The sequence below is a fragment of the Urtica dioica genome, chromosome 3, assembly GCF_054948205.1.
Source record: "Urtica dioica subsp. dioica isolate 48M chromosome 3, U.dioica_male_clone48M_v1_H2, whole genome shotgun sequence".
NCBI classification, from domain to species: domain Eukaryota; kingdom Viridiplantae; phylum Streptophyta; class Magnoliopsida; order Rosales; family Urticaceae; genus Urtica; species Urtica dioica.
The window spans coordinates 32,636,941-32,781,119 of record NC_142758.1 but is presented as its reverse complement, the minus strand read 5'-3'; the positions used below and the strand labels follow the sequence as shown (position 1 = coordinate 32,781,119).

Genomic DNA, 144,179 nt, shown 5'->3' with positions numbered 1-144,179 from the left:
GCGACCACGGCCTCGGCGTCGGGCGCCACCCTCGGTGCCTGCGTGCGTGGTCGGTGTCGCCGAGTCATCGTATCTGAAAAAGACGAAGAAGTGACAGGTTAGAGTGCAATACAATGGAATATACACTAACTAGAAGCTTGTGTGCGGTTGGTACCCCCCACGTCAGGGGGAGGAGCAGACGAGCCCCCCGCCTCTGATTCGGGGTCCTCCGTAGCCTCCGCGGCGAGACCCGAGCTCGGAAGGGCGTCGTCTCCAGGCGGGAACCACCCGGTCCTTGCCATTAGGTCTGGGGACTCGAAGTGTGGTCCTTGTCGCCTCGATTCCGGGAGCGCCCTGATCACCGCGTGAAGCTCAGAACTTTCGATATCGCCCATAGGTGGAAAATCAGCCGCAAGACCAAAGAAGAGAGGCGCGACCCCGAAGGCCGATTCGGACACCCATATCCAAGGGTATCGGTGCTTCGAACTAACGTTGCTGACGATGACGAAGCGCTTGCGATGTAGCGCTTGGTAGAAGCCCGGCTTCCCCGGCACCCCTCGTATCGTCATGAGGTCCTGGATGTCGTCGGCAGTGACAGCCCTCTTCTTCGCCCGGTGAAGCATCATGTGGCACGCTGCGACCACCCGGTAGAAGGCCGGAGACATCTGTAAGGCGTGCACCCCCAGTCGAGCTAGCAGCTCCTGGATAACCGGCTGGAAAGGCAACCTTAGCCCGCCGCGGAGGCTCGCCTCGTGGACCGCGGCGTACCCCCTTCGAGGGCGGGACGGTAGATCGTCGGGCAACGGTCGGAGGATTGACACAGAGTCCGGGATGCTGTAGCGCTTCCTGAGGCTCTTGAAGCTGACGATGGAGATCGGGCTCGGGACATCGACGCCCGAACAGTCAAAGTTACCCCGCACGGCTGACTCCCCTACCGGGAAGGACGAGGTCCGTGTTTCCTCCTGCGCGGTAGAGGAAAGTCCCCTCGCCGCGGGTGCTGCACGGCGGCTCGACGAGTCGCCGGAGTGCCCGGAGTCCGGGGCGGTGCCCGGACGCTCGACCGGCTGCCGGCCGGCCGGGTCACTGTCATCGGGCCGGCTCGTCCTGTGGCCGGCGACGCCCTCGCCTGCGTGTGCGTCAAGCCCGAGGACCCAGCCCGCCTCCTGGCTGGGTGACTCCTCCACGCGCGGTCCCGGCGACGTCCGGCCTTCGGCGCACGCGCCAGGCCCGTCGGCCCGGCCCAGCTCCCGGCCGGTCAAGTCTCCGGCGTTGGTGGCTTGCCCGGGCGTCCCGGCGTTCAGCCCAGGCGCGTCCTGCCCACCGGCCCGGCCCGGCTCGCGGGTTGCTGGGCCCTCCTCGCGCGCCTGACGCCCAGCGGCCCTGTCCGGCGTTCGGCCGGTTGGGCCCTCCTCGCACATGTCGGCCCGGCCCGACTCCCGGCCGGCTACAGTCTCATCCCCTAGGCCCGGCCCATTGGGTCCTAGGGTTTGCAGGGCCACCAGGGTGGCCGCCTCCCCCTCTCCAGCATTGGACGGCCGGCGCTCATCCTGTCCGGCACCGGCGGCCCCTCCTGCAGCGTCGGCCGCCGCCGGCGGCGCCCCCCCGACGTAGACGCGCTCCGGCCCGGCTGGGGCCGGTCCGCCTGGGCTCCCACGGCCGCCGGCCACCTGCAACGCAGCCCCACCCGAGGGGGTGGGGTCCTCCCTGATGCCAACGCCGCCCCGGGCGGCGCTCCTCTGCGCCAGCGCCTCCTCGCCGGCGTCGGCCTCGCCAGACGCGTCGCCCGCGTCCCCCATGGCCGGCTTGGTTCCCCCGGGGCGAGGGACGTCTCCCCCAGGTCTGGGTTCGCCCCAGACGGCGCCGACTCGGTCGGGCCCGGCCTCCTCCACCCCGGCGTCGGCCTCCTCGGCCTGGTCGGCGTGCTCCCCGGTCGGGATCGTCGCGCGCGAGTCCTCTGGCGCGATCCCCGGACTGGGTCCAGCGCAGACGGCGCCGACCCAGCCAGGCGCGACTCCCCCGGCGTTGGCGGCGGCCTGCGCAGCGCCGCCGGCCTCCTGGGTGGCCGCCCCCGCGCGCGCGGCCTCCATGGCGCGTCCCTCGGCCAAGACGGCCTCGTGCTGGTCGGCCCGGCCGTCCCCGGCGGCTGGTGCCATCGGGCCGGCGTTCTCCTGCCGGCGCTGGCCGTCTCCGGCACTCGCGCCCTCACCCTCGTCGGCCAGCCACGCTTCAACCAGCGAAAAATCCTCTCCGGTCATCTCAATAGCGTTGAACGAACGCGATGAGTGTCGAGTATTGGGTGGTGTTGATGGTGGCGAAAATTGAGCCCAAAAAGCATCCAAATCCACGTGGTTTTCCTCAAACAAATCATGTAAGCCATCGTCAACGGTCCCACATCCCGAGTCAATGGGGTCCATGGCGCGAATAACGAAACGAGCACGATCGACAAAAAATATAAAAATAAAAACAACGTGAAAGGACGTCGGAGCATACCTCTTGACAGCGGGCTTCTCCGATGGGCCAACGTCGGACTCTGAGTTTACCACACGATTTACAATCGGTGATAAACTCGGGGGGCTAATGTTACCGGTCCGTCTCGGTCCGGTAGATCGACGACGGCCACGCTGGCGGCCGTCCTAAGCCCGGCGCTCGTCCGGGGCCGGCACTCGCCGTGGCCGGCGCTCCATGGCCGGCCCTCCTCGGCCGGTGTTCCAAGGCCGGCCCTCCTCGGCCGGCGCTCCAAGGCCGGCCCTCCTCGGCCGGCGCTCCAAGGCCGGCCCTCCTCGGCCGGCGCTCCAAGGCCGGCCCTCCTCGGCCGGCGCTCCAAGGCCGGCCCTCCTCGGCCGGCGCTCCAGGACCGGCCCTCCTCGGCCGGTGCTCCAAGGCCGGCCCTCCTCGGCCGGCGCTCCAGGACCGGCCTCCTCGGCCGGCGCTCCAGGACCGGCCCCCTCGGCCGGCGCTCCAAGGCCGGCCCTCCTCGGCCGGCGCTCCAAGGCCGGCCCTCCTCGGCCGGCGCTCCAAGGCCGGCCCTCCTCGGCCGGCGCTCCAAGGCCGGCCCTCCTCGACCGGCGCTCCAAGGCCGGCCCTCCTCGGCCGGCGCTCCAAGGCCGGCCCTCCTCGGCCGGCGCTCCAAGGCCGGCGCTCCTCGGCCGGCGCCCCAAGGCCGTCCTTCCAAGACCGGCCCTCGGCCAAGGGGTTCCTCAAACACCTCTTGGCCGCCTATAAATAAGAGGGTCTCTCCCTCGACCCAGGTAATCCGAAATTTGAGTACTGAAACGCTGCCGAACTCACAACTCGCTCGTTTCTCTCAACTCTCGACCCCTAAACACTAAACCTCTATCAACCACCTCAATCCTACTAATGTTGAGCGTCGGAGAGGTAAACAGAGGCAACCCCTCTGTTTCCCCTTTGTAGTTCACACCTCTTCGCTTGTGTTTCAGGTGCTTGGACGAGATAGACATTACAGACAGCTAAGGGACGACTTGAGATATCAAGTCCGACACGCTCGAGCCGGAGTGAGACCACTTGGTCCGGCCTTGGGTCTAACCATTTCCGGTTCCTAAATCGTTGTCCGAAAAACTGCGACAACACAAATCTACATTTGTCTCTTCATATGTTGTTAGGTTTGTTTATGGACTAAAGACTAAGGTTTTATCATAAAGCTTCAGACAAGGAAGAATGAATGAGCGTTTCAACTTTCATTAATAAATAAGCAGTTACAAGCAGGAGTCTTCGTGAGACTATATTACATCAAATGTATAGAAATAGACACTACTACTCTTCTTGTGGGCACCATTGACAACACCTAGCCTCTCTCCGGCCGCTACCTCTCCGACCATTCCACTATGACCAACACCGTCACCTTAGTCCTGTCGTAGCCCTGCAGCCCCGCACCCTTGTCGATGAAGGTTAGTGATTATTTGTGGTGATTAAATTACTTTTGCGGTTATTTATATAATTAAGTTAATTTAGTTGTTAGTTTAGTAATTATTAATCTACGTTTAGTTATTAGGTAATATATTAGGTTTAGTAATATGTTAGTTTTTTATAATATGAAATTAATATTAATATGTTCATTAAATTTGATTAATAAATTAGTTAAATAGTTAGATCAATATTCATATGTTAGTCTGTGAAATAAATTTGTTAAATAGTTAGTGGTTATGTAGTTAATTTTGTTAATGTTAGTTTAATTTTGCGTGTTTTGTTGAATATGTTAAATAATGTGTTGTTACGCTATTTGTTGGCTTTATTTTTTAGTATAAGTTGTAAGGAAAGATGTCGGTCTTCATGCTCCAGCTTCTGGTAAGACATCCTTCCTCCTGTGCGTAGACTGTAATTCTGGCAACTTTCCAGTTTTGCCAGATTGCCTTGCTGGTGACTTTATTGTGTAATATTCTTGTGATTATGGGTAAGGAAACACTATACACACTTCCAGAAATGTACGACTGCTATAAAAGCCCCACGCTACCCCCTTAGTAGCCTTGCCGCTTTTATCAAAATACTTTGGACTCCTAGACGTGCAAGACTGGCGGACTGGGAGACTTTGTGTATTGATAAGAGCGGTGTTGTTCATCAAATACTGTTTGAGAAGATTGAGTGTTTGAGTGGTTTGGGTTATGTGTTTACGTGATTGAAGACTAACGTGTGATTGAAGACTGAAGACGTCCGAGCATAGGCGTTTGCTCGAAGAGTGGAATTGAGGAGATCTATTCAGGGGGAGTCCCTGGTCTAGGTATTCACTTGTGGTAATAGTTTCTAGGGCTTTGATTTTGCGTTGTAATCATATAAGACGTTGCTTGTACTATTGACTACTATATATTGAAATCATTTCCACTGGCAGAGTGCCCCCAGACGTAGGTGTTGTTGCACCGAACTGGGTAACCATATTGTGCGTCTTTTATTGTTTGCACTGCTTTGTTGTTTATCCATTATCTGTGTTCAAGCAAGTTGTCGAACACATTGTCAATACATTGTGTACTACATCTTGTCTATGTGACTAATCAAAATTTCAATTGGTATCAGAGCAGACACCTAGATCTTTGGGTGGTTTCCTGGGTATTTTATTATGATTACCAGATATGGATAGTTCTAGAGAAGGAGGGTCGGTCAATCGTCCTCCAGTCCTTGATGGAACCAACTATGGTTACTAGAAAGCCCGTATGAGCACCTTTATGAAATCCCTCGACAGCAGAACTTGGAAGGCTGTGATCCATGGTTGGGAAGCTCCAATTTCTGTTGATGAAAAAGGGGCTGTGACTGGTCCCAAACCCGAGAAGGACTAGAGCGCTACTAAAGATGAGGCGGCTCTGGGTTACTCTCGTGCACTCAATGCTATATTTAACTTGGTTGATAAAAATGTTTTTAGGTTTATAAACACATGCACGAGTGCCAAAGAAGCTTGGGAAATTCTTGCTATCGCCTATGAGGGAACCACTAAAGTTCATGAGCAGAACTTCAGTATCTCACTACAAACTTTGAACCACTCACTATGCTTGAAGATGAATCTGTTACCAATTTCAATGTGCGTATTCAAGATCTTGCCAACGAATCCTACTCTCTCGGCAAACCTATGACCGATGAAGATCTGGTCAGGAAAATCCTGAGAACTTTAAGCCCAAGATTCAAAATGAGCATCACAGCAATAGAAGAAGTCCATGACCTTAGAACGCTAAAGTTTGATGAACTTATGGGATCCCTCATGACCTTCGTGTTGTCAATGGTGCCCACAAGAAGAGTTGTAGTCTTTATTTTGTACATTTGATGTAATAAAGTCTCATGAAGACTCTTGCTTGTAATTCCTTATTCATTAATAAAAAGTTGAAACATTCATTCATTCCTCCTTGTCTGTTTGAAGATTTATGATAAAACATTAGTCTTTAGTCTATAAACAAACTAAACAACTTACGAAGAGACATATGTGGATTTACATGAACAAACTCTTCGTAGTTTTCTTAAAACGATATATTCGCAATCTAAGGGTCAAAGGACTATTGACCTCAGTACGATTGTTAGGAGAATCTATGATGTCTTGTTATGGGACATTGAGAGTTGGAGACTCTATAGTTCTTCTAGGTATCTTCTGAAGGTACTGAATTGACCAGTGCACTTCTAGAGACAAAATAAGAACAAACCATTTAACCTCTTATGTCTCGAAGTCACTACGTATGAATTGCATCATGCTTACCCTAATCTTGAAATGAGACATGCCATTTCACAACTTACGTATTCTCATTTGAGAAATTCAGAGTTCAGACTCACTATGTGATTCCGAACAGGGCCTATTGGTGAAGTACTAAGTTGTGAGAATGTCATGAGTAACTTTGTGAAGTTCTCATAGATATGGAATTCATGTACAAGATTGCTGAAATGCAGTGTATATCACCTCATGCTTTGTTCCTTGGAATGTGAATAAATGAACTGGCCAGTGTCCAAATTGAGTCCTGACTCTTTTGGATGAAACAATATGACTTGTTAGCTCCTCGTCAATACATTGTTTCTGACTTATTCACAAGCGACAAAGGAGTTGAGGAAATAACAGCTAGAAGGGTAAAATGGTAATATTGTAAATCCCGACTAGCTGATGATATTCATGAAGGGTAAACATAGATAATTTTCAGTGGATCCGCTCATCATAATTTTGTTGAATTCTTGAGTAGAAAATAAATTCATTTGAACCGAGAGATTTTCAATGTCAACTCTTTAGTGGAGTCAGTTGGCATTAAGCTAAACTTTGAAAAGGTTTGTGAACTTTTGAGTCCAAGTGTTTAGCTCAAGCTTTGTTCATTTGGATCCATGAGGTCACTGTCACAAATCATATTGAGTAGGAATAGTTAAACTAGAAGCTAAGTCAAAACAAGAACGAAAATTGTCGAAAGGGTAATTTTGTCTTTTTGGACATGGCATGAAATGAATGTCAATAAATTTTTTGACAATGTCATATGATGACATATTATATCACTCGGCCATAACATGTTTATTGGGCCTTGTGAATTAATTTCATCTCATAGAATTTTATTTGAAAATTCTTAATGGGTTTTTCTTATGTTGTCATGAATAAGTGAAGAAAATCTAGAAATGCCTTCTAGAAGGCCTTCTTGGCCGCCCAACCCAAAGGAGAAATAGGGAGATTTTTTTATGCATAAATGTATCAAGATACTTGCCAAAAGAAAAAGAGGAAACAAATTTCCTCTATGAGGAAACAAGTATTTCGGCCAAGACAAGTCAAAGGGGAAGCAAGAATAAAAGAGGAAACAAATCCAAGGTGTCATGAAGGCACATGGTGGCCGTGTGACTTGGATAGAAATGGGAAATAAAGGGTTGCTCATGATAGCTTGGAAAATAAGAGGAAACTACTTCTTTCCAAGGCCAACCCTTCTCCTATAAATAGGACTCTCATTCCCCTCATTTTATTCATTCCACATAAGTTAGAGATTGAGAGCTTCTGTCTCTAGACCTTGTGGTGCCGATCCTCTCTCTCTCTCTCACTCTCTAGTTATTTTTTGGTTTTTGTTTTGGCACCTAGGTCCACATTTGACCTAGTGTTTTAGCTCTTTAACTTTGAGACTTGTTCTCGAGTCGTCGTGATTGAAAGTGCCCACACACTTATTCCTTTCTTTCTCGAGTGATTCTTGTGATAGAAACTTTCGTGGTTGCTCGAGTTCCCGAGGAAAGAAGAGAGACATGCTGTGAGGGGAGACGAACGTTTTCAACCTTCCGAAGGCTCGTCAACGTTCAAGCTTCTAAAAGGTTAGTAATCTTTTATGCTCATAATAGTTTTTATTTACATGTGTTTGCTCTTTGTCTAGGTTAGTAAAAACGTTTTACTTGAAAAAGAAAATTATTAAAATTCCGCCGCTTACCGAAGCGTTAAACTTTTTCTTAAACCATAGATCGATTCCAACAAATGGTATCAAAGCTATGGTAAAAGATATGCATGTACATGTATTTAAAATTATGAGCTTGAAAATCGTTTTCGTAAGTTTTCTAATTTTGTGACAAGTTAGAATTGTTTTCTTAGATTTTTTTTAATTTATTGCTCTTGCCTTTAAATTAAAAATCATGTTGTTTTTCTATGAGTTTGGGATGTTATTAAAACACATTAGAATCAATTCTAAAAGTTTTTAATTTTTTATATTGAAAAACGTGTTTTAAAAGTTTGAGAAAATTTCGAGTGAATTTTGTGACTAGTTATATTGTCTTGCTAGTTTCTTTTATTTACTTGAATCGTTTTATGCTTGTTGTTATTTTTTTAAATCATGTTATTACCTTGTTAATAAAACACAAATAAAAGCTTTAACAACTTCCTAAAACGTTCCGTTACACTCGATTCTTTTTCGCACCTAAAAAGACCAAACTTTAATTATTTCTTTTTCTTCGAGCTGGAGTAAAACCCGCAGTAAACGTGGCATAACCCTCTTTCGAATGCCATCAGTTTTGGCTCAAAAAGACATCGGAGCCGCCAGTTATGGCGATATTACTCCGAGGTGCGCGGCTGTTCCGAAAGTCCAGTTTTATTAGAAATCCGGATTTTCAGCCCCACTACCTTGAGTTATAGAACTCTAATAAGAAAATTTTCTTGAGAAAAAATGTTTTTCATAAGATTATAAACATGATGTGTAAGATTAAAATGTTTTGATTTTTGAAAGTTTAATTGAAATTGAATTTTTACAAAACTAGTTTGAATTTTGAAAAACCGTTTTCATTTTCAAACTTGAAAATATTTTGTCATCCAAAATCAAATAAGTTTTCAAAATGTTTTCAAAACTATATCTATATCACATATGTTCAAAATCTATATGCTCTTGAAAATTTGAGTGGGAGGTCTCCTCGTAGACGAGCCGAAAAATATAAGGATGTGTAATCTCAAACTTTCAAGTGTTCGAGTGAGTTGAAGTTCACACTTCCCTCATGCACTTTCCCGAATAGAAAATAGGAAAAGATCCGAGTATGTACCCTGTGCCTTTATGCACTAACACTGCTCTGAACATGAAAATCTAGGATTCTTTTCTAGTTGTCCGCTCTATTGCTCTATAACTAGGAAAACCGTTTCCGAACTTATAAGAGTCGATGTACCAACTCCAAAAACTAAGTGGGAGGGTTATACATGTTGTTTGTAACTCACGATCCCCAACACTAATGAAAAGTGCAATTGTCGCCAGACTAAGAGTCACCCTCGTGGCCCTCTCTTAAATGAGAGTACTCAAGGCCGCTTTGCACTGATCATTGCTCAATGAGCTAAGTCCAAGAGTAAGACAATGAGACAAGACCTCCCCTCGGCGGATTATTTTTCAAAGTCAATCTTTTAGACTAAGTGGTTGGTTACATACTTAGACTCAATCCCTAGTAATCCTCCCTCGAGGCCTTGCGAAAGGATGTGAGTCATCAAACCAATTTACAAGGTGGCTGGTCAAAATTGGTGTATTGACATCTTGGATAAGCATTAATGATGTGTCATTTACTTATAAATTGAGATTTTTTGTGGCCTTCCGTCGAAGGAGTAAATTATCGTTTGGTTTATAACACCTTTGGATTTTATCAAATGTTTAAAAACTTAAATCCTAAACCAAAAGACTAAATCATAAACTTGTTTCAACTTAAATAAGCAACATGTCTCTCAACACTCTCTCGATCATCCTTTCCTCGAACAAACTCAAAACCTAGAACTACGTAGATTGGAAAACATAACCTCGACATAATACTTACTGTTAACAAGCACAAATGGGTACTCACCACCCCGTGTCCTCATCTGACGAATGATGATTCGACTCAAGAGGACAAAGACGCCTTAGCGGCCTAGCTTCGATCCGATGAGATTGCGAAATGCTATATCTTAGCATCAATGAACAATGTGTTGCAACAACAACATCGTGACATCGAGACTGCCGCCGACGTGCTCAACAATCTCCATGAGATGTTTGGAGGGCAAAGGCGTCAAGCAAGGCAACAAGCAGTCCGACAGTTTATGAACTGTCATATGAAGGCTAGGACTCCTGTTGGAGACATTATGATACTGATCATTAGTTTTCTGAATAAAATGGAAATCCTAGGATCTGAGATTGATGGGAAGAATGTCATAGATATGATCTTAGAAACTCTCCCCGCATCTCTTGATACCTCGAAGATGAACTACTCCATAAACAAGCTAGAGTACACTGTTACCAAGCTCATGAAGGAATTTCACACTGCTGTAGGTCTCACTAAGAGAAAGAGGAATCAAGGAGAGGCACATGCTACTGAGCAAAAAGCCTCCGCCTTTGGAACTGAGAGGAGACCTCACAAGGCCGATAAAAAGAACTGTCCTGCCTATCTCAAAGAAAAGGAACATAGTATTGTACTAATTACCGAAGCATGCTTAGTAGCTGCTAATGTATCATCGTGGATTATTGACTCCACTGCTACTTTTTTTGCTGTTCCTTGAATGGTTTCAAGAAAACCAATATCTTAGAGGAAGGCGACTTCTGTTTCAAATGGGGTGATGGGAGCCTGGTGTCTGCAAAGGCTGTGAGATCCGTGACGCTGTCTTTTGAAGACTGCACTTTAAACTTGAATAATGTTTATTTTGTTCCTACCTTTGGGAAGAACTTAATATCCGTTGCTCATCTTCTTGAGCAAGATTATTGTTCAAAGTTCATTAAGAATGGAATTCATATTTCGTTTCCTGATAATTCTTTTGTCACTGATGCATGTATGAAGAATGCTCTTTTTTACATTTATCCCACTCAACCTTCCCTTTTAGACACCGAAATAGATAATGATCTAATTAGGGAGCCAAAGAGGATCAAACTTTTTGAATCCTCCTATCTAACAAAACCAACATACCTATGGCACTTAAGACTTAGTCATATTAGTCTAGATAGGATTAAGAGACTTGTGAGGGACGGTCCACTCCAAGCCTCTGCAATAGGTTCACTACCTACTTGTGAATCCTGCATAGAAGGAAAAATGACTAAGCGACCTTTCTCTGATAAAGGTCGAAGAGCCACTGAGTTGCTGGAACTAGTACATTCTGATGCATGTGGTCCACTCAACCAACAGGCACGTGGAGGATACGAATACTTCGTTACCTTCATCGATGATTACTCGCGATATGGTTTTGTCTATTTGCTCAAACACAAATCCGAGACCTTTAATGTATTTAAGGTCTTTAGGGCTTTAGTGGAAAAGCAAACTGGCAAACAGATAAAAACCCTTCGATCTGATCGAGATGGTGAGTATATGTCTGGAGAGTTCGATGAATTTCTTAAAGAAGAAGGTATCGCTTCTCAGCTTACCGCACCTGGCACACCTCAACAAAACAGAGTGTCAGAGAGAAAGAACCGAACTCTTATGGAGATGGTTAGATCAATGATGAGTTACTCATCACTCCCTCTTTCCTTTTGGGGATATGCCCTCGAAACAGCCGCTTACATTCTGAACCAAGTTCCGCCTAAAACGGTTCCTGGTACTCCTTATGAAAGATGGACTGGCCGTAATATAAATCTAGGCCACATCCGAATTTGGGGTTGCCCTGCACATGTGCTAAGGCAAAAGACTAGCAAGTTGGCTAGTAGGTCAGAATTGTGCCTGTTTGTGGGATATTCAAAGGAAACCAAAGGTTTCATTTTCTATAGTCTCGAGCACGATAAGACTTTCGTTAGCACGAATGCTCGTTTCCTCGAGGTGGACTTTATGAAGGATGCGAAACCTAGAAGCAAAATTGTGCTTGAAGAAAAGTTGGGTGAGGAAGCTTCTACTCATCTATAAGAACTGTTCTTACCCCAACTGAAACACAACCCAACTCTTCAGAATCTCGTCAAGTAGTACTTCGACGTAGTGGGAGGGCTACTCAATAGCCTGACAGGTACATGTCCTATGGAGACTCTCTTGTAGCCGTCTCTGACATGGATGATCCTGTTTCCTATAGCCAAGCGATGGCTTGTTCTGAATCAAACCTTTGGCTTGACGCCATGAAAGTTGAAATGCACTCGATGTATATCAACAAAGTCTGGAAACTTGTAGACCTTCCTGAAGGGATTAAACCCGTAGGGTGTAAGTGGATATACAAGAAGAAAATGGGTCCAGATGGGAACGTCGAGACGTTCAAAGCACGACTTGTGATGAAGGGTTATACCCAACAAGAAGGGATTGACTATGAAGAAACCTTATCGCCTGTCACGATGCTTAAATCCATCCGCATACTCCTATCCATAGTTGCAGCTCTTGACTATGAGATCTGGCAAATGGATGTCAAGACAGCCTTCCTGAATGGCAATCTTGACGAGCACATTTACATGGCTCAACCAGACGGTTTCGTGGAAAAAGGTCAAGAGACCAAGGTTTGTAAGTTATGTTGTCGCACGAAAATGAACAACTATTGAAAACCTCGGGCGGTTCGATCCAAGGCCGGACCAAGTGATCGTACCCGGGCCAAGAGTGTGAACTCGATAGTCTCGAGCTAGGGTTTTCTCCGATCAACCCGCCTCTCGGGAGAGGTAGGGGGTGAGGAGGAGGAGTGACCGTGCCTTGGTTGTCGGCTGCCTACGTACCCGTGCGTGGGATCAGGTCAGAACGTAGTTCAAGCGTGAAAGACGCAGTATGAGGCGCGGAGCCTTGGTGGAGAAGCATGCTTGACGAAGGAGACGGGGCGCGAGGAGTCCTCGGCAGCGTCTCAGAACCTCAGAGATCGCGTACGCGTCTAGCGTGTTAGACGCGCGAGGGGAACTCTAGTCGAGAACCCTAGGGGCGTGCTTGAGCACCGGAGAACGTTCGGTCAGAGGGAGCGACGTCCGGGAAGTCCCCGTGAGTGCTTCGGAACCTCTGAGAACGGGGGAGAGAGAAGAGAGACTGCTTCAGGCCAAATATGGCATCCAGAGAAGCAGAGAAGAGTAAGAAATCGAGCGTGTCGATAGGAGATGAAGAGAATTTATTCGATTACTTTCCCCTCAATGGGAGGGGGTTTATAAGGTCCCTTTTTCGTCCATGTGGGACTAGGAACGCGCGTGACATCAAGTGGAGGCGCACGGCGCGCGCGGTGCACAACGCGCGGCGCGCGGCGCAGGGGGCGCGGTGCAGGATGCGCGGCGCATGGAGCGCGTGGCGCGGGCGCGTCCTGGCGCGGCGCGCTGCCTGCTGCACGGCTGGCCGGTGCAGCGTGCCGTGCGCGCGGTGAACGGCTCGTCTTGCCGGGCTCTTGCGGGCCTTTAGAGTTCTTCGAATACCATTCTTCCCACGTGAAATATGAAGGTTTCCACTTGACAAGAGTGACTCGACTCGAGGAGCAAGGCTCAACTCGACGAGAGTGACTAGTGGCTTGACTCGAGGAGCGACTCGAGAACGACTCGAGGAACAACTCAAGGCTCGACTCGAGGAGCGACTCGGGGCTCGACTCGAGGGGCATGAGGATTTCGCACGAGCACTTGTCAGTCGACTCATGAGAGAAGGCTTGCCGCTCTTCAGGACCTCCGGCCTGACCATCGGCCCTTTGAACGGCATGTCTTCTTGGCGTCTCGGGTATTCCGAAAACGACCGACAACATTAGCCCCCCAAGTTCATTGCTCGGGAGGCCCCGGGCGGTGAACTTTTAGTTGTTTCCGTCGGGTGTTTGAGGAAAATATTTCCCATGTCTTGTGACCCCGAGGAAAAATCTTTTCCTCTTCTTTTTCTTCTCTCTTTTTTTTTTAGGGGGGCGCGCGGTGCGCGCCCTGGACGGCGCGCCCCGTGCGCGGGGCTGGTTCGCCTTGCGCGGGAGAACTCCGACTTTTTGGAGTTTTTTCTCCGATTTTTCTTCTTGTGGGAGTAGGATTTTGACTCCTACCCCCCTAGAAGTCTATAAATAGGCCTCCCCCCTTCTCTTTATTCCTCACTTTATTTTTTTTCTCTCTTTTCTACGCTTGTTTTCTCTTTTACGCTTGCATTATGGGTGTCCCTCCCCTTTTCTCAGCTGAGAGTCCCGAGATTGATTTCTCTCTCTTGTTTCAGGGTTTTGAACACGCAGAGGATGATCTCTTCGCGGGATTAAGGGAAGTTCCTCTGCACGTGGAAGAAAATCCAAGCGGAGTAGAGCAGTGGCTGGGGGAAGGCGAGCTGGGTGCGACCGTGCCCGCTGCTCAGCCTCACGAAGAGTGCGCGCCAACTGGGCGCGATAGAGGTGGGGAGTTTGATCATCCCGCGTCTGGGGAACCTGCCCCTCGCCTCGTGATCAACTTAGTCGGCGAGGGGGTTCGTGACAAAGCCCGCCTCGACGTGCCGCAGTCCGACTTAGACTCTCAAGGCGTGCCGGGAGATGTTACGGACGCGGATGCGGTGACTCTGCTAGAGTCGGTTCTCGACGAGATAGACTGCGTGGACGACTTTGGTCCCGAATCTGAAGATCCCGGAGGTGAGTCAGAGACATGTCCGGGGGCCGAAGGCCTCGCATCGGAGCGTCCCGAGGTACCGTCGGCAGCTGCCGCGGTCGTGTCGGAGGGCAGGGGCCCTTCCGTGGAGCCAGGGGGTTCTCAGCCCGAGACCCCTGACACAGAGGCGTTAGTATCGGCGAGGTCGCTTGCTAGGACGGAGTGGTATCCCGAGGAGGGCTTGGCTGCTCCCGAGGACTTTGACTGTTCGAGGGTCGATGCTTCGAGCTCGCTCACCTACCGGACATTCGTCGGTCTCCGGGAGGCATTCGCCATTCCGTCGTCTGTGGCGCTTCTCCGTCCCTTACAGGGCGACCGTCATTTCCGGCCTCGTCGTGGATTTGCCGCAGTTTCAGTTGCAAGTCTCAACTGCGGGTTGCGGCTGCCGTTTCAACCCATCGTTCAGCAGTTTCTCGCCCGTCTGGGGGTGCACGCGTGTCAGATGAGTCCGGCGTTCTACCGCATCGTGGCGATGTGCCACATGGAGTGGCATTGCCAGACTGAGCGGGTAATGACCGTGAGTGATTTTCGTAATCTCATCGCGGTCTTCCCTGCGCCCGGGCAACCCAATTTCTTCGTGGCCCGCGATCGTCGGAATACTAAGCTGATTATCGATTCCGAGAAGTATAATCGACGGCCATGGGTGTGGGTCTCGGCAGAGGCCTTTGGCGATGCGCCGCTCCGGTTCGGCCCCTTGGCCGAGTTTTCTGCTAGCGGGGGCCGATGACCTCGACTTTGTGAAGGAGATCCGGGGAATGTCGAAGGCTCGGAAAGCCGTCGAACGATTTCGTTCCCCTGAGCTGATGGCTTCCACCGGGTGGTTCCCGCCATTTCCACCTAGCCAGCGGACCGAGAGTGCCCCCAGTGCCGCATCATCTCTCTCGAGTGGCGATCTTCAAGGTATGTCGATGTTTCACACTTCTTGCTCTTGTTTTTAGCTTAGGTTTTTGACTTTTGTTGCTTTTGCAGTCTCTTCGGCTAGGGCGAGGGCTCGAGCGCGCCTAGCGAAGGCTTCTCGGGACCCAAAGTCGTTGGCGGCGGTCCGTTGTCGGATTGCTGCGCGGAACGGTCGGGAGAAACCCGATACCGATCATCGGTCGGGGAGCGGTCCTCGCGCTTCTTTGAAGCGACCCTCCTCCTCGGCTTTCCCAGACACGTCTTCGGACTCCAAGCGCGTAAACTCGATGGTCGACGTGGAGTCTGTGGAGGTTAGGGGGGAATGTTCCCTGGGCCTAGCTCAATCTTCGATGAAGATGTGGAAGAGCGTCGTGGCCAGCGCAACGTGGAGTTCTTTCGTCACGGCGTTTCCGATGCACAGAGAGTAAGTTTCCCTTGCCTCGTTTGTGATGAACCTATCTTTCGCTAAACTATCTTTTTGCCTTCTCAGGTGCTTGCTCGAGCGACCCGGGGCGAGAAGATCCTTCACGACCTTATCAGGCAGATGAGCCGTGCCCAGGAAGAGCTTGCTCAAGCGAAGTCTCAGCTGGCCCACGCCGAGCGAGGTTCTCACTCAAAGGCGGAGTTTGCGAGTCTCCGCGAGCAGCTTCAGGAGGCTCGCGTGGAATTGGGAGTTACCCGCGGCAAGTGCGACCGTGCTCAGGCGGTGGTGGCGAAGATGGCTGAGGAGTTAACGACGGAACGTCAAGCCCTCGAAGTGGCGACTCGATCGACGGAGGTCTTCTGGAGCGAAGCGCGGGACCTTCGACGTCAGTTGGAATCGCGCACAGATCAAGTTGGCATTCTTCAAGGCCAGCTTACATTGAGCGAGGCTGCCCGTGTTCGTGCGGAGCGTAAGCGCGACTCCATGGCGGAGGAGGTGGCTCGGGTCACCGAGGAGAAAGCCGCGGTGGAACAACTTGCGTCCGATCTTCAAGACGACTTTGATGTCGGAGTCGAGGAGGCAAGACATGCGGCGGCGGTGGAGTGTCGGGACGCCACAGCTACCGAGAATGTTTCTCGGGGGGTCACCTTCCACTTCTTCGACTCGCTGTTCCCATCACTCGACGGGGCCGATCCTGTAGGCGACGATCCCGCCGAGTGACCTTTTCCTTTCTTTATTTTTCTCGCGCAAGTGTTTAGCGCATGCTTTTTAGGTTTTTCCATTCAGCGCACCTATTTTAGCGCTTGCTTACTAGGATTTTTCCCTTTAGCGCACTTGTCTTAGCGCATGCTTTCTAGGATTCGAGGCAGTTGCCCCTTTCTTTTATGAGAAGTTATTTATTTATTCTTATGAATGTTTTCGCACATTCATCTTTCATGGCATGCTTAGATGGTCAATTTGTTTGTGTCAATGGTTTTGCCCATCCTTTTACCTCAGCAGGGTACCTTTTCAAACACGCCTGTCACTTGGATGGTTTGCGTTCTTAAGTATTTTCAACTGCGAGTCAGCCATGCTACGTAGGCGCCTTACGTGCACCGGATTGTGCCAAGTGGACGTCTCAGGCCGCGCCGGGTAGGCGTTTTAAGCGTGCCATGTAGGTGTCTTGGGTTGCGCCATGTAGGCGTCTTAGGTTGCACCATGTAGGCGTCTTAGGTGCGCCATGTAGGCGTCTTAGGTTGCGCCATGTAGGCGTCTTACGGGTTGCGCCTTTATGCGTCTTACGTGCGCCATGTAGGCGTCTTAGGTTGCGCCATGTAGGCGTCTTACGGGTTGCGCCTTTACGCGTCTTACGTGCGCCATGTAGGCGTCTTAGGTTGCGCCATGTAGGCGTCTTACGGGTTGCGCCTTTACGCGTCTTACGTGCGCCATGTAGGCGTCTTAAGTGCGCCATGTAGGCGTCTTAGGTTGCGCCATGTAGGCGTCTTACGGGTTGCGCCTTTACGCGTCTTACGTGCGCCATGTAGGCGTCTTAAGTGCGCCATGTAGGCGTCTTAGGTTACGCCATGTAGGCGTCTTACGGGTTGCGCCTTTACGCGTCTTACGTGCGCCATGTAGGCGTCTTAAGTGCGCCATGTAGGCGTCTTAGGTTGCGCCATGTAGGCGTCTTACGGGTTGCGCCTTTACGCCTCTTACGTGCGCCATGTAGGCGTCTTAAGTGCGCCATGTAGGCGTCTTAGGTTGCGCCATGTAGGCGTCTTACGGGTTGCGCCTTTACGCGTCATACGTGCGCCATGTAGGAGTCTTAAGTGCGCCATGTAGGCGTCTTAGGTTGCGCCATGTAGGCGTCTTACGGGTTCCGCCTTTACGCGTCTTACGTGTGCCATGTAGGCGTCTTAAGTGCGCCATGTAGGCGTCTTAGGTTGCGCCATGTAGGCATCTTACGGGTTGCGCCTTTACGCGTCTTACGTGCGCCATGTAGGCGTCTTAAGTGCGCCATGTAGGCGTTTTAGGTTGTGCCATGTAGGCGTCTTACGGGTTGCGCCATGTAGGCGTCTTAAGTGCGCCATGTAGGCGTCTTAGGTTGCGCCATGTAGGCGTCTTATAGGTTGCGCCTTTACGCGTCTTACGTGCGCCATGTAGGCGTCTTAGGTGCCCCATGTAGGCGTCTTAAGTGCGCCATGTAGGTGTCTTAGGTTGCGCCATTTAGGCGTCTTAGGTTGCGCCATTTAGGCGTCTTAGGTTGCGCCATTTAGGCGTCTTAAGTGCGCCATGTAGGCGTCTTAAGATTTTTTGGTGGAGCGTGTTCTTTTGAGAGTTTCCTTACCATAGCTAGCCCCCCCAAGTTTTTGGGTTATAAGTTAATTGTTGATAACCAGAAAACTTGCATAAAACGGAATTTGAAACGGAAAACTCGAGTTTTATTACTTTTGCGAAAAACTTGCGAGAAAATTAAAATCCTAAAACATTGGCTCGTAGGCCTTATTGAAAATGGGAAATAAAAGCGATAAAAATGCGGGGGACGCTAGCTACTGGTAGTATTGCCTCAAGTGCTCCGCGTTCCACGGGTGGCGAATCGGAGTTCCGTCCGTGTGCTCGATGTAGTATGTCCCGTCGTGAATGACTTTGCGGACTCTGTAAGGGCCTTCCCAGTTCGGGCCTAGGACGCCGGCGCCTTGGACTTGTGTGTTCTGGAACACTCGTCTGAGGACGAGGCTTCCGACGGCAAAGGTTCCCTTTTGATCTTGGAGTTGTAGTATCTTTCGACCTTGCGCTTCTGCGCGGCGAGGCGTCTGAATGCTTTCGCTCTCTTTTCATCGATCAGGTCCAACTCAAGGCGCATGGCCTCGTCGTTGTCTGCTTCGTCGAATGTATCGATTCGGAACGTGGGTATCTCGGTTTCAATTGGAACCACGGCCTCGACCCCATATGCAAGGGAGAATGGCGTCTCGCCGGTGGCGTTTCGCGCGGTTGTCCTATACGCCCATAGGACGAATGGCAATTCCTCGGCCCAGGCGCCTTTCTTGTCTTCGAGTTTCTTTTTCAGGTTGCTTTTGATAGTCTTGTTGACTGCCTCGACTTGGCCATTGGCCTGAGGATGACGCGGCGAGGAGAAGGTCTTGCTGATCTTCAATTGATCGCAGATATCTCTTACTCGCACGTTGTCAAATTGTGCTCCGTTGTCGGTCACAATCGAGGCGGGGATACCGTGCCTGCATATGATGCTTTTCCTATTGAAGTTTGTCGTGTTTGCTTCAGTTATTCTGGCAAGCGGCTCGGCCTCTACCCACTTACTGAAGTAGTCGATGGCGATAATGGCGTACTCGTATTGCCTTGGCGCTCTAGGGAGCTTACCAATGATGTCCACGCCCCACTTAGCAAAGGGACGTGGGACAACGATGCTGCTTAATGGGGTCGGGGGCTGTCGCGGAATTTCCGCGAAGCGTTGGCATTTATCGCAACGCCTTGCCCATTCGTAAGCATCTCGCTTCATGGTAGGCCAGAAATAGCCTTGCTTAAGCGCTTTGAGCGCAAGGGAAGTTCCAGCGGCGTGGTTCCCGCAGATGCCCTCATGAATTTCGCGGAGGACCTTGGTCGACTCAACGCTATCGAGGCACCGGAGCAGCGGCGTCGAGTAACCGCGCTTATAGAGTATGCCCTCACGGAGCGTGTATTTGGATGCTAAGGCCCTCAGTTTATCGGCTTCCTTGCGGTCTTCGGGGAGTTCCCCTCTTCGCAAAAACTCGACAATTGAGTCCATCCAAGCGAGCTGAGATGCCACCTCTATGGTCCCGACTTTGTCTCGGGAGACGGATGGCCGTGGGAGAAATTCAATGGGTACGGTCCCCAATCCGTCTTCGTCGATGCCAGATCCGAGGCGAGCAAGGGCGTCAGCCTCCGAATTTTGTTCTCTTGGGATTTGGTGAATCTCGAACCAAGAGAAGGCATCGAGTTTGGAGTTTGTCTTAGCCAGGTACGCGACCATGTTAGGTTCCTTGGCGGTGTAATCTCCTTTAACCTGGTTTACGATCAACTGCGAGTCGCAGTGTATTCGCAGGTTATGGGAGCCGAGTTTCTGTGCCAGCTATATCCCTACAATGAGCGCTTCGTATTCAGCTTCATTGTTGGAGGCTTGGAAGCCGTAGTGAAGGGCGTATCGCAGCTTTTCCCCGTCGAGGTTAATCAAAATTATTCCGGTGCCAGCCCCCCGAGCATTAGATGCCCTATCTACGTATAGCTCCCAGATGGGGAGTATAAGAGAATTCTGCCACGAAGTCGGCTAAGGCCTGCCCCTTTATAGCCGTTCTTGGGTGGAACTCAATCCCGTACTCGCTCAATTCTTGGGACCAGATCGCCATGCGAGTCGATGTTCCCTTTTGAAGAGCTTTACCGATCGGATGCTCAGTTCGCACTGCGACTGGGTGAGCTTGGAAGTACGGCCGCAGCTTCTTAGCTGCCGTTACGAGAGCCAGAGAAAGTTTCTCTATCTCGGTGTAGCGCGTTTCCGCGTCGAGTAAGGCTTTGCTCACGTAGTAGATCGGCCATTGGACCTTGTTTTCTTCGCGGACAAGGACAACACTTACAGCTCTTTCATAGACGGCGAGATACACGTATAGCGTCTCGCCCCCTCTCGGTTTAGAGAGGAATGGTGGGGACCCAAAGTAAGCCTTCATTTCTTGAAAGGCACTTTCGCATTCGTCCGTCCACTCAAAGCCGTCCGTCTTCTTCAAAGCTTTGAAGAACGGTTGACACTTGTCGGTGGCTTTAGACACGAAGCGTGTCAGAGCGGCAATCCGACCGGTCAGGCTTTGTACCTCTTTGACTCATCTTGGCGACTTCATTTCAAGGAGTGCCTTGATTTTTTCCGGGTTCGCCTCTATGCCTCGTCGGCTGACGATGTAACCGAGGAACTTCCCGGATTCAACCCCGAATACGCATTTGTTGGGGTTGAGCTTCATTTTATATCGGCGGAGGATTGTGAACATCTCCCTTAGGTCGCATACGTGATTGGTTGCCAGTAGGCTTTTAACGAGCATGTCGTCCACGTATACTTCCATTGTCTTGCCGATTTGATCGGCGAAGATCCGATTTACTAAGCGTTGGTACGTTGCTCCCGCGTTCTTAAGGCCGAAAGGCATGACCTTGTAACAGTAGAGACCTCGATCGGTGACAAAGGTCGTCTTAATTTGATCGGGTTCGTGCATTCGAATTTGGTTGTACCCTGAATAGGCGTCCATGAAGCTTAGAAGTTCATGGCCGGCCGTGGCGTCCACCAGTTGTTCGATGCGCGGGAGTGGAAAGCAGTCCTTAGGGCAGGCTTTGTTAAGATCTTTGTAGTCTATACAAATTCGCCACTTCCCGTTGGGCTTTTTTACCATTACCACGTTGGCGACCCACTTGGGGTACTTAGCCTCTCGAATGAAGTTTGCGGTGAGGAGTTTCTCGACCTCTTCATTTATGGCCAGGTATCGTTCTGGGTTGAACGTTCGTCTAGCCTGCACTTTTTCGGCGACCTTTGGGTCGTCGTTCAATCGGTGCACTATTACCTCGGGATCGATTCCGGGCATATCCGCATGAGTCCATGCAAAAACATCCTTGAACTCCCTAAGGAAGGCAGTAAGCTGAGTTTTGATGGCGAGTGGAAGTCGGGTGCCGACTTTTACAACCTGATCAGGCTTAGATTCGTCCAGGACGATTGGCACAAGATCATCGGAGGTTTCCACCTTGAGTCTTTCGATTTCATCCCGGGGGTCAAGTTCTCCGAACTTCCTTGCATCCCTTGGGTTGCATGGGAAATCGTCTTCCAGTTGGAAGATTGTGTTGACCGCTTTTCCCGCGGATTTGCCATCAACTCCTTGTACGTAGCATATTCTGGCTTGGGATTTGTCTCCAGCCATAATTCCAATTCCCACTTCGGTGGGGAATTTCACCAGTAGGTGGTACGTGGAAGTGATTGCCCTTAGCCGGTTCAACGTGGGTCGCCCGATGATTAAGTTATAAGGCGACTCCTGATCGACCACTAGGAATGGGACCATGTGAACGGCCTCGATTCCTCCAGGGGTCCCAAAGGTGACCGGCAGGTCGATAATGCCCTCGGTCATAACCTTTTCCCCAGTGAACCCAAACAATGGCGTTTGGGTCGGAGTCAGGAGCAGCCCCCCGAGCTTCATGCGCTCTAGGGTGGACTTGAAAATTATGTCGGCAGCGCTGCCGTTATCGATGAGAACCCTTTTCACCAAGTTATTGGCCACTTGGGCCTTGAGCACGATCGCGTCATTGTGCGGATGCACAACTCGCTTGGCCTCTTCATTGGTGAAGTACATCGTCTCGTGGGGCACGGACGGAGGTTCTTCATATGTGAAGTTGACGTGCATAGCAGCGTCTTCCTGAGACACGGCCCTAAGGAATTTCTTCCGTTGTCGGGCTGAATCTCCATCTTGTGGACCTCCCAGTATGGTGGTTACCACGTGGAGTTGTGGGTTGGCGTTGGCAGTAGCCGTGGTTCGGTCGGCAGAAGCGGCTGTTCCTCCTCCCTGACCAGACTGTTGTCTGTTCGTAGTGGGGCCCGCAGCGCTAATCATGCGTAACACAAACTCTTTCAGCTCACCCCGTTGGATCAAAGCCTCGATTTGCCTTTTAAGGTTGTAGCATTCAGAGGTCAAATGACCGTATTCCCGATGGAACTCACAATACCTGGATCGATCGCGAGTTGCGGGATCCTTCTTCATTGGAGCCGGGGGCGTGAACTTGTCACGTGCCAGAGCCAAGATCCTTTCCGGTGCTGTGTTCAACGGCGTGAATGACGAGTACCCTTTGAAGTTTTCCGCAAGTCGCGGTTTCTGAGGTACAGGGGGTCGGTCGCTAGAAACCTGGTTCCCCTTGTTTCGCCTTTTACGAGGTTCGTTCTGCTCGCGGCTAGGTTCTTCTCGACGGCGAGAGCTTTGATTAGTGCTCTTGCGGCCATCGAGGTAATCTTCGACTCCCATGAAGGTCTTAGCTCGAGTCATTAACTCGGCCATGGTAGAAGGGACACGGCCTACGACAGACTTGAGGAAGTCACTTGTGCGCAAGCCTTCTATGATAGCGGCAATTGCGTCACCGTCGTCAAAGCGGTCGACCTTGTTTGACTCTTCAGTGAATCGGGCGAGGTATCGTCTAAGAGACTCGCCACTCTCTTGCCTGATTGACCACAGGTACATCTTGGTCTTCTTTTGGACCATAGACGTAGCGAACCGTGCTAGGAACATGTCCTTCAGGTCTTTGAACGAGTGGATGCTTCCTGGCTTTAAGTTCTTGAACCACTCAAAGCCGGGTCCGGCGAGGGTCAAACTAAAAGCTTGGCACATGGCGCCAGGAGAAACACCCTGCATCGTCATCCAGGTTTCATAGTGCTGGATGTGGTAAGCAGGATCTGCTTTCCCATCATAGGGAGCGAGGTTCGGGAGCTTGAAATTCCTCGTACAAACCTCAGCCAGTATCTGAGTAGTGAAAGGCGATGAATTCTCCTCAACGACCCCATAGGCACTTCCACCTATTCCGTATTCTCGGAGATCTCGTACCTCATTTCGAAGGTTGTGGATCATAGTGACCACATCGAGACCGGTTGTTGGAGTAACCCCTTGATCGGGAGGAGTCACCTGCTGTCTCTCGTTAGACCCCTGTCCTGCGCGGCGGTTCCCGTTAGTTGGGGCCGCCAGCGGGATATTGGGTCTAGAGCTTAGTCGCTCTCTCAGATCATTGCCACGCCAATTGCGTTGAGCAGTGAGGCGGTCCCTAAGGTCAGGGCTGGTCGTACGGAGGCGCATGCTTTGTTTGTGACGGTGCGCTCTCCGCGCGCCCTGACTTTCCGCAACATTCTCCCTCGGACCTAGTCGGTCGAGAGCTGAACGTCGGGAATTCCCCTCTTGAGAAGTTGCCGGCGCATCGCCTGTTCGGGGTAAGGGATTCGACGGACCGGCTTTAAACACGGCGGGGAGTCCCCCGTCCTTCGTGAGAGAAGTCTCGATATCCTCCGACTCACCAGTATCCTCGTAATCAGGGTCGCGGTCGCGGCTTTCCTCGTTGAGGTTCTCAGGATCCCCGTTGGGGATTATCTTGTCACGCATAGGTTGCTTTGCAGCTAGTCGGCTGTGGTGCCTTGCGTTCCTCGCCTTCAGTCGGCGGATACTCTCCTCTAACTCCATGATGCGGTCGTCCCTGCTATCAGGAGATGGAGATGGTGAGCGGGTCGAGCTCTCTTCGTGGAGCGACTCTTCGTCACCATGCGCTCGGGAGCGCAAGAAGTATTTCTTGGTCCCAATGACGTTTTCGGGGTTGTTCACGCCCTCAGAACGTACGGGTGGTTGGCTACTCATCGTTTCTCAAGTTCGAGAAGGTTGAGTTCGCAGAAGAAAAGAAGAAGATGAACAGAAGGGATTTCGGGCTAAATAGGTCGGGAAGTCCCCTCCTTCTAGCGCCAAAATGTTGTCGCAGGAAAATGAACAACTATTGAAAACCTCGGACGGTTCGATCCAAGGCCGGACCAAGTGATCGCACCCGGGCCAAGAGTGTCAACGTGATAGTCTCGAGCTAGGGTTTTCTCCGATCAACCCGCCTCTCGGGAGAGGTAGGGGGTGAGGAGGAGGAGTGACCGTGCCTTGGTTGTCGGCTGCCTACGTACCCGTGCGTGGGATCAGGTCAGAACGTAGTTCAAGCGTGAAAGACGCAGTATGAGGCGCGGAGCCTTGGTGGAGAAGCGTGCTCGATGAAGGAGACGGGGCGCGAGGAGTCCTCGGCAGCGTCTCAGAACCTCGGAGATCGCGTACGCGTCTAGCGTGTTAGACGCGCGAGGGGAACTCTAGTCGAGAACCCTAGGGGCGTGCTTGAGCACCGGAGAATGTTCGGTCAGAGGGAGCGACGTCCGGGAAGTCCCCGTGAGTGCTTCGGAACCTCTGAGAACGGGGGAGAGAGAAGAGAGACTGCTTCAGGCCAAATATGGCATCCAGAGAAGCAGAGAAGAGTAAGAAATCGAGCGTGTCGATAGGAGATGAAGAGAATTTATTCGATTGCTTTCCCCTCAATGGGAGGGGGTTTATATAGGTGTTTGGGAGCCTTAGAAGGTCCCTTTTTCGTCCATGTGGGACTAGGAACGCGCGTGCCATCAAGTGGAGGCGCACGGCGCACGCGGCGCACAACGCGCGGCGTGCGGCGCAGGGGGCGCGGCGCGCAGGTCACCGGGCGCGGCGCAGGACGCGCGGCGCAGGATGCGCGGCGCATGGAGCGCGCGGCGCGGGCGCGTCCTGGCGCGGCGCACTGCCTGCTGCACGGCTGGCCGGTGCAGCGTGCCGTGCGCGCGGTGAACGGCTCGTCTTGCCGGGCTCTTGCGGGCCTTTAGGGGTCTTCGAATACCATTCTTCCCACGTGAAATATGAAGGTTTCCACTTGACGAGAGCGACTCGACTCGAGGAGCAAGGCTCAACTCGACGAGAGTGACTAGTGGCTTGACTCGAGGAGCGACTCGAGAACGACTCGAGGCTCGACTCGAGGAACAACTCAAGGCTCGACTCGAGGAGCGACTCGGGGCTCGACTCGAGGGGAATGAGGATTTCGCACGAGCACTTGTCAGTCGACTCATGAGAGAAGGCTTGCCGCTCTTCAGGACCTCCGGCCTGACCATCGGCCCTTTGAACGGCGTGTCTTCTTGGCGTCTCGGGTTTTCCGAAAACGTACGACAACAAGTTACTGAAGTCGATTTATGGACTAAAGCAAGCATCTAGGTCATGGAATATTAGATTCGATGAAACTGTGAAAAGCTTCGGCTTTGAACAGTCAATAGATGAGCCTTGTGTTTACAAGTTAATACACGAAGGTAAAGTTGTGTTTCTGGTATTATATGTCGATGATATATTACTCATAGGTAACGATGTGGGTAAATTATCCGAGGTTAAGGCCTGGTTAGCAAAGCAATTTGATATGAAGGATCTGGGACAAGCCGCGTACATTCTGGGGATCCAAATCTTTCGAGATCGGAAAAACCGGACCGTGTCGCTCTCTCAAGCATCTTATATTGATAAGGTGATGGATCGCTTCTCGATGCAAGATTCCAAGAAGGGCCAAACACCCTTTAGGCATGGAGTCTCACTCTCTAAGGACCAGTCTCCCAAGACTGCACAAGAGATTGAAGATATGAGGAAAATTCCTTACGCCTCTGCCGTAGGAAGCCTCATGTATGCTATGCTTTGCACTAGACCTTATATATGTTTCGCCGTTGGCGTAGTCAACCGTTTCCAATCCAACCCTGGACCCGAGCACTGGATTGTTGTTAAGCATGTTCTTAAGTATCTTCGAAGAACTAGGAACTTGATGCTTACATACTCAGGTACTGACCTGACTATGACGGGATATACCGACTCTGATTTTCAAGCGGATAAGGATTCCAGGAAATCCACTTCGGGATCTGTGTTCATCCTTAATGGTGGAGCTGTTGTGTGGAGGAGTATTAAGCAATCTTGCATTGCTGACTCCACAATGGAAGCATAATATGTGGCTGCTTGTGAAGCATCCAAAGAGGCTGTATGGCTTAGAAAATTCCTTAAGTATTTGGAAGTAGTTCCAAACGTCGACGAGCCCATGACCCTTTATTGTGATAATAGTGGGGTTGTCGCTAACTCAAAGGAACCTCGAAGCCATAAGCGCTCTAAACATATTGAGAGGAAATACCATTTGATTCGAGAGATCGTGCATCGCGGAGACGTGGAAGTGAAGAAGATCTCAACGGTGGACAACCTAACAGATCCATTCACAAAGGCCCTAGCGAACAAGGTCTTTGACCAACATCGAGAGGGATTAGGCATGAAGGACTACACACATCTTCTTTGAGTCAAGTGGGAGTTTGTTGTCAATGGTGCCCACAAGAAGAGTTGTAGTCTTTATTTTGTACATTTGATGTAATAAAGTCTCATGAAGACTCCTGCTTGTAATTGCTTATTCATTAATAAAAAGTTGAAACGTTCATTCATTCCTCCTTGTCTGTTTGAAGCTTTATGATAAAACATTCGTCTTTAGTCCATAAACAAACTAAAAAACTTACGAAGAGATAAATGTGGATTTGCATGAACAAACTCTTCGTAGTTTGCTTAAAACGATATATTCGCAATCTAAGGGTCAAAGGACTATTGTCCTCAGTACGATTGTTAGGAGAATATTTGATGTCTGGTTATGGGGCATTGAGAGTTGGAGACTCTATAGTTCTTCTAGGGATCTTCTGAAGGTACTGAATTGACCAGTGCACTTCTAGAGACAAAATAAGAACATGACCTATTGGTGACGTACTAAGTTGTGAGAATGTCATGAGTAACTTTGTGAAGTTCTCATAGGTATGGAATTCATGTACAAGATTGTTGAAATGCAATGTATATCACCTCATCCTTTGTTCCTTGGAATGTGAATAAATGAACTGGCAAGTGTCCAAATTGATTCCTGACTCTTTTGGATGAAACAATGTGACTTGTTAGCTCCTCGTCAATACATTGTTTCTTACTTATTCACAAGCGACAAAGGAGTTGAGGAAATAACAGCTAGAAGGGTAAAATGGTAATATTATAAATCCCGACTAGCTGATGATATTCATGAAGGGTAAACATAGATAATATTCAGTGGATCCGCTCATCATAAATTGGTTGAATTCTTGAGTGGAAAATAAATTCATTTGAACCGAGAGATTTTCAATGTCAACTCTTTAGTGGAGTCAGTTGGCATTAAGCTAAACTTGGAAAAGGTTAGTGAACTTTTGAGTCCAAGTGTTTAGCTCAAGCTTTGTTCATTTGGATCCATGAGGTCACTGTCACAAATCATATCGAGTAGGAATAGTTAAACTAGAAGCTAAGTCAAAACAAGAACGAAAATTGTCGAAAGGGTAATTTTGTCTTTTTGGACATGGCATGAAATGAATGTCAATAAATTTTTTGACAATGTCATATGATGACATATTATATCACTCGGCCATAACATATTTATTGGACATTGTGAATTAATTTCATTTCATAGATTTTTATTTGAAAATTCTTAATGGGCTTTTCTTATGTTGTCATGAACAAATGAAGAAAATCTAGAAATGCCTTCTAGAAGGCCTTCTTTGCCGCCCAACCCAAAGGAGAAATAGGGAGATTTTTTTGTGCATAAATGTATCAAGATACTTGCCAAAAGAAAAAGAGGAAACAAATTTCCTCTATGAGGAAACAAGTATTTCGGCCAAGACAAGTCAAAGGGGAAGCAAGAATAAAAGAGGAAACAAATCCAATGTGTCATGAAGGCACATGTTGGCCGTGTGACTTGGATAGAAATGGGAAATAAAGGGTTGCTCATGATAGCTTGGAAAATAAGAGGAAACTACTTCTTTCCAAGGCCAACCCTTCTCCTATAAATAGGACTCTCATTCCCCTGATTTTATTCATTCCACATAAGTTAGAGATTGAGAGCTTCTCTCTCTCTCTCTCTCTCTCTCTCTCTCTCTCTCTCTCTCTCTAGTTATTTTTTTGGTTTTTGTTTTGGCACCTAGGTCCACATTTGACCTAGTGTTTTAGCTCTTCGACTTTGAGACTTGTTCTCGAGTCGTCGTGTTTAAAAGTGCCCACACACTAATTCCTTTCTTTCTCGAGTGATTCTTGTGATAGAAACTTTCGTGGTTGCTCGAGTTCCCGAGGAAAGAAGAGAGACGTGCTGTGAGGGGAGACGAACATTTTCAACCTTCCGAAGGCTCATCAACATTCAAGCTTCTAAAAGGTTAGTAATCTTTTATGCTCATAATAGTTTTTATTTACATGTGCTTGCTCTTTGTCTAGGTTAGTAAAAACGTTTTACTTGAAAAAGAAAATTTTTAAAATTCCGCCGCTTACCGAAGCGTTAAACTTTTTCTTAAACCCTAGATCGATTCCAACACTTCGAGCTATCTCTTTCCAAGATGGAGAAGAAACACAAAGGAATGGCTCTCAACAACTTTATTCATGATCAAAAGGAGAATGTATACTCTGATTATGATAACAAAATTGATGATACTATTATTATGCTGGCCAAAAAAACTATAGCAGGGTGATGAAGAGATTCAACCAGATGACTGGGAACAATGTCTCGCAAGAGGTTAAAGACAACTTTCAGTCCAGAAGAATGGAAACCCACACAGAAACGGCAGAAGTGGTGAACGCTCTGGAAAAGGCAAAGGTAATCAGTGCCATGAGTGGGAAGGCTTTGGGAAATTTTAGAAGGAGTGTCCCAACTTCCTGAAGAAGCAGAAAAAGGGATACAACGCCACTCTATCTGATGAGGAAGAAGAAGACATTGAATCTAATCAGATAAGCAATTTTGTTGCCTTCACAGCTTTTATTCCCATTCATAACCTTGAATCTATTGATGAATTTGCTGAATCCTCAAAGAGATTTGTTACTGATGATGAACTATCTGATGATGTTGTGAATGATGCTTATAATGTTTTACATACTAAATGGGTTGAAGAGTCTCAAGTTCTTGACAAACAGAGTGCACTCATTCTCTCTCTTAGTGAAGACAAGACAAGACTCTTAGAAACCATTGTTGATCTAAAGCGCGAAGTCAGCCGCATAAATGGGGAACTTAACCAGATGACTAAATATGTCAGGATGTTGAACTCCAGCACTGACAGCCTGCATAAAATTCTCACCGTTGGGAAACCTGTGAAGAACATGAAAGGGCTTGGTTATACTCACGGTGCTTCCACATATCTAACTATTTTCTTCCCCTAAAAGTCTGCTTACAAGATGTCACGCAACATGTCTCAGACATCTGGCATAACAATTTCTAGAATCAGCATCGGCAGCATCCTCACAAACCAGCCAGGTCTCTTGTCAACAGACCTCATTGGATTTTCCATCATTATGGACGAAGGGGTCACATTCAACCTTTTTGCTATCGCCTTTATGGGAGGAACCTTCATCAACACAATCTTCCTACAGGTAGCCTCAACCAGGTCAACAACCCCTTCGTTGCTTGGAATGGAGAGTGAAAAATGCATCCTTTGGCGCCAACATTGCTTACACCTCTCTGAGTGCCTCCACGGGCAGTGATTGGTATTTTGACATCGGTTGCTCTCGTCACATGACTGGTGTTCAGGACTTTTTTTCCAACATAAAACCTTACTCCGATTGCCATGTCACCTTTGGTGATGGGGTAAAGGCCAAGATCATCGGTAAAGGTCAGCTCAACTATCCTGACTTGTCTTGTTTAAGAGAGGCTTTACTAGTTGAAGGTCTCACCGCTAAACTTATTAGTATCAGTCAACTCTGTGACTTAAACTTATGTGTTAGTTTTACTCGTGATAAGTATGTGGTGATAAATGAGAAATATGATGAGCTTATGAAAGGAACTAGGTCTCAGGACAATTGCTACATGTGGTCTCCAGTCAAGCCAGCCATTGGCCGGGCGGGACCTGGGCCGGCCAATGGCCGGGCGGGACCTAGGCTGGCTAATCATCGGCCAGGAGAAGGCTGGGCGAGCCTTGGCCGGCCGGGAGTCGTCGTGACGGTCTTTGACCGGCCGAGAGTCGGCCGGACGGGCTTTGGTCGGCCGGGAGATGACCGAACGGGACTTGGCCGGCCAGGAGGTGTTGTGACGGTCCTTGGCCGCTCGGGAGTCAGCCGGACGGGCCTTGGCCGGCCATTGGCCGGGCGGGACTTGAGCCGGCCAAAGGTCGAGCGAGACTTGAGCCGGCCGTTGGCCGGACGAAACTTGGGTCGGCCGTTGGCCGGACGAGACTTGGGACGGCCGTTGGCCGGCCGCGACTTGGGCCGGCCGTTGGCCAGGTGGGACTTGGGCCGGCCAATGGCGGAGCGGGACCTGGGCTGGCCAATGGTCGGTTGGGAGAAGGCCGGACGGGCCTTGGTCGGCCGGGAGGCGTCGTGTCGGTCCTTGACCGGCCGGGAGTCGGTCAGATGGGCCTTGGCCGACCGGGTGTCGATCGGACAAGACTTGGCCGGCCCGGAGGTGCTGTGACAGTCCTTGGCCGGCCGGGAGGTGGCGTGATGGTTTGACCGTGGTTCTTCGAACTGTGATGTGTATTGACTTCTTTGCCCATGTCGGTCATCGACGGGTCGACAACATTAGCCCCCCGAGTTTCGAGTGTCGGTCGAGTGGAAACTCAATAGTTGCACCGACGTGTGAACTTGGGACGAACACTCTCGAGTTTGTGAGTGCGCTGTAAAGAGGCTATGGTTGTCGTTCATGTAATCGATTCGCACGTCTTGTCGATGCGCGTCTTATTTTCTCGATTTACCAATGAGGGCGTAATCAATTTGCACGTCTTGTTAATGCGTGTCTTATTTTCTCGATTTACCAATGAAGGCGTAATCGATTTTCACGTCTTGTTAATGCGTGTCTTATCTTCTCGATTCGACAATGAAGACGTAATCGATTTGCACGTCTTGTTAATGTGTGTCTTATTTTCTCGATTTACCAATGAAGACGTAATCGATTTGCACATCTTGTTAATGCGTGTCTTATTTTCTCAATTTACCAATGAATGCGTAATCGATTTGCACGTCTTCCGTTTCCCGTGGAGGCCGGCAGACCCAATTACTCCCCCTACGGACGCAGGCCTAGAACCCGGCGTCATCATTGGCGTCTTGGCTTATGACTCGCTGCATCGGGCGGCGAGCGCGACAAGACCACCTTATGAGCGTGGCACCCTTGGGTGCGCATGTCGTGTGACAGGCGGGGTTAGGTGTAGACTTGATCCCCCGGCGAGTGTGGCACCTTAGTGCGCTGGTCGCGTTTTCAGGTTGAGTCTCTTTGGTCGAGTCTTATGCCCTTGTGAGCGTGGCGCCACGGCGCGCGTGTCACGTTTGGGGACTCAATTGGCCCATTCTTCCTCTCACGAGAGCGTCGTGGAGCAAATTTTGGTGCGCCGTAGGGGTGACTTAAGCACGTCGTTAGGGACGGTTTTTCTGTTGCTTGTAGGAGAGCATGTAGATTTTTCATCGAGACTTGTGACTCTATCGTTGATTTGTGACTGAAGAAGTCACGCATGTTTGACACGAGGACTTGTAAGTTGACTCGTGGGCTTGTGACTCAACTCGAGGAGTAAACTCAACTCAGGGAGCCACGCGTATTCAACACGAGGACTTGTGGGTCAACTCGTGAGTTTGGTACTCGACTCGAGGAATAAACTCAATTCGAGAAGTCATGCATATTTGACACGTGGACTTGTAGGTCGACTCGTGAGTTTGGGACTCGACTCGAGGAGTAAACTCAACTCGAGTAGTCATGCATATTCGACACGTGTACTCATAGGTCGACTCGTGGACTTGAGACTTTTCTTGACGAGTAAACTCAGCTCGAGGAGTTACGCGAAAAGTCAATGCGAGGACTTGTCAGTTGACTAGCAAATTGAGACTCGATTTGATGAGTGAACTCAACTCGAAGAGTTATGCGTAGAGTCGACACGAGAACTTGTCAGCCAATTCGTGGACTCGTGACTCAACTCGAGGAGTGAACTCAACTTGAGGAGTTACGTGTAGAGTCGACACGAGGACTTGTTAGCCAATTCGTGGACTCGGGACTCGACTCGAGGAGTGAACTCAACTCAAGGAGTTACACGTAAAGTCGATGCGAGGACTTGTCAGTTGACTCCCGAATCGAGACTCGAATCGAGGAGTGAACTCAACTCAAGGAGTTATGCGTAGAGTCGACACGAAGACTTGTCAGCTAATTCTTGGACTTGGGATTCGACTCGAGGACTGAACTCAACTCGAGGAGTTATGTATAGAGTTGACACAAGGACTTGTCACTCAATTCGTGGACTCGGGACTCGACTCGAGGAACGAACTCTGTTGGAATTGATCTAGGGTTTAAGAAAAAGTTTAACGCTTCGTTAAGCGGCGGAATTTTAAAAATTTTCTTTTACAAGTAAAACCAGTTTTACTAACCTAGACAAAGAGCAAGTACATGTAATTAATAACTATTATGAGTATAGAAGTTTACTAACCTTTCTTGAAGCTTGAACTTTGAGAAGCTTTTGGAAAGTTGCAACGCTCGTCTACCCTCACAGCACGTCTCTCTTTCTTTCCTCGGCACCTCGAGCAACCACGAAAGTTTCTATCACTAAATCACTCGAAATAAAGGAATTAGTGAGTGGGCACTTTTAAACACCACGACTTAAGAACGAGTCTTGAAGTCGCAAAGGTAAACACTAGGTCAAATGAGGACCTAGGTGCCAAAACAAAAATCGAAAATAAACTAGAGAGAGAGAGAGAGGAGTTCGGCCAAAGTTCTAGAGAGAGAGTCTCTCAAATCTCTTAAACTTGGATGAATGAAATGTGTGGAATGAGGCTCCTATTTATAGGAGAGGTCTCACCTTCTATAAGGTAGTTTCCTCTTCTATAGAATATCACATATTCATGAGCTAATTTCCCTATTTCCTTTATTGAGTCACACGGCCAACATAGGCTTCAATAAGCCTTGGATTTGTTTCCTATTTTGTTCCATGCCTTGCCTTTGACTCTCTCTTGGCCGATTACCCTAAAGCATCCTCATGCAAATTTGTTTCCTCTTTTTCTTTTGGCAAGTATCTTGATACATTTATGCACAAAATATTCTCTCTATCTCTTGGGTAGTAGGCGCCCAACATGTCCTCTAGAAGGAGCTTCTAGAAGTTTCTTTATTTGTTCATGAGAACATGAAAAAGGCCCATTAAGAATTTTCAATAAATTCTTATGAAATGAAATTAATCCACAAGGCCCAATAAGACTAGTATTGGCCGAGTGATGCATGTCATCAAATGACCTTGTCAAAAAATTTATTGACATTCATTTCATCATATGTCTCAAAAGACAAAAGTACCCTTTTGACAATTTTCGTTCTTGTTTTGACTTAGCTTCCAGTTTAACTATTCCTACTCGATGTGATTCGTGACAGTGACCTCATGGACCCAAATGAACAAAGCTTGAGCTAAACACTTGGACTCAAAAGTTCACAAACCTTTTCCAAGTTTAGCTTAATGCCAACTGACTCCACTAAAGAGTTGACACTGAAAATCTCTCGGTTCAAATGAATTTATTTTCTACTCAAGAATTCAACCTAATTATGATGAGCGGATCCACTGAATATTATCTATGTTTACCCTTCATGAATGTCATCAGCTAGTCGGGATCTACTAAATTACCATTTTACCCTTCTAGCTGTTATTTCCTCAACTCCTTTGTCGCTTGTGAATAAGTTAGAAACAATGTATTGACGAGGAGCTAACAAGTCACATTGTTTCATCCAAAAGAGTCAGGACTCAATTTGGACACTGGCCAGTTCATTTATTCACACTCCAAGGAACAAAGCATGAAGTGACATACATTGCAATTTAGCAATCTTGTACATGAATTCCATATCTATGAGAACTTCACAAAGTTACTCATGACATTCTCACAACTTAGTACTTCACCAATAGGCCTTGTTCGGAATCACATAGTGAGTCCGAACTCTGACTTTCTCAAATGAGAATACTAAGGTGTGAAACGACATGTCTCATTTCAGGATTAAGGTAAGCACGATGCAATTCATACGTAGTGACTTCGAGACATAAGAGGTTAAATGGTTTGTTCTTATCTTGTCTCTAGAAGTGCACTGGTCAATTCAGTACATTCGGAAGATACCTAGAAGAACTATAGAGTCTCCAACTCTCAATGCCCCATAACCAGACATCATAGATTCTCCTAACAATCATACTGAGGTCAATAGTCCTTTGACCCTTAGATTGCGAATATATCGTTTTAAGCAAACTATGAAGAGTTTGTTCATGCAAATCTACATTTGTCTCTTCGTAAGTTGTTTAGTTTGTTTATGGACTAAAGACTAAGGTTTTATCATAAAGCTTCAAACAAGGAAGATTGAATGAACGTTTCAACTTTTTATTAATGAATAAGCAATTACAAGCAAGAGTCTTCATGAGACTTTATTACATCAAATGTAGAATATAAAGATTACAACTCTTCTTGTGGGCACCATTGACAACAAACTCAACTCGAGGAGTTACGCGTAAAGTCGATGCGATGACTTGTCAGTCGACTCGCGAATCGAGACTCGACTCGAGGAGTGAACTCAACTTGAGGAGTTATGCGTAGAGTTGACACAAGGACTAGTTAGTCGACTCGTGGACTCGGAACTGGAATCGAGGAGTGAACTCAACTTGAGGAGTTACGTGTGGAGTCAACATGAGGACTTTTCAGCCAATTCTTGAACTCGGGACTCGACTCTTAGGAGTGAACACAACTCGAGGAGTTACGTGTAGAGTCGACACGAGGACTTGTCAGCCAATTCGTGGACTCTGGACTTGACTCGAGGAGTGAACTCAACTCGAGGAGTTACCTGTAGAGTTGACATGAGGACTTGTCAGCCAATTCTTGGACTCGGGTCTTGACTCAAGGAGTGAACTCAAATCGAAGAGTTACGTGTAGAGTCGACACGAGGACTTGTCAGCCAATTCGTGGACTCGAGACTTGACTCGAGGAGTCAACTCAACTTGAAGAGTTACGTGTAGAGTCGACACGAGGACTTGTCAGCCAATTCGTGGACTCGGGACTCGACCCGAGGAGTGAACTCAACTCGAGAAGTTACGTGTAGAGTCGAAATGAGGACTAGTTAGTCGACTCGTGGACTCGGGACTTGACTCAGGAGTGAACTCTACTCGAGGAGTTATGCGTAGAGTCGACACGAGGACTAGTTAGTTTACTCGTGGACTCGGGACTTGACTCGAGGAGTGAACTTAACTCGAGGAGTTATGTATGGAGTCGACACGAGGACTTGTCATCCAATTCGTGGACTCGGGACTCGACTCGAGGAGTTACGTGTAGAGTCGACAAGAGGACATGTCATCCAATTCGTGGACTCGGGACTCGACTCGAGGAGTGAACTCAACTCGAGGAGTTACGTGTAGAGTCGACATGAGGACTTGCTAGCAAATTCGTGGGCTCATGACTTGACTCAAGGAGTGAACTCAACTCGAGGAGTTATGCGTAGAGTCGACACGAGGACTGGTCAGCCAACTCGTGTATGGAGATTGTTTCTCTTCGGGACCTCCAACCTAACCATCGGCCCCTTGAGACTTCGTTATAATTTTTTTTTTTGAGGTTTTCATTGAGTATTGTTCCCCATTAGCCCCCCAAGTTTCTTGTGTTTGCGAGACGAAGACCAGGAAACTTTCGTGTATGAGATATACAATGTACGTCACAATGGGTAGAACAACATTTTACTATAATGAGAAGGTTGTTACAGCTTGCCTTGGCACTTGGCCTTTTTAGGAAAAGGAAAATAACATGTTTGAAATAAAACGATCACAGAGTCGTGTAAGTTTAGGCATGAATTTAATGGCAAAAGTTGTGTCGGGCGTGGCCGCAAATGGTGGGAGCTTGTTCTTTAGTCGATGAACCGCGTTCACCATCTCATTGTTCTCATGCTCGAAGTTTCTGAGTCGTTGCCTGTCGTGGGGGTTGATGTAGCGGTGATGACGTTTTCTTCCCTTAGACGACTCAGGCGCTCAGCCGGGGTTGTCACCTTGCTAGCGCAAGCGATGAACTCTTTGAGATTCCCGCCTCGAATCAGGGAATCAATTTGCTTCCTAAGCTGTTAGCATTTGGTCGTCACGTGTCTGTGGTCTTGGTGATATTCACATTGTTTGCTCATGTCCCGCGTTGCGGGGTTCCTCTTCATTGGGGGTGGAGATCCAATCTTCTCTTTGTGTAAGCTCGGGATCCGATCGGGTGTCGTGTTGAGAGGGACGAAGGATTGCTTCGGGGTCGCATAAGGTTGGTCATTAGGGACCTGACCATTTCTCCGCCTTTTCCTTCGTGACATGGGGCCGACGGCCAGGGCCACGGGTGTGGCAATGCGCTTCTTGTTGGATGCTCGATTAACAACGTTGGGTGGTTGGTGTCCCAAGATGACTTCTGTTGCAATCTCGCGTTGGGTGTTGATTTTTTCTCTCAAGTCACTCCCATGAGATTCCCTTAGGGAATTGAGGCAGTCTCTCAAGTCTCTGTTGGCCGTTCCTATCACCTTGGCAAGGGTATGTCATTCGAGCGACGTCCTCGACGGACGCCGCGACAATCGATGTCATCTTCTCTCCAGGGTTTTGGACGCAGATGGTGAGCTTGGAGCGCCCCTTTCGGGACCTTGAGATTAAGCGTCCTTGAGTATTACTCGATCTTTGATGCCTTGACGTGGTCACCCGAGGGTGTCCCCTCGAGGGCGCATGTGTCTGCTCACTCGACGATTGACGTCTTGATGCGGTTTCCTGAGGGTGTCCCCTTTAAGGCGTGCGTGCGCGTTCACTTTCATGAATAGCGTGGTCGAGGTTGGTCTCGTTGGTTTTTGATTTCGCCACATAGTTGGGGTCTTTCTCATCGTGGTTGACATCGTCCTCGATGCCGTAGCCGATGAGGTCGGCAATGAGTATTCCATTCACCCCTGGCCGCTCGAGGAGTTCAGAGAGTCTCCGGGTCGTGTCTTCACGGAGAGCGTCATTGGCGTAACCGGCCGGTTCCGGGACGGCTGGTTCGAGGGGCAGGCTCTCTTTGTCACGAGGCCCTTGATCCCCAATCTGGCGTGCCAAGCTTCCCAAGGCGTATCTCGAGCTAGTCGCTCGGTCGGCCGCAGAGGTGACGGGCAATTGACACATCTATCGAGAGTTTTTCCGTCGAAGGTAGAAGAAGAGTAGTAGAGGGAATGTGTCGCCAAGGTCAGGAGATCCCCTCCTTCTAGCGCCAAAATATTGACGCTCGTTTTCGGACAACTATTTAGAAGCCTTAAACGGTTCGACCCAAGGCCGGACCGAGTAGACGCGTTTGGGCCTGAGCGTGTCGAATTCGATATCTCGAGTCTTCCCTTAGCTGTCAATGGTCCTTGAGTTCGCTGGCACACCTAAAAAAGATAAGAGAAACGTGAACTAAGAAGGGGAAACAGAGGGGGGTGACTCTGTTTACCTCTCCGACGCTCAACATTAGTGGGATTGAGGTGGAGTATAGAGGTTTTAGAGGGTGAGAGGCCAAACATGAGTGAAACGAGTGATCCGGAGGTTCGACAGCGTTTCAGGACTCAAAAATGGAATACCTTTGGGAGTTATAGGAGACCAAGGGGTGTTTGGGGACCCCCTTGGCCGAGTGAAAGTGGGCCGGCCATTAGCCAGGCGGGACTTCGGCCGGCCAACGGCCGGGAGAGACTGGGCCGGCCATTAGCCGGGCGGGACTTTAGCCGGCCAATGGCCGGGAGAAACTGGGCCGGCCATTTGCCGGGCGGGACTTGAGCCTGCCAATAGCCGGGCGAGACTTGAGCCAGCCATTGGCCGGCGGGACTTGGGCCAGCCAATGGTTGGACAAGACTTGGGCCGGCCGTTGGCCGGGCGAGGTTTGGGCCAGCCGTTGGCTGGGAGCGACTTGGGCCAGCCCTTGGCCGAGCGGGACTTGGGCCGGCCATTGGCCGAGCGGGACTTGGGCTGGCCAATGGTCGGCCGGGAGAAGGTCGGACGAGCCTTGGCCGGCCGGGAGGCGTAGTGACGGTCCTTGACTGGCCGAGAGTCGGCGGGACGGGCCTTGGCCGGCCGGGAGTCGGCCGGACAGGCCTTGGCCGGGCGGGAGCTCTTGTGACGGTCCTTGGCCGGCCGGGAGTCGACCGGACGGCCCTTGGCCGGCATTGGCCGGGCGGGACTTGAGCCAGCCAATGGCCGGGAAAAACTGGGCCGGCCATTGGCCGGGCGGGACTTGAGCCGACCAATGGCCAGGCGACACTTGAGCTGGCCATTGGCCGGCCAGGACTTGGGCCGGCCAATGGTCGGGCGAGGCTAGAGCCTGTCGTTGGTCAAGCGAGACTTGGGCCGGCCGTTGGCCGAGCGAGACTTGAGCCGGCCATTGGCCGGGCGGGACTTGGGCCGGCCAATGGCCAGGCGAGACCTAAGCCGGCCAATGGTCGGCCGGGAGAAGGCCGTCGGGCCTTGGCTGGCCGGGAGGCATCGTGACGGTCCTTGATCGGCCGGGAGTCGACCAGACGGGCCTTGGCCGGCTGGGAGTCGACCAGACGGGCCTTGGTCGACCGGGAGGTGTTGTGACGGTCCTTGGCCGGCCGAGCGTCGGCCGGGAGTTGGCATGACGATTTGACTGTGGTTCTTCGAACCACGACGTGTATTGACTTCTTTGCCCCTGTCAGTCATCGACGGGCCGACATTATAGTCCTTGAAGGAGGTGTTTCATATCTGATCGTGTGGAGGCTTGTACATTCAAGACGAAGACGGATTGTGAAAGGTTTCGGTTCGTGAGCCAAAAACCTGTAAGTTTTCTTAAACTCGTCTTTTATCTGATATGGTTTCTTGATGAAGTTTCTTATGATTAATTAATTTAATAATCTAGATCTTGTTTAATAACCATGTTAATAATTAGCTCTTGTTAGCGTAATTACTTTTTTCCGCATTTTAATTAGTTATTTAAGGTGCATTAATCACCAACAACAGGTATCACCTTTTTCTTAGGCGGTGGATTCGAAGTACCGACTTCAATCTCTACGGAGAGTCCCCCGTCTTTAGTGAGAGAAGTCTCGATATTTGCCGAAATTTCCAAACCTTCGTATTTAGGATCACAGTCATGTCCTTCATCTACGAGGTTTTCAGGTTCCCCTTAAGGAACGTCTTGCATAGGACGCTTATTCACCAGTTGGCGATGGTACCTTGCATTGGTCACCCTTAGTTGGCGAATCTTCTCCTCCATCTCAAGGATGCGGTTATCTCGGCTATCCTGAGGTGGAGATGGTGAGGGAGTGGGACTCTCGCCGTGGAGAGATTCCTCATCACCATGCACTCGCGAGCGCAAGAAGTATTTCTTCACTCCAGTTGCATTCTCGGGGTTATTCACGCCCTCCGAACGAACAGGTTGTTGGTTGCTCATATTTTTCTCAAATCGAGAAAAAGGAGACTATGATGTAGAAGGGATTTCGGGCTGTATAAGTCGAGAAGGCCCATTCTTCTAGCGCCAAAATGTTATCGCACGAAAATGAACTATTTAAAACTACGGGCGGTTCGATCCAAGGTCGAACCAAGTGATCGCGCTCGAGCCAAAGTGTGAACTCGAAGACCGAGTTGCACCTTCCAAACCCGGAGGTGTATTTTGGAAGGTGTGACCGTGCCAAGTGTTGGCTGCCTACATACCCATGGTCCGGGATCAGGTCAGAACGTAGTTCAATGTGAAGGTTATAGCTATCTTGAACTCGGAGGTTGAGAATTTAAGATTTGAGAGAAGGACCTCGCTCATGGCTTATGTTGAAGGCTTTAGAGGGTACCCTTGACTCGTGGCTTAGTATTCTAACTCGAGGGTCAAGAAGAGAGAGAGCAGCTTGTGCTTTGTGAATACTCGGATCTCAGAGTCACTCGCTCTCGTAGTAAGGGGGTTCTCGGCTTCTGAGATGAGCTTGGAGAAGAGGAGAAAATTTTTAGAGAATGTTGTGTCTAGCAAGAGTTGTGTTTTCAAGTGTGGAGGGGGGGGGGGGTATTTATAGTTGTAAAGGAGGCCATGGGCCGGCCTTCATGGAAGCCCACGGAAGGGCAAGGCGCGGGGCACGCGGGCAAGAGGCCCGGCAGGGGCGCGGGCCGCGCGCGGGCTGGAGGCCCGGCAGGCGCTGGACCGCGCGCGGGCTGGAGGCCCAGCAAGCACTGGGCGCGCACGGGCAGGAGGCCCGGCAAGGGCGGGCCGCACGCGCAGGTTGGATGCCCGGCAGGCACTAGGCGCGCGCAGGCTGGAGGCCCGGCAGGTGCTGGGCGCGCGTGGGCAGGAGGCCCAGCATGGGCGCGGGCTGCGCGCGGGCTGGAGGCCCGACCGGCGCTGGGCATGCTCAGGCAGGAGGCCCGGCAGGGGCGCGGGCCGCGCGCGGGCTGGAGGCCCGACCGGCGCTGGGCGCGCGCAGGCAGGAGGCCCGGCAGGGGGCAGGCCGCGCGCGGGCTGGAGGCTCGGCAGGGGCACGGGCCGGAGGCCCGGCAGGTGGTCCGGCCGGTGAAGTTCACCTGGGAGGTCAATGTTTTTCAATTTTCTAGTTTCCGAGAACGACCTAACACCACTCTCTTGAGTACTTGTACTGCATCGGATCAGTGAAATCGTCGGAGGATGTATCTTTCCGGTGACGGTTTTGAGATGGCATTGTTGTGAGTTACTTTCGTGTCTCTTCGTTATTGTCTTAGTCAGGCGGGAGTAACTTCTCCAATACATCATCGCGCCGTGAACGGCTACTCTTCGGAGAAGAAGATGGCGGCTTCGAAGAAGATGACAGCTAGGAAGGAGGAGCGGAAGGAGTAGGAGAAGGAGAAAAAGGAGGAGGATGAGGAGTACTACGCGATCGACGTCGATGTACGCCAACTTGTGTAGTTGGTCACTTCCTTGAAGATGTAGTTGACCCTCTCATACTTGACAAGCTGTAAGTTGTGGACACCAAATGTTTTATTAAGAAACTAATTATTTATAAAAACTAATGATTAATAAATTAATTTTATAGTAAAAGTATCTATACCTGGTCTTGCCTCATTCTCTTTAATCTACGATCGTTCATACACAAGTCTTGCAAGATGATCGCCTGAGATTTTCTCAACTCATTCCACATATCCTCTGTAAAAACAAATGGAGCGGGATGAGCGAGAGGTTCAGGACGAGCGGGTGATTCAGGACGACCACGTTCGGGCTAAATGAAATAAATTTTAAAGAAATAAACGAATAATTGATTAATAAATAAACTAATAAAATTGATCAATAAATATACCTGGCGAACTCACGGATTATCTGAAATATGTTCTTCGTTGGTGTCTTCAACACTCCATACGTTGTCATGTTCGTCCTCTCTGGCATGTCGGAATACGCTCGCTTCTTTCGCGGAAGCTACTAGTTCAATCTCCAATAGTACGTGGCTCTACCACGTCATCGCCCTTGACCTCTTTCGAATAGAGATATTGACTAAGTTGCAACTCCAGCAACTTGTAAAACTCCATCTCTGCGGGTCGTACTCTCATCATCTGAAGAACGCCTAACTATAACACCACAAACTTTATAAATATTTCAATGTTTCAACGTTACTGATAATAATGAATTTAAGTTAAAAGTATATACTATTTTTTTAAATCTTCGTATTTGCTCGTGATGATTCACTCGTATGTCTATGAATGCATCCTTGGTATTCGATGACCGGCATTCTTATTGAAATGTAATCATATCTCTGGGATAGCTTCATATGCCCAATATTGAACGACATGCAAATTTTCCGTCAATGCATAGGTGGCCTCTTTTTGCACAATATTCTCCTTCCCCAACTTATTTTAGAAGTTGTCATAGTAGTGTGACAAATTGACCGAGAGCGACGCAAAAATCTCGGCCCAAGTGATATTTCCCGAAGGCAGACTGAAGGTCTTCAACCATATGTAGGTATTTATCTTCGATGCTTTTGTTATTTTCTAGTCCAAGTAGATATCCCATAACGAAGACACAAAGACCAAGCTTGAAAGCATTGTTCGGATCTTGGTAACTGTTGAACGCCGTTATAAAGACACTGAACTTCACATTTGACACGCCGTTCAAGTGCTCTTTGATCAACCTATCGTTGTTGCGCTCGTTCTGTTCATCCGTATATGAACCACTTTCCATGTTCAAGCCGCTTAGCAAAACATACTCGAACCGTCTAAATTACACGCGTTCATTTCTCAGTCCGAAGTATATATCTCCCCATATCGTTGGCTCAACCTTACGCAAAAGAAGAGCATGTAGGAGTACCGGAGAAATGTTGAGCGTGATTCCCATAAAAATTGCTCGAACGGAGTCTCTAAGAGCCGATCGTTTAGATCAAGATCCTTAAATTTATCTTTCACATTCTTTATGAAATTCGTCCCACCATATGTGATTCATCATGAGAAGCTCATGTCGAAGAGCAACATCAATTTGTCCTAAAAAAAACATTTTTTTTAGCAAAAACATCGTAAAGCATCGGAATCCATCAAAAATACATCGGAGACCATCGGAAACTATTTGAAACCCTGATAAATATAATTTTCAGCTGAACCTATCCGATCCCATCAAAGTCCATCTTCAAAATCCTATGAATTTCATCTGAACCTTTCGAAAATCATCGAAACTTTCTATGAATTTCATTGGATCCTAACGTATTTCATCTAAATTTGCCCCAAATTTTAAACCCTAACTTCCTAAAATCGACCCAAATCTCAAAAAAATCATCAAATAATCACGTTTAATTAAACTTATCACTATTTAAACTATCCTACAACAATCCAATCATGAAAATAAGCTTGAAATCTTATATTTTTTAGGCATTTTGAACTCTGGGAGCTTAAAACCCGAGTTTCTAGATTGAAGAACCTTGAAACGAAGGAATAGTTTCGGCCCTCGTCAAAACTACTCGGAATCGGTCGGAACTCGTTGGATTTGGTCGGAGCTCGTTGGATTTGGTCGGAGCTCGTCGGATTCGGTCGGATTCGATCAGAGATGATGTGAGAGGCTAAGAAAGATGAAGAGATAAGAGAGTGAGAAGGAAAGAGATGGAAATGAGGTTTATTTTGAATTGAGGGCAATTTTTTCGAAATTGGGTCAAAAGTCTAATTTTAGATTTTTTTTTTTTCAACTAGGAAGTCTAATCTTGATATTTCTACAATTTTGGTGTCTACAAAATGAAATTTCTTAAAAAAAAATGGTATGGGTGTAATACAAATAAAGAAAGAGGTCCGAATTGCAAGGGCTTCCCCGCGTAAATTGGTCACAATCAGTCCTTTTTTTGCCTTTGCGGGGGACTCTCTCTTTCTCTCTAAGGCTCTCTCTTTCCCATCTCGCCGGAACTTTCATCACCGTCGCTATCGCCAGATTTCCGACCTCGCAGTTTCCCTGCCGCTCCAATCCAGCTGGCGTAATCTTCCTCCGTGAATACCGATCTGGTATTCCCTTTCTTTGTATCCAAAAGAGCTACTCTATTGTTCATAGTTTCTGTTAAAGTGACGATACATCTGTTGAGTTGTGAATGCAGGTTAGATTGAGAGTTCAACTGGGTTCTGAATTTGAAAGTTTAAATCTTTAGACAACATAACTGTAAGATGGGATACATTGGAGCACATGGTGTGGCTACATTGCACCGATACAAATACAGCGGTGTCGATCACTCTTATGTCGCCAAATACGTCTTGCAACCATTTTGGAGTCGCTTTGTCAAAATCTTTCCCCTTTGGATGCCGTACGTTCTTTTCTTTTTTTCTACTTATTCATCTTCAAAATCTGGTGCCCTTCCACTTATCCGATTCTTTTGAGTTCTAATTTTGTAGCGAAGATTTTTTCTTTAAGTTTAGATGTCAATATATCATATAGCATTTCAAGGCACGGATCGTGTAGGCTAGTTGTTATCGAGTTTAGATGTATTCATTACAGTTATATTGTGTTTGTAGTTCACCTCACAGTATGATCGTCTGTATTCCTTTAATTCAGTCTAGGTTGCCTGTACATAGGCTGGTCATTTTATGAGTATCATAATGGTATAAAGGTGTTACACATAATGAAATAAATATAAATATGAATTTACTTTGTTGTGTATAGGGTAGCCTAAATCTTTGTTCTCTTTTAACATGTAGTTTACGTAGTAAATTAAGAATTGAAAATTATGTATCCGATTGTCACTTGTGTGATTACATTTCATGAGTTGCTGACTATTTTTTATTTTTTATTTTGGTCGGAAACTGTCCTTTGGATTCTGGGTTCATCTTCAGTCCGAACATGGTAGGATATCAAATCTTCCCTCTTTGAAAATCCTTGAGCCTCTTTATTGCAATTTTTTTTTTTAATAATCTTTTATCATAGAAATTGTGCTCCCCTGCTTTCTGAAGGATTGTGTGTTATTTTTGACAGATAACACTTATGGGTTTCATGTTCTTACTTACTTCTGCACTGCTTGGCGTTGTAAGTTTCTCTTTCACCTGATCATGCTTTAGATTCTTCTTGCAAACTTTCTCAGTGGCAACATTGATAAGTTATCTCACTGCTATAAGCCTTGAGTCGTTAATTAGATGTTTTGAACTGTTTATTTCCGTAGGACTAGGATAACTTGCAAAGCTTATTACTTTGTTTTGTTTGATAGATTTAAGTTTTGTGTCCCAATCATTTGAGAAACAATTGTAGTCATATATTCATGGCACAGTAAATCAAGTTTCGTGACAATTTGAGCATGGTAAAAAAAGTCAATGCGGCCACTCTCATGAGTTTTTTTGACTTATTAGGCTTTATGATATCCAGATTTATTCACCTCAGCTGGATACGCCTCCACCAAGATGGGTTCACTTTGCTCATGGCTTACTACTTTTCTTATATCAGGTTCGATGGAATTTATTTAAGCAGTATAGTCTCTCACATTTTGTCAGAGTTATATCTATATATTGTATATCTACCTCCTTCCACCCACAATCTCTTCTTCTTTCTCTTCAATTCTTGTACACAATTGCACTTGCTAGACATTTGATGCTGTTGATGGAAAACAAGCAAGGCGTACGAATTCTTCGAGTCCATTGGGAGAACTTTTTGACCATGGTAATTTTATGTTACCTACTTTATTTTACTCAGTCACAAGCCTTTTGAAATGTTCGAATCCTTAAGTCATTTTGTGATTATTCTTTTCCCGTATCAGGATGTGATGCACTTGCTTGTGCGGTACGTTTTATTCTGATTTTACTCGCATTGCATTGCTCTGGAAAGTTAATGCCTCTGTTCTGGGATTATATCACTTATATATAACGTTATGCAGTTAGAGTCGATTGCTTTTGGTAGCACTGCCATGTGTGGAAGAGACACTTTTTGGTTCTGGGTGATTTCAGCTGTTCCATTCTACTGTGCAACATGGGAACAGTAAGTTGTATGATTCAGCTCGGACACTGTAGCTCCTTTCAAATGTAGTAAACGAATCCTTATTATCAAATTTTTTTTTTCTTTCAGTTTCTTTACCAATACCCTTATTCTTCCGGCTGTTAATGGACCCACGGAGGGTCTCATGTTGATCTACTTATGCCACTTCTTCACAGCCGCTGTGGGTATGTTTCAACTCGCAATAAGCATGCTAGTGCAAAATAAACACCTCTTTTAAATTTGTTTGCGTTTGGGATTTCCTTTTTATTGATACATTTTCTACCATGTCGATGGTAAAAATATTTTTCTTTCTCAGGTGCTGAGTGGTGGGCTCAACAGTTGGGAACGTCTATGCCATTCCTAAGCTGGATCCCATTTTTTGGTGGTAAGGCTCCCGAAAAATCACTGTAAACAAACAAACAATAAAACAATACTTTGTGGGTCTTACAAGTTTGTTCATATATATCTTTTTCTGAATTTATTGATATGATTATTAGAAGTTTATTATGCTTTTCATGTGTGTCTCACATTTTTATTTTTCTCTCCACTGCAGAACTCCAGACACATAAAGTTGTGTTGTATTTAATGGTAGCCTTCGCTGTTATACCGACTGTCACGTTCAAGTATGGATTTCTTGTATACTTCACTTGCTCGTAATTAAATTAATCCTTATTTATAGCTTGTACAAAGTTCTGTAATCCAATAGAGTTGAGTCACGATCGCAATTAACAGTTTTCATCCTATAATACAGTGTCCAGAACGTTTACAAGGTCGTTCAAGCAAGAAAAGGAAATATGTTATCTGCACTAGCAATGGTATATTTTTATAGGCTTGGTCTCAGCTGTAATACTATAAATAGCCTTACTCTCTATGCTTAATCGAGTATAATTTTTTTCTTGCAGCTTTATCCTTTTGCCGTGCTTTTGGGCGGAGTCCTCGCTTGGTATAATCTCAAACTCACAATTTTGGTGACATATTGTAATTTTATTTTTATGCATGTAATATATGATGATTTGTTTCAACCATATATGCGCGTAGGGACTATTTATCCCCGTTGGATCTCATAGCAACCTATCCGCATTTGATTGTAATGGGAACAGGACTTGCTTTTGGATACCTGGTGGTAAGATATATTTATCCGATTTGGTTTCTCTAATCTCACAGATTTTTTCTCTCTGATCAACTTCCCATCGAGACCACTTGAGCTTCAGTATCAATAACAATGCTATTAACTTGACAAGTCTTTATGAGTTTGCGAAACTTTTCTAAATCCTCTCATAAGGCGAATTTTTTTTTTTTTTTTTTTTTTTGCAGGGGCGAATGATTTTGGCTCATCTCTGTGATGAACCAAAGGGTTTGAAAACCGGAATGTGCATGGTATGTATCATTATCAATATAGACGAATTTTGAAGTTATTTAGTTACTTCAAGATGTTACATTACATATCTGTTTCACTCGAATTCCTTAGTAAATAATTGATTTTTCGTTTTCTTACTGCAATGACTATTCTTTGCAGTCCCTTCTGGTCCTCCCATTTGCCATTGCAAATGCACTCAGTGCAAGATTGTTAGATGGGTACGTTGCTTTTTTTTTATTATTATTATCATTTTAGTGCTAAAACTGTATTTATCAATTGACTTATGACGATCAAAATACTAGCGCGCTTGATATATTTATCTATTTTAATTTTCTCTGCAGAGTTCCTATTGTTGACGAACGCTTGTTAGTTGTTAGTTATTGCCTAATCGCAGGTCTGTTCAGTTATATGCATTTTTTGATGATGCACCTTTTATTTCCTTCTAGAATGCATTATGATGATTTCTTTTCTTTTTTTTCTTTTTTTTCTTTTTTTTTTATTATGTTCAGCTGTTATATATTTGTGGTTTGCAAGATGTGTGATTTGCGAAATCACAACAGCCCTCGGAATTTGCTGCTTCAGGTCAGAATAAGTCTTTATTTAATGTGATTTTTCATTTCATCAGCTATATATTATGCATTTTTTTTTATGAAACAGGATAACTAGAAAAGAAGCTTGAAATCTGGATATTTCAAAGTGGTATGTATATCCAATCATGAATTGTTTTTATAATTTTTGTATCTACTCTATGGGATTTTTCATTTATCTTTATATGTTTCTGTTGCAGTTCCGGATCAGGAATGGTGTGAGAGCTTAGCTGCTTAATTATTTTGTATCAACATCGATGAGAGTTGCTACTGAATTCTTTGCTTGATTTGCAACAATTATAATCACACCCTCTTTATGTAATAGATTATTTATTTGGCTTCATAATAATAGACTACCGTCATGTTTAGACTTTCCAATTATGAGATTTGCAAGTATTTAGCTCAAATAGTCTACCTCCTATAAAATTATAGCCATACTATTTGTTTATTTTGGAAAATAGCCCAAACCTAAAACTAACATTACAACATTCCTGTTATACCCTTCTATAAAAATATCCTAACTCATCAGAACCCATTTAAAAAATTAGAAACGCCCAACCCCCAAACTCTAGTTTGCTATCGCACCACCAACATTGACGCCACGATCCGAACCTCGGAGCTCGCTAATATCTCCCTGATAGTGCCGAGCTCTCCGTGGTCGTTCCAATTCCCGAGCTGCGCTGTCACCCACGAAGACTCCCCGCGGCGCCGCCTCGCCACCACGTGCTCGAAAGCCCCGTCCAGCGTGCGCCAGAATCCGCATCATCGCTCTCGTCCGCCACCGCCGCCTCCTCGAATGAAACCCTCTCGTCCCGGAACGCGCTCAGTCGGAACTTGCTCAGAATCTTCGTGTCCAACGCCCAGCTCCTCGCATCTCCTCCGTCGTCACTGTCGCCGAAGGCAAAGTAGAAGAGCGTGGTGAGGACGTTTAGGTGCTTGGCCATCCTTCCAAGGTAAGCCAAAGCTTCCCTATCGTCGGCGCCGCCGAAGAAGAGCGCTGCGACGCGGAACTGCGACGAGAGGAGCCCCTTCCGGCGGCGATCTCCGTGACTCGGTGGAGGAGGAGGAAGAGCCTCCGCCGAGGCTTCCGATGCCGATGGTGCCACGTAGGACGAGGATGGCGACGAAGCCGCAGAGGACGGTGATCTTGATGTTGTTGAAGGCCTTTTTGATCTGACGGCCAGGGACGTGCGGGGATTTGGTTGGATTCGATCTCAGAAATATATAGATTTCAGAGTTTTTTTTCACGAAATAATTAGTAAATCGGATTTACTGTTATATTTACCATACAAACGAATGATTTACTCAATGGTTAATATGATTTACTGTCGGATTTATTGTCCTCGATTGTTCACGGAAATAATTAGTAAATCGTATTTATTGTTAGATTAACTAGTTTTCATCTCAGATATTTTTCTTGCTAGGTTAACTAGAAAATGTTATGGTTAATCTATAAATGTACATAATAAGATTTACTGTTGTTCTTATTACGGTTAATAAGATTTACTGTTGTTCTTGTTACAGTAAATAAGATTTACTATTGTTCTTGTTACGGTAAATAAGATTTGTTGTTGTTCTTGTTACGGTAAATAAGATTTATTGTTTTCTTGTTATGGTAAATAAGATTTACTATTATTCTTGTTACGGTAAACAAAATTTACTGTTATTCTTGTTACGACAAATAAGATTTACTGTAGTTTTTGTTATTGTTAATTAGATTTTCCTAATTTTTTTGTTATGGATGATATTATTTACTATGATAGTTAATAATATTAACTTAATGGTATTATTGGAATGTTATCATGATAAATTGGTTACTTTTCGTTAATAGTTGGCCTATAATTTTAAAGTAGGAGTGTTGTTTTAGCTAGTTGTTTAGTCGGCCTTCAATTATTAGAACCTATAGTCTAATAATTTTTTTCTGTAAAGTTTGTGATTTGGAATTAATGCCAGTGTTTTCCTTCCTTTAGCCTTTTACTTGGGAGGCCTAATTTTTTTTTTTTTTTTTTTTATTTTGGGTATATTTTTGCTAAAATATTTGATTATTTTCTATTTAACTTTGAGGTTAATCCTGTTAACTTGATACAACTCCACCCATCATAAGTGAATAGATAATATGATAATTACTATTTTATATTCATGAATTATTTATTATAATTATAGCACACACTAATTGACAGAGAAAGATAAATAAAAACTTACACTGATATCAACCCTCAGCCAACTTCATTTGATTCCTATCAAAAAACACATCACTAAAATATTTGCTTCAGGCTTTAAAACTTTGATTTTTTAGGCTTCAAGAAAATATTTATTTTAAAGTCTAATTATTTTAAAAAGATGGTGGTTCAATCGAAAATATTAATTTTAAAGCCTAAATATTTGCTTCAGGCTTTATAAAAGATGGTGGCTCGAACGAATACAAAATTTTAAAGCCTAATTACTAAAAGGGGAATAAGTACAAATAAAAACAGTTTTAAGGTGCTAATATTTCCAAAAAAAAAAAGGTAAACAATTACTTTATATATATATATATATATATATATATGTGTGTGTGTGTGTGTGAGAAATTGTATACAGTAAATCAATTTAAAAGAAAATAATATTTTTGCAGTAAAAATTTTAAACAAATAAAAAACGGTTATTAAAAAGATGGTGGTTCGATCGAGGAAGGCTCAGGTTGCCACAGTGGGGATCGGAGGGGCACCGGGCCGTTATCCTCCCACTGCCGAAAGCGGGAAGTTATCACTGCTCTGTGAAACCAGCCTCACGCTTTGCCCTCCGCTCTAAGAGTCACCACTTCCGTTATCCTCACAAATCTGTGCCTTCGCACAAATCACCACTTCCGGCTTGGAACGGGCGGCCCAATATACTATTTCAATTAGATTATAAAGTATTAAGATTCGCATGCACTTTAGCGATGTGGGATTCGGGGGACCAAATTAAAGACTAAGCTCTGAAACATTCTTTGGATTTTTTTTTTTTTTTTTTTTTTTTAAGTCAGCTTTGCTGCAGTGGAGATTGAACCACGACCTCCACACAGAAAGTAGTGTGGAATTACCACTAGACTATCTTAGGTACCACCATTCTTTGGATCTTTATTATTAAGGATCTTCAAGTCTCTTTAACTCACAAAACAAATAGAAAACGAAAACGTTCATTAATCTGTGCTGTGAAACGAGTTTATGAGATTTCAGTGAATAGAAACCATCTCTTTCTTCTTCTTCACGTCTCCTGTTGTCTTTGAAGTTTCGTAATAAATAAATAAATAAACAAAAAAAAACATCAAACCCACTTTCTTGTTGTGACGGGTGTATATACTTCCACAAGGAACACAGGCAAGATGTATATTTTTTTTATTATATATATATAAACATTTTATTAATTTCCTTGAAAAACAGTTATACAAAGACTACCCAAATTAGTTTCAGTATATATCAGACAACAAAATTAGAGAGGAGAAAGATAGCAGTGGCGATTCTCTTCTCGTTTGCCTTTGCAAGAAAGAAGACTCTTCGAGGGACATCAATGTATTTCTCAATCGCCCCAAAAGAATATCGGTCAAGCTTGTTTTCGAATAGATGCTTGAATTCCTATAAAGCTTTTTCCAACCACTTTGGCATTCTGAGCGAAGCCCTCATGCCGAGCCTAGACAGAAATATGGCGTACAATATGTGCATCAAGAACATGAACGATCCGCTATTTAGGAGAACCTGTTGAGCAAAGTCCGAATTAAAAATAAATAAATGCATAAATAAACCGTAAAAGAAAAAAAGAATGAATACCAGAATTGTGAAGAGGGTGTAAATCGCGTTCATCGAGGGGACCGCATAAATCCCCGATGCTGTGAACAAGAAGGTAAGAGAAGCATGTATGTTTATGGTGATCTGCGAGCGAAAGCCATTAATGTATGAGCTCAATAAATTGAAGAATAATTTTAAGGGAAAAAAAAAACACAGAAGTTTGAATAGACAATTACCAAACCGAAAATGTTCTCTCTTATCAAGAACGAGGATACTAAGACATATCCAACGGCACCCAAAGCCCGGACCTGTATATATACACATATTCACATATTAGTTATGCCCGTTGAACAAAAAAAAAATCATATCAAATTTTGGTGGATCGGGATAAAGAAAACACTACAATTGTGCACAAGAAAATCGATAGTTTCCAATCAGCTCCTGACCTGAGAAAACAATAAATAAGTAAATAATATGTTGCCACGTGAGTTTTTTGGTTATCCAAACTCGGACATAAATTTTATTAACAAAGTGAAGGTGATGATTAAAAATCGAAACGGCGGTAAAAATTAGAATTATGTGGTTTTTTTTACATTAGCCTTGAAAAAACAATCATAAGTTCAGCTACACATACCTCCATAGTGCACCCATTGCAAATCCAGCTAAACCATGCCTAAGCTACACGTTGAGAGTTGAGACACCATTGAAGCAAAACGTTCCATGAGAGAGAGAGAGAGAGAGAGAGAGAGAGAGAGAGAGAGAGAGAGAGAGAGAGAGAGACTTACTAGATAGGTCAACGCTTTGACCGGACCGGACAAGACGAGTAACAGCATTGTTGTTGCAACCTGAAAAGACGAAATACTTTTGTCGCGAAAATAAATAATTAAAAAAAATGAATAAATAAATATATGTACCCAAATGATATGAAACCCTTGTGAATTACAAACCATTGTTTTTCTTCCAGCAGGGATGCCCCATCTCATCGAGGAGATCACGATCGGCAGCGAGAAAAAGCACCCGAAATAATTCTGCATATAACCAAACTTAAATTACATTTGTACGATTAGCATACTAATAGAAAAAAAAATTGATACCTTGATTAGAGATAAGAAAATTCAAGTAGGAACATACTGGTTGAAAATAGATAGATAAAAAAAAAATATCAAAGCTTATATAAATATAGAAAAACAGCTCATTTCCCTTATTCAACGGCCCAAAATTTGCAATATACAGATGATCATTAATTCTCCGAGTCTTGAGTTATGGATACTGTAGGTTCTTGGCTTTCTCAAGTTGATTTTTTTTTTTAGAATTCCACTTGATGAACAGTTCAAATTTCCCAAATATAACTTTTAAAAAAACTATATAATGTGATCACAGCTGTCACTTCTATTTTTCTATCAACTAAAACAAAAGCCAAAGTTATGGTAAACAAATCCATTTATCCCTAAAACTATGATGGAGTTGTATTTGTCACAAGTACTCACAAAACTTATCAACTTAAGCCAAACTTCCAAAAAAATAAAAAAAAATTACAAACCTCAATGGCAAGAGAATTGCTTAAGAAATAGACCAAACCGGTGAGAGAAGCGAACATGGAACACTCGACCAGAGCCAATGTGTTGCGATACACCTCTCCTTTCTCCGACAAATCCACGTCTCCCTCATCGCGTTCTTCAACGAACCCCAACGATTTCACAGAGCACGGAGTCACGAGCCGACCGAGCCGGTTAGCTCCGGTCCGGCGCCAAGTCGGAGGCAGAGGCAGAGATAGAGACGAGGGGCTCGGAAATGAGCGTTGAGGGGTAGTTTGGGGAAACAGAAAGTGCCGTACACACTCCCTGTGGGTTTTGTTCGGAAGAATCATCGAGTACAATTACGTGAACCTCTTTCCTTCCAACCACACACATTCGAAGAGAGTTCGACCGGGATAGATTTTGAGATTGGGCTTTTACGAGTTATGTCATTATGGGCCTAAGCTAATATTGGGCTTTTACGAGATGCAATCATGGACCTCATGTGAGTTACGTCTTGAAGATAGCATTTCATTGATAACTCAATTCTCATTTCTACATTACTAAAAGAGAGTTTTTTATCTCTCACGGAAATACTGTAGTTAGAACAGTATTTGTGCCTCCAATAGCATTTGTTCTTTTGGTCAATCGTCCAATACAATTTCTTCTCCTGGTCCCAGATTCATTTCAAAACTATTTTCCTGTATAGAACCATCTCCATATAATATAATAAAACAAACAGACCTATACGACATGCAAAACAAATTCAATAAATATATATATATATATATATATATATATATATATATATATATGTCTATCCTGTTTAGATATCTCAAACTAAAAAAGTTGTTTTTAATTGTTTTTTTCATACTATACATATTTGTGTGGTACAGACTTCAATATTCATCTTTTTATTTTTCTAAAAATTTTTCTCATTTTAGAAACAACTAAGCTATGTAATATCTTTTTAGTGTCTATCTCAATGACTATGTCTATCTTCTACTACATATATATTTTTATATAGTAACTTCTTATTCTAACCTACATAAAAATCAAGCGGCATATTTTGTGGAGAATGATAACTCAAGCTAAAAAAGCTTTTTCAATTGATTTTGTCATATAGATATTTGTGTGGTACAGACTTCAATGATTCAATATTTATCTTTTTATTTTTCTAAAATATTTTCTCATTTTATAAACAATTGTGTGTAATATCTTCTTGGTGTCTATCTCAATGACTATGTCTATCTTCTACGACATAGATATTTATTGATACGAATCACGCCAACAATGTGACGGTGACCCGGAACAAATGTTGGTGCCTTCGCAAACCAGGATCTCAAGTTCGATGACTCCGCGACCCAACGCCTAGAGAGACGTGAACCTTGGAATAATGAGGACGTCACAAACGAATGTGTAAGTTCGCTTGATAAGTCGGGGATGAACGCCACAAGCAATACCTTGATAAGTTCAGAAGTTTCTTCAAGAAACAAAGAGAATTCTCTCACTTTTTCATCAAAAACATAGTTTGCATTTCTCATTCATGAAACCTCCTTAAATAAGGAAAATACAAAGCAAATTCGGAGCTCCTTGTTGCCCTAGCTTAAATGGGCCTAGAAGACATTATTTAGGCCTAATAACATTAAAATCAAAAGGCTAACTTAATATCTAACACATATGGGCTTCATTTAACATAAATAAAGCTCAAAAACACTTTAAAAAGACTCCAACTTAACCCATTCTTTTTTGCTACGAAAATAACAAATAAATAACTCAAACAATAATAACTAAAAACAGTCTTATTCAATAACAGCTTGAATGGTGTGAATAAGCTCTCCTTTATTTCCTTGGGTGTGCTTGCTCTCCACTTCTTGCATCAAAAGGACTCAAGTCATATACATTGAACGTTGCGCTCACATTGTACTCACCGGGTAGATCTAGTCTGTAAGCATTGTCATTGATCCAATCAAGCACTTGGAATGGTCCATCTCCTCGTGGGAGCAGTTTAGAACGTCGTTGGGCTGGAAATCGCTCTTTCCGCATGTGCAACCAAACCCAATCTCCAGGTTCAAAAATCAATTTACGGCGTCCCTTGTTGGCTTGCTTCATGTATTGTTCTGTTCGCCGCTCAATGTTTTGTCGAGCTCGTTCATGAAGTTGCTTCACGAATTCTGCTTTCTTTTCGCCATCTAAATTCAATGTTTCAGAACTAGGTAAAGGTGATAAATCCAAAGAAGTTAAAGGATTAAAACCATAGACAAGTTCAAAAGGTGAAAACTTAGTCGCTGAATGAAATGAACGATTGTATGCAAACTCAACATGTGGTATGCACTCTTCCCAAGACTTAATGTGTTTCCTAATCACATCCCTCAATAAGGTTGATAAAGTTCGATTGACTACCTCAGTTTGGCCATCGGTTTGGGGGTGACAGGTTGTAGAAAACAACAGTTTGGTTCCTAACTTTCCCCACAAGGTCTTCCAAAAGTAACTCAAGAACTTTGCATCCCTATCAGAAACTATTGTCCTAGGCATCCCATGTAGACGTACAATTTCTCGAAAGAACAACTCAGCAACATTAGAGGCATCGTCAGTTTTGTGACAAGGAATAAAATGAGCCATCTTAGAGAACCGATCTACAACGACAAAAATGGAGTCCTTCCCTCTCTTGCTCCTAGGTAATCCTAACACAAAATCCATTGAAATGTCTATCCATGGAGAACTAGGAATGGGTAAGGGTGTATAAAGACCGTTTGGTTGTACTCTAGATTTGGCTTGCCTACAAGTAATGCACCGACCAACTATCCTTTCGACGTCTCTTTTCATGTGGAGCCAGAAGAAATGTTCATGCAAGATTCCTAAAGTCTTAGCTACCCCAAAATGCCCCATCAGCCCTCCACCATGGGATTCCCTAGTTAGTAGATCTCGCAATGAACAATTGGGAACACACAACCTATTTTCCTTGAAAAGATATTCATCATGCCTAAAGAACTTCCCAATTCCATATTTTTCACACAACCGATAATGTTCACCAAAATCAAGATCATCATTATAAAGCTGTTTGATATGTTCAAAACCAAACAGTTTAGCGTCAAGGGTTGAGATCATAACATACCTCCGAGAAAGGGCATCAGCAACCACATTCTCCTTACCTTTTTTGTACCGAATGACATATGGAAACGGTTCTAAGAATTCAGACCAGTGAGCGTGTCGTTTGTTCAGTTTGTGTTGGCTTTTGAAATGCTTGAAGGATTCATGATCAGTGTGAATCACAAACTCTTTTGGCATCAAGTAGTGTTGCCGCGTCTCAAGTGCTCGAATTAGCGCGTATAACTCCTTGTCATATGTCGGGTAGTTGAGTGTCGCGCCATTTAATTTATCACTAAAATACGCAACCGGACGTCGCTCCTGTATGAGTACGGCTCCAATCCCTACACCTGAAGCATCACATTCAATTTCAAATGCCTTCTCAAAGTCAGGTAAAGTATGCAAAGGAGCATTTGTTAGTTTATCCTTTACACTCTTGAACACATCTTCTTGTGCTTTTCCCCATTTAAATGGCACGTTCTTCTTCATGGTTTTAGTGAGAGGTGCTGCTATAGTGCTAAAGTCCTTCACAAATCTCCTATAAAAGCTAGCAAGTCCATGAAAACTCCGAACGTGGCCAACACTTGTTGGAGTCGGCCACTCTTGTATCGCGCGAATCTTCTGATCATCAACCTGTATACCCTGCGCACTTACAATAAAACCAAGGAAAACAAGCTTGTCCGTACAAAAGGTGCACTTTCCAAGGTTAGCATACAACTTTTCTTGCCTAAGTACCTCCAAAACAGATCGCAGATGAGATATATGGTCATGTAACGATTTACTATAAATGAGAATATCATCAAAGTAGACAACCACAAATTTTCCAATGAAAGACCGCAACACATGATTCATCAAACGCATGAACGTACTTGGGGTATTTGATAACCCAAAAGGCATAACCATCCACTCGTATAATCCAAGTTTTATTTTAAAAGCTGTTTTCCATTCATCTCCCTCTTTCATTCTTATCTGATGATACCCACTTTTAAGATCAATTTTAGAAAACACACATGAACCGTGCAACTCATCAAGCATATCATCTAAACGAGGAATTGAGTATCGATACTTTACCGTGATATTGTTGATGGAACGACAATCGACACACATTCTCCAACTTCCGTCCTTCTTTGGAACCAATAAAACAGGAACAGCACACGGGCTCATGCTTTCCCTCACGTACCCTTTTTTCAACAAGTCCTCCACTTGGCGTTGTAGCTCTTTGGTCTCATCTGGGTTACTACGGTACGCTGGACGATTTGGAAGGGAGGCTCCTGGAATAAAATCAATCTGATGCTCAATTCTCCGAATAGGAGGCAAACCCCTCGAGAGCTCTTCGGGAAGTACATCAGCAAAGTCCTGCAAAAGAGAAACAACCGGACTGGGTAAAACCAAATCTGGTTTATTAGTGTGTAAAACCTCACTTTTGTGCACGACCATGATAAGGGGCTGTTTTGTGGTGATCGCTCACTTAATGTCACTCTTGGTTGCGAAAAGGTTTTGTTTTGGGGAGGCTGTACACTCTTGTTTTCTCTCTATTTTTCTCTCAACGGTCATGGGTTTCCTTTCTTGTTTTCTCTCCTCTAGTTCTTTTGCACTCGATTTTCGTAACCTGACTTGGTCTTCATAGACCTCCTTTGGGGAAAAGGGAAGTAAGACATTTGGTTGGTGTTCGTGGGTGAAGGAATATTTGTTGGTGTAGCCATCATGTAGTGCTCGACGGTCAGATTGCCATGGACGACCTAGAAGGAGATGGCCAGCTTGCATTGGTACCACATCGCACATCACTTTATCATCGTATTTTCCAATCCGAAAAGGCACCATCACTTGTTTTGTAACTCGGACTTCCCCGCTATCATTCAGCCATTGCAACTTGTAAGGCCTCGGATGTTTCAGCAAGGAGAGACCTAACTTTTCCACCATAGATGCACTTGCTACGTTGGTGTAGCTACCCCCATGAATAATGACACTACAAACCTTTCCTTTTATGTCGCAACGAGTGTGAAAAAGATTCTCGCGTTGTACATGTCCATCATCTTCCTTCACTTGAGTGGTCAATGCCCGACGTGACACTAAAAGAAACTCCCCCTGCTCGGCCGATATCTCTTCATCATCTTCCAACTCTTGCATGTCTGGATCACCCTCTGCATCGCTAGCCTCAGACTCAATATCACCGCTGTAGCGACTCGAAATTTAAGCTTAATGTCGTAAATTAAGTTAATCAAAGGACGAGAAAATTATGTAAATTAATTTCTAAGAAGTATTTCCAGTATTTTTGGATTTGAAATATATTAAGGTAAGGAGAAATCTCGGAATAAAATAAAGGATTTATCGAGTTCGCCGCGAATAATAAATTATTTTCCGATGAGATATTCCGGAATTTGATTTAAGAAAATAAATTCTCAAGGACGAGAATTATTTCCGAGAAACCTTAAATATATTTGAATTAATCGAGAACGAATGAGAATTTTCTTGGTTTTGAAGCTTTTAATTAAAGGTTCGATCAGTTATCGTTGAAGTCACAAAATTTTGTGACAAGGACGTGGTTGTCATGATTTTCTGGGCTCATTTGAAAGAAAACTTGAGTTCAGGGTCAGTTTAATGGAGATGGAAAATACGAGGGATTTATTTGCAAACAATTGAAGAATTCTTTCTACACTCTTCTTCCGCTTTTCCTTTTCTTCTTCTTCGATTATTTTCTTCTTCTTCTCCTCATTTCGCTCGCCGACCTGCAAGAGAGAACAAAGAGAAAAAAAAAAAACAAAATCCAACCACCTAGAGAAACGATCGCCGACCCCGTCATCAACCTGAACCTCACCTTCTTCTTCTCTTCTCATCTTCCTCTTCTCGTCCTCTTCATCCTAGCGTGCGCCACCAGCTCCAAGACCGAGCTTCACCGCGCCGTGGCCGAGAAGAAAACGCCGCGCGCTGTCAAGGACACCGGACCGAGAACGAGCACCGGGGACCGAGAAAGGAAGTGCCGATGAGTTGAATCTCACGGAAATTGGGTAAGAAATCAAAACCCGAAATGGATTTCGTGATGTTAGGGTTTGTAGTTCAAAATTGGGGCTTTCTTCATGAGCGTTAATTGAGGAGATTGAAATGTTTTCAGAGCAATTTTGAGCTTCATTTAGATTGGGTTGTGATAGAGTTCGAATTGATGATGATTTTGGTTTGAAATTCCTTTTGGCCGTGTGGTTTGATTTTGAAAATTTGATTATGGATAAGTGATGATTTGAGAGTGATTATTGTGGATTTCGGGGTTGGAAAACTTTGGAGTTCATGAGGTTTCGGGATTTTTATGATATGTTAACGTGTTTTGTCTTCGTTACGAGTTTTATTATCGAGGGTCTAGGGTCGTCGTAGGCGGGCTACGCAGAGCCCAAAACAGCGAGTTCGGGACGGCGAGAGCATGACCGGGAAACGACGGAACTATCGCGCGAGCGTCGGCGAGGCGAGACCGAGACCGGGTGAACGACGGCGTTTCGGTTTAGGCTCGGAGACTCGCGGAACGCCCGTTTTAAAAATTTAACGAGTCATCTAATTATTATTACCTTGTAATTATAAAGTTTAAGGTTTTTGTAAGAATTCTTCCGAGCTAGTACGTTAACACGTTTAATTTGTTTTAAAGCCCGCTTCGATGTAGATTGGAAAAAAAAATAGGTTATACGTTATTGTTATTAATCTCGTTTATGGATTTTAAGAGTAAAGACTCGATTGTGAGTTAAGGTTGGATTTCTCGGTTACTCGAGCTTAGTAATAATAAAATTTGATATTTTTTTTGGAATCCGGAAAAAGAAAAGGAACGATATTCGGTTGTTGGAATTATTTTCTAATTTCATTATGGAGAAATGAGATTAGATTCGTTCAAAGGAAAACGAACTTACTTATTAGAATTACTTTCTCAGTTTTGAGATTGAGCGTAATTTTTCGTTCGAGTTTACACTTTCTCGTATCGTTTGAAGTTTTGTTCTGAGAACTTGGATTCCTTATAGTGGATATACCTTTGGGTCTTACGATTTGTAAATCGTACGTTTGAGTTTGAGTATTGTGGATTACTCATAGAATTCTGATTCAGGATCGGTTTGATTTACCGTGATATGACTCAAGACTAAAAGTCGTTTAGAGGGTTCACGGAGTAAGTGAACGTCTGGATTCTCGGTATTAGTGAACGTTCAGGTTCACAGGACGAGCGAACGTCTCGTTGAAGAGCGACATAGACGCTTACTCTCGAGGTAGGTTATTATAACCCTTCTCTCCTGATTTTATGGTTTGGCCTCAAGTATATATTATTTTCGAAATGAAAATGTTTGTGAACCTGCCACATAACCTAGAACCGTTTTTAGAAAATGTGGCGGAACTTCAATTCGGTATATCCGATTATGAAGTTGAGAATATTTTCGATATTATACATATATCCCGTATTTACGAAAGGAAATGTTTCGTATATCCTGGACAAGCCGGTTTCACACACACATGTATACGGTGCGGAGAGTGCACCTTGCTCTGATCAGAGGACTGCCACGGGTTAAGTTGGCAGGCGGCTCAGGAGATAGTACACGTTTTAGAAGTATCTAGGGACACATTTAAATTTCTGTCATTTATATTTCTGCAATTTACATTTCTGCAAGGTATACTTGTACGTGTATGGTGATTTACATGTGACAAGAATATTATTATTATACAGTAAGTATTATTTTCGAAAATCTTTTAAAAAAATCAAACCATTACTATAGCACCTACTGAGCCTCAGGCTGACCCTATTTCCTCAAATTTTTCTTATAATCAGGATGTGAGAAGGAGAAGGGTTAGGAAGACCTCGAAGTTAAGTGTGGTCGAGAGTTGGAAGGTTTTCGCTGGATAGTCTATCAAGTGTCGAAGGTTGGTTTTATTTTTCGTTTTCTTTCTTTTATCTTTGGACTTGTAAAGTAATCAACTGAGTATGCACCGTGGGTTAGTTTTGTAAAGTTTATTACTGCTTAATTATATTCTAATCACACCCCACCTTTCCCGGGGCGTTACAACCGCCCTCCCGAAGCACCATGACACGCTGATTTGGACACTGATTAGCGATGTGCCCTCTTCCAAGACATTTGAAATACTTTATCTCGCTAGTGCGATTAGGTGGTTTGACTTTGTTGGTGGTTGTCGGGACAGGTGTCTTTTGCTCGAACTTTCCTCAAGAAATAGGAGGAATCTCTTCCTTCTTTGGGAACTTTGGCTTCCATGGGACTTGGCTTGAACTTTGGTGACGCAAAACACTCCGCCTTTGTTGCTGTTTCTCCACTTTCAGCGCCATGTGAAGAAGCTCCTCCAAGGTCTCGTAGTGATGAAGCTCAATCGTGTCGGAAATCTCGCGGTTGAGGCCTCTCAAGAATCTTGACATTGTAGCTTCACGATCTTCGTCGACGTTGGCCCGAATCAGCGTCATCTCAAGCTCTTTGTAGTAATCATCGACGCTCTTGCTTCCTTGTCGCAGAATTTGTAACTTGTTGAGTAAATCTCGACGGTAGTGATTTGGCACAAATCGTCTCCGCATTACTCTCTTCATCTCTCCCCAGTTGTCAATGGGAGCAATTCCCCCGTATTCCCTACTAATGCATAGCTTGTCCCACCATACAACAGCATATTCTGTAAACTCAATGGTAGCGAGTTTTACCTTTTTTCGTTCAGAATATTCATGACAGTCAAACACTCTTTCCATCTTACGCTCCCAATCTAGGTACTCATCGGGGTCGCTTCGTCCTCGAAATTCAGGAATTTTCATCTTGATGTTGCCCATGTTGTCAAAACCGCGATCAAATCGGTTTCTCTCCCTTCGTCCTTCGTTGTACTCATCTCCTTGGCGACTCTCGAGGGAGATTCTGTCAAGATCATCTGCCAACTCATCTTCCCCAAACACCTCATCATCTTCATTTTCAGCCCTCCTTGGTTGGTTTCGTCTCGGAGGATTTGGTGCAAATCTGGGTGGTGCGGCTCGGGGCTGCAAAACAATACACTCGTGAAGTAATAAAGAGAAGGCCTCACAACTCTCGCTCACGTGTTTCTCTCAAGTATGATGATCACTCAATTTCGCTCGTGTTTACACTCAATATTATTGGCTTTTACCCTCTGATAAACTCACACTCTCTTGCCTATTTCCACTCGAATCCTCTTTTATTTCTTTTGAAACTAAAGAACGGTGATGGAAAAGATAAACTAGTGACGTCCAAACACGACCAACAAGAAAGAACAAACACAAACAATTGCGACACAACGCATCAAACCAAAAAGATAGACACCACACTTTTTTTTATCTTTTTTTTGGATCTGTCTTTTCTTTTTTTTCTTCTGTTTTTTTTTTAATCTGACTCTTTTTTTTTTGGATCTGTCTTTTCTCTCTCTTTTTTTTTTAATCTGACTCTTTTTTTTTCCTGGGAAAAGAACTTCAATAAAGAGGAACTAAGAAAAGGAACTAAGAAGATGGAAATAAACAACGAAAACTAGGAAATTCGGATGAAACTGGCAGAAACTTTTTGGGGACTCAAAATCAATAGAAAACTGACTTTTTCGGATTCAAATACAGGGTGTACTAGTAGACCCTAAATCGATTCAATAAAGCACAAAAAGATCTTCGATTTGATATATTAAACACCTAAATCCGATATCAGAATCAAAAGTTATGACTGTTTCAATTCTGACCTAAACACAATTTCGGGAATGACCATTTTTTTTATTAATAAAACGAAAAGGATAGATAAAACCTTGATCAACTCGATTAGCTCTGATACCAAATGATACGAACCACGCCAACAATGTGACGGTGACCCGGAACCAATGTTGGTGCCTTCGCAAACCAGGATCTCAAGTTCGATGACTCCGCGACCCAACGCCTAGAGAGACGCGAACCTTGGAATAATGAGGACGCCACAAACGAATGTGTAAGTTCGCTTGATAAGTCGGGGATGAACGCCACAAGGAATACCTTGATAAGTTCAGAAGTTTCTTCAAGAAACAAAGATAATTCTTCCACTTTTTCAAAAAGAAACATAGTCTGCCTTTCTCATTCATGAAACGTCCTTATTTATACAAAGCAAATTCGGAGCTCCTTATTGCCCTAGCTTAAATGGGCCTAGAAGACATAATTTAGGCCTAATAACATTAAAATCAAAAGGCTAACTTAATATCTAACACATATGGACTTCATTTAACATAAATAAAGCTCAAAAACACTTTAAAAAGACTCCAACTTAACCCATTGTTTTTTGCTACGAAAATAACAAATAAACAACTCAAACAATAATAACTAAAAACAGTCTTATTCAATAACAGCTTGAATGATGTGAATAAGCTCTCCTTTATTTCCTTGGGTGTGCTTGCTCTCCACTTCTTGCACAACTTGTAAAACAAGGTTGTTCATATCTTCCTTCATTCGCTTTGCCCTTGCCCTTGTGATTGGTCCCTTTGTTTGTTCCTCCTTGATGTCCGCATCATTTATTCTGTCTGTAAATACGTATGTAAACTTTAATTTCTATTCACCATCTTATTCCTCTTCATCTCTGCATATTTCTTTACTATACGCTTACCTTTATATTACAGCTATCATACTTTCCTATCAAACAATTATCTAAGTTAAGACTAATTACTTTTCTTACTCAATCTTGATCTTGAACGGACTTAGTCCGTCGTACATAGTTTTCCCTTACTTTTTAAACGGTTGGTCGAATACTTAAACATCTAAGGCGACACTATATATGAAAAGGTATGTTAATCAGTTTACTGCAATCTTATATCCTTATTTTTTTTCCCTACTGACTTGCGCTATTTTTGTTGTCTAAAATACTATTTGTAGGGGCTGGGCTGACTTATTCTCTTTTGGACCTTTGCTCTCTAAATAAGTTGAAGTCTAAAAAAATTGTGTAGTCTCATTGATCGAAGGTTGGTTTCTATACTTCCATTTTGACGCTATTTTTTTATGCTTCTTATTTACACGATGTTTGGTTCATTGCAAGTGTAATATGAATTCATATCTGCGGAATTAATATTTTTTACTATTTACTCATAACCTTTGGTATTGTGCGTCCGTCACGTATATTTGCCGTATTTGGAATAAATAAGCTGTTTTCGTTTCTTTTTTAAACATGAATAAATAAGCTTTTGCCCAGATATGTTTTCCTCATATTTTATTAAACCTATATTTAAAGTATAAAGAATCATTGGAGTTATACAACAACTTTAGAGATGAAAAAAATAGAATTAAACAGTGTACTTGCGCATTGTATTTACTCAGAAATATTATATCATGCTGTTTAGATTCATTTATAAATATATTTCTTCACTTCAGTTAATTTGTTTTGTAGTTTTCAATTTATAAAACTTTCAATGTTCTGACCATCAACCGTCAGTTGGTATCTTTAGTTTATAGTATGAGCTACAAAAAAAAAAAACCGTGCTGCCAAATTGTATCTTGCTTGCTTCTTTTAAATGCATATATTATTACTCTTTATTTTCTTCAGGTTTATATTTTGTTTTGTTGTTTTTTTTATATAATTTATTTATTAAATAATACATTTCTCTTATATTCTCAGGTTTGCACAAGGATTGTATTACACTTCGTAGTCTGAGAAATTTATTGCCAATTAAATCTTCCCTAAGCCTGGGATTATACTGTCGGCCTTAATATCATTGTTTCCTTCAGATTGTGCAAGTAAGTCATTTCAGTTATGTGCTGCACAAAAGTTATCTAGCATAATGTTTTCTTATTAGTCACTTTTTTTCTTTCTGTAACATTTAAACGACTAAAAACGCACACATGCTAATTTTTTTAGAATATAAGAATACACGTTTACAACTGCAAACAACTACATATAGATATTCATAAAGTATAAAGAAAGTGTGTTAAATGTATTCTTTTGCAATTGATTTTTAGGACTGCGTCATATTTAAATTATTAAACATGTGATGACATTATCAATTACAATTACTAATCAATTTCAAAGTAGCATGTTACAATTACAATTTTAATTTCATTAAATAATTTTAAACTAAACAACCTATTCATGTAATTATTCGACTAATTAAAATTCCTAATTGATAAATTACAATAAATCAAAACTAATTAAAACAAAACAAATTTAAACTAAACACTAACCTAAACACATTACTAAACATTGTAATTAATTACAATTTCTTTACAATTACAATTAACATACTAATCAAAATTAAATTAAAGAACCTAAACATATTACTAACTATGTAATTACAATTTACAATGATTAACTACAATTATATTAACTAACATTTACATTTACATACTAACACTTAACATTCTAAATAATTAGTTACTAACAAATCTATTTAATTAACTAACATTTACATACTAATTAACTAACTAATATTTTATATCAACTAACCTAATTAACTAAACTAACTAAATTAGCCATCTTATATAACAAACAATTTTTTTTTTAAAGCTAGACTTACTTGGACAGCTCGGGACAACAGGGCTGAGCGCGCGGCGGTGAAACGGCTCGGTGAAACGGCGGAGGAGGGATCGAGGCAGCGACGGTTCGGTGTAGCGGGGAGAGAGACTCGTCGAGGACAGGGGACGAGGCAGGGACTCGTCGAGGACAGGGGACGACAGCAGGGCCGGGGATGACAGCAGACTCGTCGAGGACAGCTCGGGACAACAGCAGCCCTGCTCTCGGTTCTCGGTTCAGTCAGAGAGAGAGAGAGAGAGAGGCGGTGAGAGAGAGCTTATCGGGATTGCAGCGACGCCGAGGCTGAGCACGCGTCGAGGCAGCAGGGCTGTCGGGGCAGAGACGCCGAGGTGTCGAGGCTGAGCGCGCGGCGGTCGGAAGCTCGGTGAGAGTGAGGCAGAGAGAGAGCCTGACGGAGAGAGTGAGAGTGAGAGTGAGGCAGAGAGAGTGAGAGTGAGGCAGAGAGCGAGCCAGAGAGTAAGAGTGAGCCGGAGAAATACCGGTGCTGAGGGGCTCGAGGCCAAGAGTGAGGGAGAGAGAGAGCTGGAGAGTGAGAGTGAGAGTGGTCGGAGGGGCTCGAGGCCAAGAGAGAGAGAGAGAGAGAGAGAGAGAGAGAGAGAGAGAGAGAGAGAAATACCGGTGCTGAGCCGGAGCTGTGGTCGGAGGGGCTCGTGGCTCAGTGAGGCAGAGAAAGAGAGCTTTTTTTTAAATTGTCGGTGAAGTGGGGAAGACGAAGTGCAGAAGAGTCGGGTTTATACAAAAACCTAAATTACATGTGCGACTTTGTCGCATCTGATGGCTCTTTCCGGTGCGACTAGTCGCACCTGATAAGGTATCGGGTGCGACTAGTCGCATCTGATTAATATTAAAAAAAATTAATTAATTTCGGAAGCCACGTCATAACTGAATGAAAAAAGAAGGGGGAGAATTGGCCCGCTTAAAATTTAAAACAATCAGGTGCGACTCTGTCGCACCTAAAAGTTTCTTTAACTATCAGGTGTGACTAGTCGCACCTGATACTCAAAATATCAGCGAAATTTTTTGGACTTCTGGGTGCTAATCGGGTGCGACTAGTCGCACCCGAAAGTCATTTAGATGCGACAATTAGGTGCGACTAGTCGCACCTGATAGTCATGCGCATCATAAAACCAAATTTGTAGTAGTGTTTCATATTTTTTTACTAAAATATTAAATGACTACATATAGACATTCATAAAGTACAAAGAAAGTGTGTTCAATGTATTCTTTTGCAATTGATATTTAGGACTTCATCATATTTCATATTTTTTTCCTAAAATATTAGTGGTACCATGATATGTTTCTAACTTCGTATTAGTACGCTTTAAAGTCCACTACAGAAAAGTAAATTCCGTTGGTAAAAGAAATAATAGTCGGTGAGCCTAAAATCATAACCGCTAAATCATTACATGGTAAATCCATTGAGCGAATTTTTTAATATATATTTTAGATCTTCAAATTTAATAATATTTAAATTAGCATTACAATTACTCACCTGTTTTCTATGCATGTAACTAAGTTTTTTTTTTTACCGTAATTAAAGGGATTTCTGTACTATTTCTTAAGAATACACCATGCTTACAGATTTTGCATTTGTAAATTCGTTTTTAAATCTGTTAATACTTAATTAATCAGCGCTTTTTTAAATATAAATTTAAAATATCTTAAGAACTTAAATGTGATCTAATTAGTATTGCAATTGAATTAAATTTATAGCGAATACTTAATAAATTTTGCATATATAATCTCATTCAATTCTATATTTTTAATATAACTTTACCATTATCCTCCTTTTTTTTGTAGTTCCTTAAAAACATGGGAAAAAAACGTGTAGATCCATCTTCCAGTCAAGTAAAAAACAAACATGCTAAAACTAATAATATTAAAAAACGTATGACTGCACGTAACGACAACTCAGATATTGCTTATGAAATATCGAATTCTTCATGTCGCACTGCAGGAAGAGTTTCATTAATTTCTAATATGCAATTACTATCACCATCAGTTATACCAACAATGAATACTTTATACTTAGATATGGGCGACTGTAAATATTGTTGTCAATATTGCGGCGCTGTCTTCTGGGCCAACGAGAGTTCAACTGATACTGGTGAACCAACATATAATTTGTGCTGCCAAAAAGGTAAAATAAAATTACCATTGCTGAAAGAAAGTCCACCTATATTAGATAATTTGTTGAACAGTCAATGTGGACCAGAGGCTGTATACTACAAAAAAAATATTCGTACGCTTAACTCAATGTTAGCATTTACATTCAAACATTAATACTTCTCAAGGTCCATGTGTTTTTTAAAATAAGTGGTCAAGTACACCATCTATTGGGATCTCTACTACCCGTTGACAATGAACCTCCACGATTTGCACAATTATATATATATATATATATATATATATATATATATATATATATATATATATATATGATACATATAATGAGATCCAAAACAGATTATCAACATTTTTGTTCGATGACCCATGGCTGAAACAATTATTAAAAACTTAATTAACATGTTGGACGAAACGAATATATTAGTCAAGACTTTTAGAATGATACGAGATAGATACAGAGACACAAATGTTCCATGCATAAAATTACGACTTTTAGGCCGAAGAAACTCTTATTCTAATCAATATGATTTACCAACATCAAATGATATTGGTGGCTTAATAGTTGGTGACATAGGAGAATATGAGAAAGGAAAAGACATAATAGTAGAAACAAAATCAAATAATCTACAAAGAATTACAAAATTACATCCCTCATATATGTCTTTGCAATACCCGTTATTGTTTCCTTACGGTGAAGATGGGTTTCGACCGGATCGAAAATTGAATACTGATCATTTAAGTAAAAAACCTATACGAAAAGGAATTCCAATGAGAGCTCTTTATTGTTGACGCTTATGCATCTGTAGAAGAAGATCGATTGGATTTCTGTAGAGAATATGGAAATCATGATTTGTTTATAACCGGTACGACCGGTTTTTCCTATAAGAAGTGGTCGATTATTTCAACAATATATAGTTGACGCTTATGCATCTGTAGAAGAAGATCGATTGGATTTCTTTAGAAATAATCAAAACAATTTAAGATCAGAAATATATCAAGGTATACAAGATGCTATCAATAGAGGAGATACTGACGCTAACACGATAGGGAAAAAAATTATTCTTCCATCTAGCCATACAGGAAGCCCTAGATATATGATACAAAATTATCAAGATGCAATGGCAATCTGTAGCGAATATGGAAATCATGATTTGTTTATAACTTTTACATGTAATCCAAAATGGCCTGAAATAATAAGAGCTTTATCTATAATTCCTGCTCAAAAATATGAAGATAGACCTGATATAAGAACAAGAATATTTAAAATGAAATTAGATCAAATTCTTTTAACCATAAAATCGGGAAATCTATTCGGACCAATCATTGCCGATTTATACGTTGTGGAATTTCAAAAAAGAGGATTACCACAATTTCATTTTTATTTTGGTTACATTCTGAAAATAAGATACACGATCTGTCACAAATAGATAAAATAATTTCCGCAGAAATACCAGATCCTACAATTGATTTGGTAGGATATAATATGGTGACTGAATTTATGATACACGGGCCATGAGGTCTTGCCAAAACAAATGCTCCATGTATGAAGAATTCAGTATGTTCTAAAATATTTTGTAAAAAAATTATAAATGAAACAACAATTGATAAAAATGGAATTATTAATTATAGACGCAGAAACACAAATATTTATTCAGAAAAAGAACATATTAAACTAGATAATCGATTTGTTGTGCCTTATAATAGAGAATTGTGTTTAAAATTCTGTGCTCATATTAATACCGAAGTTTGCACTCAACCAATGCTAATTAAATATTTATTTAAATATTTAACAAAAGGACCAGACAGAATACGAGTAGTTTTTGAAGATAATATATGCTCAAACAATTTGGCAGGAGTAAATGTTACCGAAATAGATTAAATAAAAAATTATATTAACTGCCGTTACATTACACCTTATGAAGCTATATGGAGATTATATGAATATCCTATACACCATAGAAAACCATCTATTCAACGACTTGCAGTTCATTTACCACGTGCACAAAATATTACATATCATTCAAATCAACGTCTTGAAAATATTCTAAGTCAACCAGGTATTCAAAAAACAACATTAACAGAATGGATGGAAATAAATAAATTAGATGATGAAGCTAAAGAGCTTACGTATATACAGTTTCCAAATAAATGGGTTTGGAACAACAGAGACAAAATATGGATTCGAAGACATCTCGGTCATGCAATTGGACGAACATATTACGTACATCCAAATTCCGGATTATATTATTTAAGATTACTTCTTAATCACAAAAGAGGTTCTACTAGCTTTGAATCCCTACGAACAATTAATGACGTCAAATATCCAACATTCCAATCAGCATGTAATGCTCTTGGATTATTAGGCGATGATAAAGAATAGGACGACTCAATTTTGGAAGCTGCATTCATGTCATCATCAACTAAATTAAGACAATTATTTATTCTAATTCTTTTATTTTGTAATGTAAATGATCCAATAAAATTATTTGAGAAACATTGGAAACTCATGACAGATGATATCAAATGTAAAATTCGTAAACTATTTAACAATAAATCTTTTATAATACCTGAACATGAATTATATGATTATGTACTATATGAAATAGAAAAACTATTAAATATGAATTTGTCAAGTTTGAAACACTACAATTTACCCTTACCAAAAGACTCTTTGATTGATGATTTGAATAACAAGCTCTTAAGAGATGAATTAAATTATGATACAAATCAATTAAAAGAAAATAGTTTGAAATTAGCTTCTCAACTAAATGAAGAGCAAAAAGACATATATGAAATTTTTTTGGCTTCAGTTACAAACCACAACCAAAAATTGTTCTTTATTTCTGGACATGGAGGAACAGGGAAAACATATTTATGGAACACTATAATTAGTAAACTAAGATCAGATAAGAAAATTGTTTTAGCTGTTGCGTCATCTGGTATAGCATCTTTACTACTTCCAAAAGGGAGAACCGCACATTCTAGATTTAAAATACCATTATCGGTGGATAAATTTTCTACATGTTATATACAAAAACAAACACAGCAAAATTAATTGAAAAAACATCGCTTATATTATGGGATGAAGCCCCCAATGAATAACAAATATTGTTTTGAAGCCTTAGATAAGACATTGCAAGATTTGAAAAATAAATTTGACACACCATTTGGAGGAATGACTATAGTATTGGGTGGCTATTTTCGTCAGATTCTACCCATTATAACATCTGGGTCTAAAGCATATATAATTGATGCAACCTTAACTAATTCTTACCTGTGGTCGCATTTTGATATCTTAACGCTAACAAAAAATATGCGACTAACACGAAATAATATATAACCATTAGAAAAAGACGCAATTTTTGAATTTTCAACGTGGATTTCAAACATTGGTGATGGTAACATAGAAGGAATCAAAGATTTAGATAACGAAGATGCCACATGGATTGAAATTCCAGAAAAATTCCTATTACATTACCATTCGAACCCAATTCAAATGATTTTCAATTCAATCTACACTGATTTCAATACTTATTTCAATTGAATATTTAAAACAACGCACTATTGTAGCCCCTAAAAATAAAACTTTTGATCAAATAAATCAGTACATATTATCGTTAGTACCATGTGATTCAAAAATTTATTATAGTTATGATACAATTTTGCCATCATATGGAAATATTGAAGAATTAAATCTTTTGTATCCACAAGAATTTTTAAATACAATGAATTTCAATGGAATACCACCACATGAATTAAATTTGAAAGTAGGAACACCCATCATGTTACTACGCAATTTAAATCAATCTTTAGGATTGTGTAATGGAACAAGACTACTAATCACTCAATTAACTAACAAGATAATTGAAGGTAAAATAATCAACTCCGATAATTCTAATGAGAAAGTATATATTCCTAGAATAGAAATGGCTGTACATGAATCGAAATGGCCTTTAACTTTAAAAAGTACATGAAAGTATATATTCCTGTCAAAATTTCGTACGCCATGACAATAAATAAAAGCCAAGGACAATCCCTTGATAAAATTGGTCTATATATAGAAAATGAAATTTTTACTCATGGTCAATTATACGTGGCTTTATCCAGAGTCAAATCACCAAATGGATTGTTCATATTGATTAATGAATCCATGGATAGATATCCAATCATGTAAAAAATATTGTGTATAAAGAAATTCTTCGTAATACCAAAAAATAAAAAAAAACCATATAGTTAATATTAAATGTTATATAAAAAATAACATGCATTATTGTTTATAATTTATAAAAATAAGAATTACTAATCAAATAAATATGGGCAATGAATGTTAAAATACGATGTTCACTAAATTCTTCTAGAGTGGTGTCAAGAAACGGTCGAGGACATGCCGAATTATAGGACACCACTACGTTTTAATTGATGAAAATATCATGGCGATGTTGACATTGAGAAAGATGTAAGTGCATGTAACACTATTACAACGTCCAAGATTATATATTATGTGTTATCATTGAATGTGAAATAGTATACTAATTTTTTTTTTTATCTCTTATAAATACAGCATGAAACTATACATGTGGCAATCGAAGCTCCAGTCGCAGAAATTGTATTATTATCATAAGCGTAATGTCCATTTCCACAACTGTTGTTAGAAAAGCTTTAACGACTCCATCACTCAGGTTTGATTTTTAAATACACCCATCTTTCATATACAATTAACAACTTTGATATTTTAGCTGTCCAATATCTTTTAATCAATATCATTATTTAATATATATCATTAATTATTTAATTTTTTACTTCATACTTTATTTTGCAGATTGCATTGTGTGGACGCCGCTTTATACGTGTTTTTTAATGGTAGAGACTTATTTTTCACCGTTATGATGTATATATAAAACCATATATATTTATGTACATTTTTTTTCTTCAGCGTACTTTGCAGATACAAATTTAATTTACCTGGTTGTAAATGCAATATTTTCATTCTATTATGAAGTCCTTGGACATCTTTGATAAATATAAAAACAACACCCAATGCAATATTTGATCAAACAAAAACACATTTTGCCGCTACGGAGGATATTTCTAAAGAAATTATTTTCATAGGTTTTAGATAACTTCAGGTACGTATATTGCGATAGGCTAAAAGTTAAAACTAATCAATCGTTGTATTCCTATAATTACTTATCAAATTAAAAAAAAATTATTATTCAATTCTCTTGATTACATTTGTTTGGCTTCTTAAAATTTGGCACGTGAGACCATAAAGATAAATATACATTATGCTTAACCCTTAAACTTCAACTTTATCTATAATGGTTTCCAAATTCCCATTACAAAAGTTGTGTCAGAGCCAAATAATTAACTCTCATGCCTCAGCCAACTTTGTACGCAACCCATTTTTCTATATACTTTTCATACTTATCTCTCTAACACTCTGTAACAAATTTCTTATTAATCTTTTCAGTCTCAGTCTCAGTCTCTCAGTCTCAGAAACACAAAAAAAACCCCCCCAAAAAAAACCATTGCTTAGTTCAAAAAAAAAAAAAAAAACCATTGCTCTACTGAACTACGCTTCAATCATCACAGGTTTGCATTATTATTTCTATTCAAGATTACTTCATTCAAAATCTTATATTCTAAAAAATTATCTACGAAAATAATTGAAACCTTCAATATTCTTTTCTGAAAAACCTCAACTTTTGAAGATCTCTGTTTCTACTATTACATTATAATATGAAATCTACAAATCTACCCCATGCAAACCTCTGATTTGTTTATTTTAGCTTCGTTCCGAACTTCCATTTTGGTGTTCTTTTTCAATGGTATTCATTTACACGATGTTTGGTTTGTTGCAAGTGTAATCTGAATTCATAGCTGTGTAACTGATATTTTTCACTATTTATTCATAAACTTTTCTATTGTGCGGCCGTTGTATATATTTGCCGTATTTGGAATAAATAAGTTGTTTTCTTTTCCTTTTTTTAAACATGAATAAATATATTATTGTGGAGATTTATTTTTCTCATATATTATTAAACCTATATTTAAACTATAAGTAATTATTGGAGTTATACAACAACTTTTGAATAATTTCCTAAATTGATTTCTATATGGCTTCGTATGGCTATTTTTCTTGACCAATGTTAGACGTGAAACGAAAAACACAAGTACTTAACAATGGTGTTTACTAAGAACAATCAATTCTATTATTCGGTGCCATATTACACTTCCCTTGCTGTTACCAAATGTTTCTTTAAGCTAACTTCCTCGATCACAGCCGGCTTTATTTTTTTTATAAACGTCGGTGTTTTATAATTATTATACATGATTTTTCAAATCATATTCCGTATATGCTTATTTACGTTGTTGAAGTTGAGTTATGAAGATTTTTTTTCAAAAATTGAAACTTTTGAACTGAATCCAATCATTCCTAACTTTGTTTGCCTGATTATGTGATAATTTTTAAATTGAAATAAATAAAATGCTATGCATTTCCTTCTTGCATTACTTTTTCCTTTTACATATATGAATGTATATATAATTCATGACTATGTTTTGGTAGATGAAGAAGTAAGTTCATAACATTTTATATTATCACATTGCATATTGTACTTATAAAACTGCATTATTTTTAAATGCTGCTCTTTTCTCAATCAAATAACAGCATGAAACCATACACGCGACGGTCAAGGCTCGGGACATAGACATAGTTTCACCGAGGATACAAATAGGAAACGTTTATGAAATAAGAAAGTTCTTTGTTGATCACAGTAAACCCAAATACAAAGTTGTCCCTCACAATGCGATGTTACAATTCACAAAGGTATCAACCTTCACAGCTCTTGGTAGGGAAACTCCAACGATTCCATTACACAAGTTCAATTTCGCAGACTACGATCGGCTTGCTGAAAGAATTGACAACCATAATATACTGACAGGTAATATGAAATAATGAATAATAACATTAGTTATACATCATATTAAGATCTATATTAATTTCTCAGTCACGATTTTAAGTTTTTTAATTTGTTTTTTTGGTACGTAGATGTGATAGGAGTCGTAACTAGCGTCCAACCAATACAAGAATCAATCATACAAAACAGAGCAACTATAAGGAAAACGATCAACATACAAAATCTCAGGTAACTGCCTATCATGCCTTTAAGCTCAACCTAAAAAAACCATTGTAATTATCACTTACAACATATATTATATGTGTCATCAAATTTTTTTTTCAAACTTCTTTCTATAGAAGTGAAAATTTATCAGTTACATTATGGGGGACAATGGCACAAGAGTTTCACAATGAAATTGACAAATTAACAACGGAGATACCCGTTACAATCTTTGCCGCAATGATAGTCAAACAATATTTAGGTATTCAATTTAATTTTTTTTCATTCATTCTTAGTATACCCTGGTAGTATACATATAATTCGAATAATTATTGACTTGAAATATTTTGCAGGCAAGCCATATGTAACAAGTACATCTTCTTCAGTGTACTTTATAGACATAAACTTAGCGGACACTCAAAGTTTAAAAACACGGTATGTACGTATTGCCTTCTGAAGAGAGATTTTTTTTTTCAGTATAGCCTATTTCTGTAATATAGTTCACGTACATAGAGTCATATTATGTCATTAGTAATTATATTTTTTATTCTAATCATATACAGCTTCCGTGATCAATTGACAAAAATTGAGGTCTTGCCACCTTCAAAACCAGCTGAATCAATAGAAGATAAAAAAAATAAAAAATAGAGCGAAAATCAGTGATCTCAAAGACGCAGATCCGGTAACCCGTTTATATTATTTAAAATATGCTTCATTATTTTACATTGTTCCTTATTTTTTATTGAATGTACACAATCCAAGCTACAATTACAAATTCTGACACAATACAAGGTCGATATTATAGAGTGCGAAGTACACAACCCACGCCACGATTACAAATTTTGACACAACGCAAGGTTGGTATTACAATTCATGTCCAACTTGCAATAAAAATGTTAAGCAGTATGGAACGTCATGGTGGTGTGACGATCACGGAAATCTATCAAGTCTCCAAATACCATGGTACCATTTATTGTTCATAAATATACTCAATTCTTACTATTATCAACTACAAGAAACCCCTAAACCTTACGAAATTTGTAACGCATGTATAGACTTAACGCTCAAATTGAAGATGATAGCGGAGAAACAAAAGTTACCATATTCGGCCGAACTGCGCAAATTTTAATTCAAAAACCATGTTCTGTGCTCACTTTTGACGAAGGTTACACTGATCAAGCAATGCTTCCACCGGAAATCGAACAGCTGAAAAGAATGAAAAAAATATTCCAAGTTTATTTTAAGACACATGGAGCATCAACAAATATAATTGTTTCAAAAATATTTGAAGAAGAACTTCGAGAAACAGTCAGGCCATCTTCAACCACTCCAACTCTGGTTCCCAAAACTCCAAAGCCAGTACAAGTAAATTTAAGGTATTCAAAAATCTAAATATTATTTCCACGTTAGATTATAAATCTGTAACTTAATACAATCTTTTTTCCTGTTACAGTGTTCAAAAATCAGCGACATCATCGACGTCTGTGAAACGGAAACTCTACAGGTATACAAATGGAATTTAATATATTATTTTGAAGAATGTTTTCATTCTAATATTAACGTGCAGTGAAGAAAAAGAAGAAGAAAAAGACCCGAAGAAGATGAAGCGCTAATATATTGCCGTATATGTATTATACTCTTTTTGGATAAGCTAGCACTGCTATATAAACATGTGTATATATGTCTACAACATCTTCAAAAAAAATTGGCGCAAACCTAACTGGTTCATACATTCCACTCAGGTATTTTACATCGTTTTAAATATTCATATATATATATATATATATATATATATATATATATATATATATATCTTTTATTAAATCAACTTCATATAACATAAAAATTACTTACAACTTTATTTTCTTCATTTGTCAACAACAATTTCATGATTTGGTCTGATTGTTTCAAGAATTTTATTGCTTAAATTAAAGAAGGAATCTATTTGGTTAGTAATACTCTAACACACAACATATGATTTATATAGTCATCATAGACTGCAAATAATTTTCATCACTCAGATTTTCTACTTCGCTGTAATTCATATATAAGTTTACATTATTTATCTGTATGATATGATTTATTTATATTGTTTGACTAAACATTATCTCATGTTATTTTGTTTGCATATTTTTTTAAATTTGATTTTATTTATGTCATGTTATGTTATGTATTTGCAGAACTACAAAGACCTCATAACACTAATATGAGGTATCAAATTGGACGACAACTTCATAACTGTGTTACAGAGCTGTTTTTGGATAAACAGTATAATATAAATAGAAATATATGTATACACATGTATAAGTTTATGTAAATGGGAAACATAACTAAACACAGATGTTACCTTTTGTTAGCCGTGAAGTTCCACTAAATAAGTAGTGTCAACTACTACTCGCCAAAGCTTCAAGGATCTGTATGCTTCATAATTATATCTAATAAAGGTTTATATAAGAGTACAAGTAGCAGCAAAATAGAATGAATTCTGTAGGTAAAAACTAAACTATCACTGGTTTTGAATTTGAACGTATCATTATTTAATTCCATTATACTTATTATATATGTTTTATTTCTCATTTTCTACTGACTACACTCATCAACCAAAAGGAAATGGGATGTGTGAAGTGAATTACAAACGTTTATTCCATATATTTTATACATTATAGTTAAATACTCAAATTAATTACGATGGATAACTGCGCAGCAGTATTATAACACAAGATTGGGAAAAATAAACAAAACTTATCGATTATCTTAAAATAATTTAGTAAACACAATATAGTAGTAGTAATATTACCCCAAAGCTCATGAAAAAAAAATGATACATCTGTATTTGTCAACATTGAAATTTCCTTGATTATTTAAGGATGAATGTGGAACAGTCAAAATATTTGGCCAACTAATTCAAAGTTTAAACATATGAGTTAAATTAAATTGAAATTCATATGTAGCCCGCGGCAACGCGTGGGTACATCAACTCGTTATATACTATAACTAAAAGGGAAATGGCCGGATCTATTACTCATTTCAATGATTTGGACCAAAATATAGGGTAGCTTGTTTTTGGACACTTTTAGTAGTGTTTTGAGGAGAGATAATAGTTTGATACCGGGTTTGCCCTTGAATTTGTAATTTTGTTCATTCAAGCCTCCAAACCAAAACTTGCTCAATAAGACTTCTCATATGGTCTTGTTTATTATGCCATGTACAGCTCTCTCTCCCTCTCTCCTCTCTTTTTTCTCTACGTGTGAAGGACGTTTCATCTCCATTTCATCATCCTGCATAAGCTGCGTGTCTATGAAGTGAAGCTCAGCTCTCCGGCCACCTCGTCCTCGTCTAAAAGTAAACTTCTTTCGTTCATCGTCGTCGTCGTCGTCTTCTCTCCTCTCTTTTTGTTTATGAGCTTTCGTTCATCCTCGTCGGGTTTTTGAGTTTATGGGTTTCAGATTCATGTTTGTTCAATGTGATCATCGTGCATCTTAAAAGAAAGCTTCTATTTCTTCGTTCATCTTTGTTTACGTGCGTTTGTCTGGGTTTTAGGTCTGTGTCGTTTTGGGTTTGTTGGTTCCATTACCCGCCGTCTCTGTGTTGTTTGTTGTTGGGTTTTTTTGTGTGTTGTTCTTCATTGTTTTGAACGTTTGAGTTTTTCGCGTTCTTGAATTGTAGACATACATGTCTACAGTCTCTGAAATTGTAGACTATAGACATGTATTAACTGTAGACATATAGGTTTACAACTTCCGTTGTTGTAGACGTATTAGTCTACAACAGCTGAAGGTGTAGACCTGTATGTCTACAATTACAATAATTGTAGACAGTATATCTACAATTACAATAATTGTAGACAGTATATCTACAATTACACTCCATTGGTGTAATTGTAGATATACATTTCTACAAATATTCTCATTGTAGATATTTAATTTTTTTTCATATACGATAATAACAAAATCAGATATGCGTTTCTCCTATGCAGGAATGTCAGAAATATATATATTTTTGAAACACAGTGGTACATGGGTCGAACCCATAGTATACGTCGAGGGAGGAAATTTGGGTATTATGGTGTCGTCTTCTGATGCAGATGTTGTTCGCGGAGCTTGGTCTTTCCCCATCAACTCACAGAATCGGTTTGAAGTACTTGATTGACGGTGCATGTAAACCTGCTGAGATTAAAGACAACGGTCAATTGAAAGCTTATTTGTATTTTAGGAAAACGATACCTGACATCGGAAGATTTCATATGATTTTGGAAATATCTGAAGAGCCACGGGAAGGGCATGAGGCAGCAAGGGAGAGCCTAGTTTCTCCAGGATTTAGATCAACTCCTAACACGGTTGAGCCAACGCATGGACTTGAGGACATGAATACTTTCTACGATACAACGCAAGAATGTAGAGAATCCCTTCCTCCACCACCTAAACAGACTCCTCCTACTCTGCCTCCTCCACGTAGAGAGTCCCCTCCTCCGCCTCCTCCACCTTGACAGACTCCTCCTACTCCGCCTCATCCACGTAGAGAGTCCCCTCATCTGCCTCCTCCACGTAGAGAGTCCCCTCCTCCTCGTAGAGAGTCCCCTCCTCCGCCTCCTCCACGTAGGCATTTCGCTCATCCTCTTCATCCTCATCCAAATAGCGATGAGCAAGTGCTGGATATCAATTCTCCTGTGACACTCAAGCTTCATGGAAAGTAAGCTAGCAAATTGGTCTTGCAAAAACAATTGAGTTTGTATGCCATTAACAAACACTATACATTTCGGACAAAGTATTCGTCTAAAGAATGTCTCCATGTAGTTTTTCCAGGAGACCATTGTAAATGGAGTGTTCGACCAGTTAGAATTCCCAGCACTCCAATTTTTAGGATTAAAAGGTAATTATTAGGTTGCCATACTAGAATAATTGTTAGTTTACATGTCTACAAACTACTCCAACTGTAGACATGCAAGTTTACAGTTTACATAAATTGTAGACTTGCAAGTCTATAATTGACAACAATTGTAGATATTATAAGTACACAGTTACTGCAACTGTAGACATATATCTCTACAATTGTTGTTAATTGTAGACTTATAAGTCTACAGTTTATTAGAGTTTTTATTACAATTATACATATAAATCGAAAGTAATTTTGAATTTGGAATTTTCTTATTCAGGTTTGAGAGTGAACATATTTGTCCTATAAATGAAAGACAAGGATATCATCCTCAAGCCACATCCAAAGTAGTGGGAGAGGTTCCCTGCCAATCTCTATGTAGAGCGCGTCATCTGACTCGACCCCCTCAAAATCACCAACCCTCGTCAACAGGTGATTAATAATCTTAGATGATTTGGTGATTTTTGGATGATCAAGGAACTGGCCGAAACATGACGCACTAAACAGCTCCTTCTCCTCAGGAGACATGGCCATGGTCTCCTCAAACTTGTCCAATGCGCCGAAGAAGCTGAAGTTATGGTCGACAATCTCTTCTTCAGGGAAAAATCTCACAAATCCCTGCATATGCCAAGAAAAAAACATGAAAATCTACACAAACAGTCCTCATATCACCAGAATTATATCTACACAAACAGTGCTCATACAAAAACCAGTCTACAATTTCTGGAATTGTAGACTTTTATGTCTACAATTTCTGGAATTGTAGACTTTTATGTCTATAATTTCTGGAATTGTAGACTTTTATGTCTACAATTCTCGTGATTGTAGCCATTTATATACACAGTTCATATAAATAGCTATATAAATGGCTACATTCACAAAAATTCTAGACATAAAAGTCTACAATTCCAGATATTGTAGATGTCGAAAAATAGTCTACAACAACAAAATGTCTACAATTCTAGACATAAACATCTACAATTCTAGTGACTATAGCTTTAAATGTCTACAATTACAGAAATTAACCTATGAAGTTTTCAAAACACAGAAAATGTAGATCAAAGAATTCTATAATCACATCCATAATAACCCAAACTCAGCTTTGCATGCCATCAAAAAGTTACCCAAAACGCTCAAAGTGAAGACATTTACCTCATATGTCAAGAAAAAAATATGAAAATCTACACACACAGTCCTCATATTACCAAAATTATATCTACACAAATAGTACTAAAGCAAAAAACAGTCTACAATTTCTAGAATTGTAGACTTTTATGTCTACAATTCTCGTGACTGTAGCCATTTATATCTACAGTTCCTATAATTATTGTGTTACAAGTTTACAATTATAGGAACTGTAAATATAAATGACTACATTCACAAAACTTTTAGACATAAAAGTCTACAATTTCAGATAATGTAGATGTCGAAATTATATGAAATTGTAGACATAAACATCTACAATTCTAGTGACTATAGCTTTATATGTCTACAATTACATCTTTATGGCCTATGACGTCTTCCAAACACAGAAAATGTAGATCAAAGAATTCTACAATCATATACATAATCACCCAATATTGTTTACATAAATAATAACTCAAACTCACTCGGCATGCAACCAAAAAGTTACCCAAACGCTCAAAGTGAAGAAATGTACCTCATTTGTACTTGATATTCTATCTCGGACCTTCAACTCGAATGGCGATGTCTCTTCTTCATCTGACGCCGGCGATTCAATCAATGCCTTCTTCAATCGCCGAGCCGGTGTTGGCTTCTAGGTGAGGGACTTCTTCGCGGGAGCAACACTTTTCTTCGCCGGCGTCTGTGCTTTCTTCGTCCTCGGACTCTTCCGAACCGGCGCACGTTTTTTGGCCGTCATCATTTTCTGCGATTTAGGTTTTTAGGTTTCCGGAAAACTAATGGAGAAGAAAGAGGGCTTCGTAGAGATAAGAAAAAATTATGGAGAATGTAGAGATCATATACTTGAGAGAATGTGTTGTTGCTGTTGTTGTTGATTTCCCGACGATTTTGGCGATGTGGGTGTGATGGTTTTAGAGAGAGAAACCGTCGGAGGAGAGAGAGCGCGAATGTAGAAGAAAGTGAAACTCAGTTTTTTTTTTAACTTGAACCGGCCAAAATTGTGGGTATTTTCAACATAAAAAATCAAACTAAAGGGCAAGATTGTATTGGCTCACATGAGCAACTACTAAAAGTGTCCAAAACAAGGAACTCAATATTTTGGTCCAAAATATTGAAATGACTACTATAAACGGCCATTTCCCTAACTAAAAGGAGGTGCAAATTTACTGTAGCAACTCATCTCCAATCCATCTGTGCCACGTGTGTGAAGTGTTTTTCCTTTTTCCTCTTTTAATGTTGTATCTGTCCTTCATATGAAATCTCTTCCTTAAAAAAAAAAATAAAGATAAAAACTAATCTGTCTAAATTTTATGCCAACTTATTACTGCATGTAAATTGAAATGTGTGTGCATATAACTGGTCTAATTTCTAGACTTTACACATGTTTACATCACATGGACTTAGGCAGCCACACAAAATTTGGTCTGGTCTGGCCATGTATCACTTCATAATTGAGCACGCAATATTTTAGATATATCTGATGGTTATACATACAAGGCTGAGTGAATACTTTGGTGCCTTTCACATATCACTTTTCCAGAAAATACACCAACTTTCGAACGTCTCACCATCATCGTTATCAATCTCCAAGGTGTAAATCGTAAAAAAAATCTCCAACCTTTTACCGTTACTCACTCTTTTGTTCCCCTTTATTTCCCTTATGGTCACCTACTTTGTCTTATCCTAACCAAGACTTTGTTGTTGTTCTGTCTTCTTCTTCTTCTTCAATATTTATTTCGTGTTTTTATGTGTATGTGTATGTCCACACACTTAAATAATAATTTTTCAGGTAGCTTACATGAAATATTTTATACTGTTTTGGAAGTTTTTCAAACTGACAACGATATGTACACTAAAATATTTTTGTTTAATTTTGCAGATAAGAAAAAGTTCCACAAAAAATAAAAATTAATACCTACCTTTAGGGTTCTTCACAAATATGAGAATGCCCAAAAAAAAATATGATGTCTCTTTTTAAACAGCGTATGTGTGACCTGGCCATATATTCTTATTATCATCTTCGTATTTGTGTTGTTATTATTAATATTTAAACCGACTATATTTTCATGTAATAACATATTTTCATCTTTTTTATTTCTTTCAAGGTCAAACAACTCTATACTGCAATCGTCGATCGTATATTGTTATGTGCTCCAGTGTATGATTTAGCTACTGCATATATATAAAGTCTTCTCAATTATTCGAGTCAATAATTTATTATATCGCTTTCACTTCGCGTTGAAATAACATGTGTTCCTTTTTGCTATTTTTTTCAAGGTCAAATAGTTGTATAGTTTGGTGTTTAATATATTGCTGCTCGCTCCATCGTATCGCCTACTGTATAAAGTAAGTAAACGTTAACTATATTTTTCTTATTTTAGATTGAAATACCATTTGCATGACCACGTATTCTTATTATCGTTGTTATATATGTGATGCGATTATTAATATCAAAACTTGCTATCCTTTCATGTATTAATATATGCTCATGTTTCTTTATTCCTTTTCAGCTAAAATAGTTTGTCTGGTCGTTTATCGTATCACCTACCATCTATTGTATAAAGTAAGTCCTTTCAATTCTAAATAGTCAACACTTTACTGCATGCAAAATATAACTTCTTTTTATGGACTGGATGTTGTACTGCTCCGATTTTAAATTGTGTATCCAAATTGGTCATTCTTTTTTATTACTACTAAAAATTTAAATTTTTTTAATATATTTTCTTGATGTACCTGAGAGTAGTTTCGGTAATTTGAATTACGTATTAGAAAGAAAATACACCAGAAGAAGAAGCTAGCCATATTTATACTATTATTAATCTACACTTTTCTCTCTAATTTCATACAACTTACATAAGCTATGTATGAACTTATATCGGTATTATGAGTTTTAGACTTGCGTTATTCTTAGAAATATCAGGAATCCTGATCTTTTCAAGTAATCACATATGTTCGTATCGCTGATTTGTATTTAGGTCAAATAACTGTGATTTGGTTGTCCATCCATCGTATATTGCTGCTTGCTTCAGACCTTCTACAAGTAAGTTGCTACAATTTCTTTTGTCAACGGTTTTATAACAGTTTCTACTTTACCCTAATGTCTCCTAATATGTCATCTTTCATTATGACTACTAGCATTACAAAAAAGAGTACTCACGTTATACAAAATTACCTAAATTACCTAGACAGTTACTTCATACTACAACTTAGGTTTCTACAAGTATTGTTGTACGACTTATTCAATCAATTGCACATATATTTATAGCTATTTTCTGTGATAGGCTTTACAAATTTCAGTAGAATCCAACTACTTAGTTTCCGTATAAAGTTTTCATTTTTATTATATTTAATCACTATTTTTTTTTTCCTTTACCTCTTCTTAGTCTTCATTATTCATGAGTAGAAAGCGTAGTAATCTATCTATAAATCCACGTAGTTGCCCAAAGAATAAACATAGAAGATGTAATAATATTAATAGTAACATGGCGACAAATACCAACTACTTGGATGATGAAATCATTGATCCTGCTCCCGAAAACATCAACGGTATCCCGTAAAACTAAAAAAAGATTATCGTTAATTTCCAATATGCAAATAAAATCTCCCAAAGTAGTAGCGACAGAGAATACCTCATATCTAGATTTGGGTGACTATAAATATTATTGCGAGTATTGTGGGACATTATTCTGGTTTGATGAACGTTCAAATGTAAGTGGTCCACCCACATATAATTTATGTTGTCAAAAGAATTAAGTGAAACTACCCTTACTAAAGGAGAGTCCGCCAATATTAGATCATTTCTTAAGCTGTAATAGTGAACCAGAGACCATTTACTACCAAAATATATATATATATATATATTCGTACACTAAATTCGATGTTAGCTCTAACATCTTTTGGAGCTAATATAGATACAAATATTAATAATTATCAAGGTGCATATATATTTAAAATAAGTGGACAAGTACATCATTTATTAGGTTCTCTATTACCAACTAATAATAAACCTCCCAGATTTGCCCAATTATATATATATGACACTAATAATGAAATACAAAATAGAATGTCTACATTAGAATTCAAAGATGACTCAAACTTTATCACTGAATCAATTCTTAAAAAATTAATTGATATGTTAGATGAAACAAATATATTAGTAAAAACTTTTAGAACTATAAGAGATAGATATGAATAGACAAATATTCCAAATATTAGACTAAGACTTTTAGGTAGAAGAAATAGCGATTCTGATCAATATGATCTACCAACATCGAATGACATCGGTGGATTAATTGTTGGTGACATTGGAGATTATGAACAAGGAAAAGACATTATTGTAGAAACACAAACTAATAATCTACAACGAATCACAAAATTACATCCTTCCTACATGTCGCTACAATATCCACTACTCTTTCCGTACGGAGAAGATGGGTATAGACCTAACTTAAAATTGAATACTGATCATTTGGATAAGCAACCTTCACGTAAAAGAATTCCAATGAGAGCGGTTTATTGCTATCAATTACAACAACGCTCTACTTCAAAGAATACTCTACTGCGAAGTGGTAGATTATTGCAACAATATTTAGTTGATGCATATTTTTCTGTAGAAGAAGATCGATTAGATTTTGTTAGAAAAAACCAAAAAAATCTAAGATCTGAAATCTATCAAGGTATTCAAGATGCCGTTAATAGAGGAAATACCGACACCAATACAATAGGGAAAAAAATAATTCTTCCATCGAGTCATACAGGAAGTCCGAGATATATGTTACAAAATTATCAAGGCGCGATGGCTATTTGTAGAAAATATGGAAATCCTGATTTGTTTGTAACTTTCACATGTAATCCAAAATGGCCTGAAATTGCAAGAGCACTATCATTAATCCCCGGCCAAAAATCAGAAGATCGACCTAATATAGTAACAAGAGTATTCAAAATGAAATTGAATCAAATACTTCTAACTATAAAATCAGGAACTATTTTTGGACCAGTAATTGCTGATTTATACGTTGTCGAATTCCAAAAAAGAGAATTACCACACTGTCATTTCTTATTTTGAATACATCCTGAACATAAAATAAACGACCCATCACAAATTGACAAAATCATTTCAGAAGAGATACCAGACCCTAGCACCGACTTGATAGGATATAATATAGTTACTGAATTCATGATGCATGGGCCGTGTGGTCTTGCAAAGACAAATGCCCCTTGCATGAAAAATTCTATATGCTCTAAGAAATTTCCTAAACTATTTACAAATGAAACAACAATCGATGAAAATGGAATTATTAGCTATAAACGAAGAAAAACACCTCTTTTTCATAAAAAGAACAAATTAAATTAGATAACAGATTTGTTGTACCTTACAATAGAGAATTGTGTCTCAAATTTAATGCTCATATAAATAGTGAAATTTTTTCTCAATCAATGCTTATCAAATATTTATTTAAATACTTGACAAAAGGACTGGACCGTATAAGAGCAGTTTTTGAAAATAATATATTCTCCGAAAATTCAGTACAAACAAATACAAATATTGATGACATAAAAAATTATATCAATTGTCGCTATATTACACCATATGAAGCTACATGGAGATTATTTGAATATCCTATACATCATAGAAGATCACATATTCAACGATTATCAATTCACTTACCATATACACAAAATATTACATATCATTCAAATCAAAAACTTGAAAACATTTTGAGACAACCAGGAATTGAGAAAACAACTTTAACGGAGTGGATGACTATAAACAAATCCAACGAGGAAGCTAGAAAATTAACCTATATACAATTCCCCAAAAAATGGGTTTGGAACAATCGAGATAAAATTTGGACTCCAAGAAAATTTGGTTACACAATCGGACGTACATATTATGTTCACCCAAATTCGGGAGAGCTATATTATTTAAGATTACTTCTCAATTATAAAAAAAGGAGCTACTAGCTTTGAATCTTTACGAACAATCGATGATGTAAAATACCCAACATTCCAATCAACATGTAATGCTTTAGGATTATTAGTAGATGACAAAGAATGGAACGATTCAATTTTGGAAGTCGCGTTTATTTCAACAACAACACAACTAAGACATCTATTTGTTCTACTTCTTTTATTTTGTAATGTAAATGATCCAATTCAGTTATTTGACAAACATTGAAAACTCATGACTGACGACATTGTATATAGAATTCATAAATTATTTAATAGTGATCAGTTTAAGATACCTGAATATGAACTACGTGATTACGTCCTTTACGAATTAGAGAAAATATTAAATATGAATTCATCAAGTTTGAAAAATTACCACCTCCCTTTGCCAAAAGAATCACTACTCGATGATTTAAATAATAAACTTTTAAGAGACGAATTAAATTATGATACAAATCAATTGAAAGAATAAAATTTGAATTTAGTTTCACATTTGAATATAGAGCAACAAAATATATACAACAAAATTATAAACTCAGTTCAAAATCACGATCCGAAACTATACTTTATTTACGGATACGGAGGAACGGGGAAGAAATATTTATGGAACACTATTATTAGTAAATTAAGATAAAATAATAAAATTGTTCTAGCTATTGCTTCTTCAGGAATTGCCTCTTTATTACTACCAAAAGGCAGAACTGCACATTCTAGATTTAAAATACCATTATTGGTAGATAAATTCTCTACATGTCACATTAAAAAACAAACACAATTAGCAAATTGTTCGACAAGACGTCCCTCATATTATGGGATGAAGCACCAACGAATAATAGATATTGTTTTGAAGCCTTAGATAAATCATTACAAGATCTGAAAAAAATTGCAATCTACCATTTGGAGGAATGTCTATGGTCTTGGGGGGTGATTTTCGACAAATCTTACCGATTATCACATCTGGATGTAAAGCACAAATAATTGACGCCACTCTAACTAATTCTTACCTGTGGCCACAGTTTAATATCCTACATCTAACACAGAATATGCAACTTGCTCGACAAAATATATCAGCTGACGAAAAAGAAAATATTACAAAATTTTCTACATGGATTTCTAGCATTGGTGAACGTACTGCAGAAGGAATCAAAGATATAGAAAATGAAGATGCTACATGGATTAAAATACCTGAAATTTTTTTATTACATTATGATTTTAACCCAATACAAAATATTACACATTCAATATATAATTAATTCATTTATAATTTTAATAATATTGAATATTTAAAAACACGAACCATAGTAGCCCCTAAAAATAAATGAGTAATTAAGCTAAATGGCCTCCCGAAAATAAGCAATTTATTTTTAGCCCACATTTAGTTAATTAATGGTAAATAGCCATTGGGATTTATTTACAGTAAAAATGGGACGGGATTGCCCTTTGTTATTCCCGCCCATTTTGTGATCACGATCATTAAAGATCATTAGCTCAAATATTTGGTCATTAATGATAGCGAAAATCAAGGAAGGTCATTATAACTGTATCTCTGCATTCACACGCAACCGCAAGCTGCTTTTTCAGAGAAAAAAAGAAAGAAAAGGATTTGGCCGCCATCAATGGCCGAGACCGAGCAACCCCTACTCTCTCTCTCTCTCTCTCTCTCTCTCTCTCTCTCTCTCTCTCTCTCTCTCTCTCTCTCTCTCTCTCTCTCTCTCTCTCTCTCTCTCTCGTCGTCATCGTCTCCTTCATCTCCTTCTCCTATCTTCTTTTTCATTCCTTGCGCGTCATCAATGCGGCCGAGACCGAGCACCACCCGCGCGTGTTCCAGCCGAGAAGACGAGGACAACCACGAGCCGTCGAGGATGCCGGACCGAGAGGAGACACCGGGAAACGACGCAGAGAGCACCGAAGAGATGATTTCACAGCCATCAAGGTGAGAAATCTTCTTCTCCAAAATGGGTTTTAAATTTAGGGTTCAAGATTGGGTTTTTTCTTATTCCGAGTGTAAATCTTCAAATAGAGGTTAGATTTGGGTTGTGAATTGCTGGATTTGGTGGTTATGATTTGATTTTGGCCGAAAAATGAGAATTGGGGTTTATGTATTTGAAATTGGAGCTTTTTGGATTCTGAGAATCGTTTGATGATTTAGAGATGTCTTCCGGGTTGTTTTATGCTCACGCTATGATTGAGATTGTTTGTTCTTCATTTTTGGCCGCCGCCACCACTTCTAATCACAACCACCACCACGTCACCACCTCTGTCAAGCGTCACTTCGTCCTCCTCTCCGCGATCTGCGTCCAAGGTCCCGATCGGAAACATGGACACCGCGAAGAACATTTTTTTTTTGGTTGTTGCTCACATTAACAGTATGTTCGTGTAAATAGAAAACATATTTACAGTATATTCTTGTAAATACGAAGCTTATTTACATTATATTCATTGTAAATACAAAGCATATTTACAGTATATTCACTGTAAATACAAAGCATATTTACAGTATATTCGAGTAAATAAACTGAAAAAAAATATGGAAATATTTTGAGCACGAAAAATCTGGAAATTATGAATATATGGAAGACAAAATAATATCAATAAATGAAAAATATATTTACAGAGTTTATCCATATAAATTTCCACGAAAATAGATACTAATTACCTAAAGTCAACGCTAAAAACTTCCAAAAACATAACAATAAATGGGATATTAACTTTTAAAATCTGCAGGAAATTTCAAATTTCAAATTTGAAAACTTCCCTATTCGGTTTCATTATTTGATTCTAAATTTGAAAAAAAAAATGCCTAATTAAAAAAATCTGTGAATTAAATAAGGGCAAAAGTGTAAACCTAATTTAATTAATAAGCTACCACGTAAGCAATATGGCTATTTACAGCATATTAACGAAAGGTTGGCTAAAAAAAAATTGCTAGCGTTTAAGATGGCTACGCAGCCAATTATTTGAAAATAAAATCGTTGATGAAATAAACAAGTATATCTTATCATTAGTTCCAGCTGAATCTAAAATATATTACAGCTACGATACAATTTTACCGTCTTATGGAAATATTGACGAATTAAATCTATTATATCCACAAGAATATTTAAACACATTGAATTTTAATGGATTACCACCACATGAATTAAATTTGAAAATCGGAGCCCCCATCATGTTATTACGAAATTTGAATCAATCTTTAGGACTATGTAATGGAACAAGATTAATAATAACACAACTAACAAATAGAATAAATGAAGGTCAAATAATCAATTCAGAAAATACAAATGATATAGTGTATATCCCTAAAATAGAAATGACTGTTCATGAATCAAAATGGCCATTCATTTTGAAAAGAAGACAATTTCCTGTAAAACTTTCATATGCCATGACAATAAATAAAGGCCAAGGACAGTCTTTAGATAAAATCGGTTTATACGTAGAAAATGAAATTTTTACTCATGGTCAATTGTATGTAGTTTTGTCAAGAGTCAAAGCACCGGCTGGATTGTTAATATTAATACATAAATCGATGGATAAATATCCAAATTACATAAAAAAAAAATATAGTCTACAAAGAAATTCTTCATAGCGTTACATAAGGAAAGGACCAACATATGTCATATTAAATTTTATATTATCATCACATGTATTATTGCTGTGAATTAACATATAATGGCCACACCAATCAAATCCATACGACCGAACCAGCAATATAATGTGATAGTCGGTAGGTTTTCCAGAGGTTGGACTAACAAAGACTTTACCACTGGCCGAGTAATGACTGAGGACTATATTTTGGTTGATGAAGAGGTACGTATTTAAATGTATTGAAATTATATATATGCTATAAAAAATTGTTTAATATGTTTAAACATTGTGTTCATTACATTGTGCTAATGACTTCCATATTCTTTCTCAATTAATAACAGCATGAAACAATACATGCAACAATCAGGGCTCGGGATATCGATATTGTCTCACCAAAAATCCAGACAGGCAATATATATGAAATCAGAAACTTCTTCGTTGACCATAACAAGGCCAAATACAGAGTCGTCCCTCATAGCGCAATGATACAATTAACAAAAGTATCAAGCTTCACGCTGGTTTCTTCAGAAGCTCCAAAGATACCCCCGCACAAGTTTTACTTTGTTGAGTACGACCACCTTTCAGAGAGAATCGATAACAACAATATTATGACCGGTAATATTCTTATTCAATTTAATTACCTTTGTATGAATACAATTCTCAAATATAATTTAAATTCTCAATATCAATATTGATACCCAGATGTAATAGGAGTTCTAAAAAGCGTCCAGCCAATACAAGAATCCGGCGTCAACAACAGAGTTACGTTAAGGAAAACGATCAATATTCAAAACATCAGGTAATTGATTTCTATAATTTATAGTCACCCTAGAAAAGTATTTTATCTTCTGGATTTTAAGTATTTTCTTCTTTTTGCATAAGTGACAATTTACAAGTTACATTGTGGGGAGAACTGGCACAAAAGTTTGATGAAGAACTTGGTAAATTAACCGACGAAACGAGGGTCACAGTCTTCGCAGCAATGCTGGTCAAACAATACTTAGGTATTATATAAATTCATCTTAGTTTTTAAAATATATATTAGTTAACATGTTATCTAATAATTATTATTCAGGAAAACCATATGTGGCAAGCACATCTTCGTCAATAAATTTTTTTTTTCCACCTTCGGCAGACACCGAAACTTTAAAAACAAGGTAAACTCAAAAAGTGTTATTGAAAAAAATGGACTGCATACTGCTTAAGATATAACTAATATCTATTTAGATACTCAATAACAACTGTATTTTTTCCTATTCATCTACAGATTCCTCAACCAAGCAACAAAAGTTGAGGTACTGCCACCAACAAAATCAGTTGAGCCCATAGAATAGCAAAAAATAAAAAAAAAACATGAAGAAAATTAATGAGCTTAAAATATCTGATCTGGTATGTCATTTAATATTATTCAATTAGGTTCACTTATTTTTATGTTGATGTTTCAAACCTAAATCTTCTACTTATTTTGATGCTTTATTATAGAATGCTAAATACACAATCAATGCAACAATCACAAACTTCGATACAACAGAAGGCTAGTATTACAATTCCTGCCCCACTTGCAATAAAATGGTCAAATCCTCGGGGACATCATGGTGGTGCGGTGATCACGGCTTTATACAAGGAAAAAATGAAATCCCAGTTTCAAGTGCTCCAAGCTTGATCCCAAAAACTCCAAATCCAAAACCATTAAGTTCCAGGTAATAAAATATATACAATTTCTTTATAGGAATAACATTCTCATTTACCTAAGTACTTCACTCTTTACTGTAGTGTTGAAGAAGAAACGCCATCAACATCTCTCAAACGAAAGCTTTTCAGGTAAATATCTATCATTTTACAATAGTAACTAATCTCTCATATATTAAGTTCAGTAAATGCTTTTCTTGACCTATAGTGAAAACGAGGAGGACACAAAAAGGAAGAAGCAATAACTTTTTGTCATGTGTTATACTTTTTTGGAAAAACAAGGGACATAAATATGTATATATACTTACTGCCGTACAAGAAGTTAAACCCTTCGGACTAGAAAGTTTAAGATAGCAAACACAAGGACCGGAAAAGCTCCAATAATTAAGGTACTTCTTCTTTATTATATATTAGCTGTCTGTGTTTTTATATCTCCTAAACATTATTTACACACTTTAGAAACTTGCCATGGAAACAAATTATAATGTCCTTGCAAATAATGACTGACATTCGATTTGGGTCTTTTTATTTGCAGCACAACAGGACATCTCCCACCGAAATGGAGCATTTTTGCTATTATTTTGGAATATAATATACTACTTATGTATGTATATATATGTTAACAGGCATAATAACGAACTTCTCATATATTAGGTTCACTACATGTTTCTTTTCACTTATAGTGAAAATGGGGAAGAACCGGAAATGAAGGAGTAGTAACCTTTTGTCATGTATATTACTCTTTTTTTTTTTGGAAAACAAGGGGTATATGTATATATTTTTGCTATCATATAAGAAGTCAACTCCTTACACCTGTAGGTAGCATGAGATAGCAAACACTTTGTACCATACTTTTACATATAATTCATTTTCTTACCTCAGTATTACATAGTTATTATATAATAAATCCATAGAAATTCATGTCACAGAATAGCATCTGAGTTTTTAAACTAGGATAAAAAGTAGTTGACACGACCACGTTCTTCTGCTGCATATCGATCTTCCAAGAAAAAATTCCAAAACTAAAATATAACCCGCAGCAACGCGCGGGTCATCTACCTCGTTCTCAACTAAAACACTAATTTGGACAATTCTATATGAGTAAAAAGAGGAAAGAAAATATTTGTATCCATTTTACCCTTTACTCTCTTTTTTTCTTTTTTTTTTCTCAATCTCGTATATGTCAAAAAAGTTTGTCGATTTGTTGACATATATATGTCAACAAATGACACAATTTATTGACATGTACATGTCAACAAATGACAACACTAGAAAGTTTGTTGATGTGCTGACATAGATGTCAACAAATGACCTGATTTGTTGACATATATGTCAACAAATGACATGATTTGTTGATATAAATGTCAACAAATGACACAATTTGTTAATATATAAACAAATGACATAATTTGTTTATATATATATATATATATATATTTATATATCAACAAATTACACCATTTGTTGACATATGTCTACAATCGGCACAACTTGTGGACATATATGTCAACAATCGACATGATTTGTTGAGATAATTGTCAACAAATGACACGTTTCCCTACAAGTCTACCCATATTTTGTATTTTGCCTTATATGGATAATTTACAAGTCTTGAAATAAGATCTATATGTCAATTATAGTGAAACTATGTAGGAAGAGATATCATAATTAAATGCACTAGCAAGTCCTCAGAGAGTTCAAGCTTAAGTGCTTTCATCTTTGAAGCAAGATGACACATCTCTAGTATGTACTCCATGATCTTGCCTTTACCCTTATACTTATTTGAAATCAGACTTGTCAAGAGCAAACCAATTCATACTTTTTGTTTTGTACAAACATTTTTCTCAATATCAGTAAGGAATTCCGTAGCTGTAGCAAATAGAATCAGACATAGTGCCCATGAATGCTTCTAGAATGGTTTCCTTCATGATCATCATGCACATGAGATTCGATCTCTCCCACTTTTCCATCTCCCTCTTGTCATCAGAGGTACTCTTGTCCGTACGTGCTAGAGGAGGTTCAGTTCTTATCACCAGGCCAGATCCATGATCCCGAGAACAATCAGCAAGTTCTCCTTCCCATGACTTGAAGTTGGAGTCATTCAACAAAGGAATTGAATTGATGTTGGCAGAAAAAATATTTCCAGAAGTCGTAACGGATACAAAGAACTATAAACAAACAAACATGCTTTGAGAAATCCTAAAACAAAATTCAAATTCAAATATGGTAATTAAATGTCATCTCAAGATATCGTGCACTCTATCAATATTATGTATTTGGACAAGAAAAATGAGTTGAAAGTGATATCTTGGTGCTCAAATCAAATACTGACAATAATGAACATATCAAATAATAAATCTTCCTTTGGGCCGATCTATTATTCACATGTAAAACTAAAGAATCATCACGTAGTTATTAGCGCAGACATAGGTGCAATTAAGTTACACATTTACATTCCTTTGGACCGATAAACATTCACAAAAGTTACACGACAAAACCTTATATATTTTAAAATACATAAATTTTTACAAGAGAGGCTACTTTGGTGATATGTTGTGTCAATTAATTTATTTTAAAATATATACATATTAAATAATACCAATATTTGAATTAATTTTTTTATGGGCTAATAAACCCACAGCTTAAATAATCAGGCCCATTAGGGCTTTAATCTGAAAAATCTAAGGCAAGCAAAAAGTTGACTAGATAGTTGTTTAAGACCCGTCGTCGCCGATCTAAATTGTTGATGAACAACAAACGAAATTCTCAAGAAAATAGGCAAGAGACGCAAAATAAATCTATGTACATTAATCATATGCCTTATATATAAATGAACAAATAACATAAGCGATATGTACGTAAACCATCCATATTTTATAAGCAAATTAAAAAAAGTATATATAGCAAATATACATATTGATGAATCATAAACGAAACAAAATATACAGACATAATAGATCGTAAATAGCAACAACTACGCTGATGAGTATGTACATAATAACCTAAACTGACGTTGCTATTATAATTCAACATCATAATATGAATAATACTAAATTAATTTACTTTTATGTCCATAATAAATAAATCTGACATATATATATATATATATATATATATATATATATATATCCATATTCTAAACACCATCTGACATATATATACCCATATTCTAAATACCATATGCATATATGTATATAGATACATGAAAGCCTATATCCCCGTAAATAATATTAGATCACTTTTAACGGGTTATCTTTATTGACAGACCACAACACATAATTATTTAATATATAAGCCCAGTGTTGAATTAAAGACCCAACATAATTAACTAATTATTATAGAGAATCTAGAAAATCGAAGTTTTTTGCGCATAGTTATTTTTCACCGGAACATATAGTCTAATTGAAAGACTTGTACTTCAAGCCAACAGTCATATATATGGTAAAGTGAAATGGACGGATCTATTATCATTTGATAATCTATTTTCATAATCAACCAAAATGAAAATTTGGCCAATTTTATTAGTAAATAGAGGAGAGAGAATATATTGTGTATAATTAATTTCACCCTCTTATTTTTTTCTTTACTTTATTTTTTTTTCTAAATCAACAAATCAGGGCCAATTTGACGAGTTGTTGACATAAACATATATATATATATATATATATATATATATATATATATATATATATATATATGTCAACAAATACACAATTTGTTGACATGTCAACACATGACATAATTTGTTGATATATATGTCAACAAATGACACGATTTCTTGACACATATTTCAACAATCGACACAATTTGTTGACATATATGTCAACACATGAAAATTATTTTCTATTTTTTAACTTATATTTATATATATTTCACATTTTGAGCTGAACATGAAATTAGTTACAAGTCTTGAAATAAGAAACTGTCACCGTATATGATATATGTTTGAGATTTTGAAAGTCATCTTTTTTAAATTGGAGCAAAAAAACTAAAATAAAAAAAGTCTTCTTTTCGTTGGGGGAAAGCATCCCAGGAAATGAAGATCTAGTGTAATGAAAATTTTCCCAGCAGTCCAATTGAGAATCCTGTTGTGATCGTGCTCCGAGACTCGGTGGTGATCGTGCTTTCCCTGGATTTTATCTTATTTACTAGCAAAATGCAAATCCAATACTACACTCAGATATAAGCCAAAACAAAGAATTTCATTAGAGTTTTTATATGGAAAATTGTACAAAATAGCCATTTGAAATTTATTGAGTAACAAAATATCCAAACTTTCAACTTTTCAGCAAAGTAGCCAAATTTACGTTTTCAAAAAAATTTTGACAGCCAGGATTAATTTTTTTTACGATTATTATAAGCAATTTATCACTTTCAAAAATATTAATCTTAGGGTCAATTTTTTTTTTTTAAATTAGATTACTCCACATTGTGACTATTTCACTAAATTAAAACAAACCTTGACTATTTTGCAAATTCATAACTTTAAATTGGCTATATAACTACATCAATATTATGAGGCAAACAGAAATAATTTGAAGCATCATAAGTGATGTAGGTTAGTAGAGATCAGGAAAATGAGCTTTGCTAGATTGAAAATACTAACGTTAACTTTGAAATTGCTAATGGACCCATCTAAATACTATTTTTCTTTTTCTTTTTCTCGGATAAGAAAATCAATGATGGATTGATTTATGAAACCAACAAAAAAGGAACGAAAAAAAAGAGGAACCTGGCAAGTTAGAGACAAAGCCACCTCAATTCTCGATGAACCTGGAAAGGAGCTTTCTCTCACCTCCAACACCCTTACCGGTCTGATTCCTAATGAGATCTCGGCGATTCCAGGGATTGAACACCGTCGATATGAGCTACTGACTTACCGATACGATGCATTTGTTTTTTGTTTAAAGAGAAAAAGAGTTATTGTTGAGAGAGAGAGAGAGAGAGAGAGAAGAAGAAGAGCGAAAAATTAAGTTAAAAAAAAATAAGGATAAAATTGTATTTGAATATTAGACTCATTAATAAAATTGGCAAAATTGTCATTTTGATTGATTATGAAAAATAAGTTATCAAATAGTAATAAATACGTTATTTTCCTAAGATAAACAGCTGGGGCTTGTTAAACCTTCACCAACCCAAGAAGGGATATGTGCAAGTTTTGTTTGTCAACTGATTTAGTAAAGATTATCTTATTCATGTTTTAAGTATATAGAATTTGGTCAGGGTTTTCTCTAGTTTCTTATTTAATTCATGAGTGCTAGTATTTTGTTATGAAAACCTAATTAAATTATTAGCAAAGAAAGTTTCATCCCACTGAACTACGTTAACTAAAGATTCTAAACAGAGACAAAATCTATTTTTCATCGAGCCGAGTGTGTTCAACTTATCAAGGAAAGATTATTTCGTGGGAAGTTTGGATTTCTTTTCATTTACATCTATCATTTGTAGGAATGGTAGCACAGTATTTGGATTTTGTTGCGGTCTAGCAAAAGTAACATTTGGCAGAGATGAAAAGAACCAATCTCTTATTTTTATGCCACTTTCCCATCAATCTAATATTAATTAATACCCACCTCATTATCCATCAAATGATTTCCGTTTTTGTATACAATTATTCTTTAAGCCATCTCAAGTCACCCTACCATAGCCTAGACAACTAGAATCAGGAGCATAAATAATAGAAAATTAAGCTCTAAATTTCGAGAAGAATGTATATACACACACATATATACATATACATAAATATCTACATATATATGTATTCTTTTGATCTTAATAGGGAAATTCTCTTTGCCACTATTTTTCTTTCTTTAAAAAGAGAGAGCTAGAAGGTATATTAAAGCATGGAATGCAAATACTTTTTGCTCTGAATGGAATGCAAATATTTAATACAAAAGCAATATATATATATATATATATATATACGTACACATAAATAAAGCTCAAAAGGAATATATATATATATATATATATATATATATATGTATTTTCTTTTGATCTTAATAGGGAAGTTCTCTTTGCCACTTTATTTTTCTTTCTTTTAAAAAGAGAGAGCTAGAAGGTATATTAAGCATGGAATGCAAATATTTTTTGCTCTGAATGGAATGCAAATATTTAATACAACAGCAATAGTCTAAAATTTGAAATCAACTGAGAATTTGCTTTTGAGCCCCCCAAAAAATGCAAAGAGAACCTTAAAAAGGGGGAAAAGAGGGTATATTTAAGTAAAATGGGTCCAAGAAAGTGCATGTCGGACAGTGATCTCTAGGTAAAATTTGGCACTTAATCATTGATTTGAACACATTCAAAAAGAGAAAGCAATGACCAAAAAAAATCTCTTCGCTCACTCATATGTTCTTAGGACATTTAGGATACCCTCTTTATAGGGCATTGAGATCCCAAGAACGTATTATTTTAGCCTTATCATTCGCATAACAACAAAATAATTATGTGTAAGGCAGACCAATGGAACATCATGATTATCACCAATCCTTAGGGGTAATAAAATAAAGAAAAAAATATTAGTTAATTTACACAAAGAAAAACAAATATTTTATGGTATTACCATGATGCATGAGGTTTTTGTTGCATGCGTTGGGCGTGCCACGTTGCTATTATGCGCAAGACAGACGTGCTCGCATCACCCTCCATGATACTAAATATATATATATACATATATATACATACATATACATATACATATACATATATACATATACATATACAAATACTTAAACTAGCAATTTTGAAGAATATACTAGCTTTATAATTCTTAATTGTTAATAACGATTACAAAAAAAAAAAAAAAAAAAAAAAAAAAAAAAAAAAAAATCTCATTGTAATGTTGTAGAGTTTAAACCTACACGCTTTTGTTTTATATCTAGAAGGATCGATAAAATATCGATCTCATTGAACTTAAACCCGTTAGTGTTTTTTTAGTGTATATCTTATACGGGTCTCAAATTTTATCTTTCAATCCACACATAGTTTCTTGCTTTTTTTTTTTTTCCTTGATTAAGATGGATGATTGCTGATCATAGACTTTTCTTGTTTGTCTTCCTCTTAAATTTATTGTTTGAAATATACAGCTCTAGATTTTGATTTTGGACAAATGCATTTAGAATTTAGCAACTGGGTCACTGCCATTTGCCATGCAACGTACAATATTACCGGTTACTATATAAATTAAAGCGACGTGAACCAAATTCTCACATGCATATCGGATAATTTTTCCTGAAAGATTATCTATAAATTTATCACTGATATAACTAAGAATTATTTTATCTTCCGTAATAGACTTTGAAACTTATTACGTAAATATTTAAGATGTGATAATCGATTCCATTACATAAAAGAAAATCCAATGGGTTCATACCTTTTTTTTAAATATAATAATAAAAGCCAAATAAGAGAAATTGGAAATCCCCTAGTGTTGAAGTCAAAGCTGACTCAGCTAAGGAATTGACTACGCCAGCTAAGCAAGTGGAGGCATTGGATTCCTCTTGACAGCCTGGCACAACCGGCATCGTAACAGAAGTTAGTTACAGACTAACGAATGTCAAGTTGTATAGCCTAATGTATAAACCTGTAAAGTATGTATTGATTCATTCATGAAATGAGAAAGCAATCAAAGCAGAAATTATTTCTCTGCACAATTCTCTCTGTTATCTCTTCCGCTTAGTTTCATCTTGGTATCAGAGCTCCGATCACGATGGCCGCTGAAACTACTTCATCGGCGTCGCAGTTCAACGATCCTCGAGGAGCCATGGCACTTTCTCACTTCGCTTCGACTCTGAGCACAGCGATCTCTGTCAAACTCGACAGAGACAACTATTCTGTGTGGCGCTCTCAAGTTCTTCCAGCCATTATCGGACACAACCTTCAAGGCTTTGTTGATGGAACGAAGACCTGTCCACCGGAATTTCTCGAATCGAAGGACAGCGAAGGGAAGATCACCAGAATCAACAATGTGGAGTATGAACAATGGAGGAGAGAGGAGCAGTTACTCCTCAGCTGGTTACTCTCATCCCTGTCGAATCAGATCCTCAGATCGGTAACCAGGATTCACACATCATTCGGCGTCTGGACAGCTCTGGAGCGATTGTTTGCTGTTCGATCAAAGGCGCGAATCATGCCATTGAAGATTCAACTCCAGACAACGAAGAAAGGTTCTCTTTCTATCGGTGACTACTTCGCCAAAATGGAGAGCATCGCAGATTCACTTTTCCTTGCTGGAAGTGAAATATCTGATGACGATCTCATTACTGCTATTCTCATGGGATTGCCAAGCGAATATGATGTCATAGTTGCTATGGTAAGCAACCAGCTCCAAAACAATGGAGATTTGGAATCTCAAGTCTCAGTTCAAGAAGTTCTCGCGATGGCTCTCTCGCAAGAGACTCGAATTGAGCAACAGAACGCCTACACCACCATCGATGTCCAAGGCTTCGTCAATTACGCCGATTCACGAGGAAGAGGAGGACGGTCTAGAGGACGTGCGAGAGGAGGACGATCAAATGGCGGTCGTGGCAACAACTCCAAGCCTACGTGTCAGATCTGCAACAAGCAAGGGCACACTGCTACAACTTGCTGGTACAGACTCGACGAATCGTACCAAGGCACCTCTCAGCAAGCAACAAACACGGCAAATCCTTCACCAAATCAGAACAGAACTGCGTTCTTTGCTGGTGCAGAATTTGTGATTGATCCATCCTGGTATGCCGATTCAGGAGCAACGAATCATGTCACTGCAGATCTCAGCAATCTGCAACTCAGCTCCGAATACAAAGGGAAGGACAAACTGATGGTTGGTAATGGTACGTGTGTTGGTATTTCTCATGTTGGATCAACAATACTTGAGAATAGAGAAAACCACAATATGAGATTGAATCAAGTACTTAGAGTACCGCTAATAAAGAAAAATCTAGTTAGCATCTCTAAGCTCACAAATGATAACGATGTATATGTTGAATTTCACGCTGATTGTTGCATTGTGAAGGAAAAGAGAACAGGGCGTGCTCTTCTTCGAGGGAGGCATAGGAACGGGCTATACCTGATGTCAGAGACCGCCGATGATATCAAACCAGCGTTTTGCATCAACGAGTCCAAGAACAGTGTTAGTCTTTGTAGTCCTGTTTCTCATTGTAGTTCCATACCAGATATGTCAGTGTCAAACACAATGTTGAGTCAGTCCAGGTCTGTTTGTGTAGGAAAAGAAAATAAAAACAATAATATTGTCTGTTTCACTAGCTCTAAGTCTGATCAGTGGGATATGTGGCATAGGCGATTGTGTCATGCTTCGAGTCATGTTGTCAATAAGGTCTTACATAGTTGTAATCTCTATGACGTTGCAAAATCAAAGAATAATTTTTGTAATGCTTGTCAGTCTGGAAAAAGTCACTCTTTGCCTTTCACTTTATCTCAAAATAAGTCTGATAGACCTCTACAATTAGTTCACACAGATTTGTGGGGTCCTGCTCCGGTAAATTCACCTCAAGGACATAGATATTATATCCATTTTATTGATGATTTTTCAAAATTCACTTGGATTTACCCGCTGAAACTAAAATCTGAAGCATTAAACGTCTTCAAATCCTTCAAAAAATTTGTTGAAAAATCTCTAAACACTTCCATTTGCTGCTTACAATCTGATTGGGGCGGTGAATTCCGGTCATTTACACCTTTTCTAAATGAGCATGGCATTACAGCTCGCCATCCCTGTCCACATGTGCATGCTCAGAACGGCAAAGCCGAACGAAAGCATAGACACATTGTTGAACTTGGGCTTTCTATGCTGGCTCAGGCACAAATGCCTCTTCATTTCTGGTGGGAATCTTTTTCTTCTGCCACATTTGTCATTAATTATCTACCAACACCAACACTAAACAATCTCAGTCCGTTTGAAACTCTTTTTCAAAAAAAACCTGACTACAAATTTATTAAAGTTTTTGGCTCATCTGTTTTCCCACATTTAAGGCCTTACAACAAAAACAAGTTACAATTCAGGTCAGATTTATGTGTTTTTGTTGGTTACAGTCCAAGTCACAAAGGATACAAATGTCTGCACAGGTCTGGTCGCATTTATGTCACTCGTAACGCTGTTTTTAATGAAAATGAGTTTCCTTATTCCATGCTTTTCCCTGAGTCAAATGCGTCAGTTTGCTGTGAGTTACAAAATACAAATGCAGTCACATGTTTTAGACCACTGGTTCATGCTCGTGACGCTGGGGTCCCTAGCCTATCTTCATCACCTATGCCCTCTCAAGAGCCCTCTCTTGTTCCAGATGTCAACCCACACGGTGGTCCTGTGGTCCCAGACACTACATCAACTTCAGACTCTACACCAACACATTCTGAAAACAATGTATCCCCATGTGACCAGTCCATACCCGGTACTCACCCTCAAAATACCCTGTACCCTGTACCAGACACCACAAATACTCACTCACCCATTGCTCCAATCTCCGATGTTCACACAAACACACATCATATACAAACCCGTTCAAAATCTGGCATCTCAAAACCAAAAGCCTTCACAGCTACAAAACATCCTCTCACCATTGACCCTGGTCCTAGAGAACCCTCATCTGTGTCACATGCCTTACAAGATCCCAAATGGGCTCAAGCCATGGAAGCCGAGATTCATGCCCTTCATCAGAACTCAACCTGGTCACTGGTGCCATTTGACCCCCAAAAGCATGTTATTGGGAACAAGTGGGTTTACAAGGTCAAGTACAACGCTGATGGCACGATTCAGCGCTACAAAGCCAGGCTCGTTGCGAAGGGTTATGCTCAGACCCCGGGGGTTGATTTCTCAGAGACATACAGTCCGGTCATTAAGCCATGCACAGTTCGCTTGGTGCTCACGCTTGCCGTCTACAAGGGTTGGGACATTCAACAACTTGATGTTAACAACGCCTTTTTGAATGGCGTGCTCACAGAAGAGGTATTCATGCATCAACCGGAGGGTTTTGTTCATGCTGCCAAGCCCTCTCACATTTGTCGGTTACACAAAGCGATCTACGGCCTGAAACAGGCCCCTCGAGCTTGGTTTGATCGGCTTCGACTTGCCCTTCTCAACTGGGGTTTCACCAACTCTCGCTCGGACGCTTCCCTGTTCATCTTCAACAAAGACTCACTTTATATTCGTGTGCTTGTCTATGTCGATGACATACTCGTTACTGGGAATGACTCTGTAGTGATACAACGGCTCATCAGCGATCTGCACACACAGTTTGCGCTCAAACAGCTTGGCTCGCTACACTATTTCCTTGGTATAGAGGCTTTTCGTGACTCTACTGGCCTCTACTTAACGCAGTCCAAGTACACTGCAGATCTGTTGACCAAAGTTAACATGTCTGGTGCTAAAGCCTGCTCAACTCCGACCGCTTCCTCTCTCACTCTGTCCAAGGACGGCGGGGAGGCAATGGAAAATCCATCCATGTACAGGAGTGTGATCGGAGCGCTTCAGTACCTGACTATCACGAGACTGGACATCTCATACATAGTGAACAAGTTGAGCCAGTTTCTGCAACGACCAACTGATGATCACTGGTTCGCATGTAAGAGAGTTCTGCGATATCTAAAGGGATCGATATCCCATGGATTGAAGTTCTCGCCAACACAGAGACTCACTCTCACGAGCTTCGCAGATACTGACTGGGCAAGCAACATCGATGACAGAAGATCAACTAGCGCGTACTGTGTCTTTCTCGCTGGTTGCTTGATTGCCTGGAGTTCAAGAAGACAAGCAGTGGTAGCCAGATCGAGTACTGAGGCTGAATATAGAGCGCTGGCTCATGTGGGAGCTGAGATTCTGTGGATACGGTCTCTAATGTCAGAACTCAATCTGCCCATCGTTCAAACACCTCTGGTGTGGTGTGATAACTTGGGAGCAGCTGCCATGACTGCCAACCCAGTGTTCCACGCTCGGACAAAGCACGTTGAAATAGATCTACACTTCATCAGAGACATGGTGATTAGAAAGGAGATCGAAATTCGTTATGTACCTACAGCAGAGCAAACAGCTGATGTACTAACCAAAGGGCTGTCAGTCAGTCGATTCCTTAAGCTAAGAGACAAGCTTCAGGTTCATATATCACCCTACAGCTTGAGAGGGGATGTTGAAGTCAAAGCTTACTCAGCTAAGGAATTGACTACGCCAGCTAAGCAAGTGGAGGCATTGGATTCCTCTTGACAGCCTGGCACAACCGGCATCGTAACAGAAGTTAGTTACAGACTAACGAACGTCAAGTTGTATAGCCTAATGTATAAACCTGTAAAGTATGTATTGATTCATTCATGAAATGAGAAAGCAATCAAAGCAGAAATTATTTCTCTGCACAATTCTCTCTGTTATCTCTTCCGCTTAGTTTCATCTCCTAGAGACCATAGAAGGCCTAAATGATGATGATGGCCGGTGAGAATCAAGGACCACCATCTCATCTTCTCCGTGGCTGCTTTTAGCGGCCAACTCAAAGGAAGAATGAAATCACTTGTACAATTTGGTGTGATCATATATACGAACATATAATACACTGGGATGAAGCCATATACTTTCTTTACCAATATTTACTAGGTTATAAATTTGATAACTATTTTTTTTATTGTAAAACGAATTAAAAAAGGGTAATCTAGCAACGTAGCCAATTTCAAACATGGTTTTAAAGATCTAGCCAACGTTTGGTAAATTTTGTAATCTAGCCATTTACAGAAATAAACGGTTAGAAAATATCGAAAATACCCTTATGTGACATAAATCATAAAAACAAACTACTAGCGAACGTTTCAGCTAGCCAAAACTTATCGCGTGTAAAATCAACGAAATTAACTTAAATTAACCCAAGAAAACAACCAACTGCTAGCCAACGTTTTAGCCAGCCAAAACTTATCTCGTGTAAAATAAGTGGAAATTAACTAAAATTAACCAAAGAAAACTTACCTTGCATTATGAATTACGCAGATTTGAATGTCTTTTTCAAATCAACTAATTAAACTATAAAAAAAGAAATAAAATATTATGGACTATTAAAAGTTGACGTGTATCTTTTTTTTTTTTAAAGAAAAAAGTTGACGTGTATCTTTTTTTTTTAAAGGAAAAAAGTTGACGTGTATTAATTGTATTATTTGGTCTATCAAAACGTTGGTTACATGTTGATGTAGTCAATTTTAATAGGCCTGTGCACGGTCCGGTCCGGTCCAAAACCGGCCGAAAAACTGGACCGGACCGTTCAAAACGGTTCAAAAAAACCCAAACCGGACCGGACCAAAATTTGTAAAAACCAGACCGGACCGTTTTAAATCATCTAGACCTGACCGGACCGTTTTGAACCGTTTGGACCGTTTTGAACCGTTTAGACCGGACCGAACCGTTTTGGACTGTTTTGAACCGTTTTACATAATTTTTTTTTAAAAAAAAACCATTAATTTTCCACCAAAACACAAACATATAGTCATATATGGGAGTTAAATACATGCACAAATGCCTAATTTGGCTAATTGGACATTAATTAATTTTTTTTTTTTTTTTTTTTTATAAATAAACCGGTCCGGTCCGGTTTAACGGTTTTTTTTTTAAATCGGACCGGACCGTTTGCATTGGGTAAACCGGACCGGACCGGGGAAAAAAAACCGTTTTAAACCGGACCGGCGGTTTAAAAATCACCGGTCCGGTCCGGTTTACGGTTTTTACGGTTTTTTTGCACCGCCCTAAATTTTAATAGAGGATAATCTAGTAATTTGCTAAATGAATAATAAAGTCACGTCATCATTCGTGGCTATATTTGAAACTTAGGTGAAACGTTGGCTTGATTGCAATAACAACGTTTCAAGTGGCTTAATCCGACTCATTTTCTTAAAAAAATGGAGGAAAATAGCACTGTAATTGCCATCAACGAAGTTTTGTGCTAGCTATAAAATCGTTGCGTCGTAACTATATTATCAAGCTTATTGAAGATAGTATACGTAAACAATTAAAGAATTAAATTATAGAGTTATCTATATCTCTTGTAATTTTTTTTCATCATCACCTGTTAGGTATAGATTGTTAAAAATACACAGGTCATTTATTGTTATATCAAAGTATTAGTTTTTATTATACAAGGCTTTATTCAAAATACACATCCTGTGTAATTCTCTAAAAAAAATATATAAGAAATTTCAATACGTTTTTTAATATAATAAATTCTATAGGTACTGGATGCTAAATATAAATGCATATAAATACTAAATTAAAGAATTTGTAATACATTAACTATATACATGAAGAAGAGGTTATAACAAACCAATAAATAATTTATATTACATGGATACATGTTGGGTGTTATTTTTTTTATATACCTGTTATTACATTAATTATTTCATAATCAATGGTGTGTTGCTTTATTACTAAAACTTGTATTTTATTAATTTAGGGGAAATAAAATAGTAGGGAGGGCTAAAAACCCCCTCTGAGTTAGACTTGACTTGTCTATGCGTAAACTACGTACATATATAAAGGATTTATTGTAACTGGTCATTAGTTTCTTTTAAAATTCTAACTAAAATTTTATTTAATTATTAAAAAATAGTCCACCAGACCAAAGTAAATTTAATTTACTTCGACCTGATAAACTATTTTTTTATATAGTAACGAAATAAATTAAATTAACTAAAATAATTATTTAATTTATTTTGGTCTGGTGGATTATTTTTTTTATAGAATAAAATTTTGGCTATTTTTTAAAAAGAGAGTGAGTTGACTGCTGGTCTAATTGTCCCTGCATATATTATTTTGTTTGTGTGTTGTATATTAGATTTACGTGAAAAATATCTTGCAAGTACTTAGGACTTCCTTCAGTAGCAAGGATAGGAAAACACTTTATTGGATCCTTGTTCATTTTGATATTTTTTTAGAGTTTAAATTCGGTTCATAAAAAAAACTTTGTATATACTACGGTGTTTGTGAAATATGATCTCCTCTTTTAGTTTTTAGGGTGTCTAAACTTAAAGGTCCAGTAAATAAGCACATTTACAGTTTGACATTTCTAAATTATCGACGTTTCGTAAATCTTAGGTAAATAGTCACTTTCATTTATTAGAGCACGTCATCCTTTGGCTATTTATCTAAGATTTACGAAACGTTGGCTATATAACAATTCCAAACATTTTAGCTGGCTATTTACCTAGCTAATTTTTTTAAAATTAAATTGAATTGATTTTACAAAAATCCAAAAAGTTAGTGAAAAATATTGATTGTTAATGCCAATTTATCTTTAATTTGCTAACTTTGACCGAGAAATATGTAATTGATATATAAAATATTTTTTTTTTGTGAAATTGTTGTTGAGAAAGCGAACTCTAATGGTTTTTTTTTTTTTTTTTTAATCTCACTATACCTGACACTCTTATTCTTAGTTTTAGAAGATGATGTACAACAATCGCCATCTAATCTACACAAGTTCTCACTACTTAATCGGCAATTAATGGAGGAGACATCTCTACCAATAAAGATAATTTTCTCCAAAATCTTCAGAGAATTGAAAAAAAAATTCATGTTAGTGAATTCCTTCCGAGCTTATACTTACAATTTTTAGAATTCTCATCTAAGTATTTTTGCTCTTGACTTGCATCTTTCCATCCATTTGGAAGATGTTGTTCTTGATGTTTCTACATCCACAAATTCCTTATGGCTCATTAAAAACAAACCATATGAGTTGAGGGATATTTTTTTTCCCTTCTTGGAAGAGTTCAGATGTTCGACCTCTGCATGCTTCTATGACTTGCAAAAGAGAAACTAATGCTGCTTCGAATGATGAACATAATATTTTCGAGCAAGACCAATTTACAAAAATTAGCTATGTCAACCTGTTTCAATCAAAAGAAAAAGTATTTATCACCTTGGTATTTAATCAAGTTGTATATTACAACTCAAAACTATCGTTGATTCACTGATTTTTGGACGATACTAACCTTCCTAGATGCAACTCGGACTCTAACATTTGAGCCTCAAATCTCTAGCTACCGTGCTACGCTCATGGGGGGCCAAAAGTGCTCTATTTTTCATGGAACTTGCCTAGAAGTGATATGTATAAAGAATATTATATCCAAGTCCAAAGACGAATCAGTGGATTCGAAGTTTCAATAATTTGAGTGTCTTTGATATGAGAAGTCTAGATAAATATGAAAGAACATGTGTACACAAATGTGGTATCTCACATGATACGTTAGCATGTTCGATCGAATGTACAGTAGTGTACAGCATTCTAGGACGATTATGAATCGATATATAAGTTATATATGTTGTCGTCTAGTCTAGTTTCACAATTTGATCATTATCAAAACAAACCTCTATTTTATCGTATAAACGGTAGATGATTATAACAATTGTCAACTTACAAGTTAGGTAAACACGTGAATGAAAATGAGATGTTAATTTTGTGTCTATAGTAATCACTATAAAAGTATAAGTATGATTTTGGATTAGCTAATGATCAGTCGATAACTCATATATTATTAGTTCGATTCAGGTATCCAGGTCACCACGGCATAATATAGCTAGCATAATAGTGCATTGTGTATAAAATTAACTAGAGAAATCAAAATAAATAATTTTATATTTGCTTTTGATGTATAAATTGTAACACAGATTGGATTATATACAAGAGAAGATAATTCAAAAGGGCTAGCTAATAGTTGTGGGGAAATTATTGATTTATTAATATCAAATTTAATGTTCAATTCATAGTTGATTGACTTGAAAATGATTTAATTATGGTTTATCATAGTAGGTTTTTTTTTTCTTTCTTTCTTTTTTTTTTTTTTTTTTTTTTCCTATTTCACGTTTGTTCTCAAAATCAATGTTCATGTTTGATGACATATACAAAATTATTTTATAAAAAAAAAAAAAGATCATTGAAACAGTTTTTCAAAAAATTCCCCCTATGTTATTGCACCACGACACGCTACTATCGTTTCAAATAGCTTTTTAGAATACGCTATAGACTGGTAATTATAGCTAATATTTCTTTTTTCTTTTTTGATCGAGTTACCCACTCGTATGGATTTGGTTAAGAGTTTACTGTACAAAGCACGGTCACAACAGTTATGCACCAACGCACATCCGAATCATAAATTCACACGGTCACACACAACACACGCGTTATTTGTTTGATACTTGAAACATATTAATAAGAAGATAAAATATAAGAAAGACGAGTAAGTTTCATTACGTATGTTCAGCAAAAAAGAAAGAATTTGTCGCTGAGACACGTGCTTGAGTTTGAGAAGGAAAACGACATGGCATTAGATCGTGCCTCAAAATGATGGTGAGAATGTTATTTTATATGATTAAGAAGAAGAAAGAAACTGGAAAAAGAAATATGCGTTCAAACTTCAAACTCTTTATTTATTTATTCTTTTTAAGGGCAAACTCTTCTCTGATCTGATGGGGTAGTTTTCATGGCTCTACAAACAATCAATAATTATTATAATATATATATATATATATATATATATATATATATATATATATATATATATATATATTGAAGCCATTCAAATATCATCCACTATCAAACTATTTTATGTTTTCTCAAAACACATTGGGAAAGAAAACCCAAGCAAAAAAAAAGAAATCAAAATAAAGGACTAGATTTTATTTCTAAAAAAAAAGGACTAACATACTACATAAGAATTAAGACAAAGGAATAGTTTAAATTAGACGTTCAAGTTGATTTGATATTCTATATGAAACTTCCCTTTTTTATAAGTTGAATTGCACTTAAATATACATATAAACCATCCTCATATATCAAGTGAATTTATTTAACATTATTTTCTTTAGAGGAAAAAAGACATCGTTAAAATCTGTTTTAGAAAGAGTACCTCCAATTTTCATTGAACCAATAACAAGCTCCCACATAAGAGGCGGAAGATTCCTCATAAACACGAAATTTAAAATTCAAGAATGATTAGTCTACTTACAATTCGTGAGCAACATATTTCGGGTTCGTCGACGTCCACACAAACCAAACATAATAAAACAGTGAAACTCATCTAAATAATTATGAAGTAAAGAAAATAATTATCAATTTAAGGAGCTTTTCATGTTTTTCGGGCTTCACATGACGCCTTGTTTGTCTCCCTCGATGACCACGTGCCTTTTGTTTTGAAATCAACAACTCTACCAATCAGACTGCATCAGATCCCCCGAACCTTATGCTCATTGTCTATCGCAACCATCCCAATTACCACACCAACTCTAGAATAGGTAGCGCCAAAATTGATCTTTAACTCATCATTTTCCAATGGATTGCAGATCTCAGAATGCCTCTCTCTGATACTTGGCCTCTCCGACTCCCCTCTCCGACTCCCGACTGTTACGCAAACGAAGAAGATCAACAACACCCCTCCTGTCACTAGTCCATTTGGAGTTATCATTATCCCATATTTTCTTTAGTACTACGCACGCCCATATAACAAATTCCTTGATAGTGGACGAGGTCAAATTCTATGTCGCTTTTAAATTTGGGCCACAAAGAAAATAAAATAACATAGAAACTCTATTGTAAAATTTTTAATTTCTAAATAATTTTAAATTAAAATGTTGCTTCTAAAGTTAAAAATATCATTTTCAAAAGCCTAAATATCGGTTTTAAAAGTCCGCTTTTATAATTAAAAGCGACATGTTTCTTCTAAATGCGCTTTTAAGATCGCGTCAATTTCGAGGGTTGAGTGTCAAATCAAATATACTTTTAAATTAAATAATTAATCCTTTTCATCAAATTCATCTACAAAATTAAGTTAACATCTTAAACTACTTAACACAATTAACAAAATTTAACTAATGAGCAACATAAACTAAACTTAACATTAATGAACAAACTTAACATGACTTTTTACGGACTTTATTTCATTTAGAGTTAGACAATGAAATCGTAAAGAGCGTGTCACGAGTCACGACTCACAACTCACAAATACTTTTCAATTAATATTTTTCAATAAAAAAAATAAAAACATATTTGATTTGATAGGGATGTCATGTGTAAATTTTTTGGCAGAAAGCAAGCAAAGCAAACGTAAAAGTGACGCCTCTCATACTAACTCAGTCAAGTCAGCAATACACACACACTCGCTTTTCTTTTCTTCTCTTCTCTTCTCTTCTCTTCTCTTTTCATTCCATCCCCAACAATAACAAACCCCCATCTTTACTCTTCTCACTTTCTTCCCCTCTCACTCACGTCCCGTTTCACTTCAATTCCATTCAATTCCAATCAAATCATAAAACAAACCAGCACTGTTTCGCCTTCATTTTTCTCCGCCCCAAAACCCAATAAAGAAACAAAAAAAAAAATGAGACACGTAAACAGAGACAAGGCCAGAGAAGAAGAGGAAGAGAAAGAAGAAGAAGAAGAAGAAGAGATGTATTACTCGACGAGCTCGTTCGCTTCTTGTCGTCGACACCCATCGGCGTCGTCTGTGGGGATCTGCGCGCAGTGCCTGAAGGAGCGTCTCGTCAGCCTCGTCTGCTCCGACTGCGGAGAGCAAAGGCTCTCCTCTTGCTCCTGCTCCGACGAGATCTCCTCCACCCGAAACTCCGACGTCGGAGCCATCGGGCGACTCTCCTTCCTCATCCACTCCGACGCGCTCTCGCTTCCGCCGCCGCCGGAGCCGAAGAGGCCCTCCACGGCGACGGGGCTTCGCGGGTTGCGCCGAATCTTCGGGAGGAGGAGGAAGAAGGGCGGCGCAGAGGAGGATTCCGGCGAGGCGTATCGAAACGCCGGCGCCGTTTCGAGGTCGCGTTCGCTCTGCAGCTTCCGAAACGGGTTCGGAACGGAGGACACCGGAGGCGGAGGAGCGAGGAGCTCGATTTCCGGCGCGAGGAACTCGAGCGTGACGGTCGGTGGCGGGCTGCTGGATTCCGGTCGCCGGAGCGGGTTCAGCGAGGTCGAGCCGAGGAAGAGCGATCACGAAACGTTTCAGTATGCCGTTTCGGAGTTCAGCGGGTTCGTGGGAAACGGCGGAGGGAACAGGAGGGTTTTCTCTCTGAGGGAGAGCGATTTCGGTGGTTTGGACGATTCGGGGTTTATCGATTTGAAGCTGGATTTCTCGGCGGAGTCGAAAGGGGGTTTCGTTTCGGAGTCCGAAACGGGTTTCGGGAGCATGAGATTAGGATCGGAGTCTTTCGGGGTCGATCACTGTGGGGTTGTGAATAATGGTGGGTTAAGCAGAGGAGGTTCTTGTCGGATTACAGGTATCGATAGAGGAGTCAAGAAAGGAGCGAAGAGCTCCAAGGCTTGGCGCTGGATTTTCAGGAACCATAGTGGTCGCTCTAGTGCTGATCTATGATCGGAAAGATCTTCTGTAAAAAAAAAAAGAAAAAGAAAAAGAAATTGATCATAATAAAAATGTGAAAGAATAAGAAAAGAAAAGTTATCATCCTGGGTGTCTCATTTTCGGCTTTGACGTGCGTTGAGTAGTTTTTTTTTTTCTTCAATCTTTCTTTTAGAGTATTGTAGATTGACTATTGGTAATTCCGCAATACACTAAAACATGATTTGTAGTTTGTGTTTTGTGGTTTATTATATTTTATTATTTTTTGTGTATCATATTTGTGTTCAATACGTGCAAATGTCATTAAATTAGCGCGAAATATTCAATATTATAGAGACGACTACAAACTATGAGTTTGATCTTCTTTGTTTCGCCATTTGTGACAAATTAGTTAATATTCACAAATGGTAAAACAATTTGGTTAAGACTTTGCCCTTTTCGGCATTTGAAGTCACAATTTAGGTTTTCTTGTTTTCAAACTATTTTGAACCAAAAAAAACCACAAAGCTGGTATGTATGCCGCTGTTATGTTTAAAGACCCATTAATTCAACTCATCATATCATAATGGGAACAGATCAAGTTTTTTAATATCCAACTGAAAAAGAAGGTCATTTTCTTCAATTTAATAAAGTGAGATAATAGCTACATGTCAAGTGAGGAAATGAAGAAGATTTTAAAGATGTGCGGAGGAGCTAAATTTTGCCATCAATGTATGAAACAACATAATCACCACATGTTGCAACATACTTTTCTTCTCTACTACAGCTGGGACATATAAAGTTATAAATGTTGTTGTTGTTTTTTTTTTTTTTTAACTTTTTGTCATTTTTCTGTGGTAGTTTTCTACGACAATTCACTTATTACTTAAGCATTAACATCTGAAGTTTATTACTATTTTTAATGCTTAACTAGTTAATAGCACAAAAACAACTGGCAATATATTTACCGTTGGAAAACAAAATGTAGCAATTGCAATAAGATAAAACTTCTAAGTGGAGCAGATTGATGTCGCACAGAGTAAAGAGTAAATCTGGGGCGTTGAGACGGAAGTGCCTTTCATACGTGTCCTCAAAAAGTCCCCGCGTCTAAAACGTTAACTCGTGGGACTTTGAACGTTTATTATTATTATTGCAGCCATGTTTTTTTTTTAATTTATATATATATATATATATATATATATATATATGTTACGGGATAATTTGGTCAAACACCGAGTATAGTAGTCGGAATCCCGAGCAGTAGATAAAATCCAGCACCGAGCTCAGATAAAATAGACCCAAGAGCTAACCATTGAAAACGAACGATCCGTTCATAAGATAAGAACGAAACCTACCGATCAGAACTTCGGAGAGAAGAGAAGACCGTAGGTCAAAGACTAGTCAAACCAAAAGAAAACATGTTTCAACTTCTAAAAACGCGCACGTCAGCGTAGTAACCGTCCACCTCTGTAAAAGGAAGATGGCAGTTACCAAAAAACTACCGAAAACATGAGACTGATCACCCCACGTTCACAAGAATAACCGTCTAAACCCACGACCACATGGTGAAGAGAGTGACCCCAGATGGATATAAATATGAGATTAGAAGACAAAGAGCGACACGAAAATTTTACGCCTTTTTTGCTTTCTTCTACTGAGAACCTCTTGTGAACATTGCTCTCTTGTATTAGATTCGTCAATATAAAGAGAAAGTCTTGCCTAAATCATATCAGTACTCGGAGTCCTCGTACTCGGAGCCTGTGTGTTTTTGTAAGATATTGTTGTACTAATTTTACAGGTCAACATTTGGCGCTAGAAGGAGAGGATAGAAGCTGAAGAATATGGCTAGTTCATCCACACCCGTGAACGCTGTCTCCAACCATGAAACGGAGATAGAGCACCACAATCGCACCTTGCCTCTCACCTTGGAAGAAATAGCTGAACTTCTCCCGGAACCTAGCCTCGAAGAACAATTCAGGCAGATGCAAGAGCGTCTTTCAGTCTTAGAGGCGAGTAACAAAGAGCTGAAGAGAAGGTTGCAGGCGAGGAAAGTCACACTGCGAAGTGCAGTGGTGATCCCAGATGAGGAACCCTCACACCGATCAGGGAAAGAACCCGTTGGGCAGGATCCGCAGGTTAAGAAACCCCTGAAACATGCTAAGGATCGGTATGAGAGGATGGAAGACGACTCTGATTCCGAGAAGGAGCAGTCCAACCAGGAAAAGATTCCTGATCGGTACCAGCCCTCGATGGATAAAAGTCGTTCAAACACTGTCAAAAATAGCGTAGGAGGCTCGGAAACTGAAGACAATGCGAGCACCAACGAAACGAATTTCAAAAGGTTGGAGCGTCGAATTGAAGCAGTGGCTCTTGGCCAGAAGGAGTCTATCCCAAAGGTCGGAGAGGCTATCTCCCCATTCACAGCACGGGTGTTAGAACACCCGTTACCTGATCGCTTCAGGATGCCAAGCATTCCTGTTTACGATGGGAAGACCGACCCATGAGACCATCTAGACACTTTCTCTTCTTGGATGCTGTTGCAAGGAGCAGGACTAGAGGTTATGTGCAGGGCATTCTCTATCACCTTAACAGGCTCAGCAAAAAGTGGTACAGAACGCTTAAGCCAAACTCTATAGGATCTTGGAAGCAGTTATCCAGAAAGTTCATGGAACAGTTTGTCGGCTCCAGCTCGGGAAAAACTCCCAAAGAAAGGTTGTTAGCGGTAAGACAGGCCCATGATGAGTCATTAAAGGATTTTATTAATCGCTACTCGAAGCAAGCTCTGCAGGTCGATGATCTGAATGAAGACTTTAAGCTCTTCGGGATTTCCTCCGGCGTCCGAATTGAATCAGAGTTCTGGTGGTCACTTCAGAAAACTAGCCCAAAAGACTACAACGATTTCCTGAAGAGAGCTCTTAAATATATCAACGCGGAGGAGGCAAGATTGGCAGCAAGAAAAGTGAAGCCGCCAAAAATTTACCGAGACAAGCACAGGGAACGGCAGTCTGAGGATAACCGCCCACCCAAGAAAATCCGGTCTGGAGCAGGACCCATGAAACCCTTTTCCAGTAAGTTCGACAAATATCATAAACTCAATGCCCCAATAGAGGAGATATTTAGTCTTACTCAGGATAAAGAAGATTTTCCTAAGCCGAGGCCGATCAAGAAAGATATCTCAAAGAGAGATAAGACAAAGTATTGTGCCTTCCATGCGGATATTGACCACCGCACCGCTGACTGTTTCAACCTCAAAGAAGCTATAGAAGCTTTGATCCGAAGGGGGGTGCTGAAGAAATTCAAGGCCGAGCAAGGAGATCAAGAGGATAAAAAAGGTGAGGCATATGCAGAAATCACACTTATAGTCAGAGGACCTCATGTGGGGGGAAATTCAAGAAGTGCCCAAAAAAGCTATGTAAGAAAGGCCTACGCGGGACCCCGACAAATCTTGTTTACAGCCGAACAAAGGCCAAACAAGATAGCCAAACCTAACACATAGCCAATCACCTTCACGGCAGAAGATGCTCGGTGGGTAATGTTTCCTCACAACGATCCGCTAGTCATATCAGCTCTTATTGGAAACAGGAATGTACACTGAATACTGGTGGATACCGGGAGTGCTGTTGATGTGCTCTACGAAGACACATTCAATAAAATGGGTCTTAAGCAAGACTCATTAGCTCCTTCTCCTGAAAATCTCTATGGTTTCACAGGGGACTCAATCCAGCCCAAGGGGATAATCTCAATCCCGATAACTGTGGGAGAAAACCCGAGAAGTAAAACCACAAACACCCCATGGGTAGTGGTTCTAGGAAAATCCTATTTCAACGCGATCATTGGCCGGCCGACTTTGCAGTCCCTCGGAGCCATCACTTCAGTAGAATATTTGAAGATGAAGTTCCCTACCGAGCACGGAGTGGGCGAAGCAGTGGGAACTCGGGCTCTCGCAAGAAGCTGTTATGCAAATTATCTCAAAGAAAGTCAGGACAAAGATGTTTGCAAAGTCATGGTGATCGACTCAAACTTCGACCCACGCCTTCCGAGCCGAGAAGAAATTGGCCCATGAGAAGAAGTTGAGGAGGTCACCTCGGATCCGAAGCAACCTGAGAAGAAGCTCAAGATTGGGAAATATCTTGAATCAGGTACCAAAAACAGCTTAATTTCTCTTTTGTCTAAAAGCTTATACATATTTGCCTGGTCACAGTCCGACATGACAGGGATAGATCCACAAGTAGCATGTCATAGGTTGAATATAGACCCTAAGGAAAAACCTATTAGGCAAAAGAGAAGAGCTTTAAACTCCGAAAGGTATATAGCCTTAAAAGAAGAAGTAGACAAACTAATCTCTAACAGGTCGATAAAAGAAACTAAATATCCGAAATGGGTAGCAAATCCCGTCCTGGTCAAGAAACCTAACGGAAAGTGGAGAACTTGCGTAGATTTTAACTTGCATAGATTTTTCTAATCTGAACAAGGCTTGCCCAAAGGATAGTTTCCCAATGCCGAGAATAGATCAATTAGTAGATGCCACGGCAGGTCATGAGCTTTTAAGCTTCATGGATGCCTATTCTGGATATAATCAAATCCCCATGTACGGTCCCGACCAGGATCACACAGCATTTATAACCGACCGAGAGCTATACTGCTACACAGTGATGCCTTTCGGATTAAAAAATGCGGGGCAACATACCAGAGATTGGTAAATCGTATGTTGGCTAAATTACTCAGAGTCACAATGAAAGCATACATTGATGATTTACTAGTTAAAAGCCGAAGAATAAGTTAACATACAGATGATCTTAGAAGATCATTCGAAATTTTGAGACAATATCGCATGAAACTTAATCCTCTAAAATGTACTTTTGGTGTTTCTGCAGGAAGATTCTTAGGTTTCATCGTTCATGAACGAGGCATAGAGGTAAATCCAGAGAAGATCACCGCTTGATTGAACATGACACCGCCGCGAAACATAAAAGAAGTACAGAAGCTGACAAGGTGCATAGCTGCACTAAGTCGTTTTATTTCAAGATCTACCGATCGGAGCATTCACTTCTTTGATGCCCTCAGAGGCTCCAAAGAATTTGAGTGGACCGAGCAATGCAACAAGAGCTTCGAGTCCCTGAAGGAACACTTGGCATAGCCTCCGACTTTAAGAAAAGTTCAAGAAGGAGAGCCTCTGGAAATTTACTTAGCAGTATCGGAGCATGCAGTCAACTCGGCATTGATCAAGAATGAGGGAAAAAACCAAGTTCCAGTTTATTATACTTCGCGACGTCTCAACGAGGCGGAAGGGAGATACTCGGAACTAGAGAAGCTAGCCTTCGCCCTCATCACCGCATCTCGGAAGCTGAAGCACTATTTCCTCGCACATCCGATCACAGTCCTAACCAATTTTCCGCTCCGCCAAGTGCTGCAGAAACCTGATGTGTCCGGAAGATTAATGAAATGGTCGATCGAGCTGACACAATACGATATACACTTCAGCCCCCGACCAGCAATTAAAGGACAAGCATTGGCTGACTTCATTGCAGAATTCACGTACAAACCGGTAGATTTCCCAATTTGGGAAATGTACGTAGATGGAGCAGCAAACGAAAAGGGATCCGGAGTCGGGATTGCACTGTCCAGTCCAGAAGGAGATAAGGCAAAAGGCGAAAAGATGTCGCTATATGCCGAGAAGGCCAGAAGCCTAGCAGATAAGTTCGAACTCTGTGAAATCACTCAAATCCCCAGGACTATGAATGAAGAAGCCGATGCTTTAGCAAAACTGGCCACCCAAGGATCCGACTCGAAATCAATCCCAGTGATCAAAGTTGAGCAGCCGAGCATCGAACAGGCCTCGCTTGTGCTTCAAATCAGCCAACGAGAGTCATGGCAAACTCCGATTAAGGAGTACTTGAAGCTCGGAGCTTTGCCCGAAGATAAAAATGAGGCCAGAAGTTAGAAATTCAGAGCTGCCCGTTATTTTTTAGAAGGTCAAAATCTCTATAAAAAAGGGTTTTCCCAAGCCCTTCTCAAATTTCTAGACGAAGATGAAGCTGAGTACGCTCTCAAAGAAATCCACGAGGGAATATGCGGAAGCCACATCGGATACGAAGCACTGGCACAAAAGATCATCCGGCAAGGGCTCTACTAGCCCACACTGATAGCTGATGCTCGGCGCATGACACAAAGATGCGTCAAATGCAAGAAATTCTCTAACATCCCAAGGCTCCCTCTTTCTCCTCTCATCACCCTCTCATGCCCGATTCCATTCGCAGAATGGGGAATAGATCTAATCGGAGCATTGCCAACATGCCGAGGTGGATGCAGGTACGCAATAGTAGCCATCGACTACTTTTCAAAATGGGTTGAAGTCGAACCCCTAAACAAAATAACTGCTCATGCAATTGAGAAATTTGTATGGAAAAATATCATTACTCGGTTTAGGATACCAGTCAAAATCGTATCCGACCACGGAACTCAATTTGACTGTGATTCCTTCAAAAAATTTGTGAAAAATATGGCATTAACAAAGTTTTTTCTACTCCAGTCAGACCTCAGTCCAACGGATTAGCGGAGGCCGTCAACAAAACCATAAAACATGGCCTGAAAACAAAGTTGGACGAACAGAAATCGGAGTGGGTAGACATGCTCCAAGAAGTCCTCTGGTCATACAGAACCACCGAGCACTCCGCAACTGGTGAAACGCCTTTCTCTCTCGCATACGGTTCCGACGCGATCATTCCAACAGATATTATGATACCGACGGTGAGAAGAGAAAACTACTCTACGTACGGAGGTAAACAACGAAATTTTGAAAATTAATCTAGACTTGCTAGAAGAAAAAAGAGAAAAAGCCAGATTAAGAAATCTTGCTAACCAACAGTAAGTTACTCGGTATTTCAACAGGAAAGTCCGACCAAGATCGTTCAAAATCGGCGACAAAGTCCTCAGAAGGGTTTTTCTCCACACCAAAATCCACCAAGATGGAGCCTTTAACGCAAATTGGGAAGGACCCTACGTTATCCGAGAAGACTTCGGAAACGGGGCATACCGATTACAACAATTGAGCGGTGATATGGAGAAAAACCCTTGGAACGCCGAGCACCTTCGCCATTTCTTTGTTTAAACATTTCATCTTTAAATTCAAAAAGCGGCTTGGTCACATGTATTGTATTTGCCAATTCAAAAAGCGGCTTGGTCGCATGAACTTGTGATTTTCAGAAGTAAATTTCCCTTTTTATTCATATCGTTCTGCTCGATACTTAGTAAAATGTCTTTTAAACAAATTCGGCAAAACAAACTAGGGGGCAGGAAGGCTACACATATAAAATTCCCAACAATTTTAATATCGAATAGTTTCTCCTTCAAATTAGAAAACTCAAACTGGTAAACTATTATTTTTAATACTTGACTCTTATTACTTAGTTATACTTTATCTTGCCGAATTCATGAATATAATAGAAACACAAATAAAATTAACTCCGACCACGGAGGAATTGTGTCAAAACCCGAGGGTAAAAATTACATAGTAAAAGATCCGACCACAGATCAATTGTTCAAGACCCAGACGGGTTAACAAAAAAAAAGAGAAAAGAAAAATAAAACTCCTAGTCCTAGTCACCTCCTCCCTCCAGGTCATCGCTGGCTCTTGGCTCGGGCTCTTCTTCCATCGACTCCGAATCCTCATCAAGATCCGTAGTATCCAAAGTAGGATTCTTCGGGCCGAGGATCCGAACAGCTTCATTTATCCCAGCGGTATAAAGGTCATCGCGCATGTTGCGATAGTCCTCGGAAGCTTTGTACTCTTCCACCGCCGCTAAGCGAGCAGCCTCGAGATCTGCTTGAAATTTCTGCGCAAGCTCTGACCGAACCTTCGCCACTTCGTCCCTAGCCGCGTTCCTCTCCTTGAGAAAGCGATCGTTCCGTTGCCTCAAAGATGTGAGCTCGGAACCTAGTAATCCGACGAGGCCGACCACACCAACAAAACTCTGCGGTGATCAAAAGGGTCAGCTCCAAAAAATAATAAAAAATAATACAAGGAAATGAAAGAGATGCCGACTAGATAAATATAAAAACATACCGAAACCACGGAGTCGGTGACTTGGGTAAGCCTCTCTAATGGCTCAGACTCCAGGACCGCTTGAACCTTCTCGGCAGGAAGATGCTCGTGAAGGAAGGAGACGATCGGAGTCAGGTGGTCGGAGGCGGAAGAAGGCTCGACCAGGCTCTTCCCCGGAGAAGAGTTGGGACGTTCTGAGACCTTCGAAGAAGATGGAGTCGCCCGCTTACCCGCAGCTGAAGTCTTGGAGGCCTTAGTACATTTCGGGTTCGGAGGGACTTGGTCGGGAGCAGCTCTCTTCTTCGCCATCTGTGCAATCTCTGTTAAGAAAACAAAAAGTAAGAACAAGAAAAGGTTAGCGCGTATTTGATTTGATAAGAAATAAATAAAATGCTTACTTGAATATGGATAATAGTTCTACTGGTCGAGTAAGTCCAGGTCCGACAACACAAAAGTCGACCGATCAGCCTCCGAAATGTCGAACATCTCGGAATGAAGTGGTCGCTCATCCTCGGAATATTGCGGAAGAGAACCTAGAACCAAACATAGAATATATAAGGAAACCAGATAAGAAATCTGACCCTACTTATCAAAAAAGAAAATTGAACCAGAGTCACACCCAGTTCCGAGAACGAAGCGTTTATTGGGCATCTCTCGTAGAAAACATTCCCCTCAATCCAAAAGAAGTAATCCTTCCAATTTTTCTGACTGGAAGGAAGACGAGTGACAATTCTAGATTGTTCATCATGGGCCCGAGCGTAGTAATAACCGTGCGGCCCCAGAGCCGACTTGAGTGAGTAATACTGAGAAAAATCCTCTAGTGTGACAGGACGATTATAAATTTTTGCCCACAATACAGCCATCCCGACAAAAATCTTATAAACATTGGGGACGAGCTGAGTAGGAGAACATTTCAGGTCGGAGACAAACTGAGATATAAGGGGATGCATCGGCAATCCTTCGATCACGTTCAAGATAGCCTTATTAAATGCTATCTTCCCGGCAGGAGGCTGATCAGCCCTCTCATCCTCTGAAGGAGCTGAGATGATGATCCCATCTGCGATCTCAAATTCCTCCCTCTAGTCTTGTATAATTTCTCGGTAACCCGAGAAGTCCAAATTTTGGCCGAAAACTGGCCTTCCTTCCGTTAAAAAATCAGGGCCTCATCTTCCTCCTCCGGAAGATCTACCCCAAAAGTCCTCCCGCTCGGACCTGGAGCACCTTGAGGATCTCCCTCTTCTCGGACCGGCAAAAGAGAGGGGTTCATCATGTCACGAGACTCCGACTCGCTTCCCCTCGAAGAAGCAGACGATGACGATATCTCCAAGACCATGGTTTCCCTACACGACAGGGAAGACGAGTCAAAAACCCTTTCTTCCTTATCAACCCCCTCGGAGCCGAGACCGGGATACACGCATGATTCATCATAAGCAATTACGGGACGGTCCCATCCGATCTCCGGGACAAGATACCAAATGCGACTCCTGAGGAAAGGAAATTTAGACCCATCCGACAGGATAACATTATCGGGGTCAGGCTCCAATCGCCGAACGACACGAGAGTCGTAACTCAGGTCAGGACGTGCAAGTCCTCCCATGTCCCTAAGCAAGTTGAGAAACTATGATCCCCAAAGTCCAGAGGGTCCGAATACGAGAAATAATATGAAGATAAATGCAGATCATAGAGCAACAACCATAGACAGGGAAAATATCAGATTAAAATCAAAGAAATCTTACCCGAAAGGTTAAAGGTCGGAAAATTCAGATAACAGACGAGGAAGCTGGGGCACAGTCCGAATAAGCAGATCAAGCCGAGAACGTGCCGGGAGTAAAATTTAGGAGGAAATGTGAAATGAATCCAAAATCTCGAGAAAAGCCTTATATGAAGACAGCGCGAACGGCTCAGATTAAGCGTGCCCAAGAAGCCACTCAGATCTAACCGTCGAAACGAAGCAACGTAACGATTCAGTACGATCAAAACCAAACGGAGTCGTACGACACCTCGAACAAAAGAAGAGTGTAGGGCTCTTACTCGGAACACACCAAGACAAGCAGAAAAGCAAAGATGAACACGGCCTTTTATTCCACCGAAATAGTTCCTTACCATTTTTGCTAAAAATACTAAGAAACTGGAAAACTGCTGTTACAGGATAATTTGGTCAAACACAGAGTATAGTAGTCGGAATCCCGAGCAGTAGGTAAAATCCAGCACCGAGCTCATGTAAAATAGACCCAAGAGCTAACCATTGAAAAGGAACGATCTGTTCATAAGATAAGAACGAAACCTACCGATCAGAACTTCGGAGAGAAGAGAAGACCGTAGGTCAAAGACTAGTCAAACCAAAAGAAAACATGTTTCAACTTCTAAAAACGCGCACGTCAGCATAGTAACCGTCCACCTCTGTAAAAGGAAGATGGCAGTTACCAAAAAACTACCGAAAACGTGGGACTGATCACCCCACGTTCACAAGAATAACCGTCTAAACCCACGACCACATGGTGAAGAGAGTGACCCCAGATGGATATAAATATGAGATTCGAAGACAAAGAGCGACACGGAAATTTTACGCCTTTTTTGCTTTCTTCTACTGAGAACCTCTTGTAAACATTGCTCTCTTGTATTAGATTCGTCAATATAAAGAGAAAGTCTTGCCTAAATCATATCAGTACTCGGAGTCCTCGTATTCAGAGCCTGTGTGTTTTTGTAAGATATTGTTGTACTAATTTTACAGGTCAACAATATATATATTTGACTTGTCTTGTGATCCAACCAACTTCTCAGTGTTACACGTCTAACATATGGATTGTTCATTCATCTTGAATTTTTGGTCTTTGTCATGTGGGATAATTTCTCAATTATGACATCCTCAATCATTTTGAACCAAAATTTAATATGTCAAAATTAATCCAAAAGTATGATTTCATTATATTTATTAGTACAAAACTACCTTCAATAAAAATATCTTTTATTTTTTTATATTTCGTCTGTCCAGTTTATTTACACGATCGTCAATTATCTACATGATTTATTGACATTGTCGACACTACGATTTTTTTTTTAAACCTGAAAAATCTGAAGAAAAAAAATTCAAGCCAACCAAACGAAAATCGACGACTACAAATCCTAAATCAAACTAGTTTCGAGCCTCTCTTCATTTATCGGAGATTATTTATATTTATTTGTCATGACTTTAACTTTAGGGTTTGGGTTTTGGTTTTTTATTTGTCATTTTTTGTGGAGAAGAAGAAATCATGACGGAGAAGAAGAGGAATTGACGTGGAGGCGAAAAGAGAGAGAGAGAGAGAGAGAGAGAGAGAGAGAGAGAGAGAGAGAGAGAGAGAGAGAGAGAGAGAGAGAGAGAGAGAGGGAGAGAGAGAGAGAGGTTTATGTCCATAGCAACGTATTTCACGATTCGACTCCCTCAAAATCTTCGTGCATACCTAATAATTTGGGAAATCTGAAAACAAAAAAATTGATTTTAAGAATATAGAAATTCGTTTGAAGATTTATTGACATTTTATCTTTTTATTGATATCAATCAATAAAACTTCAAACGATTCTGTGAAATTTTTTGAAAATTTATTGACATCGATGTCAATAAATTTTTTAGATGTTAATAAATCTTCAAAGAATTTGGTTTGTTGAAGATTTATTGACATGCATAAAATTTATCGACAACGATGTCAATAAATCTTCAAAGATTTTCCATAATCGTTTGAAGATTTATTGATATTCATGTCAATAAAAAGACAAAATGTCAATAAATCTTCAAATGGATTTCCAAATTTTTAAATCAATTTTTTTTTTCTTCAGATTTAAATTTTCCAAGTTTTTTAATTTTTTATTATTATTATTTTTAACTTCACATCCAAACAAAAAAATGATCTCTAACTTTTCTTTTGTGACCATTGGATGAGTAACAAAATTAAACACAAAAGAAAATAAAAGGATATTTCATAAAGGGTATTTTTGTACTTACACATATATGGACGTCATACTTTTGGGTTAATTTTGACTTATTAGATTTTTGTCTTAAAGTATCGATGAGATCATAGTTTAGGAATAATCTCTATTGTCATTCCAACTAGATTTTTTTGTTGTATGGCAGTTGGCATCTAGTTTCTTAATATTTATAAAAATGGTAGTGAACTACTTATAACTTGTGACCAGTATTTATAATTTTTATAAGAAACTTTTACTCTGGACACTCTTTTGTTCCTTTGAACCTATAGCTAATCAAAAACACACTAAAAACCATCAATAACACTCGAGTACTCGTCGGTTTTTCATCCCGGGGATATGAGTTTTTACGCATGATTAACGCACCTATCAAGCTTCTCAAGGATCCCCCAGATATGACGGCCAAGAGATGCATACTAATTATAAACTTCAAGTTGAAGTCCACAATAATGGAACAACTATAAAACGATAATTTGTCATTATTTGCTCATTAGACTCGCACTTGCGATTTATCACTATTGCAACTACGTGCACTTGCGTGTGCGAGGAAATTTCGCAACAAAGCTTGATCTCGATCACCCATTAAATAAGGCATTTAAACCTATTTTACATTCTCTCTTGGTTCAAATTTTCTCCGTATTGCCATACTTAGTCCTTCCTTTTATCTTCCTTCTAATATTCTTGCAAATTAAAGTATTTATTTTAACGATATTTTTTTCTTTGAAACATAAGCGTTTCTCTTTTGAATAAATGGAAACATATTTAGAAAATTATCCAAGTAATTTTCTCATTTAATAATTTCCTTTAAAATTTATTTAAGGCAGTTTGAAATTTGTTCTAGCGCTAGAGATTCTTCATTATTTCTCTAGAATACAAGGAAACCTTGTTTCCGGAAAAAACTCAATTTAATCAAGACATGTTTAAAATTTCTTAAAATCTATAATTTCAAAATCTTAACTTGACTGTAAATATTTAATATTTATGTTCTCGGACAATTTTGGCCTTTTTAAGACATGTCTATTTGCATCAGAATCGTGGAATAATTTCTTGAAGGAATAATTTCACTATTGCCCCTTGAACTATGACACCTTTAACGTGCCCCTGATATTTTGTTTTGTAGCAACTGTTTACCTTGAGCTGCTATTTTGTATCAAAAGTACTCCTTCCATCAATTTTTGCTCAATTCTGTTAGGAACTCGATCAGGTGGTGCGCACGTGGACAGTATTCAAAGGGCATTAACGTAAATTATTCATTTCCTTTATTTTCTTAATAATTTAAAATACAATCAGAATAGGATAATGAAATAATACAATCCCTAAAACATTCGACAAAAAGAGTGAGACCCTAAATCCAAAAAAAAAATCATTCTGAATCCATAAACTGAGTTGACGATGACGAAGAAATCACATGCGAAGAAGCGTGCGTCGTCTTCAAAGAAGTCCCCGAAAAATAATCGTGACAATGAAGATAAGTTCTCCATTTTCTGAGGAGTACGTGTCGAACTCGACTGTGGATCCGAGATTAGATCTTTTTTAAATTTTGCTCCGTAGTCCCACAACGACGCGTATTGTTCTTTGTATGTACCTTCAATCATAGTGTTTGCCTTCTTTCGAGCATGGTAAGCCTTCTGCTTTGAACAACTAAGGATTAACTCTCTTTGAACTTTGTTCATAAAGTCTGGACATGACCAAGAATCATTGTCTTGAAAATGACTCAAGTAATGATTTGACAACCACTTTGGAGTTGCCCACCTAATACATTCATCAAGCAACAGATCAATCAATCACATATTTAATAAAAACAAATAGATTAATCAAGTACATACTTAATAAAGCCAATGTAACTGTTTTTGTTAGACCTTGGACATACATGTTTTGGTTGGTATGTCTTCATTTTCATTTTCATTATGTTCAACACCAGCATCTTCATTATTAGTAACACCAGGCTGAGCAACAAAACAGTCTCCAGTCTCTTCATTTTGTGTACTACCAAGCTGAGCAAGAAAAGGCTCCTCAATATCTTCATTATGAGCAACTTCAGTCTCTTCATTCTCAGGCAGCTTTGGGTGACCACACCATACCTCCACTACACGACTACTCTTAAGTATTTCCCCAACTATACTCAACAAAGTCTTATCATCATAAACATACTCAACCTCATCACCATATTTTGGCGCTGAAAGTCTGTTTTCATTATCGCGGTTATTTTTCGGCGACTTCTTTGAAGATGACACACGTTTCTTCGCAGCTGCTTTCTTCGTCATCGTTAACTCAGTTCATGGATTCAAAATGATTTCATGGGTTTTGAATGGTTTTTTTTTGGGATTTAGGGTTTCACTCTTTTTGTCGAATGTTTTAGGGATTGTATTATTTCATTATCCTTTTCTGATTGTATTTTAAATTATTAAGAAAATAAAGGAAAGGAATAATTTACGTTAATACCCTCTGAATACTGTCCACGTGCGCACTACGTGATCGAGTTCCTAACAGAACTGAGCAAAAACTGACGGAAGGAGTAATTTTGATACAAAATAATAGTTCAAGGTAAACAGTTGCCACAAATCAAAATATCAGGGGTAAATTGTTAAAGGTGTTATACTGCAAGGGGCAATAGTGAAATTATTTCTTTCTTGAATCTTGAACAAACAGATCTACAATTTTAAAGAAGTAAAAGACGGCTTCTCCTTTTTTTTCTCACATATAATAAAAAAACTTCCTTGCTTTTGTTTAGTTTCGATGAATCTATTCACCAAATTTTTCATCCCCAGAAAGCACACTCGAGCTGGCACGAATCAGCTCACGAACATCACATATTTCTTCTATAACATGGACGCCGATGCCTTAGCATTACGCTTATTTTTTTTGTAATTGATTTTTTTTTTCTTTCAAGAAAACATTAACTTATTTTCATCAACTAACACTAGGTAAATAAACCATCTAATTGTGATATCAAATTGCTCCATATTATAATGTTCACCCTACGTTCTCTTAGATTGTTTTCTTCTAGATGAGAAAGGAAGAAAGCCGTTCCGTTTCTACAAAGCTTGGAGTGAAGATCCGGGATGTAGAGAAAGGATTGAGCTTTGTTGGCGCCAACCGCAGCTTGGGTCAATAAAGGAAGGTTTTGGGAGGAAGAGTAGAGGAGTGGAGGTCTTTCTTCAAAAATTCCAAAAAGAGAAATGGGGAACTTCACAAGTCTACATCAAAAGATTGGAAGACGAACTCTTGAGGGTTCAATGTAAAGACGTGACGTCCCTTAACATCCAAAAAGAAAAAGAGATTCAAGAAGAGCTTGCGGTACTCAACTCTAAGGTGGAGAAAGTTTGGAGGCAAAAGTCGAGAGAATCTTGGCTCAAAGAGGGTGATGCTAACACCCGTTTTTTTCATACGGCCACGATTATCCGGGAAGAAAGAAATTACATAGGTCGGTTGGTGGATGATCGGGGTCATGTGCTCGGGGCTAGACGAACGATTGGAAGGTTTTTGAATCTCAAATTTGGAGAGCTTTTCAAGTTCACTTTCCCATCATCGCCGGAAAATCTTGAAAATCTTATTGAACCCATCTTATGGAGGCATGATAACGAGATAATGGAAGCCATTCCAACATCGGAAGAAGTTAAGAGGATCGTATGGGAAATGCCCGCTCTGAAAGCCCCGGGGCCGGATGGGCTTCAAGGTATTTTCTACAAGAAGTATTGGGATATAGTGGGAGACTCCTTGGTTACTTTCATTCAAGAATTTTTTGGGGGTAAAGTTCTCGATCCCGAAGTGAGTTTCGCCCACATAGTGCTCATCCCGAAGAGTAATGGAGCGGACACTGTGGACAAGCTTCGCCTGATAAGTCTATGCAATTTTAGCTTCAAAGTTATCACGAGAATCATCACGGCTCGGTTAAGGACTTCTCTTGAAGCTATGATTTCACCGTTCCAATCGGCGTTTGTCCCGGGGAGGTGGATAGCGGAAAACACTTTAGTGGCGAGGGAGATCATCGATAAGATGAAGAAAAAAGAAGGTAAAGGAGGGATTATGGGAATCAAAATAGATATGAGCAAGGCGTACGATAAAATGGAATAGGGTTTCATCCTCAAGGCTCTCAAAAATTTTGGTATGTCGGAACATATGGTGGAAATTATTCGGCAATGCATTAGTACGGCCTCGAGTGCGATTCTTCTCAACGGCAGCCCTCTTAATAAGTTGAAGCTCGAACGTGGCCTCTGCCAAGGAGATCCGCTCTCACCATACTTATTCATCATTGCTTCGGAAGTTCTTAGTAGATTGCTCCTAATAGAGGAAAAGTCCGGAGGTTTTCACGGGATCAAGATCGGTCGGAAAGGTCCTAGCATTTCTCATCTCATGTTCGCCGATGACATGATTATTTTTTGCCAGGCTAATGTTCAAGAGGCAAAGTCGGTTTGGAATTGTGTGGAGAAATATTTTGGGTGGTCCGGGCAAGAAGTCAATCACATTAAATCCGGGATTATTTTCTCTAACAATTGCCAAATTTCCTTGAAGATTCAAATTGAAGAGTCGCTCGGAATGAAAGAACGCCACAAAGATGTTAGCCATTTGGGTAATCCCCTTTTCGTGGGAAAAAAATAAATCCGAAAGCTTCTCCTTCTTGAAGAAGAAAGTCCACGATCGTCTTGAAGGGTGGATGGCGAAGACGATTTCAAATGCCGGGAGAAGTACGTTGATTAAAGCGGTGGTTCAAAGTATCCCCATTTATGCCATGTCTACTTTCAAACTCCCGAAAACCTTTTGTCAAAACTTGGACAAGATGGCCCGAAAGTTTTGGTGGAAAGGGGTAGGAGAAAATGAGAGATATCTTGCTTCCTTGAGTTGGGATCGACTTTGTGGGCCTCGGGCTAGGGGAGGTTTGGGTTTTAATAAATTTGAAGATATAAATTCTGCCCTCCTTGCTAAAGTGGGTTGGAAACTAGCCTTGAAGCCCAATGTGTCATGGGCTGAAGCCATCAACCAAAGGTATTGTGATGTTGACAATTTCTTAAACTCAAAAATCAAAGGTCACCATTCGCCTTGCTGGAAGGATATCGCTGCAACCAAGGAGTTCATCAAGAACAACTTGTGTTTCAGTATCAGTAGTGGTGAGGAGGTCAACATCTTATCCGACAACTGGATTTTCCCTGATCACAGCTTAGTTGACGAGGGTTTGGAGCCGTGCGCCGGAATGGTGGTGAAAGACCTTATGGTGGATTCGCACAGAGAGTGGGATCCCCGGAAAATCGCAGAGATCTGCAGGAAGGATTGGGTGGGGAGAATCGGTAAAATCAAGATTGCCCAAGGTAGCTCTAAGGACTCGCTTTGTTGCGTAGCAAACGAAGACGGAAATTTCAGCGTTAAGTCGGCTTTGAGGCTGATGACACAAAGGATAACTGATACCCCGGATCCAGTTTGGAAGAAAATCTGGGCTCTGAAGGTTCATGAGCGGGCTAAGTTCTTCTTATGGAGAATCGCATCCAATTGTTTCAATTTGGGCCCGCTCCTGGTTAAGCGCAATTTATCCTCGGATCCAAAATGCAGAGTCTGCGGGAGTGAAGATGAGACGCTAGCCCACGTCTTTTTCAGGTGCGCTCATGCTAGACGTCTCTGGCTAGTCGAAGGCTTAGGTCGGTTCTAGCATTGGGACGTTCAAGTTGAAGGCCCCATTTTGCTGAATGCGGTGCTGGAGTGCAACGACTCTTTGAATAAGGGTGTGACAAAGCGTGACGAGTTTATGGTCAGGTCCTGGGATATCTTTGAAGAGCTATGGAGTAGAAGAAACAAACACATTTTCAGAGGAGATACAGGAAGATTTGACGAGTATGTTTCTAAAGTAAGAAGCCAAATCGTCCTGCATCTCGCTGAGACTCATGCTCCGGTTATCTCAGCGCCATTGGCTATTTCGATCAAGCCAAAGTGGGAAAAGCCTAGTCCAGGCTGGGTCAAAATTAATGTCGACGCGGCCTTTAATTCGAAGGGAGCCGCTGTGGGAATCATCGCTAGGGACGAGCACGGAGATCCCAAGTGGATGTGGAGGAACAAAATTTCTGCAGTTTCGGTGGCTGATGCTAAGCTTTAGGCAGTGTGCTTGGCGCTCCATCTCGCGAAGTTGAAGAACCTGAATCGTTTTTGGGTGGAAGGTGATAATCAAAAAATCATGGTCAGTTTAGATAGTAAGAAGAAGTGTCCTTACTGGCCTTTAATTCCTTTGTTCAAGTCAGTTTTGGAAGTTTCTTCTTTTTTCATCTCGGTTAGTTTTTTGTGGTGTAATAGACAAGCCAATTTTGTGGCTCATGCTCTCAGTAAGTGGGCTGCTCATTCTGAAGATTTTGGTTTTTGTTCCTTAGGGGAGGTTCCACCTCCTGTGCGGAACGCTTTTGACTCAGATTAATTAATGTATTTTCCTCGTCTCCTTCTGGTGCTGCTCTTCACTTTGGAATGAGTGGAGCTGTTAAGGGGTCCGGTGTTTCAAAAAAAAAAAAAAAATATAGGTCAGGTCAATTTTAAATTGAACAATTTGGACATTTCACGGAGTGTGTCAAACCTAACTATGTGCATATGTCCTTTCATTGGGAATAGACGCATGTAGAGGAAATTTAAGAAGGATTCTTCGATTGGACATGCTAATTCTTGGTTCATTGTTTTATCTACGTTGCAACATGAAGTATGAAAGTCAACAAATTATACGTCCAAGTTATCTTGTTCTTATTGAATGTCAGAATCATCAATTTACAACGATGTGCCTAATTTTTCATTCCTTCTGATGAAAAAATGTAAAAACAAGTAAAGTGCGGTTACGAAGGTGGTTAAACTTGTACGAACATGGTAGATAATATGTTGAAAGGTGGCAAAACTATATATTAATTATACTGACCAATCTCTATATGATTTTGATTTGTCAAGAGCCCCAAAAACACAACAGGCATAAGATTTAGGAAAGCAACATGACAAATAAAAGGAACATTCTTGTGTCGAATTTTGTTGTTATTCATAATTACTTTCAATTATAAGCTTTATAATTCAGACCGACCATAAAGAGAAATCAATCCAAGCAACCCCAAAAAGAAGAAAAAAAATGCGCAGAACGTATTATTTTCTTTATCTACGATCGAAATTGGAATATATGTTTATTTATTAATTTATTTTTATTAAAAAAGAAGACCAGGAGCTTTTATTTTTCTTTCATAACTAATGTCACAAAAAAAAAAAAATGTACAAAATATCCATGTTTTTAAAAGAGCACCGTAGCTATTTACCCAATTTTAAACTTGATTTTAAATAATCAACCAACATTTCGTTTATTTCGATAAATTAATAATTTATAAAAATTAATGTATATTTACAAAAAAAATTAACATATGAAGAAGTAAAGACAATCATGTAAAAAAATATATGATTAATGAGGTCATGTCATCAATTGTGATTAGATTTTAAACATGCTTAAGACGTTGAATAAATTGCAAATCCAACGTTTCAAATAACTTAATCCGTGAATATTTTTTTTAAAATATAATTTAAAAATTATCTAGTCAAAGTTTTGCATCGTTCTATGTTCTATCGGGTTTTTTTTTTTTTTTTTTTTTTAAAGATTCCATGTTCTATAGTTAGGGATAATAATTTACAATATGAAAGCCTTATTATTTTTTTGTAAAGAAAAAAGTACATTTAATAAAATTATTTATTCATGGGCTGTGTAGTAAAATAGTCAAAATGAAACTATGTAATTTGTTTTTAGCCTACGTTTGACAATTTTTAGGGATATAACCAAATGGCTTATGTGGCAATAATTAAGGCCTGATTTGCCCTTATTTATTAACAAATTCGTCACTTTCTCTATCCTATATTTTTTTCAAATATTTTTTTTCATCAAAATTTCAAAAATTCGTATCTTTCTCATATTCGAAATTGAGTGATTCCAAAATAGATCCATTGTGTTTGATGAAAAATTATGTTTAATACCATAGATGTAGAAAAATCACTTTACTACCTTAAATATGGAAATAACTGAATTTAAAAAAATAAATGGAAACGTAAATATGATGCATTAAGTTTCATTTTTCATCAAACATAATGAGTCTCTTTTTGAAGATCTCGACGCCACGAATTTGTAGGATTTGAAATAACTCAATTTCGAGTTCGTATGAGAAATATACGAATTTTTGAAGTTTTGATGCAAAAAAAATTATTTGAAAAAAAAAATAGGAGAGAAAAAGTGACGAGTTTGTTAATAAATAAGGGCAAATCAGACCTTAATTATTGCTACATAAGCCATTTGACTATATCCCTTAAAATTGTAAAACGTAGGCTAGATCCAAAATCACATGTTTAAAGTGGCATAGTTACTTACAAATCTCTTTATTCATTAGTTAAATAATTTTTTTGTAAAGATATATATATATATATATATATATATATATATATATAATATCTATATATACAGGATGGTAATATTTTTAAGAGCCGTAGTTTGATTGTTAATTATACTTAAAGAGCATTTAGTTTCATTTTTTCCAATACAAATGATGACCTATTCTAATAAAGTTCAATGTCTCATACGATACTAGGAACTAGGAAGTGGATATATAGCATATTTCTCGATTTAACTTTGAATAAATATTACTGATTCATCGTAAACAAAATGTGGTGGTAAATAAACATGTTTGATTTTAGGGACACTATGAGCTATAACAAATCAAGTATTGTAAAATATAAAGGGCAATAATCAAATTAATTTTACCATGTTACATCAATTTATTTGTTGTATTATTGTGAAATGCGAAGAGGGACAATAATAATAAAAAATAGTAAAAATAAAAAGAAAAAACAAAGCGTGCAGTGTTGTGTTGGTGAAGTAGACAGGTATACGTATCCATCAAGTTTGGCATGTTGTCTGTCTTGTTTAAAAATGTCCCAATGGCGCGAGGTTCGGGTCTTTTTTTTATTTATTTTTTTTATTTATTTTGATTGGGTAATGTTACTCTCTGTCTTTTTTCCTTTATCTTTACTCTTTATGTATATATAGATTTAGATTCTGATCTGCCTTTATACTTGCTGGTTCTTTTATCTCCTTCTTGTTTGTAAAATATGAAGCAACGTGGAAGATTCTGTGTACTTGGGAAATGCCGTCCATGTTGGGTGTGTGTTTAATAGGGCTGTACAAAACCGAACCGAAAATCGGATAAAACCGATATTCAAACCGAACCGAAACCGAAATTTGGAGCCCCGTCAGCTAACCGAAATTTGGATTCGGATAACCGATCCGGTTTATAAAACTGGACCGGATATCGCATTTGATTTTGGGAAAATCTGGATATTGGTTATTTAACCGATTTTTTTTAATTAAAAATAAATATATATTAAAAAAAAAGAACAAACTTCTCATATATCAACTCCTACTGCTACTACAACTTGATTATGTTATCTATAAAGGTAACATAAAAATTCAACTGTTGTATGGTTTATTATGATCATTAGGGTTGTAATTTTAATTTTATATTATGATATTTACATGTGCAGGTAGTTGGAGACGAGTGTCATTTTATTTTTTTACTCAATTTTAGATTATGTATTGTCATTTTGGAGCTTTATAATAGTCGTTTGTACTCGTTTTTTGAATTTTTAACAAACCGGATTTGGATTTTAGAAATTGGATATCCATTTTATAAAACTGGATATTAAACTAGATCTGAAATTTTACAAATTGGAACCGAATTTTAAAAATTGGATACTGGATTGGATACTGGATTTAAGAAACCAGATAACCGAATATTCGGATAATCGAATTTCGGTTTTAGACTAAATTAGACCGGATACTGGACCAAGTTTTTAAAAACCGAAAATTCGGATTCGGATAGTAAAAATGTCAAAAACCGAATCGATCCAGTTTCACCCCTAGTGTTTAAGAAGCGAGTAATATGAAAACAACCATATGTGGGAAAGAAATATAGAGGACTGTTTCTTGTAAGGAGAAGGGTATATCGTCAAGAGGGACAAATTTGATTGAAAAAATTAATCTAAATTTTATAAGAAGGTGAGTAAGAATTTATTTATAGGGGGATATATATGAAAAAGTTATATAATTTTGAGGTAAAATTTGATAGAGTTTGGGGTAAATTTTTTTATTTTCAAAGATACGTATTTTCTCTTGGTACGGAGCGTCCATATATAGATGGTCCCTCATATTAAAAAGAGCGTCACATAAAATGTCGCATATGATTAAATAAGTTAATACAAGTATCGATCCAAAGGATCATAATATTTTTTTTTTCCATGGTCTTTCTACAATTTCTCTCAATAAATCTTCACTCTTCGAGATTTGTGGAACTTTTGAGAGTGAAGAAGATGAGAAAATTAAGCCAATCGAGTACTTTGATTTTATCTCTTGATTCAAATAGATATTTTGATGCAAAACCAGAATCATACTAGTGTGTGAATCGTCAATTAAATCTTTCACAATATCAATCATCGATCTAAGCAAACTGAAAACAAGCTTGCACTTGCTATATTTTTTTGGTCAAGCCAAAGAACATAGAGAAACCTTTAAAGAATCATCTTAATTTGAATATTAGAAAATAATATTCAATAAGAATCAAATCAAATATTGAACTACGGTAATATTTTATTTGAATTATGTTGTTACGTTATATGTTGGCTTTATTTTTTAGTGCAAGTTGTATGGAAAGATATCGGTCTTCTTGCTCCAGCTTCTGGTAAGACATCCTTCCTCCTGTGCGCAGACAATATTTCAGGAAAGTTTTCGGTTTTGCCAGATTGCCTCGCTGGTGACTTTACTGCGTGATATTCTTGCGAGAATGGGTAATTGTACACTTCCAGGTAATTGTACAGCTGCTATAAAAGCCATGCGCTTCCCCCTTAGCAACTTTGACGCTTTATCAAAATACTTAGAGCTCCTAGACGTGCAATACCGGCGGATTGGAAGACTTTGTGTATTGATAAGAGCGGTGTAATTCCTCAAACACTATTCCAGAAGATTGAGTGTTTGTGAGATTTGGGTTCTGCGTTGACGTGATTGAAGTTTCATGTGCGTTGAAGATTGAAGTCGACCGAGCATATGTGTTTGCTCGAAGAGTGGAATTGAGGAGGATCTCAAATTCAGGGGGAGTCCCTGGTCTAGGTATTCACTCGTGGTAATAGTCTCTAGGGCGTTGATTTTGTGTTGTAATCATATAAGACCTTGCTTGTATTATTGACTACTATATAGTGAAATCCTTTCCACTGGCAGGGTGCCTTTATGAAATCCCTCGACAGCAAGACCTGGAAAGCTGTGATCCATGGTTGGGAAGCTCCTGTAACTGTTGATGATAAAGGGGCAGTGACCGGTCCCAAATCAGAGAAGGATTGGAGTCCTAAGAAGATGAGGCATCCTTGGGTAATTCTCGTGCTCTCAATGCTATATTTAATGGGGTTGATAAAAATGTTTTCAGGCTTGTAAACACCTGCACGAGTGCCAAAGAAGCTTGGGAAATCCTAGCTGTTGCCTATGAGGGAACCACTAAAGTGCGAGAGCAGAAGCTTCAATACATCACTACAAATTTTGAAGCGCTCACCATGTTTGAAGATGAATCGGTTGCCGATTTCAACGTGCGTATTCGAGATCTCGCCAATGAGTATTACTCTCTTGACAAACCTATGACGGATGAAGACCTGGTCAGAAAAACCCTGAGAGCTTTAAGTCCAAGATTCAAGATGAAGATCACTGCCATAGCAGAGGTTCATGACCTTAAGAAGCTGAAGTTTGATGAACTTATGGGATCTCTCATGACTTTCGAGCTATCTCTTCCCAAGATCGAGAAGAAACACAAAGGAGTGGCTCTCAAAAGCTCTATCCTTGATCAGAAGGAGCAGGTATACTCTGACTCGGATAATGAGATTGATGATACTATAGCTATGTTGACCAAAAACTATGGCAGGGTTATGAAGAGATTCAGCTAGGTGACTGGGAAGAATGTTCGTCAAGATGTCGCAGACAACTTTCAGCAACAGTTTCAGAAGAATGAAAATTTTCACAGAAATGGCAAAGGTGGTGAACGATCTCACAATACTGCTCGAAAAGGGAGAGGTATACAGTGCCATGAGTGTGAAGGTTTTGGGCATATTCAGAAAGAGTGTCCTAACTTCTTAAAGAAGCAAGAGAAGGGTTACAATGTCACTCTCTCTGATGAGGAAGAAGAAGATAGCAACTCTGACCAGATAAGCAATTTTGTTGCTTTCACAACTTCTATTCCTATTCATAACTCTGAATCCTTTAGTGAAGTTGCTGGTTCCTCAAAGAAAATTGTTACTGATGATGAATTTTCTGATGATGTTATGAATGATGCTTATAACGTCTTACATACTAAATGGGTTGAAGAGTCTCAGGTTCTTGACAAGCAAAGTGCTCTCATCCTGGCTCTTACTGAAGATAAGACAAGGCTCCTAGAAACCGTTGTCGATCTAAAGCGTGAAGTCAGCCGCTTAATGGGGAACTTGATCAGATGACAAAATATGTCAGGATGTTGAACTCTGGCACCGACAGTCTTGATAAACTTCTCACAGTTGGAAAGCCTGCAAAGAACATGAAGGGGATTGGGTATACTCACGGTGCTTCCACGTCTCAGACTACTTTTGTTCCTCAAAATTTTGCTGCCCAGATGCCGCGAAATATGTCTCAGACATCTGGTCGTGACAAGTTCCAGAATCAGCATCAGCAACATCCTTATAGACCAACCAGGTCTCTTGTCAATAGACCTCGTTGGGTCTTCCATCACTGTGGACGTAAGGGTCATATTCGGCCATTTTGCTATCGCCTATATGGGAGGAATCTTCATCGGCATCAATCCTTCCACATGCAAGTTCAACCAAGTCGTTCCCCCCCATCTCGCATGGAATGGAGAGTGAAAAATGCGTCATATCGCGCCAACATTGCTTACAGCTCCCAGCGTGCCTCCACTGGTAACGATTGGTACTTTGATAGTGGTTGTTCTCGGCACATGATAGGTGTTCAGACCTTTTTATCCAACATAAAACCTTACTCTAATTGCCATGTTACTTTTGGTGATGGAGTGAAGGCCAAGATTATCCTGGTTTGTCTTGCTTAACAGAGGCTTTGTTGGTTGAAGGCCTCACTGCTAATCTTATTAGCATTAGCCAACTCTGTGACTTGAACTTACGTGTTAATTTTACTCGTGATGAGTGTGTTGTGATAAATGAGGAACATGATGAGCTTATGAAAGGAACCAGGACTCCGGACAACTGTTACATGTGGTCCCCGGTCAAAGACTCTCAAGTCACCAAGTGTCTCATGTCCAAGGCAGATGAAGCTAAGTTATGGCATAAAAAACTCGGTCATCTAAATCTCAGAAGCATGCACAAGATTTTCTCTGAGAAGGTTATTGTCAGGCTCCCCGATCTTAAGATTGTTGAAGGAAAAATCTGTGGTGATTGTCAGATAGGAAAACAGGTCAAGAAGTCGCACAAGATGATGCAACATCTTACCACTTCACATGTTCTGGAGCTCCTACACATGGACTTGATGGGTCCTATGCAGACTTGGAAAGAGATATGTGTTTAACTGTGTCGATGACTTCTCCAGGTACACTTGGGTTGATTTTATTCGTGAAAAATCTGACACTTTTCCCGTGTTTGATATTTTATGCAAGCAAGTACAAAGAGAAAAGGGAGAAAGCATAGAAGGAATATCTCCTGAATTTTCTGCCCCCATCACCCCACAACAAAATGAGGTTGTTGAAAGGAAGAATCGGATTCTTCAGGAAATGGCTCGAGTGATGATGCTTGCCAAAGACATTCCTCTACTCTTACGGGCTGAAGCGCTCAACACAGCCTGCCATATTCATAACAGAGTTACCATTCGTCCAGGTACTACTGTAACTCATTATGAGATGTGGAGGGGGAGAAAGCCAAACGTCAAGTACATCCATGTCTTTGGCTCAGTGTGCTACATCCTTGCTGTTCGGGATCATCGTCGTAAGCTTGATCCCGAAAGTGGTGAAGGTATCTTTCTTGGATATTCCAGAAACAGTCGTGCTTATCGTGTCTTTAAAAAACGCACCAAGTCTATGATGGAGTCTATAAACGTGTTGTTAATGACGTTTATGATGATTATAAAAGTGCTGATGATGAGGATGAAGTTTTACCTAGTAGCACAGATGTCAGAACAGATGATAGTGACAAAGTGGACGACATGGTGTCTGAAGACGATTCTCCTCTTGATAAGTCAATCCCTGACAAGGAAACTGAAGCTTTGCCTAAAAAATGTGCTCCTTCTACAAGAATTCAGAAAAATCACCTGTGGAAGAGGTCATTGGTGATGTTGAAGATGGGATACGTACTCGGACGAAGAATCCAGTCAACTACAGAGTAATGATCAAACAGATGAAGGATGAGATTTTTATATCTCGAAGTAAGCATGCCAAGAACATTGTGAAGAAGTTTGGCCTTGAAAAATCTTCTCCCAAAAGCGCTTCCACTGCCACTCATGTTAAAAGTACTAAAGATGACCCTGGTGAATCTGTTGATCAAAGCATGTGCAGAAATATTATTGGAAGCCTTTCATATCTCACTGCCAGCCGTCCAGATGTTGCTTTCTTTGTTGGTGTGTGTGCTCTGTATTAAGCTAATCCTAAAGTTAGCCATCTCTCTCAAGCTAAGCGCACTGTAAGGTACATCTCTAGAACTGCTGACTTTGGGCTCTTATATTCCTTTGATGCTACTTCTACCCTTGTGGGATACTGTGAGACTGACTGGAAAGAAAGTGCAGTTGATAGAAAAAGCACTTCAGGTGGTTGTCTTTATCTTGGAAACAACTTAATTTCATGGTTAAGCAAAAAGCAGGATTGTATTTCCTTGTCTACTGCAGAGTCTGAATATATTGCAGCTGGCAGCAACAGCACTTTACTCTTGTGGTTGAAACAAATGATTGCTGAGTATGGTGTCGGCCAAGATGTCAAGACTTTGTTCTGCAACAACATCAGTGGTATGATTATCTCTAAAAATCAACTAGCTGACATTTTTACTAAGGTTTTGGATGCTGATCGTTTTGAAGATCTTCGGTCCTCACTTGAGCTGTGTGTTATTGTTCAATAGCAATTGACATTTTTCTGGTTAGTGTACCCACTCTTTGCTTCGTGTTATTTTGTGGAGGTTATCTTGCACATTTTGTCAGAGTGGTTGGAACAAGAAGCAGGAAGAGAACATCTGCCATGACGAAAAAGAAAGTTGTCGTGAAGGAAGCCATAGAGTTTTAGATCACCCATCGTGGTGTTCATGTTAAGGGAATGTCCTCTAGGAAGAGTGCCGATGGTCAGTCCGGAGGTGCTCAACCTGAGAAGACTCTCCCTACAAGAGAAAATATTATTGCCAAGAAGAAGGGTGTGAGGATTGCTCCAAGGAAGGCTGCGTTGTCAATCCAAGATATCATTGGGTCTGTCTTTTCCAGGCACCGTCTGCTGATCACTACGATGAAGATGGTTCAAGGTAATCCTGATTCCTCCATTCCTCCTGAAGAGAACCCTAGGGATAGTGATGTTTTGGAATCCCTCCTTGATGAACAAGAACCCCCACATGATGATGTGATTGGGGGAATTTTAGGTCTGGGACAAGATGTTGTGAAGGATGTCCCGACTTCTTCTGCACATATGGTCAATGATAAGAGTAATGAGAGGCAAGATGTTGGAGAGGATGTTCTTATCTCTCCGAAGAAGAAAGCTCAGCATGATAATGATGTATGTATTGCTACTCTTCTGTCAAAGAAGAAGAAGAAGAAGAAGAAGAAGAAGAAGAAGAAGAAGAAGAAGAAGAAGAAGAAGCGTGTTGGGAAGAAGGCTCTATAGGAAAAAGGTCCTGTGACATAGAATGAGTTTGTGAAGACCAAGACTCCTGAGAAGAAGAAGAAAAGCAAGCTTGAGAAGAAGGGTTTTGAACTAGAAGAAGCTGAGACAGAGGAATGTTGAGGAAGAAGTCACTAACTTCCTGGACGACATTGAGGAAGAATGAGAGGTAGCTCGTCCTGAGAGTTTGTCCTTGGCTAATAAAAGATCTGTTGGAGGCCAAAAGTTTCCTAAGGGTGTTCCTCCTGCCCATCTGGACAAGGTCTCCTTCCACGAAGAAGATCGTATGAGGAAGTGGAGGTATGTGTTTCATAGGATTGTGAAAGAGCTTTCTAAAGAGACTTTGAAGATTGATGTGATTATGGAGCTTCTGAATGGTGCACAGTTGCAAAAGACTGTTATAGATATTGGTCCTTACTATTCCAAGTTGGTGAAGGAGTTTGTTATGAACCTGTGTGCCTCTATTGATCAACCGCATTTTCCAGAGTTCAGAAAGGTTTTTGTGCGTGAGCACTGCTTTGGTGTCTCTCTCTATGTGATCAATGACTTCTTGAGTCGTGGGAGGATTATTATTGCTGATCGTCTACCTTCCATGGATGTTGTGGCCAAAGAGCTCTCTAATGATGAGAAGAAGTCTCGGCCAAAGAAAGGTTTCCTAGATCGCTCTGCCAAGTTCTCCGTACTACATAGGATTGGTGTTGCAAATTAGGCCCCTTTCTCTCATGGCTCTAGCATCGAGGCTGATTTGGCATGTCTCTTTTATCAGCTGGTTGAATGGAAACATGCTCGTGATCTTGTCAGGCCTTCTGTCGCTACTTTTTTCGCCGCCGTTGAATCTTTGAAGGTTGTTGTTTTTTTTGAGATTGTGCAGAGTGACATCCTCAAGGCTCTTATTCAGGAAGTCTCTGCTCTCAAAGAGATCACTAAGACTTCTACTCGTCGGAAAGCTACTTGTGAGGGTCCTTTTAAGGTGATGACCTCTTTTTCTTGTACTAATGGTGCTTCTACCTCACAGCCGGCACAGACTGCTCAGCTTGCTCCAAAAGATGAAGATAAGATAGTTCAAGATGAGGATGAGGAAGAAGATGTGGTCGATAGTGGTGAAGAGGAAGATGAAGATGACGATAATGAAGGTTCTGGCGGGACTCCTACTTTCTTGAGTCTCTCTTTATTTGGTCTGTACTTTCTGAATATTTGGTCACCTTTAGTTGTTGATGCTCTGGTTGATACATTCCTTGGCTTCTCTTGGTGATAAGCCTCTGCTCTCCTCTTCGGCTGTTATTTTCCTCACTCTGTCTTGGTCGATCCTTGCCTTTGGTATGTTTTTGAGGCAATCAGGGGAAGAGGCGTCATGAGGGTCATTTATTTTGGCACGCGGTCATTTATTTTGACGCTATTTTTCTGGTCATGACGCTTGTTTGAGAACTGCTTTGGAAGTGCTTGCCTAAAAAATAGCCAAAGGGGGAGATTGTTGTTACGTTATATGTTGGCTTTATTTTTTAGTGCAAGTTGTATGGAAAGATGTCGGTCTTCATGCTCCAGCTTCTGGTAAGACATCCTTCCTCCTGTGCGCAGACAGTATTTCTGGCAAGTTTTCGGTTTTGCCAGATTGCCTCGCTGGTGACTTTACTGCGTGATATTCTTGCGAGAATGGGTAAGGAAACCCTAGATACACTTCCAGGTAATTGTACAGCTGCTATAAAAGCCATGCGCTTCCCCTTAGCAGCTTTGACGCTTTATCAACATACTTAGAGCTCCTAGACGTGCAAGACCGGCAGATTGGGAGGCTTTGTGTATTGATAAGAGCGGTGTAATTCCTCAAACACTATTCCATAAGATTGAGTGTTTGTGAGATTTGGGTTCTGTGTTGACGTGATTGAAGTTTCACGTGCGTTGAAGACTGAAGTCGACCGAGCATAGGCGTTTGCTCGAAGAGTGGAATTGAGGAGGATCTCAAATTCAGGGGGAGTCCCTGGTCTAGGTATTCACTCGTGGTAATAGTCTCTAGGGTGTTATTTTGTGTTGTAATCATATAAGACCTTGCTTGTATTATTGACTACTATATAGTGAAATCCTTTCCACTGACAGAGTGCCCCCAGACGTAGGTGATGTTGCACCGAACTGGGTAACCATATTGTGTGTCGTTTATTTGTCGCACTGTTTGTTGATTATCCATTATCTGTATTCAAGCAAGTTGTCGGACACATTGTCAACGCATTGTGTGCGACATCTTGCCTTTGTGACTAATCAGAATTTCAAATTAGATTTGATTTTGAATTTACATAGATTTTGATCGGATAAAATAGTCGAAGCGTTTGGGATAGATATCATTGCTATTGGTTTTTCACCTTAAAGCTAACTTAATGAACGTTGGACTCTACTGACGTGAATCTCATCTCCTCGCGGATCTATTGTGTCTCACTTATGAGTGTGACATTTGGCATAAGTGTATTTTTTGAGCCTCCAATGAGGAAACTTTTAATTTTTTTTTTATTTTTTATATTTTTTTTAACTCTTAAAGATTAACATATATCCTACTATAAATAGGAGCCTAGCCATTTATTTTAGTGCGAATGACCATAGTTAAATTTCATGCTTTGTTCTTGAGTTTGTTAAGCCACACTCGAATTTTAAGACATATGCTTTGAGATTATAACCTTAATTCTCACGATTGGCCGTTCAATTCGTTTCTTGCAGATCGTTTCGAAGAAAAAAAAAAACACGGGACGAATTTGATCTTGCACCGAACGACTCATCATCATCCGAAAGAGAACAGTTCAAGAGGTTAATACCCGATCTTAGCCGGTTTTTGAATTTGATCTTATCTTTACGAACATGTGCTCATATATATATATATATAGATCGAAAGTGTAAATATGATTTGGATATTCGAGAATTTTTTTTATGTTCCATCTATATTTGTTATAGTTCAAATTTGTTCATCTATCCTCTCCGACATTTATGATTGGTACTTCATTTTCTATCCAGATAATGCTAATAGCAAAAAAAAAAAAAAAAAATTCGACATCATGATCGAATTAAGCACGTGGAGATCAGTACAGTTCGTCACCAGAACATTGATAGGAAGACAATCTCACTCAATCATTTAAAGCGCCTACATATATCATACATCCATCCCGAGTTCAGACGGAAATAAAAAACCACTAATAGAAAGAAGTGTTCAAATTCCAGTCGAAGCACCAAATCGGAACACACACTGGAGAACTTTCTTTCAGTCTTTTCTATAGTTGAGATATAACAAAAGCTTTGCTTGCAAGACCAAATGGAAAAATCAATCGGCCATGGCGAAGAAATGTAAGGAGAGAGAGAGAGAGAGAGGGAGGAATTACTGTTCATGTTCAGTCAAGAGCCTGTTACTTGGAATTACACGACAAGTATAAAAACTCAAAGACAAGTAAAAAAACAAGAAATTCAAAGGACCTAAAGCTAAAATTAATTCCAAACTATGAAGTCGTGCCTTGTGTTATGTAGCGCGACGAGTTTTAAGAATCACCAGCGTAAAGAAAAAGGAAAGGGATACTCAAGGGAGCACCAGGGCAAGAAAAATCTCACAGAAAAGATCTAGACACGAAACAATGTCGTTTTTATGACTAGGAGTCAAATTTGGGCCTCTTCTTCCCTGGGCCTATATATTTGTTTCAAAACAATGTCATTTATGTTGTTGATAGGGTCTCGTTGTTGAAACACCTTTTTTTCAAAGGGAAATTGCCTTAAATAGGAGTAAAAAAAAGTGTTTTGACTTTTTTGGACTTTTTTTCAAAAGGTCACAAATGGTACTTATGAATTTAAAATAAATTATGTAATTACAATTTTACCCTTACCTTTATTTTTTAATTACAATTCATTATATTTTATTTAATATATTTTTTTTCTTTTTATTCTGGCTAATTCACTTCCTTTTTCTCCACCATTTTTCTCCTCTTCTTCTTTGATCTTTTTATGGAAGGCACGTACAAATCCAATAATTTGTCTTTTTGAGAAGAACTTGGGAAAAAAATCACCGAAGTTGTTGCGAAATTCTAATGGAATCAAACAGGAGATCTCGGTGTCGTAAATAGCAAGGATTTGGAGGCTCACGAGGTTTCCGAACATTGACGGTATTTCGCCGGAGAGCCCCGTGGCGGCGGCGCCGAAGGTGGTGAGGTTGGAGAGGAGTCCGAGCTGCGGCGTGGAACGTGTTGAACTCTTCCTGACCCACCTTCACCGACGAGTACCACGA

At 40.0% G+C, this 144,179-nt stretch overlaps 5 protein-coding genes, 1 long non-coding RNA gene, 1 other non-coding gene and 3 pseudogenes across 8 annotated transcripts; 7 read left to right on the top strand and 3 right to left on the bottom strand.

Moving 5' to 3' along the window:
• The first annotated feature begins 43,441 nt into the window (after positions 1–43,441).
• On the top strand, positions 43,442–47,876 carry LOC149402606 (choline/ethanolaminephosphotransferase 1-like). 2 transcript variants are annotated; one of them, XM_089609563.1, is made up of 20 exons: positions 43,442–43,609; positions 43,699–43,902; positions 44,429–44,438; positions 44,568–44,618; positions 44,952–45,029; positions 45,167–45,242; positions 45,340–45,362; positions 45,457–45,557; positions 45,645–45,739; positions 45,871–45,939; positions 46,108–46,177; positions 46,306–46,369; positions 46,457–46,497; positions 46,593–46,677; positions 46,869–46,931; positions 47,071–47,129; positions 47,253–47,305; positions 47,421–47,493; positions 47,569–47,610; positions 47,699–47,876. In XM_089609563.1, the coding sequence occupies exons 2-19, from the start codon at positions 43,766–43,768 to the stop codon at positions 47,588–47,590; spliced, it is 1,170 nt and encodes a 389-aa protein (XP_089465689.1). In that variant the 5' UTR covers positions 43,442–43,609; positions 43,699–43,765; the 3' UTR covers positions 47,591–47,610; positions 47,699–47,876. The 2 variants fall into 2 exon arrangements, with proteins under 2 accessions (XP_089465689.1, XP_089465688.1); XM_089609562.1 differs by lacking the exons at positions 43,442–43,609; positions 43,699–43,902 and having other exon boundaries at positions 44,421–44,438.
• Positions 47,877–50,204: 2,328 nt separating this feature from the next.
• Positions 50,205–50,370, bottom strand: LOC149402605 (signal recognition particle RNA). The gene has a single exon (XR_016296239.1).
• Positions 50,371–50,829: 459 nt separating this feature from the next.
• Positions 50,830–53,165, bottom strand: LOC149402604 (uncharacterized). Its single transcript, XM_089608194.1, has 8 exons — positions 52,782–53,165; positions 52,189–52,269; positions 52,027–52,086; positions 51,876–51,919; positions 51,645–51,687; positions 51,478–51,549; positions 51,284–51,385; positions 50,830–51,211 (listed from the first exon to the last, which is right to left on the bottom strand). The coding sequence occupies exons 1-8, from the start codon at positions 53,106–53,108 to the stop codon at positions 51,092–51,094; spliced, it is 849 nt and encodes a 282-aa protein (XP_089464320.1). The 5' UTR covers positions 53,109–53,165; the 3' UTR covers positions 50,830–51,091.
• Positions 53,166–53,399: 234 nt separating this feature from the next.
• On the bottom strand, positions 53,400–63,511 carry LOC149402603 (uncharacterized; annotated as a pseudogene).
• Positions 63,512–67,352: 3,841 nt separating this feature from the next.
• On the top strand, positions 67,353–71,663 carry LOC149402602 (uncharacterized; annotated as a pseudogene).
• Positions 71,664–82,128: 10,465 nt separating this feature from the next.
• Positions 82,129–82,882, top strand: LOC149402601 (uncharacterized). The gene is made up of 3 exons (XR_016296049.1): positions 82,129–82,172; positions 82,687–82,739; positions 82,859–82,882. It is a non-coding gene; the product is annotated as an uncharacterized LOC149402601 (long non-coding RNA).
• Positions 82,883–84,063: 1,181 nt separating this feature from the next.
• On the top strand, positions 84,064–85,581 carry LOC149402600 (uncharacterized; annotated as a pseudogene).
• A 2,739-nt stretch (positions 85,582–88,320) lies between these two features.
• Positions 88,321–91,444, top strand: LOC149402599 (uncharacterized). The gene is made up of 6 exons (XM_089608455.1): positions 88,321–88,463; positions 90,268–90,337; positions 90,457–90,730; positions 90,818–90,914; positions 90,998–91,119; positions 91,383–91,444. The coding sequence occupies exons 1-6, from the start codon at positions 88,321–88,323 to the stop codon at positions 91,442–91,444; spliced, it is 768 nt and encodes a 255-aa protein (XP_089464581.1).
• Positions 91,445–110,906: 19,462 nt separating this feature from the next.
• Positions 110,907–112,386, top strand: LOC149402598 (micronuclear linker histone polyprotein-like protein). The gene has a single exon (XM_089608172.1). The coding sequence runs from the start codon at positions 111,134–111,136 to the stop codon at positions 112,127–112,129; it is 996 nt and encodes a 331-aa protein (XP_089464298.1). The 5' UTR covers positions 110,907–111,133; the 3' UTR covers positions 112,130–112,386.
• A 4,655-nt stretch (positions 112,387–117,041) lies between these two features.
• LOC149402597 (uncharacterized) lies at positions 117,042–118,226 on the top strand. The gene is made up of 3 exons (XM_089608454.1): positions 117,042–117,189; positions 117,286–118,029; positions 118,117–118,226. Exons 1-3 carry the CDS (start codon positions 117,042–117,044, stop codon positions 118,224–118,226), a joined length of 1,002 nt encoding a protein of 333 aa, XP_089464580.1.
• Positions 118,227–144,179: the final 25,953 nt, after the last annotated feature.

Excerpts from the sequence above, each read along its gene's own strand:
- LOC149402606 (XM_089609563.1), top strand. The coding sequence starts at position 43,766 with ATGGGATACATTGGAGCACATGGTGTGGCTACATTGCACCGATACAAA. Across the intron at positions 44,619-44,951 it reads CTTCTGCACTGCTTGGCGTT|ATTTATTCACCTCAGCTGGA; the intron begins GTAAGTTTCTCT and ends TATGATATCCAG. Across the intron at positions 45,030-45,166 it reads TACTACTTTTCTTATATCAG|ACATTTGATGCTGTTGATGG; the intron begins GTTCGATGGAAT and ends TGCACTTGCTAG.
- LOC149402604 (XM_089608194.1), bottom strand. The coding sequence starts at position 53,108 with ATGATTCTTCCGAACAAAACCCACAGGGAGTGTGTACGGCACTTTCTG. Across the intron at positions 51,550-51,644 it reads CGATTTTCTTGTGCACAATT|GTCCGGGCTTTGGGTGCCGT; the intron begins GTAGTGTTTTCT and ends GTATATATACAG. Across the intron at positions 51,212-51,283 it reads ACACCCTCTTCACAATTCTG|GTTCTCCTAAATAGCGGATC; the intron begins GTATTCATTCTT and ends TTTGCTCAACAG.
- LOC149402599 (XM_089608455.1), top strand. The coding sequence starts at position 88,321 with ATGCGGCCGAGACCGAGCACCACCCGCGCGTGTTCCAGCCGAGAAGAC. Across the intron at positions 90,338-90,456 it reads ATATTTTGGTTGATGAAGAG|CATGAAACAATACATGCAAC; the intron begins GTACGTATTTAA and ends AATTAATAACAG. Across the intron at positions 90,731-90,817 it reads TAACAACAATATTATGACCG|ATGTAATAGGAGTTCTAAAA; the intron begins GTAATATTCTTA and ends ATTGATACCCAG.
- LOC149402598 (XM_089608172.1), top strand. The coding sequence starts at position 111,134 with ATGAGACACGTAAACAGAGACAAGGCCAGAGAAGAAGAGGAAGAGAAA.
- LOC149402597 (XM_089608454.1), top strand. The coding sequence starts at position 117,042 with ATGACACCGCCGCGAAACATAAAAGAAGTACAGAAGCTGACAAGGTGC. Across the intron at positions 117,190-117,285 it reads ATTTGAGTGGACCGAGCAAT|TATCGGAGCATGCAGTCAAC; the intron begins GCAACAAGAGCT and ends TTTACTTAGCAG. Across the intron at positions 118,030-118,116 it reads AGATAAAAATGAGGCCAGAA|ACGAAGATGAAGCTGAGTAC; the intron begins GTTAGAAATTCA and ends TCAAATTTCTAG.